Raw genomic sequence first — 144179 nt, forward strand, 5'->3', positions numbered from 1 at the left:
TTTTCAAGAGCAAAGGAATTCTACTGCTACTAGAGTCTTCAGAAGACATCTCTAATATTGAAATACTAAAGTCCTAAAAAAAATGTCCTCTAAAAAAGAGGCAAAACGGATCATTTAATCTTATTTAAATACATCCATATAGAAGGGTTACTACAGTCAACTTGGACCAAATCAAGCAGCAGAAGTTATTTAATTGGTAATTGCCACTTAAGCACAGATCGTAAAACAAAACTTATGGGGGCAGCATCAGACTTCCCACTCAAACAAAGGCAAAAAGATCACTTGCTGAAGGTTGACAGTTGTCAAGTATAGTGTATATCTTCTTCAAACTGATTGCTAAGTCACAACTACTTCACACAGTTTACGATAACAGCACACACTAAAGCAAGTAAATGAACACCACACACAAAATATTTTTAAAGAAAGTATTAGCAGAAACAGTATTACTCTACTTATGAAACTGTATTCTATGTTTACACATATACACATTCTGATGTTTCTCCCCTCATCTTGGTAGAACTCATCATTTCTGAAAGAATGAGAGGAAGGTATGTATTGGGGTACTTTCTGAAGATCTGTGTCCACGTGCAAGACATTACAGCCATCTGCTGGTTTCAACTTAGTAGGTGGTTCTAGAACAACAAGACATATCTTAGCTCTTGGGTGATTCTGAATACAAAGAATAAGTAGAGATAGGCTCCAAAGAGAACGGAGGAGGAAGAGAAAACACAAAGTTTTTCTCAGGCAGAGACCTTGTGGCAATTTCCAGAATTCTTTTTCCCAGAAGTATACTAAAGAATGACCTTACATCTTTGTGACGCCAATGCGATAATTGGTAGGGATTAATACTCAGGGACATTGTTTTGGTATCTGTAATGTGATGTGGGGAGGGGGAGGGGTGTTAAAACACCTCTGCAGAAAAATAAATATTATAAGCATACCATAAACGTATGATGCCAGACTAACCATGTTTTTATAGTGGTAGCTGGGTAACCACCACCACCCAGAAGTGGAACCTTACAAACACAGAACTCAACAGCTGCACACCGGTTTCTTCATCCAGGAGAGTTTTTTCAGAGTCTATGACATGTTAGTGTACCATGGAAATCTCCAAAAAGGGGATAAAAGAATAGAACACCCTTAACTTATTTCATCACTGAAGCTATTTTTTTCACAGGGCAGCTCTTGGGCCTAGTTTCCTGCACACAGGGAAACACTGCAGTACTCAACATGTAGTGTTTGGTTTCCATTTTCTCTTATAACAACAAAAATACACATGCGCTCTAGGAGGACCTTCTCAATCCTGAGGGACAGCAGTGGGATGCTAGCCCTACTGTCCAATGCAACAGCCAACCCACATGTGGTTCTTGAGCACTTGAAATGTGGCCAGTCTGATTTGAGGTGTACAGTGAGTGTCCAACACACCCAGGTTTTTAAAAGTTAATACCCCCAAATGTTAAATATCTCATTAATAACTATATTGATTACATGTTGAAATGATAATATTTTGGATAGGCTGAGTTGAATCAACTACACCATTAAAATTAATTTCATCCTTTCTTTTGCATTTTTAATGGAGCTACTAGAAAATTTTTAAACTACATATGTGGCTCACACTTGCAGCTCTGTTTGTGAAACTCACATCTGTTCTCATCTACGAGATGGCTACTAATGCCTTTAAGCCGGCAGCAGAAGTTGTATGAAAGTGGTGCTTAAGATAGACACTCATATATAACTAGGGCCCTCGTTAATTATGTGCTAATTGATTAGAGAGCAGTTAACACACAATGAAGAGCCACTCATTAATTAGTTTATCCTTGCATATATCTGTTCACTCAGATACATCTAAGAGCTAAATATTGGGTTTTATTTCATATGTGATTTTCATTCTCTGTCAGTCTCTCGCTCTCTTACACACACACACACAACACAGACAAACAGACACACCAACTATTTTCTACACAGACTAAGAAAAGCCAAACAGGAAACAAACAGAAGTCCTTGCAAACTGTGTTTTTAAAGAGTGTGACAGTCAAGCCTCGTGTATGTGTATCTTTTCTCCCTTTCTCTCTCTCTCCTTCCTGAATATTCTACATGGAGAAGATAGGCAAGAAAAGAAAGGGCCATCTGCTTTTTAAACCATGCTATTCACCACCACCACCTCTACCCACAAAGAATAAAAACGTGGATGATTTGGTTTTCATTTTAAAGGATTTTTTTCAAATTCAGTTCAGAGGGGTAATGGGTACACACAAAGGCCAAAGAAGGTGCAGGAAGTTCTGCAGATAAGGGACTTTGGCATTTGTGGAGAAGTCCATGTGAAAACGACAAGGTTTAGGACTTTAAAGAAAATAAAAACAAGTATATTTTCCACCCCAAAGGCATCATTCATCAGGCATCAGTTCATTAGCACTTGTAATTAAAGAAACAAGGAGAGAGAGGGCACCCCTAGTATGAGATTTATGATCATGTGGGAGGCCCAGATGTTTAATGTAGCATGAACTTTGTTGTTGTTTTTTCCCAGAGCAGTACAAATAAAATGACCAGGTTTCTTTATGGAGGAGAGGCAGGATAAACGCAGTCACCCTTCTCCTCTCATGAACAGCTGTACCCAGGGTGGGCTATCTCAGACTGCAGAATGGGCCCGACTCCTGCTGCTGCTGACCTTGAGGTCAGCCCTTCCATCCGGAGGGGACCAGCCTTCCTGGGCCTGGAGCTCTTAGCTACCAACTGACATGGATGGAAGAGATAAGGAGAAAGCTGCCATCTCAGGCGAAAGGAGGTCACATGATTAACCAGACACAGAAAAACAAAAAACCAACATATCAGAATGTACTATTTAAAGAGAAGGAGGACAAGAAGTTGCTGGATCAGGGGTGGTATGGGATTAGAGGTCCTAGGAAGCAATAAAACCCATGAGTAAGATGACTGGTTTTAAGCAGCACCAAACGTGCCTCCACAACTCACACTGAGATGCTAAGCTTTCTCCCACCCAATCTTTGCCTGCCTTCTCATTGGCTTTCCTTGCCAAGTTTTTGCCACAATCACCCAGCCTTGGTGAATATGAGGCTTAGTCATTTCGCTCTTGATTTAGGATAGTGCTGAATAAATAACCCAGGCCCCTAAAGGAAGGCCTTCTGTGCCATGAGAGTATATTTCTATCACTCTAAGTCATGCAATACTGAGGCCTGAATTAAAGTGCAAACCAGACTCAACTCCAAATTACCTTATCCCCCAGTTCATGTTTGCTCTGCAGACCTAACCAGTAGCTCCTTTTCTTGAGTTACTGGCACTGTAATCCTTTGTTTCCAGAGAGCAAAATAAATATTTGCATTACAAGGAGCTCCCTCTTAACCAGCCTATTCCTATGTACTCAGCCCAGTGAATCAGAACTTTCTGAGGCACAAATGCTATTGACAGGACTGGTTCTAGAATACAAAAAACATACTTTGTTTTTACCCAGCAAGTGATCCAGACTCTGAGCACTGCATCACAAGGAGATTCCATTTGGCCAAAGTGCTCACTTGAAGTCATAATTGAGCATGATTTTCTATGCTCTTAGTAGGTACTTAAAATATAGCTTCCCTTTTAAACATATAAAGGACCTGCCTACTATAAAACTCTCTTGCGTGCATGCTCAGTCACTTCAGTCATGTCCGACTCTTTCTGACCCCATGAACTGTAGACCACCAGGTTCCTCGGTCCATGGGATTCTCCTGGCAAGAATGCTGGAGTGGGTTACTGTGTCCTCCTACAGGGTATCTTCTCAACCCAGGGATCAAATCTGCGTCTTCTACATTGCAGGCAGATTCTTTACCGCTGAGCTACCGGGGAAGCCCATAAAACTCTCTTATATCCATTTTATCATTGACCACCCTGTGAGGTGGAAAGGATGATGGTGATGATTATAGTGGCCCATGGAGCAAGAGTTTAAAATTTCTAAAATAGGGCTCTTTGCATTGCTTATTTTTTCCTTTTAATCACTGTTCCCTTAAACAGTAATAAATCACAAACATATTTTTTGCACTAAAATTTTTGAGATTTGCTTTCTACAGAAGTTGAACAATTTGAGCACAATCTCGATTAAAATCTTAAATGTGTCAAAAGAAAGTTAAAGATCCAAATTGCCAAGGAAAAGTTCAAATTTAGGATGGGCCAAGAAAATGACTGTTTCTTGAGTTATCAGAAAGTAAATACTATTATCTTAATAGCATAGTCAATTATCTAAAGCACAGTGGAATATATGCTGTCAAACCTCTGTTCTCCGTTACCAAGTTACAAATGGAAAAAAAAAGTAAAATCTGATGACTAAAATGCGATTAGGCAAAATAAAAATACATTGGGGAGGTGTGAAAGAGAAGGTACACAATTGTGTTAATGAAACAAAACACACAGAGTTGAAATATTTTCTGATGCTTCCTGTTTGCCAAATATTGGGTTGGCCAAAAAGTTCAAAAACCCAAACGAACTTTTTGGCCAACCCAGTATAAGGCAGTCTCTCCCATTGTTGAGAGATTCTTTTAATCTATCCTCAAATATTTCCACAGTTATCTTCAAGATTTATAATTATTCATGCCCACATATAGTAAATAATATTATATTCTTTGCAGCCAAAGATGGAGAAGCTCTATACAGTCAACAAAAACAAGACCAGGAGCTGACTGTGGCTCAGATCATGAACTCCTTATTGCCAAATTCAGACTCAAATTGAAAAAAGTAGGGAAAACCACTAGACCATTCAGGTATGACCTAAATCAAATCCCTTATGATTATACAGTGGAGGTGAGAAATAGATTTATGGCCCTAGATCTGATAGACAGAGTGCCTGATGAACTATGGAATGAGGTTCATGACATTGTACAGGAGACAGGGATCAAGACCATCCCCATGGGAAAGAAATGCAAAAAAGCAAAATGGCTGTCTGGGGAGGCCTTACAAATAGCTGTGAAAAGAAGAGAGGCCAAAAGCAAAGGAGAAAAGGAACGATATAAGCATCTGAATGCAGAGTTCCAAAGAATAGCAAGGAGAGATAAGAAAGCCTTCTTCAGCGATCAATGCAAAGAAATAGAGGAAAACAACAGAATGGGAAAGACTAGAGATCTCTTCAAGAAAATTAGAGATGCCAAGGGAACATTTCATGCAAAGATGGGCTCGATAAAGGACAGAAATGGTATGGACCTAACAGAAGCAGAAGATATTAAGAAGAGGTGGCAAGAATACATGGAAGAACTGTACAAAAAAGATCTTCACGACATAGATAATCATGATGGTGTGATCACTCATCTAGAGCCAGACATCCTGGAATGTGAAGTCAAGTGGGCCTTAGAAAGCATCACTACAAACAAAGCTAGTGGAGGTGATGGAATTCCAGCTGAGCTGTTTCAAATTCTGAAAGATGATGCTGTTAAAGTGCTGCACTCAATATGCCAGCAAGTTTGGAAAACTCAGCAGTGGCCACAGGACTGGAAAAGGTCAGTTTTCATTCCAATTCCAAAGAAAGGCAATGCAAAAGAATGCTCAAACTACCGCACAATTGCACTCATCTCACACGCTAGTAAAGTAATGCTCAAAATTCTCCAAGCCAGGCTTCAGCAATAGGTGAACCATGAACTCCCTGATGTTCAAGCTGGTTTTAGAAAAGGCAGAGGAACCAGATATCAAATTGCCAACATCTGCTGGATCATGGAAAAAGCAAGAGAGTTCCAGAAAGACATCTCTTTCTGCGTTATTGACTATGCCAAAGCCTTTGACTGTGTGGATCACAATAAACTGTGGAAAATTCTGAAAGCGATGGGAATACCAGACCACCTAACCTGCCTCTAGAGAAATCTGTATGCAGGTCAGGAAGCAACAGTTAGAACTGGACATGGAACAACAGACTGGTTCCAAATAGGAAAAGGAGTACATCAAGGCTGTATATTGTCACCCTGCTTATTTAACTTCTATGCAGAGTACATCATGAGAAACGCTGGACTGGAAGAAACACAAGCTGGAATCAAGATTGCCGGGAGAAATATCAATAACCTCAGATATGCAGATGACACCACCCTTATGGCAGAAAGTGAAGAGGAGCTAAAAAGCCTCTTGATGAAAGTGAAAGAGGAGAGCGAAAAAGCTGGCTTAAAGCTCAACATTCAGAAAATGAAGATCATGGCATCCAGTCCCATCACTTCATGGGAAATAGATGGGGAAACAGTGGAAACAGTGTCAGACTTTATTTTGGGGGGCTCCAAAATCACTGCAGATGGTGACTGCAGCCATGAAATTAAAAGACGCTTACTCCTTGGAAGAAAAGTTATGACCAACCTAGATAGCATATTCAAAAGCAGAGACATTACTTTGCTGACTAAAGTCCGTCTAGTCAAGGCTATGGTTTTTCCTGTGGTCATGTATGGATGTGAGAGTTGGACTGTGAAGAAGGCTGAGCGCCAAAGAATGGATGCGTTTGAACTGTGGTGTTGGAGAAGACTCTTGAGAGTCCCTTGGACTGCAAGGAGATCCAACCAGTCCATTCCGAAGGAGATCAACTTTGGGATTTCTTTGGAAGGAATGATGCTAAAGCTGAAACTCCAGTACTTTGGCCACCTCATGTGAAGAGTTGACTCACTGGAAAATACTCTTATGCTGGGAGGAATTGGGGAAGGAGGAGAAGGGGACGACAGAGGATGAGATGGCTGGATGGCATCACAGACTCGATGGTCGTGAGTCTGAGTGAACTCCAGGAGATGGTGATGGACAGGGAGGCCTGGCGTGCTGCGATTCATGGGATTGCAAAGAGTCAGACACGACTGAGCGACTGAACTGAATGCTAGTGGTGGTGAAAATACCCCTGTAGCCTTTAAGAGGTGACATAGTTTAGCATTATTCAAAAAAGACTGTTACTACATAGACTGGAACACATTGCTTAGTTAAATAAGAAGTGATATGCCACACTTTTGTACAGCAACACTAAAGTGTCTCTTTCCTCCTTCTTGGGAAACCAAGATAGAAGAGGACCTTCCCAAACCCTTAATTCTACTTTCTCAGGAAAATGAAAACTTTCCACAGGCTTAAGTGCTAAATAAGTTTATCTTTGTCTCTAATTACTGAGGCGTCAATTCATAAAGACACAAACATGGCCTCTTCTTGAATTTGACACACAAAAAGGTTGCCTTTTCACAACGACAACACAGTTACCCTACTGGACCTCCAAAGGGTGGGTGAGCAGAAACGTGTCCAGTTTTTCTGAAGTTCCTAGAAATGAAACTGGCATGTCGAGCTAGATTACCACTTCTTAGACCTCAGGTTTTAGGTCTTAAGGATGAAGGGTGGAAGGATCAGCAAACAGAAACAGAAGCTAACTTCTAGGGTATTTCGTTCACCGCTGTATCCCCAGGTTCTAGTCTAGAATATGGAATAAATACACATGGGAAGTGAAACCCTGAATCCAAATCCTTATTCTGCCCCTTTCTAACTGTGAGACTTTGAATCAGTTATGTAAATCACCTCGAAGGGTTGCTGGACGATGAAAAAAAGCATGCATTCCTAAAGCCCTGTATATTGAATGCTTATTGTGGTCAGCCTATAGGGATCAAATGAAATGAATTTACATCCAAATGGTGAAAAGCAGGTACTACTATCATTTCAAAAGGAGACTACTGTGTAGAAGGCATTTTGTCTTAAGGCTTTCTGAGAGGTCCTTGACCATTCAATTCTTGAAAGAACATCTAGAACCCAACTTTGGGAGTCACCTGCAAGTTGCTGTTTATGTGGTACTGCCCCATTCTGAGTATCTTCATAGATGAACAACTGAGGGCAATTTTATATACTTACATCTGAGGATGGGAAAAGGAAACAATGAGCTGAAAAGGTATGTGCTTTTCAAAACCACTGTCTTAGCTTGCTCTGATGAACGCACACATAACAAAGTCATAAAATATACGAAGACAGTTCTTACCGTTCTTCAGTCCCAGATTCTTTGAGAATCTTGTAAATGCTAGAGATCTTTCCAGAAAAAAGTGTGTGCATGCACGCACACACACACATTTTTAGGCAACAGAGTATTCCCCAACTCCCCCCAAAGTTCATCTATAAATCAAGAAGTTGGAAGTACTGAATGAAGTAAGTGCTTACATTTACATGGGGACAGATGTATTGTCGTTCAGTTGCTCAATCATGTCCAACTCTTTGCGACCCTATAGACTGTAGCCCGCCAGGCTCCTCTGTCCATGCAATTTCTCAGGCAAGAATACTGGAGTGGGTTGCCATTTCCTTCTCTGGATGTATATATACATCTATCCCCATGTAAACCAAAGTGCCTATTGATACATATATATTCTACATCTATCACGTATATTCAAATACTTAATGGCTATTTAAATAACTGTGAAATCTTACAATGCATTCAATTTCCTCCGCATTCTGATATATGAAATTGCCAGTGACCAAATTCTAGGAAAAGGATATACTCGTGTTCTCGAGTATTGAAGTGACAGATGCTCCCACAGTGTTCTGGAAACCACTACTTATTTGAAATAGTTTTACAGCTTCTATGTGTTTACAGCAGGGCTGAATTTAATATGATAGCCTGGCTCAATGGATTTTGTAGACAAATTCTAGTGGAGCCTGTGTCTTGGAGGATATGATGATCAGCTGGGGAGTTTACGCACATCTTAATCTAATAGTATAAGATTGAGCAATGTTCTTTTCATAATCACTGGTCCCTTTCTAGGCCAGTGTGTGTCCCAGGGGACACAGTATTCCACCCAAGGCAGAACGACCCACCTCCTTGGTGTTTACCCTCATCTTTGAGATGAGAGATTTTTGCCACAAGTATATTTTACACTTCCGCTAATAGCTTCATTGAGATTACATAGGCATTTAAAAAATTACTAACAATAGACAGTACATAGCTTATGCTTCAAATTGAGAAAAACACTTGACAGCAACACCTGCTATGGTTTTTGCTAGCCTGTGAATTTTGTTATTCTAATTGAGCTTTCGGAAAGAAGAAGGAACCAGGAAAAGATATGCTCTAAGGCCTAATGGAACTTGGAATTTGGGGGTTGAAACTAAGTTATGGTATGACTTTTTTTAAGTGCCTAGGGTAATGATAAAAATAGATTCATAGGCAAATTTCTCCATTCATTAAAAATCATGAGTTTCAGTAAGTAAAGGCAAAGGACAACCAAGAGTTTCCCTTTTTGTCCTTTGGCAACCTGACCCATCCCTCCTAGCAGTTTTCAGCTGGGCAATGACTTTAGTTTTCTGATAGTCTTTATTTCTGAATTTAGGGGTAGAGGGCACCCACAAGTTGTCAAATTCTCTTTCCAATTGCAAAAGTATTTTTGGCATTTCATTGCCATAATCCACATCTCAATGTTGGTTTAAGGAGACAGATGATTTTTCTTTCCCTTTTTTCCTCTGATCTTTGGTGTCACATCCATTTCCTGAACTGTTCCATCCCTAGGGGTTTTAGAAGAGTTGTGGTGTCTTTATGTTTGCATGTTCTCACACTGTTCTCCCTTCAACCTGGAATCATGTTGCCTTCTTCACCTGCCTGCTCCCTTCCTTCCTTCTGGCGGCAATGTTAAGGCTCATGGTTGTGATACCATTGAATGTGGCTTATGTGGAAACTGCCTCAGGTAGTAGGCTCAGGAAATCTCGTGAACCTTCTGCAGGGCCATGATGGAACATGGAGCCTTCTAAACAAAGACGCTGAAGAGAGGGAACTCAGCCTGGTTGGGCTGCAGCAGATCGATCAGAAAGCACACGGTCCCAGAGAAGCCTTCATACAAGCTGTATATACTTTCAAGGACCCGGGAACCAGCCTTGAATTCCTCCGTAAATAAAAATTCAGCAAACCTAAGAGAAGAAGAAGATATGAATAGTTTTCATATGAGTGTCTCCATATTATTGACGCTGGGTTGCTTCATCCTCCTCTCTGATAAGTTCAAGTTTTAGCAGCATTCTCTTTACAGATGTATATAAGATTTTAAGAAGGCCTTCTCTGTTAAGAAATGGAGACACCATTATGCCATTGTGTATGTTCACAGCCTAGGCTGGCAAGAAAATTTGACTATTTTTGGCATTTGCAAAGCAAAGCACTTTCTGAGGATTTCATTCCTTCTGCCATCCAATAATTGAAAGTAAAAAAGACAGATAAGTAGACATACTTTTATTTATCTTGAGCTGATATATGCCTGTGCCTTTAAAAAAGTAAATATGCTGTGTTTCTGCAGGCATATTATTTCTGAGCTAGGTTTCATTTATATGTGACAGAGAGCAGAGACTATGAAAATAAATGGGCAAGATATTATACGATCTCTGCTTTGCGCAAACAAAAGAATAAGATGAACGGGAAAAGGCAAGCAACATTTTATAATCATGACATCAAACAGCAAACTCAGCTACAAGATAGATTATTTTTAGGACATCTGCCTTAAAAACAAATCACTGATGTCTAACTTCTCAATGAGAGATCTTTTTTTCTTTTACCTGTATTTGTCACAAAGCCTATTCAAATCATTTCTAACGAGTACCATTTTTAGTAGTTTACAGGTTTTAAAGTGCTGTCACCTCTTTACAGACTTGCTCTACCGATTCCCATCAACAACAAAAATAATCACCCGTTCAGAGGCTAGAGCTCACAGGTTGAAAAGGCCTGACAGCTGATTCTGCCATAAATTTAGATTATTGCTACTACATAGGGGGTCCTATGAAGAGTAATTACTTATTTGATCTTTATCAGGCTCTTGGAATTATTGGCAGTAGCTTAAAATAAATGAGCAGGAAACATATTGCAATTTTGTTTGGGCTAATTTTTCTCTCAACTGTTTTCCTGAATATGCAACAGTTCTTAATAGAAGTCAAAATTTTAAACAGTAGAATAATGATGCATCTTAAGAGTTAATTCAAAATTTATAATTACACACAGAAACTTCCTGGTATAGCTACCTTTTTAGTGTTCTGTATCATTTGGCAATCTGGATTCATTGTCAGAAAAAAAAAATCTCCATATACATAAAGTAAAATACACAGGATTTCCAAGGAAATTAATTATATTAAAGTACAGTTAGCAGAATTTTTTAAACCAAATTTGTAATACAATGATAAATGGATTCTTAATTAGCACATTAAATAACAAGATCTAGTAGTGGATCTAATAACTGCTGACATTTCTAACTAGTGATTGGAGCAAAATACATTTCACAGTTTCTACAACAATAGGAATAACATGAAAATATCTATGACTTCTACTGGTGACAGAGTCATGTCTACTGCAGACTCAGAATTGAAGGAAATGCTACCTCTCAGTGTAAAATGTAATACTTTTCTCAAGTAAATTCACAAACCCTAGATTACAAAGTCTTCCCCGGTGGCTCAGATTGTAAAGAATCTGCCTGCAGTGTGGGAGACCTGGGTTCAACCCCTGGGTAGGGAAGATCTCCTGGAGAAAGGAATGGCAACTCACTCCAGTACTCTTGCCTGGAGAATTCCATGGACAGAGGAGCCCGGCAAGCTACAGTACACGGGGTCACAAAGAGTCAGACATGACTGAGTGACTAACACACATACACAGACACAGACAGACAGACAGACAGACACACACACACACACACACACACACACACACACACACAAAGCCCTGGCGTAGTGGAAAGAGGAAGGGTTTTGGGGTTGCAATACCTAACTCTGATAATTTCAAGTTAGATGACCTTTAGCAAACTTCTTAATCTGACTTTAAAATGATGAAGTTGCAGAATTGCGTAAGATTATCTGTATAGATTAAAGATACCATATATTAGGGCTCTGGGCAAAGAGCAAGCATTCAATACACGGTAAATATGCATTTTTTTCAAAATCATAGTATAGCAGAATATTTGTAAGATAGATAACCATTCCACTATATTTTAAGAGAAATGAACAGTTAATTTTGCTTCCTCGTCTGACCTTTCCCCGCCAGGGTTTGATGTATTTATTATACTACTGAAATCATACTTTGTATAATATTTAATATCCTATAATTTTAATCTAAAAATAACAAATACTTTTGTGCTTTTCAAAATAACTTCTAAATGATATACAGCAATTTACAAAAGCATCAGCAATGTGTGAGAGTTGCAGTTTCACTGCACTCTGACCTATACTGCATGTTATCATATTAAAGTGAAAATGATTGTTTCCAAAATATACCCAATGGTGCAAAATTCAAACTAATCAATTCATTTTTCTAAGAAATTCTGTAAAAATAGAAGTCAGAATGGTAATTATGGAACTAAAAAGAATTATAGAAACATAGCATTACATATCAAAACCTATTGATTATGACTAAAATGGAACTCAGAGGAAAAGTCATTGATCTGAGTTGTTGTTGTTATAAAGATGGAAGGTACTCTAATTAAGCACTTTTTAAAAACTGTAGAGAATAACAAAGTAAAGGGAATGAACACTGGAAAATAAAAAATAAAGGCAGAAAACAATTAATTAGGAAGCAAAAGAGAAAAACAAAAAGAATTAATAAAAACCAAAAGCCAGTTTCTTTAAAGGATAAACCACATAGACAAAATGCTGGTGCGTCATAGCTCAGTTGGTCAAGAATCTGCCTATAATGAAGGAGACCACCAGTTGGGATTCCTGGGTTGGGAAGATTCCCTGGAGAAGGGAAGGGCAACCCACTCCAGTATTCTTGCCTGGAGAATCCCCATGGACAGCGGAGCCAGGCAAGCTACAGTCCATGGGGTCGCAAGAGTCGGACATGACTTAGAAACTAAACCACCACTGGAGAAAAACAAAAGCATTAGAAATGTGAAAGGGCATGTAATCACAGACATGTGAAATTTTAAATACCACGGAACTGTACTTTTAGATCTTTACGTCAAAGATTCCAAAAAAAAAAAAAAAATCCATATGAACTAGATGCTTTGATAAGAGTTTGTGTGTGTTAGTTGCTCAGTCATGTCCAACTCTTTGCAACTCCATGGACTATAGCCCGCCAGGCTCCTCTGTCCATGGAATTCTTCAGGCAAGAATATTGGAGTGGGTTGCCATTCCCTTCTCCAGGGGATTTTCCCAACCCAGGGATCAAACCCAGGTCTCCTGCATTGTAGGCAGAATCTTTCATTGAAATCCCAATCAAATGTCCACAAGCTTTTTTAACTTTTGAAAAACTGATTCTAAAATACAGTTGGGGAACACGTGTGCACCCGTGGCGGATTCATGTTGATGTGTGGCAGAACCAATACAATATTGCAAAGTAATTAGCCTCCAATTAAAATAAATAAATTTAAATTTAAAAAATAAAATAAAATACAATTGGAAGGATAAAAGAGAGAGTACAGCTAAGAAAAACTAGAAGTAAATGAATAATGAAATAAGGTCCAGAAACAAACTCATACATTTAGATAAATTCAGTCTGTGATAAATTTGGAATTTCAAATCAGTGGAGTCAACAGACATTATGGGGAAGTTTTGTTTTTTTATTAAAAAACAAACAAATATTGTACAGTAATTAGCCTCCAATGAAAATAAATTCAAATTTAAAAAAACACAAAAAAAGATTTAAAAAAAACACAAAGATAGACACCCATCTGACACTATTTTAAAAAATAAGCTCTAAGCTAATGAAAGATTTAAAAGTTAAAGTAACTTTTAAGTTGGTGGGAGAAATGGGCAAAGGGGTATAAATTTATTTTAAAAATTAAAATAAAATAATAAAAGTACTAAAAGCTCAATCATGTCTAACTCTTTGCAACCCCATGGACTGTAGCCTGCCAGGCTTCTCTGTCCAGGGAATTCTCCAGGCAAGAATACTGGAGTGGGTAGCCATTCCCTTCTCCAGGGGATCTTCCCAACCCAGGAATTACACCCAGATCTCCTGTATTGCAGGCAGCCTCTTTACCATCTGAGCCGCCAGGGAAGCCCAAAAGGACTAAAGGTCCATGTAAATTAACATTATTTTTTAATCTTAGAGTGGGAAATGTTTCTTTAAGTATAACACAAAATCTGGAAATTTAAAAAATTTGACAGCTTTTTCAAGAGAGATACATAAAAATTTTGGTCTGACAAAAGACCATGAACTAAGCTGAAAGAAAAATGGCAAAGTAGAAAAATATTTATAGCATACATTGACAAAGAGTTACAGTACTCAAAATAAACATCATAACAGAAAAAAAAAATGGGCAAAAGATAAAGACAGTTTAAAAATACCTCTGGATTTAATGACTTCAATTTAAAAATTTTTCTGACAAGTGTACCAAGAGATATGTATTGGATATTTGGGACAATTTTGTTTGTTTTAGTAAAGACTGCACATATACTAAGTGTCCATTACTTAAAGATTGGTTAAATTAATCATGGTACAACTATAATAAATAACTACGTAGTCATAAAACAATGAGCTAGATCTACACAAACTGAAATAAAGGGTGTCCCTTAACAATTGTTTATTTAAAATTATAAACTGTAAATAGTATGTAGAGTTACACATACATAATTATAGGTTTTTATTAAAATATATTATATATACATAGATATAAGAACATACATTTATGCATAGAGAAATGTTTGGAATGATATAACTCAAATTTTTAGTGATGATACCATTGAATACATATACTGTAGATACTCTGTGTTAGGCACTGTTCTAAATGATAAATGAGGACATTATGCTAAGTGAAATAAGCCAGGCACAAAAAGACAAATACTCCATGATAACACATGAGAAATCTACAACAGTTAAACTCATAGAAGTAGAGAACAGAATGAAGGTTGCTAAGGGTTGGGGTGGAGGAGGGGAAATGGAGAGTTTTGGCTCAATGGGTAGAAAGTTTCTGTTATTGAAGTTGCGTTAAGTTTCAGAGATCTGTTGTATAATACTGTGCCTGTAGCTAACAATATGGTACATTTAAAAATATGCTAAGAGAATAACAGAGCTCATATTAAGTGTTCTTATCACAATAAAAAAAAATCACAGACATACCCCTTGGCCCAGTAATTCCACTTCTAGGGATTTACCTTACAGATATGGTGGCTAGGATGTTAAAGAATCTGCCTGCAATGTAGGAGACCCAGGTTTGATCCCTGGGTTGGGAAGATCCCCTGGAGAAGGGAATGGCAACCCACTCCAGTATTCTTGCCTGGAAAATCCCACGGATAGAGGAGCCTGGCAGGCTGCAGTACATGGGGTTGCAAAGAGTCAGACATGACTGAGCAACTAACACACTTTCATACCCATAGGTGAACATCATGATATATGTACAAGATTATTCATCATAGCATTTTAAGTAATGCAAAACACTGGAAAGAATCCAAACTGCCCTCCTGGCTTATTCACAAGATGTAATACTACACAACAACAAAGATGAAAAGTCATTTATTTACTGATTGAGGGTGATCACTCTGATGGCAAAATGCTACCATTTGTATCAAAAAAGAGGGACAAAATTTTACATATACACTTATCTGCTTTTATACACACACACACACACACACACACACACATACACACACAGATATGTATAGCTCTGAGAAGGTAACTAAGATACTGGTAACTGTCTCTCGGGAAGTGAACTAAATTGCTAAAATGCACCGTGGAAGTATCTGTGTTTACACTTTTAAAACTATGTGACTATTAATTGTTCTGAACATTAACTGGATTAACATTTGGAAAAACAAAAAAACATGCAAAGAAAGGCTGACCTTTGGGCTCGGTAGATGTATTTAGAGTTTCCGGTGAGCCGGTAGAGCAGCAGGAAGACATAGGCACTGCCAGCCACCCCGTGGCAGATCCCTGGGCCCTTCTTTAGCAAGCCCTTTTGCCATGTGAGTTCCCCACACCGGATACATGTGTCCAGGTACTGTGGTTTCTTGGAAACCAGATAAGCTTTGGCAAACAGATAGGCAATTCCTGTAAAAACATCACAGATATTAGAGATGATTTTCAAGGCTTAATACTATAGACTGAAACTTCTTTAACTCGAAGAGGCCCACACATCAGGGTATTGGTAAAATATCCGTTCTAATCAAGTAGGTCTAAGGTGGGGCTAGGGGTACTACATTTCTAACAATGACCCTTCCAGGGACCACATTTTAAGTAAAGGCTATAGAATCTTCTCCAAGGGAGTCTTATTGTACCTGTGAGATTTAAATTGTTTGAATTGTATGGTGATTATCAGTTCCAAAAGAAAGAGCAACAAGTACCTAGTCAGATAAAATCCATAATTTGCAAATGGGTTAATATTTAATGACCAATACTCTGGTAAGCATTATGCATGTCTTGCTATTTTGGAAAGGCTAAATGTTTATACAGTTTGCCCATCCCCCCACGGATGTTCAGAATTTGTCATCTTAAAAATATTTAAAACTATACACCTTTTCTTAAGAGACAAACTGGGAGTCCTTCCAAAAACAACAATGATTCCAAGTGACTTGGCCAAGACTCTGGCTTCAGCTGTGAAGTGAGGCCCTGCCACCTTGACTGTTTCAAAGAAAGATCATGCCTTCAATACTGCTCAACCAAGGCAATCTCCATTACACAGGCAGGAACGGAAACAAGAGAAGTGATAGCTATTAATAGAAACCATTTCCCCCACATTCCAGGTGCTCATATTGGGAGAGGAGATTAGTAGCCCAAGATCACTCTCTCCTGCCTTGCCTACCTTCTACAGAAAGAGGGACAGACTGGAATTTAGTAGATATTTGGACTAGCTCATCCATCAGGTTTATCTCTGCCTTTGTCTGTGACTGGCCTATTTTACAACTGTGTAGAGACAGAAATTACCTTGTAGAAAACTGACAATAATGTAAATAATACCTGTCTCTAGAAACTTCACATTCTGTCCAAAAGATGTTGAGTTGACTTACCTTAGTCTTTGTGGAAGCAGCTAGTTTTTGCATCTATTAAGCAAATTCATGTCAGCCTTCTTCATGGCCTAGAGATAAGTCTGCTGTTTGGAAATTCCTTTGAGCCAGTTATAACACCTTTCTCTGGTTCCCTTGTTAATTTATGAGTTAAATAAAACTGTTGACATGTTTATATTTGTCTGAGAGTCATGATTTTATTCTCTTTTAAATATGTATCTTTGGGGACTTCCCTGGAAGACCAGTGATTAAGACTCCATGCTTCCAATGCAGGAGGCATGGGTTCGATCCCTGGTTGGGGAACCAACATCCCATATGCCTCACCATGTGGCAAAAAAGGAGAAAAGAAAAGGTATTCTTTAATACTCTCTATGATAAACATGTAACAACAGGCTCTCCTCAGCCAGTGCTTTCCAGAGAACCACTGACAATGGTCACCTATAGCACTATCCTCCTTCAGTTTTAGGAAGAAAGTATCATTTCCACAAAGAATGATTTTTAAAAGAATTTCACTTGGTTAATTATGCATTCATTCACTCACTGTATCCATTTATTTGAAAGTGTGCATTGATGATCTGCTGTATTCACAGCCCTAGGCAGGGCCAGCTTCACAGGCGGGTGACCTGTACAGCCTCACAAAGGACCTCCAGGAGGGCCCCACCCTGTACTGAAGGCTCTGTTGTTGCCCTCTTGAATTTCTTAATCCTTTTTCAAAAAGGGGTCCACGTGTTTATTTTGTACTGGGTCCCCCAAATTATGTAGCCAGTTCTGGCCCTGGGTGTTATAAAATAAATGATAACTCAACACAATGCCTGCCCTTCAGGAAGGCACTATCTAGAAAGGGAGAAAATAATATGTACTTGTGACAGATACATAATAAGACACGCAGTTTACAATGATGTTGGGACATAAACTGAATGGCGTTAAAAATCATACTAGAGGGATCAGAAAATTCTAAATTCCCTGAGGGAGACTGTGAAGGGAAGCTTTGCTAGAAGTCAGGCTTTCTCCAGAACTGTGTAGGATACATAGGAAACTGCAGGCTGGAGGAGAGGGGGAGAGAGCATTCCAGGATTCAAATCAGCAACGGCAAAGATTCTAAGCCATGATAAACAAGTCACATGGAGACCAGTGGGGCAGCGTATTCTAAGCAACAGGACAATGGAAGGGTAGATAGCGTCCACATTTGGGACGATTTTACAAGTCCAATTGGGCACCTTGGAATGTATTTGTTGGTGGTAGGGAACCAGTGGGAGTGTTTTATTGTAAATATTTTGGTTTACCTTTTTAATGATGATTACTGTTATAGACAAAATGCCCCACTGTGCAGTCAACCAAGACTTGAAGAAGGGCAATAGGGTAGCTATGATGAGCTGAACATGTCGGCAGAAAGATGACAAAGAGGCTAATGAAAGAGACAGCTCACAGGCTTGGTGGCTGCTTAGATATTAATTAAGTATCTACTATACACCAGGACAGTAGTAGGTGCTGAGATTTTTAAAAGCCCCTCCTTTCATAGTCTTTACAACCTAACTGGGGGCATTCATTAGGCCATGTGAGGGGAAAGCAAGGCATTGCAGAAGCACACAGGAAGGCTCCTAACCCACATGTGGAGGGAGGAAAGACCCACGAAGAATGTGACACCATCTAACCTGGGTACTGAAGGTGAACTGGAAGCCCTTGGCGCTCTATCAGATCCCTTTTCTTTACCAGCAGGTGCCCCATCTCCCAGCTGCTGTGAGTTGGCTGCTGACAAAACTTACAGCTTCCCTCTTCTTGGGGGATATGCCCTCAGCCAAATGGGAGGCTATGCAATGCAACCCCACCCCCAAGCAATTTTGGCCAATGACTAACAGACATATAGGTCAGCTCCCTCTGCTTTAAGGTGGACCAACTCTGCAGTGTAATTTGTGGTTCTTAGCTCCCCACCTCCAGAATCTAGGTGAAGCTCCTGTCTAGGTGAGACAGAGAGCCCTTGGCCACCCAGCTCCTACTCTGTCCCCTGGCCACTCCTCCCCCTCTCCCTCTGTGGAGCTTTTCACTTCAGTAAAACCAAACCACCCCCACAGTTCCCTTCCTTCACCAAGTTGGCTCCATGCCTCTGACTTTTCTTGGAATAAACGTCTCACCTTTCTTGGTCTGGCCAACTTATCCCAGGCATCACCTCCTCCAGGAAGCCTTCCTGGAACCTGGAGAAGGACCAGAGATGCCTCCTCTGAGCTCCCATCACTCCTACAAATCTGAGCACTTATACAGTTATCATATTAAAATTACTTGTTTTTAAATATAATAACTTATTTTAAAATTGACGCACAGTTGATTTATAATATTATATTCATTCGGGTGTACAGGATAGAGATTTGGTATTTTTACGGACTGCTGCTGCTGCTGCTAAGTTGCTTCGGTTGTGTCCAACTCTGTGCGACCCCATAGATGGCAGCCCACCAGGCTCTCCCCTCCCTGGGACTCTCCAGGCAAGAACACTGGAGTGGGTTGCCATTGCCTTCTCCATTTACAGACTAAACTCCATTAAAAGTTATTACAAGAAAATTGTAATTCCCTGTGCTGTACAACATATGGGCTTCCCTGGTGGCTCAGATGTCTGCCTGCAATGCAGGAGACCCTGTTGGATTCCTGAGTTGCGAAGGTCCCCTGCAGAAGGGAACAGCAATGCACTCCAGTATTCTTGCCTAGAGAATCCTATGGACAGAGGAGCCTGGCAGGCTACAGTCCATGGGGTCGCAAAGAGTAAGACACAACTTAGCAACTAAACAACATACAACATATCGTTGTTGCTTAGCAATTTTATACATAGTGGTTTGTATCTCTTAATCCCCTACCCCTATCTTGCCTCTCCTCCCTTCCACCCACCCTCTGGTACCCACTGTGCTCATGTTCAGTCGCTCAGTTGTGTCCAACTCTTTGTAACCCCATGGACTGTAGTCTGCCAGGCTTCTCTGTCCATGGGATTTCCTAGGCAAGAATACTGGAGTGGGTTGCCATTTCCTTCTCCAGGGATCTTCCCAACCCAGGGATCAAACCCATGCTTCCTCCATTGGCAGGCAGATTCTCTACCACTGAGCCACCAGGGAAGCCCTCTGGTGCCCCCATTGGTACCCACTAGCTTGTTTTCTGTATCAGTAAATCTGTTAAGGTTACCTGTTTTCATGTCTGCCGCCCCTCATATTGTGCCAGCTAACTAAGGGCAGGTACTCTGTCATGTTCGTTTTTGCTCTCCGATCTATGGCATGGTGTTTGACACATGTCAAGGCCTCCACAAATGCCTGCTGACCCTATAATGTCTCATTTCTCACCCCGGTGCAGGCGGATGCTGAAGTGAAGATGAGATATGTGGAAGGAAGATGGGCTGAGATGGTCCCATTGCTAAACCAGGCCACTAGCCCCTGGCAGCTTAATGGGTATTGATCCTGGGGTTCTGGTCAGAGAGAAAGGGCCTCTTCCCGCAGTCCAGATCAAAGAATGGTACATGGAAGGGACCTTGAAAAACTCCTAAACCTATTGCCTTCTTACCTAACCTAGAGAAGTCCACAATCAGGTGGCTTAATCTAAAAGGAAAGGATGTTGGCTTTCTTTGCTTTTGCTGGGAACACTGTCATGTCATCATGGAAACACTGATTATTGTCCACTGACACGAAACTCCCAGGCAGCAATGATCTATGTCTTTGTCAAATATTAATACAGCTGGGAAAAGGAATTATTACTTAAGAAATATGGTTTGGGAGACTGAATCTTTGAAAACATGTGATCTAGCAGAGCCTCATAATAGTCAGACTTGGTACATATTATTTCAACATCCTGTAGAATGAGCACACAGGTCCATTCTGGGATCTTAATTGCACTGAAGCAGGCACTGTACAGTGTACAATACAAAGCTTAGTGGTCAAAGACACCTGCATGTACAAATCCCTGCTGTTATCTATTCAAAGTCACCCTTTGTAATTCACTATACTTCAATAAAAAAACAAACAACAAAGAAAAAAGTCACCTATCCAGGAGCCCTCATGAAATGATTAAAAAAAAAGCTACACCTGTGTTTCACCCAGAGTAAAGGAAATGAACTGTCAGTGTGACCACAATAATGATGAAACATAATGCCATCCAGACTTTATTTTAGCCATGGCATTTGTTTTAATGAGTTTTTAAATAGTTTTCATCTTGTATTTCAGAATCACTAAGGCTAGGAAGGGGTCAGGTGAATCTGCCTGCATCTAGTGAGAAAAACTCGACATTTCACTAGGTATATAAATGTGAGTGTCTGCAAATCACTGGGGTCATATCCCTCAGGAACGGCAAGGGACCATAGGATAAAAGGTTTCTGTAGTGATTAAAAAAAGAGAGAGAGAGTTTTCCTACTCCATCTCCACCTACTCCTTTCACAGATGAAGAAACAAAAAAGCACGAACAAAACAAAGTGGTTTTCTCAAGGTTACTTAACTGGTTAGTGTTGGAGCTACAGTTGGAATCCAGTTATTAACTTAAGAGTCCAGAAGTATATTCACACTGCATAAATGATAACTAAGGCTGTCACCTGTAGAGGTGAGTTGAAGGAAATTCAACAGGAAACAATTATAGTGGGAGATAAGATATCATTGATGAAATTCCACATTGTGGACTATTTCTGGCAGGTTTTTAATCACAGAATCAGTCTGCTGTCCCAAACCATCTGTACTGTTCATAAATCTACTCTCAAAAATAAATGTTTTCCTCACACAAGTGAGAATTATTTTTCTAGGTCATCTCCTGCTTTAGAATTTTTGGAGAGCTTACTGTTGCCAACTTCAGAGGAATCTTGATGATTTTTAACCTGCACTTATCAGATTCATAATCCCTCTTGGTGCTATTTTTAGCACATCTCTTAAAAGGAAGACCGATACCCTTGAGAATGGAAGTGGTAGTTGGCAGACATAACGGGCTCCATTTGGTTGTTTATTCATTTGTGAACTGGCTTATTTTTGGCAGCCTGGTGAATACGTGGGTTGAATGCTTTTGCTTTGCAACCTACATTTAATCTTACCAAGATACTGAACATGAATGATATATGAGAATAAAGTCCTCAGGGTAATGAATCCTATGCTGTATTGTTATGGTCCATGATTTACAAAGACAGATGGGATGTGAAGTACAGCACAGTAAGAATGGAGTAACTGTCCTTCAAGACCCCCATATCAATTAAGTGACCCAACCACTTATTTTAGTAGACAATCTGCCCACTCTTTACAGGGCTTTTACTATACATTGGATCCTTTTAAAATAGGCTGTATTTAATTTGAGACATTTCCAAAATTCAAGGATCCTGGGGTGCTTGAAGGCTATCCAATGGCCATCAGTGCTAATGATTAAAGGGAATAGGAAATGAGAGTGTTGAGCATAACATGAAGAAATATCATTTCCAGAATGGTAAATAACTGCTGTTTTTCTTCAAGAAAAAGTTCAAAGCCAGAAAAAAAATGGACTCAAATGATCACTGGTGGGAATTAGCCTGGACATAATGTACAGTGCCCTAGAGGTGGTACAAGCACACACAGGAGCCTTTGAAGTCCTCCCTTAAGTAAAAGTGGCAGGCAGAGAAAATCTAGCCAATGGACTAAGACTTCGATTATTTGTCATCTCAGACTGTACTGAAGTAAAACATGAAATTCCACTTGGATTAAAGAACGTTACATAGGTAAGGAGGGGAAAGAAAGTAATAAAAATCAGGTAACAAACTAAGGACAAATTAAATATATTTTAAAACTGTACTCACTCATGGCACTGAAGCATAGCCTTGAAAATTAAATACACTCCTAATCAAAAATGTGTGTTATTTCAGTATTTTAAGTCTCTTCCCTGGCCAATAGAGCAAAATGAATTGTTTTCTCTGAATTTAATTTATTTTGAATTGCATCTTCTCCAAGGCCTAATTAGTGGTATAATGGGGTTAAAAAGAAAGAAAGAAAGTGAAAAGATGGGGTCTGATAAGTTTCCAGGCTCAATTCCAGAGAGTTCACTGCAAATGGCTTCTCATTTCTCTAGACTTTTCATTAGGTGATAATGGAAACTGTCATTTGAAGATGAATTACAGAACAGTCCATCTTAAACCTTAATGTACATACAAATCGACTAGGGACCTTGTTGAAATGCGGATTGGGATTCACTGGGGCTGGGGTGGGGCCTGAGATTCTCTATATCCAACAAGCGTCCAGGTGGCCCATGCCACTGGTCCAGGGACCATGTTTTGAACTGTGAGGTTTCAGACCTGCACTGTCCCATGAAGCCCCTGAGCACCTGCAACATGGCTAGTCTGAATCAGAATGGGATGTAAGTCTAACATATACATGGGATTTCAAAGACAATATTTCATAACTGTGAAATCCTACTCGATTTTTAAATTGGCTGCATGTTGAAATAACATTTGGGGTGTACTGAAAGTGTTAATCACTCAGTCGTGTCCAACTCTTTGCGACCCCATGGACCATAGCCTGCCAGGCTTCTCTGGAATGGGTTGCTGTTTCCTACTCCAGGGGATCTTCCTGACCCAGGGATCGAACTCCGGTCTCTTGCATTGCAGGCAGATTCTTTAATGTCTGAGCTACCAGGGAAGCCCCTTGGGGTATATTGGGGTAGCTCTATTATGAAAATTAATTTCACCTGTTTCTGTGGTTTCACTAGGGCTACTAAACAGTTATTTCATTTGTGGCTCATATTATATTTTATTGGAGAACACTAGTTTAATTTGTATGCAAATAGATACTGATCATTTATATTTTAAACACAGGATCATTTCTGGAGATCTTTAACCGATGGAGACTTTTCTGGCTTTGGAAAGTTTCCTCTTGACCTTTTCACCTCCCGTGGTAATGGTGTAAGGTGAGAAATACCCTCACTTCTCAGAAAAGGCATGTGTGTTTGGCTAAGCCCGCTGAAAGACAATGTTTTCAGATAAGAATGGAAGTGAGACCTGGGGCGCCATGGCACCAGTGCACCAGCTCATTCTCCCTCTCGATGGCCTCGCCGAGTTCAGGGGGCCAGTTGCAGTTCTGTTCTTGCTCCATAAGGAAGTCCACGCTCTGCCACACCAGCTCCTGGTCCGAGGGCTTGAGGTGCTCATGGTAAGAAAGAAGCATCTGGAGGATGGACGATAGGCCATGAGCTGCTCCTATACAGACAAGAGAAGCATTGTTAATTCAATTGGGAGGAGGACCAGTTTGCAGTCTGGGCCCAAGTATGACAAACGGATGAAGGGGATGGGGAAAGCCAGGCATTCTGGGCAAAAGGAACAGGCACAAAGGTTTGTTTGCTGGAGACTATATTGTATAGAACCAAGGAAGGGAAAGAAACAGCTGGAGTTTGGAGAGGGAGGCAGGCGATCTACAACGGGCCCTGCAAGTCATGCTGCAAGGGGTGATGGGGAGACTATGAAAGACTGAAAGGGGGAGTAACCAACTTTCATTCACAAGCCTCATATCTCAAAAGTAGCCATTGTGATTCGGTATTCTGTTATTGTGTATGTGTGTGTGTGCACACACACATGTACATGCTCAGTTGTGTTCAACTCTTTGCAACCCCATGGACTGTAGCCCGCCAGGCTCCTCTGTCCATGGGATTTCCCAGGCAGGAATACTGGAGTGGGTTGCCATTTCCTTCTCCAGCGGATCTTCCCTACCCAGGGATTGAACCCATGTCTCCTGCATTGGCAGGCAGATTCTTTACTAGTGAGTCACTAGGGAATTAATCCATTAATATTAAAAACTTGAAGATGTCAGTGGCTGAATCCTGTTTCCCTGTGCACAGGTACAACTGGTACACAGGTACTAATTACACTGATTGTATAAGCTGTTCAACTTTCAGCAAAAATAGGCCAATGAATTCACAATCAAGAATAAAGTATTTTAGTCTTTAGTGAAAGTCCCTGGTGGATCAGTGGTAAAGAAACCGCCTGCCAATGCAGGAGACCTGGGTTTGATCCCTGGGTCAGGAAGATTCCCTGGAGAAGGGAAGGGCTACCCACTCTAGTATTCTTGCCTGGGAAATCCCATGGACAGAGGAGTCTGGGGGGTACAGCCCATGGGGTGGGTCGCATAGAGTCATACATGACTGACTGACTCTCTCTCTCTCTCACACACACACATATACATTGTTAAAAGTTACCTTTCTGACAGGTAGACTCTGAAAATAAATAAGAAATTGTGCTTTGAAGTATCCATCAATATTTATTTTCAAATGGCTTTTTAAAAGGTTCCCAGTGATAGTGATGACCTATGTAAAAGCAGCTATTAGAGACTGCCTTCCTCCTCCAGGCCTTGGCCAACACCTTCACTCACCCAAGTATTCGGTTCCATAGTAAGAATACATCAGTGGGAATGGCTTCCTCTTTTTCATGGCATACTGTTTCCCAGAGTCCAGGATGGCCTGACAAATTGATTTGATCTGGGCTGGGGTCAGCACCTGAGTAAGGAAATCAAGATGCAGAAGTCAAGTCAGGATCTTCATTATTCCTCTGACACCAGATTTTAATAGTCCATCAGCAGAAACCCCCCACACTCCTCTTCTTTTTTGTAAATAAGCTCAGCCCATCACACCTTTTTTTAAAAACCACTGATTCTCTCTCTGCTGTCAAGTTTATCTCCCCTCTTCAGAAAATTTGCTGTTCTGATGGCAAACACAAATCTTTACTGCTATAGGCTTTTGTAAAAGGCAAAGACCACCTTACAGCTGTTATGTCATTAATCCTTGTCACAAGAACAAGCAGTTGCTCAGAAAAGAACAAAGACTGGTCCTAAGTGACCATGCTTAACAAAGCTGTTACTCCTGATATATGGCATGGGTCTGGCTCAGACAATGGGCCTTCAGTTTGTGTCATTTTGATTGTGCTTATAAAGCCACAATTCTATGACAACTGCTACACGACAGACTCAATAGAGCCTGCTTTTGCAGTCTCTGAAGGGCTTCCTAGGTGCCTGCCAAGGCAGGAGACACAAGAGACGTGGGCTCTATCCCCACGTGGGGAAGATCTCCTGGAGGAGGAAATGGCAACTCCTTCAAGTATTCTTGTCTGGAGAATCCCATGGACAGAGGAGCCTGGTGGGCTATAGTCTATAGGGTTCCAAAGAGTGAGATGTGTCTGTGCACAGCACAGTAGAGCAGAAGGAAACCAAAGTCCAGTAAGGACCAATACAAAAGAACTTTCACTATCAAAATGACTCTGGGCGCTTCCCTTTGGTCCAGTGGTTAAGATTCCCTGCTTCCACTGCAAGGGGCACGGGTTCCAGCCCTGGTTGGGGAATGAAGATCCCATATAAAAAACAAAATGACTGAATAGAGAATGACCAAAAGGCAATGCATGACATGCTGTCTCCCATATTTTATTCAATTTCCCCACTGTAAGTTTGAGGGCTATAGAGATTAAAATGTTCTCAAGCCTACAAAGCGTCACTACATTATTAGGGTTCCGCCGCTCAGGTATGCAATGTTCTCTGCCACCCACTCAGCCTCAGGGCTGACTGGATACTCCCTCTGGCACCCTCTCATGTCCCTGTTACTCTTGGCACAGCACCCACTGTGTTCTCTCTCTCTCTAGTGGATGATCAGATGCAAAGACCGTGACGTCTCATCATTTTGGTATCCTTGGTTCCTAATGCTGAGCCTGAGGGGGCCTTTGGTAACTGATAAGTGAGTAAGAGCCAGGTGTACTGGTATGAAAAGCAGAGTCCTCCCTCTCCTCTTTCCTTTATTCCATCACCACCCCACCCCCTGCTTCCTCTTCCTTCCGAAATTATTTCTTAAGCCCTTAGTATCACATGGCAGGAAGGCCTATCCCAGATGCTGGAGACATAACAGTGAACAGGATGACAAGACCTTTACTCTCATGAAGCCAACATTCCAAAAAGGCAAACCTATGTAAGAAAAGTACTAGTCAGAGTAACCAAAAAAAGAAAAATCACCTACAGTTCAGCCTTGGCCTGAATGAATGAATCTGGAATCAAGTTTATTGGATTTTGTTTTTTCTCTAAAGATTCACACATCAAATTTTCCTATGTGGTATCTGCCATCTGACTCACCTAATCCTTTAGAAATAACTAATGATTTCTTAAATTGTGACTTGCTTTTCTGATTTACCCAACATTAGAAGGGACTTCCCAGGTGGCGCTAATGGTAAAGAATCCGCCTGCCAATGCAGGAGACTAAGAAATGCAGGTTACATTCCAGGGCTGGGGAGATCCCTGGAGAAGGAAATGGCAACCCACTCCAGTATTCTTGCCTGGAGAATCCCATGGACAGAGGAGCCTGGTGGACTATGGTCCATAGGATTGCAAAGAGTCAGACATGACTGAAGCAACTTAGCATCCACGCATGCACAGAAGGGCAAACTGTAATCCAGGTTTTGGCCTCTTCAAATCTAGCATTTAATTTGGAAAAATAATTACATAAAAAGGAAGTTGTTCATTAATTTGCCAATTAACATTACTGAGCTACTAGTCCAGTGAGGCCCTCTATTAGGTATTGTTGGGGAACTCTAGAAAGCCTGGGAAACATTTTTTTTTTAGACAAAAGTCTATAATCAAGCAATTAAAGTTCACAAGCCCACCTCACACTGGTCAGAATGACCATCATCAAAAAGTCTGCAAATAATGAATGCTGGAGAGTGTGTGGAGAAAAGGGAACCAACCCTCTTAGACAGTTGGTGGGAATGTAAATTGGTGTAGCCACTATGGAGAACAGCATGGAGGTTCCTTCAAAAATTCAAAATAGAAATACCATATATGTCTGGAGAAAACTCTAATTTGAAAAGATACATGCACCCCAGTGTTCACAGCAGCACTGTTTACAATAGCCAAGACAAGGAAGCAACCTAAATGTTTATTGACAGAGGAATGTATAAAGAAGATGTGGTTTATATATACAATGAAATATTTCTCAGCCATAAAAAAAATGAAGCAATGTCATGTGCAGCAACCTGGATGCACCTAGAGATTATCATACTAAGTGAAGAAAGTCAGACAGAGAAAAACAAATATCATATAATTTATATGTGCAATCTAAAAAATGACAGAAATGAACTTATTTACAAAACATAAATAGATTCACTGACAGAGTAAACAAACTTATGGTTACCAAAGGGGAAAGGGTGGGGGGGGGGACAGATGAATTAGGAATTTGGGATTAACAGATATATATTACTATATATAAAATAGATAACCAACAAGGATCTACTGTATAGCACAAGGAACTATATTCAGTATCTTGTAATAACCTATAAGAGAAAATAATCTGAAAAAAGGAATATATATATATATAATACAACTGAATCACTTTGCTGTACATCTGAAACATTGTAAAACAACTTAAATTGTTTCTTTAATTAAAAAAGAAAAGTTCATGAGCCCAGGCAGGTGTAGAAAGAAGCTATAGTGCAGAGCAAGAAACACATCAGCTTCACTAAGACTTTGGGTTCTCGTTTTCCATTTGGTTGCTCAGAAACAATTACAGGTATGCCATGAGTTTCAACTTAAATTTCTTTTTTATTAGGTACCTATCTTTGCCTCTTAGGTTTACTCCTTCCTGTCTAACATTCCCAAAGACCTATCTTCCAACACTTTCCCACCATCATTCAAGGCTTAGTCCCAGGTCTTTCCTTAGCTGAAGAGCCCATTTCTCTTATATTTTCCACTCTGCATCTATCAAATTGCTACCAAAATTTCAATTTGCCACTAAAAACATCTTTCTCTGTGCCTTTATTGGCATCAACTGATCTCACATTTGGTCTGACTCTACCTAATATCTTGCATTATCAGTCTCATCAACCCCGCCATCCTGGCTCACTCTCAGAAACTTGCCAAGAACCTCAAAAGGCATGAACTTAAAAGGAGTCTATCCTGGTACCATCCATAATTCCCTGGGAATATATTTGGCTCTTCACCTGAACTGAGGTCCTGTTTGCCTCTTCTGGTCTTGAATCCATACAACAGAGGCAGTTTTTGTGACAGGAAAAGGCCACTGGAGTTTCAGGGTATGTATTCATGTGAATGACTAAAGTTCTCCCTATTTGACTTCCGTGCTGATAATTGAAAACTGGATTACTTTTTCCTCCGTTGAGCATATATTCATGTCTCCTTTTCCTCCACCTGCTTGTTTTTCTTTTTTTTTCTCTATTTTTTGACCACATAGTGCCGCATAGGAGATCTTAGTTCTCTGACCAGGGATTGAACCTTCACCCCCTGCAGTGAAAGTGTGATGTCCTAACCACACTGGACCACCAAGGGAAGTCCCATCCATCTGCTTGTTTTTAACCCAGAAAAAAAAATCAACTTTGGTTCGATGTGGTGCCTTCTCTTTTCCTTTTCACCCCTAATCCACAGCTCCCAATAGAGAATGAGTTTATAAAATATTGCAAAACCTTCCCGGTCATGCATCATGTCTGGGCGGCTTCCTCTTATCTCTCAGAAACACTGTGAAAAACAAAGAGAAACGGCGCTTGTTGGGCTGGATAAAGACCAGTTTTGCGTGCAGTTCTTTATCGCTGGGAACAGGCAAGACCTACCCTTGGCTTTATTGATCAGCAAATAAAAAGTGAAGAGTGCTCGTGAAAAGTGTGTGAAGGAGACCATCGAGGAAGAGGGTCCTGGTCTCACTGTCCTTCCCCACAATGCACAGTACATTAGGGAGGAAGGAGATGACATGGTTGGGGGGGTGGGGGTGGACAGTGGCTGCGTCATGTTCTCTCATAGGTCTGCCCTCTCCAATATCCCTCCAGGTCCCACTCCCAGCACAGAGTAACACATGAGCACACATACCACGAAGAAGATGGCCTCCCAGCTTCTGAAACCTGCTGAAGCCTTAGGAATGAGGAAACAGCATTTCCACTGGGGGGAAAAGAGTGACTGCGGGTGGCAGAGAGGGGCTCCCTGCCCATTAGGCCTTTATCAAAACACACCCAAATTCCCTCTCCTGTATTTGTAGCATGTAATAAGGTTATTTGCGTACTGATGTCTTGGATGGATTTGGTTCTCTTTTCTAATTATTATTATTTTACTATAGTTGATGTTCCGGAGAAGGCAATGGCACCCCACTCCAGTACTCTTGCCTGGAAAATCCCATGGACAGAGGAGCCTGGTGGGCTGCAGTCCATGGGGTCGCACAGAGTCGGACACAACTGAAATGACTTAGCAGTAGCAGCAGCAGCATAGTTGATTTCCAGTGTTGTGTTAATTTCTGCTGTACAGCAAAGGGACTCAGTTATATACACATATATGTTCTTTTTATATTCTTTTCCATTACAGTAATCACAGGATATTGAACATAGTTCCCTGTGCTACCACAGTAGGACTTTGCTGATTATCCATTCTGTATGTGGTCATTTGCATCTGCTAATCCCACACTCCCAGTCTACCCCTCCCCCAGCCCTGCCTTGGCAACCACAAGCCTGTTGTCTATGTCCGTGAGTCTCTGTTTCAAAGACACGTTCATTTGTGACATATTTTAGGTTCTACATATAAGTGACAGCATATGGTATTTGGATTTGGTCCTTTAAATAATTTTTTATACTGAATTGAAATAAATTAAGATATGTCAAACATGCAAAGCAAGTCTCTTGTGGGTTGGTGTGAATAGTTTGATTAGGTTAGCTGATTGCCTTCGCTGGTCCTTGAACAGAGGTGTCTGTTGTGAAAGAGTCCTATGGGGCTGGGCTGTGAGCATGAAGAGATGAGAGCACAATAAAGCTCATGCTATGTTGCTTGGCCCCAACCTAAAGGTCAAGCTCTGATGCAACCACCTCCCTACTGAGGATACATGACCTTTCTTAAGGAAATAAATGAAATGGGCTAAGCCACAGAAAGCCTGCCTCACCACAGACCCCTTTTCAGAGTGAAGTGTCCCGCCCACAGGCCCTCTGAAGTGGCGGTCTTTGCTAGCTTACTATCAACCATGGCTAGCATGAGCAAGCAATAGTCCAAAATGCCCCGAATAGGTGACTGCCCAGCCAGATGGAATGCAAAAGGTCACTCCAATATCATGCCAAACACACATGTAACAGAGCAAGAATCTAACGCAGTTAGTGTCAGGTTAGCTGACATGAGGTGATTTCCTTCAGCAACGTATTTCACCCACTCCTTTGCCCCACCATTCCGGTGGTAGCACAAATTTCTGCTTCGAGAAAGAAAAAAGCCGTTTGATGATCAATGAACACAAAAATGACTTTTTTTTTAGGTTTAAAATAATTTATTGGAGTAGAGTTGATTTACAATGTCATGTTAGTTTGAAGTATACAGCAAAGTGATTTGATTATACATATACATATATTCATTCTTTGTTTTAATGGTTTTTTTTTTTTTTTTTTTTTTTGCTGTACTGCTCGGCACGTGGCATCTTAGCTCCCCACCGAGGGATTGAACCCACATCCCCTGCACTGGAAGTGTGGAGTCTTAACTACTGGACTGCAGGGAAGTCCCCCTCTTCCTTCTTTTTATGATACCCATGGAGATAATAGCTCTGAGGAAAAACGGCTTTTGAGTTATTAAGATCCTGGGTATGTTAGTACTTAAAGCTGATAAGATAAACAATAGACTTGAAGGCTATATAGAATCAGGATGGAGCTAAAGCTGTTCAAGGTGGGCAGAGGTGACATGGAATAGAAACCAGGAAGTTAAAAGTCAGTGAGGAGTTCCTGCTGTCCCAGCTCCATTTCCTTGTAATAGGCATTAGGAAAGATCCTATAATCTCCTGAAAAGGTTTGGAAAATTATAGGTAGTTAGGATGTGTGCCTCCCCCCACCTGGAATTTGGGGAGATGGCAGACTCAGAGATGTGGCTCTTGTCTCAGGGTCTGGGGCCAGTATACTGCTACATAGCACATCCACAAGAGAGACAGAAGCAATCCCAAGTTTCCTGTGGGGACCATGGTGGAGCAGAAAAACATCCCATATCCAAAAGTAAATTTTTCCAACAAAATTCCCTGTCCAAATTTAGAAGTTAGGGAAATTTTTTTGGTACAAAGTCAAAATACAAACAAATGGTTAGAGGCCTCTTTGGGGCTTTGATTCAGTTGAAAGCCACTAGGTTACAGATAAGAGCCAGGCCTTCAGGAAATCTCTGGAGTGGGTGGAGATGTATGTAAGGTGTTAAGAAGACAAAACTTATAGGAGTTGCTTTGACGCAGAAGCAGCTTAAAGAGATAAGGTACAGCTAAGGGAGGCAGGCTTCCCTGGTGGTGCAGTGGTAAAGAATCTGCCTGCCAATGCAGGAGACACGGGTTTGACCCCTGGTTCAGGAAGACCCCGTGGAGAAGTAAATGGCAACCCACTCACTCCAGTGTTCTTGCCTGGAGAATTCCATGGACAGAGGAGCTTGGTGGGCTACAGTCTATGGGGTTGCAAAGAGTTGGATATGACTCAGCAACTGAGCATGCACAACTAAGGGAAGGCTTTCAAACAGGAAACAGATATTGATGAATCAGACAATTTACATTATGTTCTTGGCCTTGCTGGGCACTTTGAGAGAAGATATAGTTTTCTTTCTTTGTTTTTTGATGTGGACCATTGTTTACAGTCTTTATTGAACTTGTTGCAGTATTGCTTCTGTTTTATGTTTTGGTTTTTTGGTTGTGAGGCATGTGAGATCTTGGCTCCTTGATTAGGGATTGAGCCAGCACCCCCTGCAATGGAAGCCGAAGTCTTAACCACTGGCCCACCATGGAAGTCCCAAGACAAGATATAATCTCAGTAAATAGACTTAAAATCTGAATCATTTAAATAGTGAAATATTTTGCATTTGTTTAAATTCTCAAAGTCATGATCTATAGGGGTAAGGTAGAAGGAGAGAATATTGAGGGCTTCACAGAGGGAGAGGGGTATGAGCTAAGCTTTGAAGGACAGTTAGGAAGTGAATAAATGAAAGGAGATGGGGGGAGGGAGAAAAGGTATTTTAAGTGGTGGGATGGAGAAAACCCTGTGTATTATGGCCAGGCTTCTCAAATTGCAGTGTGCACACAGATTACCTGGTGCTCTTGTTAAAACGCAGATTCTGATTCCGTGAGTCTGGGATGGGACCAGGACTCTATAGTTCTAACAAGCTCCCAGGTAAGGCTGCTGACCTCACCCAGAACACACATGAAGCAGGAAGTGGTTGTGGGAGCAGGGAGGCTGGCTGCAGGAGAGGATTTCTCTTGGAAAGGGTGAGAACTTAGATGGAAGGAACTGTAGGAAGTTCCCAAAGAACGTTCGAGGAAGCAAGAGTGTGCCCTAGAGGCAAGAACACTGCAGCTGTAATTTCAAAGACCAGAACCTAGGAAAGAGAAGCGATAACAATGGGAAATTCTCTTCCATTTTGCCATGTGGAGGAAAAGTCCCTCCAAAATCTGCAAACCCTAGTGGGGAGCTCTCTTAGCCAATGTGGCCAGGTTTGTTATTTAACTTAATTAGTCTCCAAATAGAGCGCGTGTGCTGGTGCAGAAGGAGCAAGTCCCTTGCATCTAGTTTTTTGGATGCTCTATGACCATTATTATGCTGGGTGATGAGGAACTGGAGGCAGGTTACTCTAGTTAATGATTATCTTCCAATCATCAAAGGGATTCGGCAGGGAATTTCACTTACAAACATTTGGTCCTGGACACTGTTTCAAACTTGTTTTTTTTCCCTTCTCATGTCGAGACACCCAAGCCAGAAAAACACTGGGAACCAGAAAAGCAAAACAGGTTTTACCCCATTCCTGCAGACTGACTGCCGGCTTGAAAGATTTATTATAAGTACCTGGTAACCCAGTCTGCAGCAAGTGTTACTAGATGATTTTGTTCTGTTTCCTCCAAGATATGAAATGTCTCAGAGCCTGAGCTGCCTTTTCTACAAAAATAGACTCACAATGATTTGCCCCATCTACCCCCTCAGGTGACAGTGAGACCTATTTTAAAAAAGCAGTTCCCATTTGGGGTTAGCAGACGCAAACTGGTATATATAGAATGGATAAATAACAAGATTCTACTGTATACCACAGAGAACTATACTCAATATCCTGTGATAAACCAGAATGGAAAAGAATTTGAAAAAGAATGTTTGTATGTGTGTATATATATATATGTATATATAATGGAGTCACTTTCTGTACAGCAGAAATTAACACAACACTGTAAATCAACTATACTTTTTTATAAAAGCAAAAAAAAAAAAAAAAAAAAGAAGTTCCAATTAGCAAATTCCAATTTTATTAAGCTGACAATTGTATCTAGCTCTAGGTCATAGTAAATATCAGCCTTAGTCAATCATGTCAGTTGTCCCCACTGTCCCTTGCCAGATATTCAGTTCTCAGCAGTCTGTGAAGCTAGAGTTGGCTATGTGACTTCATTTTGATCAATGGGGAAATCTGCTGAGGTGGGAGCTTCCTGGAAAGCTCTTGATTTCAGCATAAATGGAAGTAAAATGGACACACTTGGCTTTTCCTGCCTTTCCTCTTTTTGGCGCCTTGAATGTTTATGTGAGGCCTGGAGCTATAGCAGCCATTTTGCATCCTGAGGCAATAAGCTTGTGGATGACATACCAACATTCAAAGAACAATAGATGAGAAAGATCCTGGGGGTTTTGGACATCACTGGGCATGTGTACCACAACCAGGACCATCTATCTCCATAAGTCTTTTGTTATGAGAGAAAAAGTATTTCCTTTCTTAAAGTCACTGTTCATTGGATTACTTACAAACTCACATCAACTGGGCAGCCATAAAGTGCCAATCGAATAACACTGCTAACATTCATTTCCCTGTAAAGCAATTTTTGCCCACATACTCCTCTGTTTCCACGGAAACTTCTAGCTCCGGAGCTCTTTACAGTGAAATTGACTGCCTGAGTGGACAAATTCAAATGCAGTTTTTAGTGCTGGCAGTACTCACAAGGTTATGATTGATTTTTCTTGTTAAGTGCTATCCTAGAGCCCAAAGACAAAGCCTAGCAAACACACTGTCACCTTGCTGCCACTGCCCTGTGTGACCTCCCTACTCCTTGCACTTATCTTGCTCCAGGTCAGGGACAGGGGACACTCTCCAAGCTGCCCCAGGACAGTAGATCCTCAAACCCTCAAAGCTGATGTGGGGAGACAGCGAAGAGACTTGTGGGAGCCTCAGCAACAAGTTCTGTGAAGCAATCACCTTCTATACCAGGAACCACTGTCACCTCAACTTAAGTAACTGTATTATGTACTATCTGCCCCGTCACTTGAGAGAGAGTTATTCATGAAAATGGTCCTAGAAGAACAGTATCTGAACCATTTGTGACATTTTAAGGCTTAATAACTCTTTTGCCTAGATATTTTGGACAGAATAACCAGAAAGGGTTTCTTATCCATGGGCCTGTGGGAATGACAGGTGCCTTGAAGGTCAGAGTTAGGGAGAGAAGGCAGAGATGCTTTAAAACAGCTTAAATCTTTTAGTCTTCTTTTCCCCCCAATACCTTAAAATACATTGTTAATAAATGTGTTTCCAGGGTCTAAAGGAAGCTAAGGCCATAAATGGTACCTTCTCTGCATGCAAAATAAAACCTAAAGGTATTGGGGCAGTAGGGTGGATTGGATGACCATGGTGGGAAAATCTGGAATTTTTGGTTTTGTGATTATATGGCCCCGAGTGAGTGATGTAACCTCTCTGCTTGCATAGTCTTCATTGGTAAAATGAGGTAGTTGGGGCTGCCCTGGTGGCTCAGAGGTAAAGAGTCCACCTGCCAGTTCAGGAGACATGGGTTCGATTCCTGCTCCAGAGACTCCACATGCCATGAAGCAGGTAAACTGGCATGTTCTAGAGCATGCTACTGCCATAACTACTGAAGCTGGAGTGCCTAGAGTCTGTGCTCCACAACAAGAGAAGCCACCAAGATGAACCAGGCACTGCACTGCAACTAGAGAGTACCCCTGGCTAGCCACAAATAGAGAAAGGCTTGCACAGCAATGAAGACCCAGCATAGCCAAAAAAAAAAAAAAATTAATTAAAAAAATGAGGTAACTGACCAAATAAGTTCCTGGGGCCTTTCTGGTTCATGACGGTTTATAAATACGCATCTAACTTTCCTTCTTTCCCATGTATCATTGAGGCACTGGAAGGAATTCTCTGCATGATCGTGTTCGAAGTGGTTTCATCATGGTGACACTGTGCTTTCAGGTACTTCAAAGGGAAAATGATTCTGGTTTCTTGTTTTCTAGTATCTTTCCAGAAACAGTTTTAGCCAGGGATCTTTAGGAAAGCTATATCCTAAGATTCCAAAAGAATCCTTTTCTATATAAATAGCACATTAGAAAAGGAGATTTGGGTGAGATATATGGAGAGAGTAACATGGAAACTTACATTACCATAGGTAAAATCGATAGCCAATGGGAATTTGCTGTATGACTCAGGGAACTCAACCCAGGGGTCTGGAACAACCTAGAGGGGTGGGATGGGGAGGAAGGTGGGAGGGAGAGGGAGGGGACATGGGTGTACCTATGGCTGATTTGTGTTGATGTTCAGCAGAAGCCAACACAATACTGTAAAGCAGTTATTCTTCAATTTAAAAATAAAAAAAAAAGTTAAAAAAGGAGATTTGGGGTGACTTGGGCATACAAATATGCTGGAGGGAGCTGCCAGCCCTCCCACCCCTTTAGGGGCCAGGCAGCCAGGATGAACACAAACATCTCTGTGGCTGCTTTCAATTTTCATTTTAGGGCCAGGGGAAGGAGGAGGAGGAAGAACAGATCTCAGGAGGGGCTGGCTCTGAGGCTGAAGAGGAGAGGAGAGTCAAGTATTAGATCGACACCTTTACTCTGTTAAGTACACTCCCCAAAGCTGCCTCCTTAGATTTCAGCATCTGCAAATTCCACGTGGTTGCTGTGCAATGAACACAGCTAGGGGCTCCATCCTGGTCCTTACAAAGGCTTGGGGATAGTGAACCACCAGGATGTATAACCAGTATTAAGCAAAGCAGGATTTATAACCTTGTAAGTTAGTAAGGTCTTTGACATACAAACCATTTATCCTGTAAGTATTTATGGAGCCCTACACTTGGAGAACATCTGTCAACAAAAGAGAGAAAAATCCCTGCCACTGTGGAGATGACATTCTACTTTGAATACATGCATACTATGCTCCATATTTTATTACCCCCAATATGTCTTATGCAGCCACTCTCCATCATTTGTTATTATTTTAATGGGGCTGTCTTCAGAAAGAAATCAATGTTAAGTAAATTGTGTGCCTCATCTAAGGTTGCCTGGGGAACATTTTAACAGGAGATGAAATCCATTCATAGGTTCCAATGTTCAATGGAGGGTAATCACCAAAAGTGTAAGGATGGACATAGGAGAAAAATGGCCAGCTGGCTAGTTGCTGTAGCAGATAATTCCTGGGAAATGTTTAAAAACAGAGGCCCTGCTCTATACTAAGACTTTATAGGAGGTAGAACTGAACACTTATCTTTCTTTTTCCTTTTTTTTTTTTTAAAGGTCCACTCAGGATGCTCAGGCACAGACACTGCTTTAGAGGGCTTTGCATTGCAAATCCAGCATGATTTAGTATTGCAAATAGCACAGGTGGTTGGAACAAGGAACTCAGTTTAATCTTATCTGGTTCACATAAGCTGGGCTGTTTTTATTCCTGGTCACAGAGTAGACTCTTAATTATAAGCTTAATGCCAGGCATGTCTCTGTAAATATGCTTCATTGGTTGTAACACAAAATATTACTGACCATTTACCAATTATTCTGCCAATGCAGGAGAAGCAAGAGACGTGGGTTTGATTCCTGGGTCAGGAAGATCCCCTGGAGAAGGAAATGGCAACCCACTCTGGTATTCTTGCCTGAAAAATCTCATGTACAGAGGAGTCTGGTGGGCTACAGTCCAAGGGGTCACAAAGAGTTGGACACAACTGAGCACGCACACACACACACAAAAGCATGCATCTCCAGGATACTGAAAGAACAGCTCAATGTTTAATATGTGAAGCATGAAGATATATTAAATATAGAATTACTACACTGGTGCAAATGTAATTGCGGTTTCAGATAGTGAATTTTAAATCATTGTAACTAGGCTCAAACACATCTTTATTAATCAAAATATGAACTATTATAATCAACACATTTTTGCCAATGAGAAATAAGTTTGTTTATTCCTGAAGCCTAAAAATCCATGCTTCAGGATTCAACAAACTTTCGGAAAGCCTTTTATGTGTCCTGGTTGTGGAAGTGTTTTCCCTACAGAAAGTTGTCAAGATGCTTAAGAAGTGGTAGTTGGTGAGAGGTCAGGTAGTTGGTGAGAGGTCAGGTGAATATGGTGGATGAGGCAAAACCTCATAGCCTAATTTGTTCAACTTTTGAAGCACTGGTTGTATGACATGTGGTCACGTGATGTTGTGGAGAAGAACTGGACCCATTATGTTGACCAATTCCAACTGAGGCACTGCAGTTTTTGGTGCATCTCATCGATTTGCTGAGCCTACTTCTCAGATATAATGGTTTCGCCAGGATTCAAAAAGCTGTAGTGGATCAGACTGGCAGCAGACCACCAAACAGTGACCATGACTTTTTTTTGGTGCAAGTTTGGCTTTGGGAAGTGCTTTGGAGCTTTTTCTCGGTCCAACCACTGAGCTGGTCATTGCTGGTTTTCATATAAAATCCACTTTTTGTTGCACATCACAATCTGATCAAGAAATAGTTTGTTATTGTTGCACAGAATAAGAGAAGATGACACTTCAAAACAACGATTTTCTTGATTTGCAGTCAGCTCATGAGGCACCCACTTATCGAGAGCCTTTTCACCTTTCCAATTTGCTTCAAAGGCCAAATGACTATAGAATGGTTCATGTTGAGTTCTTCAGCATCTTCTCATGTAGTTGTAGGAGGATCAGCTTCGATGATTGCTATCAGTTGGTCATTGTCACTTTCCGATGGCTGGTCACTACACTCCTCGTCTTCAAGGCTCTCTTCTCCTTCACAAAATTCCTTGAACCACCACTTCACTGTATGTTGGTTAGCAGTTCCTGGGCCAAATGCATTGTTGATGCTATAAGTTGACTCTGCTGCTTTATGACCCATTTTGAACTTGAATAAGAAAACTGCTCAAATTTACTTTTTGTCTAACATCAATTCTATAGTCTAAGAATAAAATAAATAGCAAGTAATAAGTCATTAGCAAAAATACATAAAGCAAGAAATGTGCATTAAAGTGATGGATAACATAATCATACTTATTTAAGAATATATTCTAATATCAAAGGCAAATTTCAACAATGCAAAACTTACAATTACTTTTGCACCAACCTAAAATAATAATGGAGAGGCACTTACAAAATAAAATATTCCAAGTACACGATGAAAGAAGAACTCCAGACAAAACTGATCCAGGTGATAGATGCATGTGAGATATACAGATTTACTGTGAGAAGTGGAAAATTTGGACTTCTAATATAGTACATCAGTTTCCAAGGGAAAGAAGTATCTAGGGCCACTAGTTAGGATGTCCATAGCACCTTAATTCCTATTCATAAGCTTTATTCATAAGGCCTGGAAATATCCTAATCGTCCATCGATAGAATGAATAAATTTGAAACACTCACACAAAGGAATACTACTCAACAATAAAGATAACAAATTACTGATACCTATAACAGGGATGGAGCTCACAAACATACTGAACTGAAGGAGCCAGGCACAAAAAAGTACACTAGATGATTCCATTTATTTGAAGTTCAGGAATAGGCAAAATCAAACTATGGTGATAGAGGTCAAAAGAGTGGTTACCTCCAGTATCTTTTGTGTGTGTGTCGGGGTGGGGGTGGGGTGGGGCAGGGCAAGTGGTACTAACTGGGATAAAGGAAATTTGGGGGATGATGGAAACATTCTTTTCCTTAAGCTGGCTAATGTATATTCGACAGTGAAATCACTGAACTATGCACTTAAGATTTATACATTTTTCTATATGTAAACTATACTTCAACTTTTACAAAGCAAACTATATCAAGGTATTGAACAGTTTACTTATCAAATGATAGAAGAAACAGTCCACTTTTCGTTAACACATTTTGTCTGAGCATCAAGGTCCTTTGGATGGAAGATACCAACAGCGCTTAGGTTGGTGAAGAAGGGCATGAAGAAGGGCCTTTCTTAGTCTTGTGTGAAATTTAAGGAAAATAAGAAAAGCAGGCTCCCTTCTGGGCAGACGAATTGCATAAAGTGGCACATTACCTCTGGGCTGATGCAGTGCCAGGCCAAGGCTTTGTGACCAAAACACAGAGGCTGGGTTTCACATCCCTTGCCCTTCTGACCAGATGCCCTTGTGTAGGCAACCTTGACAATCACAGGGCTGCCCAGTTTTCTGGAAGGAACCAGAGATCTGGGAGCAGCCAAGCATGAAAAAGGACTTGAATCCAGAAAGCTGCCAGACCCCAGGCAGTGTTGTCTCTTTTGGTGACACCAGTCTCTGCCTCTGTCACCTTCTACAGACCCATTTTCTCGACTTCTCTATGGCTGAAGGTCACCTCCACCACACCATAAGACACCACAGTTTCCAAGGTTTATAACATCCCTCAGTTTCAGTCATACTTGAGGATCACCTAGAACCACTGAAACCTAATGTTGAATTCCTAAAAGAGAATCTGATTGGCTCAGCCTTGGTCAGGTCCATTTACCCTGAATGCATCAATATGGGTGCAAAAAGCCACCCAGGTAGGGAGTGGGATGGTGTTTGATAAAGAACTAGGATTATTTCGAGCTAAGCAGACTTCTCCCAAAGTCTACTACACTTGCAAACGATTAGAAAACTTGACAACCCAGTGGCTTAATCCAATAAAAGGTTATTTTTTTTTGCATCAAAAAAATAGTCTAGAAGCAGCTGACTGCTGGCTGATATTGTTTACTTGTGATGTCAGAGACAGGATGTCACAATTCTCCCTTCCTTCATGTTGGCCCATGGGCACAAAATGGCTGCTGTAACTCCAGGTATCATGTTTACATTCAAGGTAGGAAGAAATGGGGAAGGGCAGCACCAGTCATGCCCGTTTTCTCAGGAGAGCAAAATGCTTCCCCAAACTCCAAGCAGACTTCTACTGACATGTCATTGGCTAGTACTGTTTGACATAGCCACCCTGATAGAGAGGTTGGAAAACCAAATAATTATCTGAGAACATCGCTATGCCAAACAAGATTAGGCTTGTTAGTAAAGACAATGTGGAAAGTGAGTATTTGGGAGGTAGCAGACAGTATTTGCCACCAGACAGAACTATAGGAATCCACCTTTTCTGAAAAATTTATGTTAGTCATTCACGACCATGTCCGAACACAGGTGATGGAAAGCTCTCTTAATTCCTTAAAAAAAAAAAAAATCCACTGCCTCTTGTCACACACTAAGCCACTCAATTTTGCACTGCACCACCTAGGATCCTTCGGCTAGGGTTTGCATTCTCTCTCAAAATCTGTCACGGAGGGAACTGGTCAGGGCAGGTTTAGCAGCTCCCAGTCTAACGGTCCAAGTGCTATAAAAATGCCTTTTTGGTACCAAAAGACAATACAGGATTTTAGGAAGCATGATCAAAAGAGCTCTGCTTTCTCTAATTATACTGCTATTTCAGAAGTGATCTCAAAGGTATTTCAATATATGCAAATAGATCCTATTTCCTTTTAAAATCTATTCCTTAGTAGAAGCAGGTGTAGGAGTTGAGGGGAGAGGGAATAGCCAACCATAGCCAGGATCACCTTTCTTTCTTTTTTTTTTTTTTTCAGGATCACCTTTCAAAGGCATGGGTGGGACTAGATGGCTCCCAGGCATCCCTACATGCACAATATTGATATTGTGCTTTCTAAATAGTCGGTAATCAGTCTCTTCAAATCATGAGGGACATTTCCAAGAAACAAATGTAGATTAGCATTACCTTTTAACTAAGAGATGATGTATTCTATGAGGTGAGAAAAAGGCCATGGAAAAGGACAGAGTGTACCTACCCATGTGGTAAGCCATGGTAAGTGAAGAAATTTTAATCTTCTAGCTGATTTTAACATACAAATAAAATCATCTTCAAAGACAATGGCACTGCTTTTTATATTTAAATATGTAGATATCATATATACATTTAATGACAAAAGTGGGGGAGAACCATGTTAATGAGGGGAGATCTTGTTTACACAGTTGTTCATAAAACCTAGGTTCTTGTTATTTTTGAATACTTACATATATTAATCTTGTTCTTACTTCAACTCATATCCTAACTTCAAAGTGGAAGGAAAAGAACAAATGTTGGGGATTAATTTATAAACCAATATGAGGAAGAATCCTAAAGACTGGAAACTGAAATAATTATCTGTGATTCCCTGGGCAAACTACTTTTGCTGTGTGTATCTCAATTTTTTTCACTCGTGAAATGGAGACATTAAAAAACCTTAAAAGCCCTTTCTTGCTCTAAATTCTATCACTTTGTTAAAGAAGTTTACTGAGGTCAGAGTTTGCTCTGGTGGTTTCAAGTCTTCATTTCAAGTTCCCAAGATCCCCAGACTACCCTAGTCTGACATTTCTTCACTTAATTCTGTTAAGTTCCCCAGTATTCTGTTAATGTAACCCACTTTCAATTTTTTTATTTTTGTAAATGATTAGTATAGAATTCCAAAGGATTATAAGAGTGGTACAAAATTTGCCATCTACCATTTACCCATAGTCATCTTTTGTTAACATTTGCTTCACCATCGCTTATTTTCAAAGGGGGAATTTTAGAGTAAGTTGCAGACATGATGCTCCTTTACCCAAAAATTGTTGTTGTTTAGTTGCTAATTCTTGTCTGACTCTTCCCTACCCAGGGATCGAACCCATGTTTCCTGAATTAGCAGGTAGATTCTTTACCACTGAGCCACCAGGGAAGCCCTTACCCGAAAATACTTCAGTGTATATTTCTTATAAACAAGGACATTCTCTTATCTAACTAGAGTGTAACTATAAAAAATCAGGAAGTTTAGTATTGATGCAGTATTATTATGTAATCTATAGTCTATATTTACAATTCCCCAATAATCCCAATAATGCCCCCAAAAGATATATCTATATATCTCTATCTATCTATTTTTCTATCTGGACTCCCCTGGTGGCTTAGTAGTAAAGAATCTGCCTGCCAATGCAGGAGATGCGGGTTTGATCTCTGAGTCGGGAAGATCTCCTGGCAAAGGAAATGGCAACCCACTCCAGTATTATTACCTGGAAAATTCCATTGACAGAGGAGCCTGGTGGGCTATAGTCCATGGGGTCGCAAAAAGAGTTGGATACGACTGAATGACTAAACAACAACTATATGTATATATATATATATATTCACACACACACATATATATACATACATAAATACATATATGTGTTTTCTGTTACAGGATATAATTCAAAATCACACATTAGACTTAGTTGTCACACCCTTTAGAATTCATTAGTCCATAACAGATTCTCAGCCTATCTTTGTCTCTGACATTTTGGAAAAATATGGACAATTTATTTTATAGGATGCCCCCCCATTTGGATATGTACAATGTTCCTCATGATCAGATTAGAGCTATGCATTTGGGCAGAAAGCTCCCAGAAGTGATGTCATATTTGATCCATACAGATGCCCATCTTCCCCCTTTTAAAGTTAAGCTACTTCAACTTGAATTTCTATCATCTAGACTTTTAAAAGTTATGACTAATTTACAGCTTGAGTTGCTGAAGATCCCCCAGGTTCTTTTAACATCATCTCCGCAGTAAGGTGTCACCACGTAAGGCCTGGCTATATCCCAGTTGGAAAGCACCAGAACTTAGGAGTTTGGGCCAAAGCAGAACAGCTATTAAATAGACTCTGGGAGTCAATGAGTCAGCTGAGTGGGTGGAGAGCAGACAGGTAGATCCCGGAAGTCAGAGCCCACTGAGGTCAAAGAGCCAGTCAAAAAGGATCATAAATACTGATTGCAGGGCAGGGTTACGGGTTCACTGCCTGGCTTTATAAAGCTGATGGGTGGAGCCGGCCCACCAGCTCTGGGGTGTTAGTCACAGACCTCAGAGCAGGGCAAGAGTAAGGTGTTTCTGGCTTTGGCAGCTCCTGAGGTGCCTGTACTCTCTCACATACCTCAGGTGTGGCATTACACCGAGACTTCCCATTACCCCAGACCAATGCTTCTCACATTTTAATATGTATCTGGATGCCTGTGGATCTTCTGAATGTGCAGAGTCTGGAGTGAGAACTGAAGTTTTGCATTTCTAACGAATCCACAGGTGATGCCAGTGGTGCTGGTTCAAACACCACTTGAAGTTCTAGAACCGTCAGAGAACACTGTTTTGGGCTGTGGCAGAAATGGAGGTGCTGACACTTCCACACGTACCTTGGAGTTGCCATTACTGTGACATTCCCCTCTCCTCTAAATACCATCGCCCAGGAGCTCCTATGAGCCTATTGATTCAGAATTCACTGAATACTCTCCTAAGTCATTTAAATCCCAAAAGTGACTTCTAAAAGATAGAGAGGTGAAAAAGGAAAAGACGACATATCTGGCACATTGCAAAGCCAGAAATAAAGTGGAACTCCATAAATGGGAAGTAGTGAACGATGGCGCTTCCCAGGTGGCTTAGTAGTTAAAAATTCGCCTGCCAAAGTGGGAGATGCTGGTTTGATCCCTGGGTCAGGAAGATCCCCTGAAGAAGGAAATGGCAAGCAAATACCCACTCCAGTTTTCTTGCCTGGAGAATCCCATGGAAAGAGGAACCTGGCGGGCTATAGTTCATGGGGACACTAAGAATCAGAAACAACTTGGCAAACTAAACAACAACAAAAACACAAGTGAACAATGGCTTTATAAAAAATGAATTCACGTGAAGTCTCGTGTTGATGGTCCTGAAAAACTGTGTGTTCTGAAAAGGGGTGGCTCCCCCTTGCAGGGGAAGTGTTGACTTTACAGCAATCCTCACTTTTTCTACACACAATTATAGTCTACCTTCATAACATAACAATAATACGAGAGGTTGCCTCATAGCTCAGTTGGTAAAGAATCTGCCTGCAATGCAGGAGACCCAGGTTCAATTCCTGGATCAGGAAGATCCCCTGGAGAAGGAAATGGCAACCCACTCCAGTATTCTTGCCAGGAGAATGCTATGGACAGAAAAGCCTGGCAGGCCACAGTCCTTAGGGTCACAACAGTTGGACACTATAGTCCTTAGGGACTACACCACCACATCCGTAACATAACAGACCTGGTGACTCAGGCTAATTTCCTTTCAGCAAGCACCTCTAAATAGGCTTGTCACAGCCTTCCCATAATACTCCCAGATGTTCTCAAACTGAGAAGGTTAGAATGGAAGTAGCAAGGGCATTACTCACAGGAAACAAGAACCTGCTTATTATTAACAATTCACAAGTCTGGCAAATTCTTTAAAGTCAGTCTTTTTTGTAAGGCTCGATTTTGAAAAGGCAAGAATGTCAGTTGGGTATTACAGCTCAGTGGAAGGTAAATTGAGGACATGGCAGGAGAAACACTATGTGAAAAGCCAGTCTAACCATGCAGCAAATTGTTGATTATATTTGCTTTCAATTAAAGGGAAAGGATGTTTGAATCTTGAGGGCCAAACAGGACATTTTACTCCAGCAGAGGGAGCCTATGAAACAGCCAAAAAGCAACCCTAAAATACCAGTGTTCCTTCGATCTTGTCAGAGTGAATTAAGGATCATTTGCCAAAAAAAGAAAAACACAGTGACAGTTTATTGAAGCATGAAAGCATGACAATGACCTTGAAATGGTCAGGTGTTCAGGAAATGTGTGCTTAGTGAATAGTGCCGCCTCCCTGTTAGCCACTCATCAGCCTCAGGGGGAAGCCAATGTTAAATCATGAGCCATACCTGACTCTGGGGAGGAACTCCTTTAGTAAACAGTCAGAATTTGTTTGTGGGGGTGGAGGGCTAACTTTCCTTAAGGGCTGTCTATGCTTCATAGTTTACGTTTAACCTTCAAACGCATCCAGAGAAAAGAGCTCAGTGCTATCCTGAAAATGAAGAAATTAAGGTTTTAAGAAGCTAGTGATTTGTTAATGCTCACACATCTAGGAAGTGCAAGAGGTTGGGTTCTTATTCTAAATCTTCATTCTACTCACATAGGATTATACATCCATACCTTTGCCATGTAACTGCAGTATTTCCCATCGTGGGGAGAGCATATTTTGCTGCCTTATTTATTGATGGTCTTGGCCGTGTGAACTAGTTTGGTCAAAGAAGTGCTAATGACATATAAGCAGGAGCTTTAAATACGCTTGCATAGTTTGTCATGTTCTGAAACACATGAAATGGGGCTAAATCCTACCCATGGCCTGAAGCAGAGCCACCCCACCCCCTCCAGAAAACCTGCAGATCATTAGCAAGAAAAAAATCAATATATGTTATTTATTGTAAGTTACCGAGATGTGGGATTATCTCTTACAAAGTAAATCTGACTAATACAAACACTCTGTGGAATATATCTAGCTCCAATTAGAAGATGAGAATACCAGGGAGATGAGGAATTAAGTGGATGATTCAAATAGGAAAATAAATTTCTAGGGGCATCCAGCAGGGTTCTCCTGATGTCTGACTGGCCAAAACTGTGTAACATGGCTAGCTATAGCTGCAAGAGAGGCTAGAAAAGTATCTGACATTATAAGCCCCTATTATGGGGACTAGTGTCCATCAGCATAGAAGGAAGAGGAGATAAATGTTTTTGAGCAGACACTCAACAGTGTCTGCTGTCCCAGTATTGTCAGGCTCCACTGTCCATTATCTTTACCAGTTCCCTATATTGCGTTCTATCAGAGGTAGGCAGAAGCTACTTTGAAGTCCCTTAAACTTGACCACAGTGAGCTCAATATGGTAACATGATTTGGCCCATTCTTTGGCACTTGCCATGAAAAGAACACCCTCCACGTAAATGATCGCCCAAGGAGAATGAGGACACACATGGAGCCAACCTGAACCCACACAGAGCTTCCCCAGGAGTGAGGGAGCATAAATATTTGTTGCTGTAAGCCACTGAGATTTAGGGGTGTTTGTAAGAAATTTTAAAATGGTAACAGTGTTTTGAAGCTCACTCAGATGCATCTGGCTATCAGTTTTAGATAACCACTCAGGGGTGTCTGCACATGGCACTGCATGTAGCTACCTTAGTCAAAGAGCATGCCAAAGAATCTTCTAAAACACCCCCCTCTCCCCACTGCCCTCAGTTTGACTGGTATACAGTTCTATGGGTTTTCTTCTACTCAGAGGCAGTTGAAAGATGACCAAAACTCAAATGGGAGCATTGGAAAGGTTCTGAATGTGGGATGATGCACTTCTGGGGGCTACCCAAGGCCCATCATGAGGTAGCAAGCAATGAGGAAGCAATGGAGGCCAGGGTGGAGGTTGATTCCTTAACCATCACCATCACCTCCACCACTACTGCCCAACTGCTGATATTTCAGTAAAATATGTAGTGTGGTATGGCTTATCCCTCCCAAACTTCAGGTCAGAGAATCTTTTGAGAGACAGTTGTTTAAAAGAGCAAAGAAAATGCCAGAAATGTGCTATCCATTACATTCTGGCCACAATTGGCATTTTAAAAATTTGTCAGATATTAGGTATGCAACAGCTAATTAAAAACTTGGCCTCTATTCCCATGGAACTTAAATTTATTTAGTATAATAAAATAATTTTCCAATGGATAAAATATTTAAACAATATTTTAAAAGTAATCATAAAAGTTGTAGAAGAAAACATGTTAGAAATGATGTTACATATGTTGGTAAGACATGATAGATGATATTAACATTTAAAATTTCACAAAACAATCAGAGAAACAATTTAGAGGAAAAAAGAAAAGGACATGAGCAAGGAATCTGCATATAATGATATGCAAAAACTTATGTAAAGATCATTGTCACACATAATTAGAGAGAAGCAATTTAAAATTAGACACCATGTTTAATCTAGCAGAGGGGTAGAAATGGGGTAAAATTTGTAGCACACAAAACTTTTGTGGAAAAAAGCTCATATACTATTAAGCAGGGAGGTAAATAGCTGCTGCCTCTTGGAAAGGAATTTCTCAGCACTGATCAAAAATTGTCGTATCAGTTTCAACAAACATTTGTTCCCAAGTGTACAAAGATATATGTACATATATGCACTACAGCATTATAAACAATGGCTGTTATGAGAGTACTAGTTAAATGAAGTGTGGTACCACCCTCACAATGGAACATTCAGTAATGAAAAGAAAGAAAGTAGATCTATATGTGCTGATATGGAAAATTCTCCAACATGTCTGGTTGTATTTAAAAAATAGTATATAACAGTGTTTGTAGCACGTTCCACTGACAAACACATGTGTGTGGTAGAGATGTAAAAATATCCCTGGTAAGATATACAAGGACTAGGTAAGATTGTTCACCTATGGGGATAGCTGGAGATTGGGAATCTAAGGTGGGAGGAAGACTTACTTCTTGTTTTATGTAGCCTTCCCTCAGTATCTGCAGGGAATTGGTTCCAGGACCCTCTCAGACACCAAAATCCTTGGATGCTCAAGACCCTTATATAAGAGAGTGTAGTACAATAAATACAGTCAGCCATCTGTAACTGCGGGTTTCCCATCCCCTGATTCAACCAATGGGCTTCCCAGGTGGTGCAGTGGTAAAGAATCCACCTGCCAGTGCAGGAGACACAGGAGTCAGAGGTTTGATCCCTGGGTAGGGAAGATCTAGGAGAAGGGGATGGCAACCCACTCCAGTATTCTTGCCTGGAGAATCCCATGGACAGAGGAGCCTGGCGGGCTACAGTCCATAGGGTTGCAAAAGAATCAGACACAACTTAGTGATTAAGCACAGTGTGTGTAGATGCACGTGCATGTGAGTGCGCACACACACACACACGATTCAACTAACAGATCTGCAAAGCTGTGGATTTGAAACCTGGGGATACAGAGGGCCCAACGTATACACTTTGTACACTTGGATATGTGTGTGTGTGTGTGTGTGTGTGTGTGTGTGTGTGTGTGTGTGTGTGTACCAAGCATATGCCATACTTTTAAAAATGAAAATCCAGTTAATAAAAACAAAAATTGAACAGCCCCTAAAGGTGTAAAGGAAAAACAAAAACAAAACCTACTGCCTTTCTATTACTCCAGAAAAAAAAAAAAATCAATGCATTTAAAATGATAACCTTTGGTTTTTTTAAAACAATGATCTAGTGATTAGACTGCAGAAGGTTGAATTTCCAAGGACTATTGAATTTCATTCAGTAGACACAGAGTGACCTGAAAAAGCAAACTAATGTGACAGTTTTTCTGTCAGTAAGGAAGGTAGGGTTATTTACATAACTCTGAGGACACAGGAAAGATAATGTCTGCATTATCTTCACGGCTCATCTTCTGCTGCAGAGAGGAGGAAGGGCCAGCACCCGTAAGTTGCCACATGGCATGACTGGTCCAAGAGAATCAAAATGTTTCTTAGGCACTGAGCTACTATGAAATTTCTAAGCCATCACTTCTGTTAAATCGGGGGGAGGGGAACCCCATAACATTCATTCTCTCCTTCCTTAAAATAAAAGTACAAATAAGTGTGCTGGACTTTCATGGGGGTAAAGGCAGGGTATGTTCTTAGGAAGAACTGAACTCTACATGGTTAATGAAACCACACTCAATGCCCCCAAAAGTGGAGATCAAAAGGTGCCACTTCTATGGTATCTGGCTATCCATCAGTCAATGAAGAGGTGGTAAGTGCATTTTTTAAAATATTCTCAAAAGAAGCAAAGGAGAAACAGTGCAGTTGGACATGTTATGATCATGCCTAATGAGAATGTACAGGTTTGTGGTAGGGTCAGAATCTAACTGGTGTAGGACCGGAGACAAAGTATATTGGCAAAAGCGGTGTTGGCAGTTGGAGAAGGCTTCACAGGGGATTTGGAACATAGGTTGTGCCTAAGGGCAAGGATATTCAGGTAGGTAAAAGGCATGAGCAAAGGCCTAGAGGTGGATAACCAGCAATTGGTGAAAATGGCCCCTGGTGGCATAGACATCATGCTGTGAAGATGAGACAGAATGTTCAGGCTGATGAGCAAAGCTCAGTCAAGTTTGCAGCAGGCTTGGAAACCATGTGGCAATCTGCAACTCGTGTTACCCTAGTGTTTGCAAAATTCTGTCCTACTCAATGATAACAGATGATCTATTGGTGGTGGGGGTGGGGGGCGAGGGGCACAGTCCTGGTCCTTGTGGTTAAATATTTGAGAAGTGTTAAGTTTTTAAAAAGTGGGTTTTATTCCTCCAATGTAGAATTCCTCAGTGTAGTATGAATCTCCAAGAGTGGGTTAGAGTTTGCCAAGGAAATATCTGACAAAGCTTTTTACCTCCAATAATACAGCACCCCACTCCAGTGCTCTTGCCTGGAGAATCCCATGGATGGAGGAGCCTGGTGGGCTACACAGTCCATGGGGTCACTAAGAGTTGGACACGACTGAGTGACTTCACTTTGACTTTTCACTTTCATGCATTGGAGAAGGAAATGGCAACCCACTCCAGTGTTCTTGCCTGGAGAATCCCAGGGACAGGGGAGCCTGGTGGGCTGCTGTCTATGGGGTCGCACAGAGTTGGACACGACTGAAGTGACTTAGCAGCAGCAGCCAATAATATCATATTGGAGAAGGAAATAGCAACCCACTCCAGTATTCTTGCCTGGAGAATCCTGTGGACAGAGGAGCCTGGTGGGCTGCTGTCCATGGGGTCACACAGAGTTGGACACTACTGAAGCAACTTAGCATACACGCATGCATTGGAGAAGGAAATGGCAACCCACTCCAGTATTCTTGCCTGGAGAATCCCAGGGATGGAGGAGCCTGGTGGGCTGCCATCTATGGTGTCGCAGAGTCAGACATGACTGAAGCGACTTAGCAGCAGCAGCAGCAGCAATAATATCATGACTCTGGGGAATACCAGGGAGGCAGTGGGGAAAACCATTCTGGAGAAGAGAAGAGATCTAAGGACAGACAAGGTCTATGAACTATGGCTTGTATTAGGTTGGCAAAAAAATTCTTTTGTGCTTTTTTCTGTAACATTGTACTGAAAAACCCAAAAGAACCTTTTGGCCCATCCAATAAAATGGTTAAAGTATGGACATGGAAACACTGGAATCTCTCTGTGATGAGTACACAGGTTTCTCCAACTTGAGTTTCCCTCTCATGTACATACAATTCTGACACCTTTTCACTACCCTAAGAACTGGTAAGATACCATGTGAGAGGTCTATCCTGTGTGGGGGAGGTGGTCTTAGAACAAAGAAGAAGCTGAGAATTAGGAGGTAAAATAGACAGTGAAGAGCAGTAGAGGCTCTTGCAATGATGTCCTCAGAAAGACAAAGGAAGATGAGATCAACCTAGACCTCAGAACGGAAAACTCGCACTGGAGAGACATGTGTGTGAGAGAAGCTGATGGCAGGTGCACTGCCTTGGGCTGCGGAGGTGGGGCCGAGGGGATTCCTGCCAGTGAAGGGGAGTTCAGGTAGGAGCTGAGCCACCCCAACATGGCTTATTCCATCTCAAGCTTCCAAGTGCCTCTCCAACCCTAGGATATAGTGGTTCCCTAAGGTGGACCACTTGAAGTTCAAGGTCAACTATTTTGGAGTCCTAAAATCAGAGGGACTGAAATGCTGGACATAGGATGAGACAAAGGCCAAAAGTGGCTTTTCATACATAAATATTTTCTGCAACAAAGCACATAATTTTATTACAGTTGGAGAGAAAGCATAATTCTCATGCAAGCTGAGGAAAATAAGGGGGAAAACCACCAAATGTTAATTAAAGGTGATAAGATGTTATTGGTATTCTATTTACAATGCTGCTTTTAATGCGAAAATATCTGTAATTGGTTGCTGTTGATCCACCACCCTTCGTCTTCCGTAAAGATGACCTTGAACCAAGATGTCCTTCAACCCCTGGGTTTTCTGGAACTGAATGCCTACAGTTAGAGAAAGACAACATAATTCATCTTCAGAATCAACCAAACACCTTGAATTTTAGGTGTTAAGCAATAGTATCTCACATGTTCGATAAACGCTGTGTCAAGCTCCATGTAGAGTCTGAGAAACTAATAAAGGACACAGTGTGTGACCTCAAAGTATGTATAACTGGACAAAAGGGGCAGGGTTACACAAATACTGTAGTACCCGCTGGAGTTGCAGACACTGCCTCAGGAGCAAAATAATGGGCTCAAAAGGACAAAGGTGTTTGTTACTGAGATATCCAAAGGCAGACTGATCCAATATAGAAACAATGAAATCCTGTATTAAGATTTTGTTTGTTTGTTTGTTTTTTTAAAGAACAAGTGAAACACATTTATTTATTTATTTTAAATGTATGTATTTATTTTTTGCTGTGCTGGGTCTTCATTGCTGCTTGGGCTTTTCTCTAGTTTGGGCGAGCAGGGGCTTCTCATTGCGGAGCACAGGCTCTAGGGTGCAAGGGTTTCAGTAATTATGGCTCCCTGGCTCTAGAGCACAGGCTCAATATTTGTGGTGCACGGGTCTAGTTGTTCCATGGCGTGTGGGATCTTCCAGGGTCAGGGATTGAACCCGTGTCTCCTGCACCGTTAGGCAGATTCCTTACCACTGAGCCACCAGGGAAGCCCTTTTGTTTGTATTTAAATGAGACTGGGGAGCTATTGATGTGACAGAAACTACAATGTGATCTGTGGGGATCAGTGTTGAGAAGTTGTAAGGTAAGTATCGGTGCCACTTCACCAGCCTTTTAGGTCATTCCAGGAATGCACTAGAATTCATGTGATGACGCGAACACTCCTTTAAGCCCTGCATGTGGGATTCAATGTTAAAGAACCGCCAAGGATCCAAATGATTGTACTAGAGACAAGATCTCATTTGTCAGTATTCGACAGTTGCTATCAAGGCTCCGAAGGTATTGAGGAATATAGCTGAACCCGTCAGTTTTGGCCATGGTCTCATGGTTAGTTCTACAGTCTTGACCCCATTTGCAAATGCCCTGTGGCACTGGGGTGCAAAATGGCCATAGGAATGCTGGGATCTCTTTTGGATGTGGGGCCAACAGAGATTAAGAATTGCATGTGCTGGGAAGAGTTTGTGTTCGGGTGGTACCCAAGTCACGCTATACTGGACTTAAGTCCCTGGAATTTCTCTGCAACTGGCCCCAGCTTCTGTAAGACCAGACTCTGGAGCTGGCCCTTTATTTCCTCAGACCTGAGAGAAACTGGGTAGATGAAATTCACTGAATCCATGACAGGTCTGAATATTGTTTCCTTTCCATTCTTTAGGAGGGGTTTCATCCTTTAGCAGGCCAAGTGGTACCCAGACCTCCAAGAGTACCCTGCTGGTTGTAGTGGTCTTCCCTGTCTGAGATCTCAAGAGTCACCTGCTATTTCACCATTTCTTTCCCTGGAGACTCCCACACTCTACATTTCATCCTAGAAGTTAACTGGGTCTTAGAAAAGTAGAGTATCAGAAAACCCCAACTGGTCAATGACAGTTAGCATCTAAGGCATAGATGACTAGGGGGGCTACAGGGAGAGATGAGGAAGCCACGCTGTATCACTTCAGGATTCCCCATTTTATGCTCTCCTGGATGTGCTCCAGAACTCTCTCCTCGGCTAAGTATCCAAGGAATAAAGGATATATTCTGGCATAAAATTCAGAGGGAAAAGCATTTTCAGTAGGCGTGACAGTGTAAGCTTGCTGTCGAGCTTCTTGTACTCTGAAGAAGAGAAATGAATCAAGCCTGTTGATGAACCAGGATAATGGAGAGAGAAGACGTGATGACACAAATAAGAATCTCTGCATACAAGGAGGGTTGAATGGAGGTTCTGTGCAGCTGTTTTACATTTCCAGGGAAAATGGGGCAAGAGGAAATTTCCACTGCATAAGAGGAAACCATCTTAACATCTGACAACATGGCTGAATGTAAGAAAGTTGAGAGACCACAGCCAGTGTTGTAACTTCACCTTTTTGCTTCCTTGATCAAGGGCACATTTTGTCACTGGTAACTAGTGTTTCATGAGCAAGTTTCCAACTTTAAAAAGAAAGCACATCACCAAATTAGAACCATATAATCTAAAAAGAATTGGCGCCTAACCAAATTTTGACCCCACTTTTGTCAGTGCCCTGACCAAAAAAAAGAGACATACTTTTCTATAAATTCTATTTTATATTTCTTCAGTGTCTCATTTACTATCTCTCTCCATCTTCCTTTACTTGGGTTTCAGCTCAGTGTGGCATGAACTCTGCTAAATTTAGGCAGATCCGGTTACATCTTTAAATACAGGGTTTTCTGCAGACAATCCTGCCAGAAAACAGCCTCAAGGAGAATTTATTATGAGGTTAAAGGGGATGGGAACAAAGGATCTTCATTACTGGCAAAAAAAAAAGGACTGTGCTTCCAGATGAGACTGTGTGTGAAAATGTTATATAAATGATAATAGTGGTAAAATTATAATAATTATTATTCAGTCTTTTGATTCCATTCTTTTCTATTCAAACTTAGGATCCCATGCACAAGATTGAACATAGGTATATAATTTAGTCCAGAGAGTTTCTTCTCACATTCTACACAATTATCCCTTCAAGCAGAACAGTGAGGGTAAAATATTTCTTGAAGTCACCCATCTTCCTCTGCCAAATTCCACTGGTATAAGATTTAGGTGACTAGACTGGCCACTGGGATCAACAGTGGGAGGAGTGGGCCCCAGAGAAAGGGAAGTGGAGGTTTGCAATGTGGGATGTGTTATGGACTAAGTGACATTGCTCCAAAGAAGAGAGGTTGAGGTCCTAACCTCCAGTATCTATGGATGTTACCTTATTTAGAAATTGATGATTAAGCTGAGGTCATTATGGTGGGCCTGAATCTCATTTGATTGTGTTTTTATAAAAAGTGGAAACTTGTTACTGCAGCACTAGTCACAAAAGCCAAGACATGGAAACAATCTACATGTCCACTGAAAGGTGAATGGATAAAGAAGCTGTGGTCCATATATACAATGGAATACTGCTGCTGCTGCTGCTGCTAAGTCGCTTCAGTCGTGTCCGACTCTGTGTGACCCCATAGACGGCAGCCCACCAGTCTCCCCCATCCCTGGGATTCTCCAGGCAAGAACACTGGAGTGGGTTGCCATTTCCTTCTCCAATGCATGAAAGTGAAAAGTGAAAGTGAAGTCGCTCAGTCGTGTCCGACTCCCAGCAACTCCATGGACTGCAGCCTACCAGGCTCCTCCGTCCATGGGATTTTCCAGGCAAGAGTGCTGGAGTGGGGTGCCATTGCCTTCTCAACCATAAAAAGAATGAAATAATGTCATTTGCAGGAACATAGACATACCTAGAGATGATAGTAATAAAGTAAGTCAAGACAAATATCATATGATATCATTCATATATGGAATGTGTTTTAAAAAAATGATATAAACAAACTTATTTATAAAACTGAAACAGACTCACAGAGTTAGAAAACAAACTTATGGTTACCAAAGGGGGGATGGGGGGTTAATTAGAAGTTGGGGATTAACATACACATACTACTATATATAAAATAGATAACCAACAAGGACCTACTGTATAGAACAGGAAACTGTACTCAGTATTCTGTAATAACCTATATGGGAAAAGATTTGAAAAAGATGAATATATATATATATATATATGTATAAATGAATTACTATGCTGCATGCAGGAAAGTAACACAACATTGTAAATCAACTATGGGCTGATACATTTTTTTCTTTAAAAAGTGGAAATTCGCACACAGATGGACATGCACACAGGGAAGACAACGTGAAGGCATAGAAGGAACACACCACATGAAGATGAAGGCAGAGATCTACAAGCCAAGGGATGCCAACGACTGCCAGCGAAGCACCAAAAGCTAAAGCAGAGGCCTGGGACAGACTCTACTCACCCTCAGAAGGAACCAATCCTGCCCTCACCTTGGTCTTGGATATCTGACCTCCAGAATGGGAGACAATACATTTCAGTTGTTTAAGCCATCAAGTTCATAGTATTTTGTGACAACAGCACTGGGCATCTAGTACAGGGTGGTACAGGCAGGATGTGAGGATGCAGACCACTTCTCACGAGGCTCTCCTCCACTCCTGTTTAGTGATTCAGGGTCAGGAATAGGATTAAGAGGTGCGGGGCCCCACGTGGCATTTTCAAAGCCCGCTGCCACGAAAACACAGCACACGGACCCAGGATGGATCACTATATTGGGCTGGCCAAAAAGTTCACTTGGAGTTTTCATAAGATGCTATGGAAAAATCCAATCTCTTTTCCCTATATACCTGTGAAGTTCCTGTTTGAGGCCAGATGGGGGACGTTGCTAATTGTGCCTCACAGCCTCCTTCAAGGAGAGGGCCCCAGGGAACCTTGGGTGTGGCAAGGGTTAAAGGAGCAGGGCCTGGGGCATTGTTTTTCAGTCTGGTCTTGAAGAAACCCTTCTGTTACAGCATGATGACTATAGTTAACACTACTGTATGGTATATCTGAATATATACCAACCATGACAAGGAAACAAAAATTTTTTGTAACTATATGAGGTGATGGATGTTAGTAACTACACATATGGTGGTAATCATTTCACCATACATGTAAGTCAAATGATTATGCTGTTGCTGTTTAGTTACTAAGTCGTGTCTGACTCTTTGCAACCCCATGTATGTAGCCCACCAGGCTCCTCTGTCCATGGGATTTCTCAGGCAAGAATACTGGAGTGGGCTGTCATTTCCTTCTCCAGGGGATCTTCCCGACCCAGGGACTGAATCCAGGTCTTGTGCATTGGCAGATGGGTTCTTTACCACTGAGCCACTGGGGAGCCCTCAAATCATTATGCTGGACACTGTAAACACTGTGTGTGTCAATTATATCCTAACAAAACCGGGGAAAAAACACAGAAGCAGCAGCCCTCTTTCAGCTAGGGTAAGGCAGAGGCCAAGTAGGCCGGCTCCAGGCCTCCCATCCTACTTCTGACCAAAGCAGTGATGCTGTCCTTTCTTCTGTGAATTGAGTTTCCACAGAGTAAAGATAAATGTCTGGAAATCCTTTTGTAAGACCCTATGCTTCAGTCAGACTTATAGGGGGTAACCATTCTTTACACACCCTCTACCACCCCCGGACTCCCCCACCCCCACCCCACTTCCCACCTGCCCGGGGCTTTTGTTAACACCTCTCCCTCTCCTGGGAATGCCCTTATTCCTGACTCCACCCACTGAAGTCCTCCAGAGTCCTACAGTGTTGGTGGGGTACTCCAAAGCTCTGCCACTTAAAAATAGTTACTCCTTAGGGACTGCCCTGGTGGTCCAGTGGTTAAGCTTTCGCCTTCCACTGCAGGGGGCATGGGTTTGATCCCTGGTTAGGGAGCCAAAATCACACCTGCCTCCTGGTCAAGAAACCAAAAATATAAAACAGAAGCAATACTGTAACAAAGTCAATAAAGACTTTAAAAATGGTCCACGTCAAACAAACAAACAAGAAACCTTAAAAAAGAACCCCCCAAACATATTCTCTGCTTATAAGAATCCAAGTTCTACTTAAATATTAGGCTAGGATTCCTAGAAGCCATGGAAGGTAGAGCAACCCCCGGTGGTCATATGTCCCAGGCCTAGTTCAAGGGGTGAGGGGGTAGTTTGCAGGGGGGTCTCTAGGAAATAGCTGGCTCCTTGATAAGAAAGCAGGAGAATTCTTTGTCCCTGCCTGCAATGCGGGAGACCTGGGTTTGATCTCTGGGTCGGGAAGATCCCCTGGAGAAGGAAATGGCAACCCACTCCAGTATTCTTGCCTGGAGAATTCCAAGGATGGAGGAGCCTGGTGGGCTACAGTCCACGGGGTCTCAAAGCGTCGGACACGACTGACTGACTTCACTTTCACTTCTTTACCCCTCAGCATCTTGCATTTGAATACAGTCAGCAGAGGATGCGATTCTCAGAGCTACCACAGCCATCTTGTGATTGTGAGGGGAGAAAGAAGAGGGCTGACATGCTCAGATACCCGAATCAGCGCTGGAGGCCATCTACCGCCAGGCTACTTCTAGTGTTAGAAAGAACCAGTCCTCTTCCTTAAACCACTCTGAAGGAAAGTTACAGGGCTCAAAATAGCCTGGAGTTAAAATTCCCCTCCGGGTCCTCCCCACCATTCTATGCAAAACAAAGAATTCTCTCACCCGAAGGGAAAAAAAATGGACATTACAGTTGATTATGCCTAGCTCCCAGCCAGTCCAGCCTCTGGCCAATCTCCAAAATTCCTTGCCCCAGCCATTTAAGAGATAACTACTCCGAACAACCTTGGAGAAGAACAGGCCCCCTTAAGACAGTAGATTTCCACATATACTTACTCTTTTCTAGGGTTATGGCAGCAGCTCGGTGGCTCAGACGGTAAAAGCATCTGCCTACAATGCAGGAGACCGGGTTCGATCCCTGGGTTGGGAAGATCCCCTGGAGAAGGAAATGGCAACCCACTCCAGTAGTCTTGCCTGGAAAATCCCATGGATGGAGAAGCGTGGTAGGCTACAGTCCATGGGGTCACAAAGAGTCAGACACGACTGAGTGACTTCACTTTCACTAATCTGACTGCTGTCCCTTCTTGCCTCATTAAAGGTGATCTGTTCCTGTGATGTGCCCATCTCTTTCTTCTTCCGAACCTCGCCTTCTCTAACTCCCTTACCCTACATTTTTTGGTGCCGAAACCCGGAAGGGTTGAGGTTCCTTCTCGTTCTCCATGGCCAGCTCTTCGGAGTGTGGAAGCCTGTCCACGAGCTCACTTTCCAGCCTGGGCTTTCAAGACTTCCTCGAGAGGACGCCCTGTACCTTGTGAGCAGTACAAGTCTTGTGTAAGGGCTTTATTGGTTTTCCACATAACCCGAGGAATATTGGTCTCTCTCTCTCTCTCTTCCTCTTTTCTCTACACTTTCTTTTCCGCGAGACCGACCAACTCCAGGACAGAGGCCTTTTGCCATTTGACTTCCCTCCATCCACCACGAATTCTCACCTGACCCAGTAGCCCAGGTAAGCTCGGACGGTATTCTAGGGTGCCATAGACAATTGTCCTTTCTGGGTTCCCGGGGAACCCTCTGGCTAAAAGGCCCTTTGGGGAGGTACTTGGGGGACACCTCTCCCTCCTTCAGAGTCTCTCCCTCTCTTTGCCCAGTCAAAAGATTAGGTGACGACCTTTTCTCTCGACCAGTCACTAGCCATTTGCTATGGGGTCAAGCCAATCTGTCCCGTGGAACTCTCCCTCGGCCTGCGTAAAATGAAACCTCAAACCTCTACTCTTGACCGATCTCAAGGTTCATAAACTCGAGTCACTTTGCACTCAAATTTGGCCTCAATACAAAATTGCTGGCCTGAGTTTGTGACTTTCGATTTCAATATTTTATAAGATCTCACTAACTTTGACTGAGTGACTTCACTTTTTCACTTTTCAACTTCCTCAAATGGAATGGCAAATGGTCAGAGGTCCCATATGCCCAAGTCTTTTGGGCCCTCCCTATGCAAGGCCTGCTCTACCCATGAGGTCCTTCTATGCACCTTGCCTCCCAAGCAAAAGGGCTCTTCTTCAGCTAACCGCTGGTCACGACCTTCTGCACCCCTGGAGTTCGACCCCATGGACAAGCCCCCTGCCTATCCGCCACCCTGCCAACCCTCTCCTTCCCCCTCATCCAACTCACCTACTAACCCTGAAACCTCTCCTGACTCCCTCTTAACCCTGCTACTCCATCTCCCCGACTCCCCCTCCCTGCTTCCTTCTTCTCCTGCCACACAGTCAGGTATCCAACATGTTTCCCCTGAGAGAGGTGGCAGGACCAGAGGGCCCCACTCGAGTCCATGTGCCATTTTCATTGTCAGACATGAGCCAGATAGAAGAAAAGTTAGGATCATTTTCTAAAAATCCTACCAGATACAGAAGAGAATTCCTGAGATACTCCCAGGCCTATAACCTCACATGGAGTGACGTATATTATATCCTAAATGCCACTCTTACCCCAGATGAAAAAGACCATATCTGGCGAGCGGCGAAAACCAATGCCGATCACTTACATAACTAAGACCAGGATAGCCCAGTTGCTGATGAGGCTGTGCCTCAATTAGATTCCCACTGGACTTACCAGCCTGGTGACCCAGGTATCAGGAGACTCTATCATATGATTACCTGACTTCTAGAAGGAATGCAGAAAAATACTCATATCCATGTCAATTATGATAAAGTCAGGGAAATCACCCAAGGGGCAGACAAAAATCCAGCCTTATTCTTGACACACCTAATAGAGGCAGTCCAGAAGTATACCAACCTAGATATCACCACCCCTTCTGAGTTACTCTACCTTCATTTTCAATTCATCAGCCAGTCTGCCCCTGACATTAGACAACTAGAGAAGGGCCCTGAGACTCCTCAAAGAGACTTTCTAGAGTAGCCTTCAGGGTGTTCAATAACAGAGAGGAGGAGGCTAAGAGAGAAAAAGACCGTGAGAGAGAAGCTAAATATGCCTTTTTGGCGGTAGCAATTAAGGGAAGAGATCAGCCCGGCCCAAGTCATCCCAAACTGGGACTTAAGACCCGCCCCTGTCAGACCCTGCTTTCGAGGCAACCAGTCAGGACACTGGACAAAGGCATGCCCAAACCCGCGGCCCCCCACAAAAGCGTGCCCAACCTGTGGTCAGTGGGGACACTGGAAGATGGACTGTCCCCAGGGACGCCCTGACACCCTTGGGGAAGTCCCCACCTACCAGACCTGGAGAGTGAAATGTCCACAGGGATGCCCTGGCGCCCCTGGGGAGATCCCCTCTCCCCAGAACCTCAGCCCAACCCGACGAGAGTTATTCCAATGATGGGCCTGGGTTTCAGCCCCCCGGCCCGTGTCCTGGACATGAGCTCAGAACTTAGGGTAGATGGGATAGTGGCGGGGAAAAAGACCTCCTTCATAGCAGACACTGGAGCTGCTTTCTCTCTCTTCCTACTCTGGTCCAACTCAACTCAGAACTCACAAACAAGGGGGTCTCTGGAGTTCCCTTAAGGCCAAAAATCAGCCCTCCATTACTCTGTCAATTTGAAAAATTGACTCTCATACACTTATTCCTCATAATGCCTAAGTGCCCAATGGCACTCCTAGGGAGAGATCTGTTATCCAAATTGGGGGTCTTTATTACCATACCCCACCTTGACAGTCTCTATATTCTGTATGCAGATGGCACCTGGACCATCCCTCTCCCTCACCCCTGACCTTCCCTTGGATCTACCCACCTTAGACCCCCAAGTCTGGGACACTGATCACCCATCCATAGCCAAACATCATCCCCCAGTCCACATTACCCTAAAAGACCCCTCGACTATAATCACCCAACAACAGTACTCTCTCACCCCGGAGGCCCACAAGGGACTTAAGCCTATCACAGACCGTCTTCTTCAAGCCTCTATCCTAATTCCTACCCATTCACCATACAACACCCCTATTCTGGCAGTAAGGAAGGGACCAAGCTCTTGGAGACTGGTCCAAGATCTGCGAAAAATCGAGGCCATCACAGCAACATTCCCAGTAGTCCCTAATCCTTACACCCTTCTGTCTGCCATACCCCTGACTGCAACCCACTTCACAGTATTAGATCTCAAAGACGTCTTTTTCACCATCCCCCTCCACCCCCTCTCCCAACCCCTTTTTGCCTTCACTTGGCAAGACCCCAAGACTCATGTTTCCCAACAACTAACATGGACAGTTCTCCCCCAGGGGTTCAGAGACAGTCCCCACTTTTTTGGTTCTTTTTTTTTTTTTTTTTAACAAAAGGACTTACAGACACTTGACCTAGCCCCAAGTCATCTCCAATACGTAGATGGCCTCCTTTGTAGCCCAACCCAAAAACTCTGTCTCCAACATACTTGGGGTCCTGGGATTGTGGGGTTATTGGGTGTCCTGATCCAAGGCCCAAATAGCCCAGACAAACATCACCTACCTAGGGCTCCCCATATCCCATCAACAAAGAACTATTCCCCTAGATAGAACTCCAGGCCTTTGGAACTGTCCACTTCCAAAAACAAAAAGGGAGCTCCTGCCTATCCTTGGTCTCCTCAACTTTTTCCGTATCTGGATCCCTAACTTCTCCCTCATTGCAAAGCCGCCCTATGAGGCTACTAAAGGACGTCTGGAAGAGCCCCTCTTTAATCCCTCCTCACCAGTCAGTCCTATTCGCCAGCTCACCCAGAGCCTCCTCCGAGTGCCAACTCTCCACCTGCCAGATCACATCAGACCATTCTTTCTCTTTGCCCATTCCAACCAAGGACAGGTCCTGGGACTTCTATGTCAGCGGGCCCGAGACACCTGGGCTCCCATAGCCTATCTGTCAAAACAGCTTGACATGGTGACCAAGGGGTGGCCTCCCTGCATACAGGCCATGGCTGCGACTGCAGCCCTCATACCCGAAGCAAATCAACTCTCTAGACATGCCCCTTTAACAGTCTGTTCTCCACACACCTTCTGAGACTTACCATCACATTGGGCTTTCCTCTCCCTTCCCCCTTCCAAGGTACAGGTCCTACATGCCTTTCTCCTCGACCCTCAGCTCTCATTCTCCCCCTGCTCTCCCCTTAACCCCGCCAGCTTATTATCCACGTCCTCTACAACAGACTCCCTCCTACATAGCTGCAGTCTAACAGTAGATCTTACCCAAAACCCCTTTCAATATTTAACAGATCAGCCCATCCTAGTCCCAGACACCCCACACTGGTTCATTGATGGCAGCTGTCAAAAATACCCACCCTTCATGGCAGGATATGCCATCATCCAGGGGGACCTTTGCTACAATCATGGGACCCAGACAATTGAAGCTTCACCTCTGCCACTTCACACCACCTCCCAATAGGCAGAACTGATAGCTCTCACCAGAGCTTTAACTCTGGCTAAAAATCTAAGGGTTAACATCCACACAGACTCCAAATATGCCTATAACATACTTCACTCAAACACTCTAATATGGAGAGAAAGAGGTTTCCTAACCCCAAAGGGATCCCCCATTATTAATTCAGACCTGATCCACAAACTTCTAGAGGCAGCACTCTTACCAAACAAAGCCGCCATCCTCCACTGTAGGGGACATCAAAAGGGAAGTCTCATATCAGCCTACAAAAATGCTGCAGACCAGAAGGCAAAGGAGATAGCCCTGTCCCATCCCTCCCTCCAGTCCCCTGTCATCTTAGCTCTGACTCCATCCGACCTTCCCACCACCAGAGAAATCCTCTCTTATCTACACTCACTCTTTCATCCCTCATCCAAGACACTCCAACAGTTCCTCCGTAACCACTTCCCCATATCCACTGCTGACCAACAATATTTAGAGACTTCCCTGGTGGCTCAGACGGTAAAGTGTCTGCAATACAGGAGAGCCCAGGTTTGAGCCCTGGGTTGGGAAGATCCCCTGGAGAAGGAAATGGCAATCAACTCCAGTACTCTTGCCTGGCGAATCCCATGGACAGAGGAACCTGGTAGGCTACAGTCTATGGGGTTGCAAAGAGTCGGACACGACTGAGTGACTTCACTTTCACCCACTCCTGTCAAACATGTCAACATACTAATCCCAATTCCAACCTTAAACCTACCTCCTTTCCAACCCATCAAATGCAAGGCAGCCTCCCAGCACAGGATTGGCAGATAGACTTTACTCATATGCCCCCAGTTCGGAGAGTCAGATACCTCCTGGTCCTTGTGGACACCTTTTTGAGATGGGTAGAAGCATTTCCCACTACAAACAAAAGAGCCCACACCGTGGCCCAAATCCTCCTCACAGAAATTATTCTCAGGTTTGGCCTGCCTTCATCCCTACAGTCTGATAATGGCCTGGAATTTACATCCAAGGTCACCCAACAACTTGTCCAGTTCTTACAGATACCCTGGAAATTTCACATTCCATATCATCCCCAGTCCTTGGGAAAGGTAGAAAGGATGAACAGAATAATCAAAGAAACTCTTACCAAACTAACCCTCGAGGTACATTTGGATTGGACTAAACTTTTGCTGATTGTTCTCCTCAAAGCGCAGGCTTTGCCCAGAAAGCCCCTAGGGCCAAGCCCCTTTGAGGTGATGTACAGAAGGCCCATGCTCCCTCCTGGACTCCTCCCTGAACCTCCTCCCATACCAGGCTTCCTACACTCCCCTCTGCTGGTCGAAGTCTGCAGTGCCCTCTGGAAATACATCAACCACAACTTGCCTGCCCTTGACCCCCAAGCTCCCTTGCACCCTTTACAAATTGGGGACATGGTCTACCTGTCTGATAATCCCCAGGGTGACCTAACCCCAAAATGGCAGGGACCATTAAAAATTATTCTCCTTACCCCGACTGCAGCTAAACTCGAGAAGGTCACCTCCTGGGTACACCTCTCTCACCTAAAACGGGTCACCTCCCATCCTGTGCTACTCTCCTTAACTGACCCCTATCAGGTCTCCCTCACAGGACCTGCCTGCTTAAAATTCACCCGGCGACAACCTCTGTCAAGCATCTAAGAAGACACAGAATGACCTGGATACTCTTCAACCTACAACTGTTCCTGACCCAACTATTACAAGACCTCTGGACCAGCGCCCCGACAGGAACCTCCTTTGAAGACCTGACCACACTGGTGTCTCAACTGTGGCTTCAGGGAACCTTCTACAACCTGACTCCAGACGAAATTGATTTCTTTACTTTCATTCTCTACATCATTCTTCATCCTAATGAACACTGTTCCTCCTCAGATTCAAGCAACCACCAACTTGGGGCCTTCCACCCCTCGCCCTGACTGGCCTCTCCCCGTCTCTCTAACAATAACTGCACTCTTAATCTTAGTCCTTACTATAGGCCTAGTAACTGTCTCCCCTAAGGACTGGCCACCTATCCTTTGTCTCTTCATCGGTATCACCTGCATTGTTAGCTGTGTTCTACTCCTAGGTGTTATATCCTCCACACTGCCTAACTAACAGGCCCATGACTCCCCTGTTCCTTATCCTTGCTGCACTCCCCAGCCTTCTGGCTAGTCCCTGTCCCTGCTCAGACATTTATTCCTATGTTCATTCTTCATGTTATAATACGGCTCCAAGACCATGCACCATGAACCTCAGGGCGGCAGGTCGGGGGGAGGGGGGGGAGGGAAGTCCAAATCCCTATTCACTGTACAAAACAGAGGGAGTTTCGTGAGCACCTGCCATAAGCCAAATGGAAGAAACATATGTTTCTATCCCATTATCCACTGTTGCTGCTGCTGCTAAGTCGTTTCATTCGTGTTCGACTCTGTGTGACCCCATAGACGGCAGCCCACCAGGCTCCCCCATCCCTGGGATTCCCCAGGCAAGAACACTGGAGTGGGTTGCCATTTCCTTCTCCAATGCATGAAAATGAAAAGTGCAAGTGAAGTCGCTCAGTCATGTCCGACTCTTAGCGACCCCAGGCTCTAAGAGCCCACCAGGCTCTTCCATCCATGGGATTTTCCAGGCAAGAGCACTGGAGTGGGGTGCCATTGCCTTCTCCGCCATTACCCACTGGAGGTACTCAGATGGGGGTGGGGTACTAGATCAAAATTGCGAAAAGAAACAAGAACAAGTTATAAAGAACATCATTTCCCGGTTACAGGCGACCCCTGAGCCTTATAAACGCCTACACCTCCTTTCCCAATTACAGCCTCTCCTAAAACCTCCCTCTGGCAACCAACACCTTACCCGCCTTCTCAACTCTTCTTTCCAATTCTTCCAATACACACAACACACATCCCAGTGTTGGATATGCATGTCACTGTCTCCCTCACCGCACATAGCAATTCCCTTACCCTCAACGTGGCTGTCACAGGGCAACTATACCTCCCCTTACCAACAAAAAAACTGCACAACTCATTGGGCCAGTCTCTGACAATGTCCTACTCTCAGCCTTTTCAAACCTAACCTGTATCAACTACTCTAGTCCCAACTGCACTGGTCTTACAAACTCTGCTCCCTCCTTCTGTTCCACTTGGGTTCTCTGGAACAGCACAAATAATTGCACCAACCCGGAAATCTTCATTCTCTGTGGGACCTATGCATATTCATGTCTCCCCCTAGACCCCCTGGACTTGCGTCTTGGTCTTCCTGACCCCAAGAACAAATAGTCTACCCCCGGGAACTTTCCCACAGGAAAAGATGAGCTGTCACAGGCCCCCTCCTGATTGGGACCAGCATAGCAGCAGCCCTAGGCACTGGGACTGGGGGCATCTCGACCTTGGCCCATTTTTACTACTACAAGCTGTCCCAAGAACTTAATAAGGATATGGAGCAGGTAGTGGAGTCGTTTGTTTCAGTCCAAAGACAAATTAACTCATTAGCTTCTGTGGCCCTACAAAATAGGCAAGCTCTGGACATTCTCACCACAAAAAAGGGAGGGACCTGCCTTTTCCTAGGCGAGGACTGCTGCTATTTTGTTAATGAAATAGGCATAGTCCAGGGCAGAGTCAAAGAACTTAGAGACAAAATTGAACGCTGCAGAAAAGAGTTACAAAACCTTTACACTCCCCAAAACCTGTTCCAACAGGCCCTCCCTTGGTTGCTCCCTTTCTTGGGACCATTGGTACTTATCATTTTATTCCTCTTATTTGGACCCTGTCTCTTCAATCTCTTTCAAAGATTTCTCCAAGAACGGATTCAGGCCATCTCTCGAGACCAAGTCAAGACTTCTTTTGCTTGAAATCCTGATGGCTAGAATGAAAAAATCAACACTACGGGCCTTAGGCTTCCTTCCTCCCAGACCACAAATCCCTGACCCTCCTTTATCAGCACGAAGAAGCCCTGAACATTAACGGCGCCCACCTCTCTCTTTTTGTATATATTCCTTAGGGTCTGGAATGAAGGAAAGTTACATGGCTCAAAATAGCCTGGAGTTAAAACTTCCCTCCTGGTCCTCCCCACCATTCTATGCAAAACAAAGAACTCTCTCACTGGAAGGGAAAAAAAAAAAAAAAGGACACTAAGGTTGATTACGCCCAGCTCCCAGCCAGTCCAGCCTCTGGCCAATCTCCAGAATTCCTTGCCCCAGCGGTTTAAGAGATAACTACTTCCAACAACCTTGGAGAAGAACAGGCCCCCTTAAGACAGTAGATTTCCACACATATGCCTATATATACTTTTTTCTTGGGTTAGGGCAGCAGCTCACTAATCTGACTGCTGCCCCTTCTTGCCTCATTAAAGGTGATCTGTTCCTGTAAAGTGCTTGTCTTGTTCTTTTTCTGAACCTCGCCTTCTCTAACTCCCTTACCCTATGCACTCTCCATCAGGTTTTGTTACTCATAGCCAGCGGCCTGCCTAACTGATACATTTCCTATCCTCCAAGGCCCTCTCCAGCTTCCCTGGTGGCTCAGTCGGTAAAATATCCGCCTGCAATGTGCGAGACCTGGGTTCAGTCCCTGGGTCGGGAAGAGCCCCTGGAGGAGGGCATGGCGACCCACTCCAGTATTCTTGCCTGGAGAATCCCCATGGACAGAGGAGCCTGACAGGCTGCAGTCCATGGGGTCGCAAAGTTGGACGCAACTGAATGACTCAGCACACAAGACCCTCTCCAGCATACAGAGATTTCCCTCCCTGCCACACCCCTCCCAGCAAGCTCTGCACCTCCCTCCTTCTTTGCTCCCACAGTCATATCTGTTCATGTTCTTTATTCCATTTGATTATTCATATTCAAATCTCATCTTTCCTTTCGTATCACCAGCCCTGAGGACAAGACCTTAGTGTGTTCTTTCTCTGATACAAGTAATCTTTTAAAACAGTGCTTCTAAAACTTTAATGTGCTTACAAATCACCTTAGGATCTTGTTTATAATGCAGATCCCTGGACCCCAATCATGGAGCTTCTGATTCAGTGGGCCTGGGGGTGGGGGCAAGAATCTGCATCTCAAATAAGCTCCCAGATGATGCTGAAGCACAACCCAGGTCTGCTCTTTGAGGAAACACTGCTCTGTGGCACTGTGTACCTTTTGTATTATCTATCCTTGTCACACACCAGTTCTTATTGTTAACCTTCGTATTGAATCCTCAGTAGTTTTGTGAACCCCCTGAGGGCAGGCACCATGTTTTAAGCTCCATGAGACCTCCAGAGCACCTAACACAGTGGCACTCCACAACTTTTATTGAGAAACTGAATGGAATGAATGAGTGATGGAGTGAAGTGAATACAGCTGTTCATCTTCAGGTCTGGTTTCTCATTCCCAGCAGTGATAAATATGAGGCAAGCTAGTACCTCAATGGACATTTCTGCAGACAGAATCACAGCCTCAGAATTCTAATCAATAAAATACAGCTAAGAGTGTTTTCTTTAACATTGGACCCCATGACAATGTGGAGGTGCCAGGATTTCAGCCTTGATTTCTGTGTCATGAAGTCATATATTTTTATGAGTCACATATTTTCTATTACACAGTCTGACCCCTTCAGTTCTCTGAGGCAAGAAGTACCTCTTGAAATAATCTAATAAGTAAATAAATTTTCTTCCAAGCAAAGCCTCTCTGTCACACATACAGATATCCCTCAATATTCATGGGGAATGGACTCTAGGACCTCCCACGGCTACCAAAATCCAAGGATGATCAAGTCCCTTACTGTCAGCTCTCCTTATCAGCAGACATGGAGGCCGTGGATACACAGGGCTCACTGGATGCACTATCTAGCTGGAAAACATTGTCCAGAGGGGTGGGGGTGCTTAGAGGTTTCTTCCTGGAACCTATAATTGTTGAATTGTTGCAAGGAACATGAACATGAACATTCTGATTTTGTTCTCATAGCCTTGTTCTCAGGAAGTCCCTCAGGGAGTAAATCTCTGGTATCAGGACAGAGTGGGCAGATGAGAGCTTGAATCTCATCCACCACACAATTGCATTGAGCCTGGGGCAGGGCAGGGGTTGGGGCATCAAGGCAATTTGTGAAAATATTTTCTTTCCTCCAAAAAGTAGAAAACGATCTCTTTGCTGACGTCAAAAGCTTAACTAGTGGCATTATTTCTGAATGGGGATTGCTTCTGCATCTCCTGATTCTGCTGTCAGTTTAAGAACCAGCATTCATGTCAGTGGGATGCCAGGTCTGCGTCACTTCTTCCAAAGTAAAGGTGACGGCAAACAGACACGTGGCAAGGTATCCCCCATGATCACTCACTGAGCTGCTTCCTTTATGATTCATCAACAGCAATGGTGGAAGGACCTGTCTAAGCCATGAGAAGAAAATATGAAGATAAAAACTGATACTAGATTCATTTCCTAGCTGTAGAAAGCACAGATGAAAGACATGTGATTACCTAGGTTCTATTCATTTCTTCCCAACCTCCGGCTACACAATGGTGACCAGTGAGACCCAGCACTTGGTGGCAGTTTACTCATGCACTCAACAGCAATACACCAAGCACCCAAGCATAATGATTAAACCATCACCTTTGAGACCCTCATTGCAGGAATTCTAATTATAGCTTCACTGTATATTTTCTGCAAGAAGCTGGTGAAACTGGTCTCTCTGAGCCTCCGAATTGTTTATTGTTATCTAGTCGCTCAGTCATGTGCAACTCATGGACTGTAGCCCTCAAGGCTCCTCTGTCCATGGGATTCTCCAGGCAAGAATATTGGAGTGGGTTGCCATTTCCTTCTCCAGGGAATCTTCCCGACCCAGGGATTGAACTCTTGTCTCCTGCATTGATAGGTGGATTCTTTACCACTGAGCCACTCGGGAAGCCCCAAGCCTCAGAATGCTCACCTGAAAATGGGGACAAGAAAAGAAATAATCTCACAGGGCATATCCTAGCTACTCAAAATGCAGATCATGAACCTATAGCATTGACACCACCTGAGAGCTTGTTAGAAATGCAGAATCTTGGGCCTTACCCCAGATCTAGTGAGCCAGAACCTGCATTTTAAATAAGATTCTGAGGTGATTCCTATGCATGTTAAAATTTGAGAAGCACTGGGTAGATGCTAAGGAAACAGTCTCTGAACCTAAAGTGCTTGAATCCTAGCTCTATTGGTTATCAGCTGTGAGCCCTTGGTAAGGAACTGAACCAATCTGTGCCTCAGTTTCTTATCTATAAAATGGAGATGATAATAACAACTTCACTCCTAGGGCTGTTGAGAAGAGTAGATGAATGAATGCGTGTAAAGAGCTTAGAAAAGGGGACAGTGCCTAAGTGTTCATTAGGGCTGTTGTGATAGCTGATGACTAATTAAGTTTTAAACACCGAGTGCAATAAATAACAATTGTTAGCTGTACTGGACAAAATACTGTTGGCTATTGGCAGGAAGGTGAAGGTGAAGTCACTCAGTCATGTCCGACTCTTTGCGACCCCATGGACTGTAGCCTACCAGGCTTCTCCGTCCATGGGATTCTCCAGGCAAGAATACTGGAGTGGGTTACCATTTCCTTCTCCAGGGGATCTTCCCGACCCAGGGATTGAACCTGGGTCTCCCGCATTGGAGGCAGACGCTTTAACCTCTGAGCCACCAGGAAAGCCCACTGGCAGGAAACAGATGATTAAAAAATTGACCCTGACCTCATGACACTTCTGAAGTGGTGGTACTAATTCTATTTATAAGTAGTTAAACATAATCACAAGTAACAGTCTTTCAGACAAATACCGTATGATATTACTTACATGTGGAAATCTAAGATATGATACAAATGAACTTCCCTACAAAGCAGAAACAGACTCACAGGCATAGAGAACAGACTTGTGGTTGCCAAGGGGGAAGCGATGGGGAAGGGAAGGATTGGGAATTTGGGGTTAGCAGATGCAAACTACTATATATACAATGGATAAACAACAAGGTCCTATTGTATAGCACAGTGAACTATATTCAATATCCTGTGATAAACCAAAATGGAATATGAGTAAGAATGAATATCTATGTATAACTGCATCGCTTCACTGTAGAGCAGAAATTAACACAATATTTTAAATCAAGTATACTTCAATAAAGTAAATTTTAAAAAAAAGTAACAATCTTTCAGAAGCGCCCATCCAATGGTAGTCAAGGCATCTCTGCTCTCTGCTACAGCCTGGAGTTTAAATGATGGATCTCGATTGTAATACATGAGTCAAACTTGAATTAATACTGCTCCAGACACCATGGAGTGACTAGTATGGTGGAAGAAAAAGCCACATTCCTTGACTTCCTCATTTTAAGCCATTCTCATAAAAATTTCTCCCTGCAATTTATAAAGCTGACAGCATGTGAAAGAGCCCTAGCTAGTAAGTCCTGTGGGAACAACTTCATTCTGCCTGATGTGGGGAAAGGGGCTGAGCTGGTTCTATACATCTGCACCATCTCCTAGGATGTTTCCCATGTGTGTGTGTGCGCTCAGTTGCTCAGTCATGTCGGACTCTTTGCAACCCCATGAACTGTAGCCTGCCAGGCTCCTCTGTCCACAGGATTTCCCAGGCAAGAATACTGGAGTGTGCAGCCATTTCCTCCTCCAGGGGATCTTCTCAAGCTAGGGATGGAACCCATATCTCCTGCACTGGCAGGTAGATTCTGTACCACTGAGCTACCTCAAAAGCCCCAAGATGTGTCCTGTAATGGTTCTCAAACATAGCTGTCTCTTAGAATCATCTGAAAAGCATTTCCAAAACACTGATACCCAGACACCACCCCAGAGAATCTGATTTAATTGCTCTGAAGTGTAGCTCAGGCATGATGCTATTTAATGTTCCCCAAGTGATCGTAACGTGCAGCAATGGTTGATAACACCTATTATGACACACACGCAGCCCAAAGGTGTCCTCAGTCAGTGGAGCAAATTAGCAGAAAGTGAACAAGAATCAAGGACAACAGAGGAAGAGAAGGGATGGTCACTATGAGGGAATAGCTAATAGCGTTTTGCTTCTGTGTCTTGGGAATGAACCACCAGGAATGTGGCTTTGCTCCAGCAGGCCAATTAGGGGTTTTGTAAATTTGACTGAGTTCCAGGCAGACCACACAAGTCCAAACATAAATCAGAACCCTGAGGAGTATGAAGGGCAGGGGGTTCCAGAAATGGAGGACTAAGAAAATGGGTAACAAGTAAACTGTCCAAAAAAAGTTGCCATGACATTCATGCCCTTTAACTCATAGAGCCTTGCATGACCATTCTCAAAACTCATTTTCCTTATCAGCCAGACCTGGAAACAATCCACATGTGAGTAAAAGGGGTGAAATTTATTACAGTAAATTCAACCTGAACATTATAAGCAATGAAATAAAGCATGAAGTGCCATTCCACTCAACAGCATGGATGAACCTCATAGGCACAGTGTTGAGAAGGTTGACACAGAAGAAAAAACACTACATGATTATACCTATGAAATTCAAGAATGAGCAGAACTAATCAATGGTGGTAGAAGTCAGAAGAGTGAGTACCTTCTGGAGGAGGTATGGGCTGGGAGGGGTCTGAGGGACCTGCTGGGTGGCTGCCAGCAAGGCTCTGTATCCTGCTCTAGGTGGAGTTACAACATGTGCACACGTGCCCGTGTTGGTTGAGCTGAACACATAAGATGGTTGCATTTTACTGAGTGCAAAGTTATTTATTGTTGTTTAATTGCTAAGTCATGTCAGACTCTTTGTGACCCCATAGGTTATAGCCCGCCAGGCTCCTCTGTCCATGGAATTCACCAGGCAAGAATATTAGAGTGCGTTGCCATTCCCTTCTCCAGGGGATCTTCCTGACCCAGGGATCAAACCTATGTCTCATGCATTGGGCAGACAGATTCTTTACTGCTGAGCCACTGAGTACAAGTAAAATGTCAACAACAACAACAAAAAAATGAAATTTATCTATTACTATTATTCACTCAGTCAATATTTAGGCTTCCCAGGTAAAGCAGTGGTAAAGAATCTGCCAGCCAATGCAGGAGACCCTAGTTCGATCCCTGGATTGGGAAGATCCCCTGGAGAAGGGCATGGCAACCCACTCCAGTATTGTTGCCTGAAGAATTCCATGGGCAGAAGAGCCTGGCGGGCTACAGTCCGTGGGGTTGCAAAGAGTCGGACATGACTGAGCATGCACACACTCAATATTTATTAAAAACCTATTCTGAGTCAGGTCAGGTACCAGGTACTGGACACAGAGGTGGACTAAGCGTCCTCTTGGCACTTATAACCTAGTGAAGAAGGCAGACCACCAGATATAAATGCAGACAGGTAACATCAGGAGGTGATACATGCTATGGGAGAAAGTCAAGCTGGGTAAGAGGTTGCAGACCATGTGTGGGGGCAGGGAGGGTGGTGGGAGTGGAGCACTGTTTTAGATGGCAAGGTCAGAGAAGGCCTTTCTGAGAGGGCAGCGTTCCAGCAAGTTCAGGGTATCCAGTTTCCAGCCCACAGCAGATTAGAAGCAGTGCATTTGATGAGGACAGAAATGTCATTTGAAAGCAGACAAATTGACAGGAGTGAAGAGTGTCAACTGACAGCCAGGCAAGATGCAGCAGCCGTCAAACGAGCAGCCCAAACACCCAGAGGGCCCAGCATGAGGGCCACCCCCCCACACTTATGTAGTCTTTAGGACATCCCTGTGACAAAGCTCAAAACAGCCTTCTGTTCTGTCACCTCTCTTACTGCATCAGCACCATCTCCTGGCCTTTCCTTCACTAGACGGTAAGCCTTTTGAAGGCAGGGTGTGGGTCCTGTTTGTCATTGTGTTCTCAGTGCCCACCACAGTAAGGGGACACAACAAGGGAGTCTATAAATATTTACTATCTGTGACTGTCTTGATGACACTGAGTCACCTTCCCAAATACTGCTAATACCACTACTATTTTCTAGAATTTTCTGCGCAAGCATATAATAGACTTTAGACTTTAGAATGAATAATTGCTCAAGTTTTAACTTTGATGACTGGGTATTTAAAACAAGAGAAAAGTGTCAGCCATCTGGAGAACTGACTTACAGGAAAATCCTCATTTCCCCAAATTGCTGGAAAGTGAGATGCTTCTGGGCTAGTCCATCTTGCCTTGACATCACCTGATTGCTCTCTTGGGCTAAGCAGTGGTGGTCACACTTAGGGATGTATATGAATCACACAGGAGGGGGCTGGTTAGAAATGAAGGTTTCCAGGCTCTGTCTTTGGAGATTATGATTCATGAAGGGATATGGACAAGCACAATAATAAAAACTACAACAAGCATCACTGAGCACTAAGTAATTTCCAGGTATTGTTCTAGATGCATTCCATGGTCTCTCCCATCTAAACGACAAAACTATTTGGTGACCCCCTTTATAGATGAGGCGAAAGAGGCACAGAAGGCTCAGGTAACTTGTCCGGGGTCACACAACTAGTGAGGAGTTAGTTATAGGATTCAAACTCAAGCTGCTGGACCCAAAGCTCTGAAGCAGCACCCCAGTCTATCGCCACTCAGCCTATATTCTCATCAAGCAGGCCAGATATGTGGGTGGTGGAGGAGCATCACTTTAAGAACCCTGGCCTGTATCAGTCTTCTCCTTCAATTCCTGTATCTTCTAGCTATGTTTATTAATACTATGACCGTGACCCTGGCCTTTCAAGAACCTCTTCCATTTCCCACATGGGAAGGGGACCACAGGCCCGATCCTCCTTGTTTTAAACGAGAGGATGTCTCAGATGTATAAAACGAACTTGTGGTTACCAGAGGGGAAAGGGTGAAAGGGATAAACTGGGAAATTGGGATTGACACAGACACACCACTATATATTGGGTTGGCCAAAATATTCATTCAGGTTTTTCCACACCATCTTATGGAAAAACCCAAATGAACTTTTTGGCTAACCCAATATAAAATTGATAACTAATAAGGACCTACTGTATAGCACTGGAGCTTCCCAGGTAGTGCTAGTAGTAAAGAACTCGCCTGCCAATGCAGGAGATAGAAGAGATGCGGGTTCAGTCCCTGGGCTGGGAAGATCCCCTGGAGGAGGGCATGGCAACCCACTCCAGTATTCTTGCCCAGAGAATCCCATGGACAGAGGAGCCTGGCAAGCTACAGTCCATAGGATCGCAACGAGTCGGACACGACTGAGCAACTGACACTTTCACTTTTCACACAAGGAAGCCCAAGCAGTCCAGAGAAACGCCAATGGGGCAAGAAACCAAGGCTCCTGACTCCAAGTGAGCTCCCAGTAGAGGACCAGCACCAACTCGCCACTCATCTTGAAAATGGTTTCTCTAGCCACAAGGTGAGCCTTCCTAGTGGACAAGAGAAGAAAAAACAAACCCTCCCTGCTGAACCTTACCCAATTTTCAGATTTTTTAATATTTATTTTATGTATTTGGCTGCACCAAGTCCTAATTGTGGCACATGGGATCTAGTTCCCTGACCAGGGATCGAACCTGGGCCTCCTGCATTGCGAGCATCGAGTCTTAGCCACTAGATCACCAGGGAAGTCACCCAAATTGCAGATTTTTGAGCAAAATAAAAGACTGTTATTTTGAACTACTGAGTTTTGAGGCCATTTATAATGCAGTGATGGGTAACTGATGGACTCAATTTCTCCAAAACAGAAAAAGGTGACTCAAGAGTTTTTATGAGAATCTTTTTTTTAAGCCACAGTATATTTTTCCCTTTTGGGGGCCTGCTGTTTCAAGTTCTCCCCTGTATCTCCATCTCTTCTAGCACTTTCACTGGAGCAGTAGGGAATGCTTCCCTTCTCACCAACAACAAGAGCCTTCATGTGACTGTAAATATTTGTTAATTGACAGAAAGGCCTAATCTTCCTCTTATCCCATCCAAGCTGGTTTCCTTGGAAACCTAATTTTCCATGGATTCCCTTGATTCCCTCTTGCAAACAAATGTTATTAAAGCAGAGATTGAATTGTAGGCACTCTGAGTAAACTGAATAAATCCAAGGACCCGTGTGGTCCAATCTTGGAGCACTATCTCTTTTAGGAGTCACAGACCATCAAAAAAGCAGCTCTTCTTGATGTTCAAAACAATGTAATAGAGCTCCCTTCATAACCCATGTAACACTTCCTCAGCCCCTTCCCGATCTCCAATTCCTTTGTCCCTCACTGCTGCTTCGGAAACTTTTACACACAAAGGATTTTTCAAGTCCTGGAATACAGCTGGGCTTCCCTGAAGGCTGTGCCTGCAATGAAGGAGACATAGGAGACCTGGGTTCGATCCCTGGGTCGGGAAGATCCCCTGGAGAAGGAAATGGCAACCCACTCCAGTATTCTTGCCTGGAGAATCCCATGGACGGAGGAGTCTGGTGGGCTACAGTCCATAGGGTCACAAAGAGTCAGACTGGGCACAGAATCCATCTTGATCCTTTTCCTCCACTCTCTCTTTTCTCTCCCCTTCTCCTCAAACCATGGTTTAGTTTCTAGGCCAGCAAGGAATAACTTTTTCCTACTCTAGGAAGGTAAAAGGAACAATTTAGAAGGATTCTGAGCAGGTAAATGTAGGTTTCTTTTAAACAGATAGATTTCTGAAAAGAGGGGGGAAGGAAGTTTGCAACCACCGATTGTGATTTTGTCTTAATATATTAATAGCATCCATTTAAATATAGTTAATGATTACTGATGAAAAGGTAAAAAGAAGAAATAAACTTCATGTTAATGAAAACAGTCTTTGATTTTTACATATCATCTTTATATCAAGTGGTCTTCCCATGCTGTGGCACCATGGAAAACATAAAGCCCATTTCTGGCAAGCAGTTTGTTAATTGGTCCAGAAAAAACAGTATTTGGAGGGATACAATTCCTGCTTTAAGTTCAATTCTCTTTGTCAACTCAATTAACCAACTTTTCTGTCTGTCTGCAGTCACCATTTCTGGCTCTCTTTTTTTCCCACTTTAATGGAAATGTTCAAAATGAATAAAGGCAATCTGATGATTTCCTGGTAGTGATTTTGATTCTGAAGAGGTTTTACAATCAGCCATTGTTCCATATTTTAAAAAATACCTCTTAGGGATTTTCTTTTCCTTGGCACTGATTTGCTGTGGTCCCCTTTACCCATTATCCAGGCCCCCAGTGGGTCACAATTCTGACTCAGGAAAGAAATTTACCAGGTACTGGGGCTAATAGTAGAAACCTTATTTAACAATAATTACAAGAGGAAAAGTACAATTACTAACAGATCTTCTATTCTCTGAGTACAAAGATACTCAAGGATAGCTAAAATCAGTCAATTATTTCCTTTCCCCTGCAGAAAAGTGCACATTTATTCTTAGCTTCCTGACTATCTCCTCCAACCCTTACTTCAGGGGTTTTCCAAGTGTGGTCTCTGGACCAGAACCAAGAGCATCACCTGAGAACTTGAGAGAAATGCAAATTCCCTGTCCTGACCCCACACCTATAGAAACAATCTATGAAGGAGGGTCCAGAAAGCTGTGTATGAACAAGCTCTCCAGGCAATTTTGAGCCTCCCAGATTTTGAGAACCACTGCCTTAGACAAGTGGTCCCTAACCTTTTTGGCACCAGGGACTGATTTTGTGGAAGACAATTTTTCCACAGACCAGGGGAGAGGGTATGGTTTTGGGATAATTCAAGTACATTACATTTATTATGCACTTTCTCTTCTTTAAATTGGAGGATAATTGCTTTACAATGTTGTGGTAGTCTCTGCTGTACATCAACTCAAATCAGTCATAATTTTATATTTTATATATATATATATCCCCTCCCTCTTGATCCTCCCTCCTCCCCAATTCCACCCTAGTAGGTCATCAAAGAGCACCAGGCTGGGCTCCCTGTGTTATACAGCAGCTTCCCACTAGCTATCTATTTGACACATGATAGTGGATATACGTCAATGCTACTCTCTCAATTTCTCCCAGCCTCTCCTCCCCCTGCCATGTCCACAAGTCCGCTCTCTACATCTTCAAATCTATTTCTTCTCTGTAAATAGGTTCATTGGTATTATTTTTCTAGATTCCTATATATGCACTAATACATGATATTTGTTTTTCTCTTTCTGACTTACTTCACTCTGTATAACAGGCTCTAGTGTGCACTTTATTTCTAACCTAATGCTGCTGCTGATCTGATAGGAGGTAGCAGTCCACAGCCTAGATGTTAGGGATCCCTGCCTCCGATCATATAATTAACTGGATGAGAAAGGCACAGCAACCTGAAAGTGAAAGAACCTGAGTTCTGTTCTGTGCTCTGCTTCAGTTTACTGTGTGGCCTCCATCAAGTTGCTGCACCTCTCTGGACCTCAGTTTTCTCACCTATACAATGATGAACAAAGTTCAGAAATTCTTTTAGGTTCCTACAAGCTCCAGAAAGTAAAAAGCCACTGCCCTCAAGAACACTAGCCGAGAACTCTAATATCCTTCCAGGTGATTCTCTTTTTTCTAACGTATCAGTTTTCTTTCTTTCTTTCTTTTTTAAAGTTAGGAAAGGCAAACCCACTCATGTCAAGATGACTAAATACTTTAAACATCTAGAAGCTGTATTTAAAACATTTCTGTCAAGACCAAGTCATTTATTAAAGTTGCTGGTGAATGCTCCCTCAGAATTTATCATTTCTCAGCCAGAAATATTAATTCATCTCATCAGTCCGGGAATCTTCATGGGCAATTATTTTTTATTTGCCCTAGAATAGATTCATAATTCTTTTCATTCAGAAGAATATTCTCCCTGTACAAGAGTGACTCAGCATTAGTTAGAATTAATATTAATATGCCAACTTAGCATATTCTATGGGTAGAAATGATGGATCAACATATTCTTGAAATAATATTAAAACTTAATTTTGATGACAAATGTTACATAAGATTTATATTCTCAGATAGTACTATGATATGCATTTTTAAAACCTTTTATTTTTTTCCCCTGCTGATAAATTCAACTGAGTATTTTTGAGCTGAGACCAATCTTAAGCCAAGACAGAGAATACGGGGCTAGGCACTCTTTGTTAAATTTCAACCAATGATTCATTGCATCCATTTGTCAAAATTCAGAATGTGACAAACAAGCCTTTGATGAAATAGATAGACTTTCCAGATGGAATGAAATCCTGACACAAGTAGTTTTGAAATTAGCTTAATCTTTCTATTACTGAAGGAACAGGGAATGAAAAAATGAGGTTTTTACCCTGAAGAGTCACTGATCACAGGTAAAGAGTTTACACAGTCACAGTGAAAAATGGTTTTGGATCTGAAAACAGAGGAGGAAATGTATACTATGTAAGGGGAAAGTCCTTTCAAATGGTCTTTTTGCCTTTAAAAATAAACATTAGAAGAAGAAACAAAGACATTGCTGGTATAAAGATCACAATCAGATGCAGGTCAAATCAAATGGTCCACACCTAGGCCAGGATTCAGTTCAACCCGAAGCACTGAGGGAAGGCAAAAAACAAACAGGCTGAAGAGGAAAACCAGGATCAAGAGATGTGGACGCCCTGGCTAAAAAAATATATTAAAAAAAAGAGGAAAAGTCAGTGATTCCTGCATGTAACAATACAGTATACTTTATTGTATTAAATTTTTTTTTTTTTAAAAAAGAGAGTGACTTGCAGCCTCACCAAGCTACTAACTAGGTTACTCTGGACACACTGCTCCTGGACAAATGGCCTTGAGAGGGTGTGGAAGACGGGCTTGTTTCAGGTTCCCTGGACAAGGGGCTGCCTGGATGGGAGTCATATACAGGCCTGCTGCTTCAGGGAAAGCCTAGGTGGGGGGAAATCAAGAGACTGTTTCTCCTTTGGGTGTTATTTCTGTCATAGGGAAAAGTCCACCCAAGGGCTGGTGTTCCCTCTCTTCATTCAATAAATATTTGTTGCACACTTGTGTGTCACACACTGTTCTAGGAGGCGCATCACAACACAAAGATCTTGGCCCTCAAGGAGGTTAGATTCTGGCGTGGTGTGGAGAAAAAAGGCAGCATAACAGGCCAGAGACTGCCATCCTTAGATAGACCTGTTGGCAAGGCTGGCCTTGGCTGGCATTTGAGAACTTGGATTTCTGGACAACCAAGCCCAGGACTAGTAAGTGTGTGCCTCAACTGTTTGTGTGAACAATATAGTTGATTCTGAACACTGGCTTTCCTCCTGGGAGTCTGGAATTTCATATATGTGCTAGGCAGAGGGAGCCTACGTGACTAGGGTAGGGTAAATAAACAAAAATATGTGCCCCATGGACCTTCATGTTGGTATGAGGGGGAAAATCTCAGGTGTTGAGTAACTATTTCAACCTTAAGGCAAAAACTATGGCAAAAGTAGTCATATTGGATTGACCTTTGGACAACATGGGTTTGGATTGTGCAGGTCTGATATTGTTTTCCAATAAATACTTGCTTTAGTACTACATAATCCGAGCTTGTTTGATCCCATGGATGTGAAACTGTGGATACTGAGGGCTGACTGTAAAGTTCTATGCAGAGTTTTGGCTGCACAGAGGCTCACTGCGCCCAACCTCCCAGTTGTCCAAGGATCAACTGTAATCACTTAATAATTTAGTTAAATAAACACTATTCATTTTTGACTTTTCATATGAATGCTGCTGCTGCTGCTAAGTCGCTTCAGTCATGTCCAACTCTGTGCGACCCCATAGATGGTAGCCCACCAGGCTCCCCCGTCCCTGGGATTCTCCAGGCAAGAACACTGGAGTGGATTGCCATTTCCTTCTCCAATGCATGAAAGTGAAAAGTGAAAGTGAAGTCACTCAGTCATGTCCGACTCTGCAACCCCATGGACTGCAGCCTACCAGGCTCCTCCACCCATGGGATTTCCCAGGCAGGAGTACTGGAGTGGGGTGCCATTGCCTTCTCCGATTTAATACCTAGCATTGGCTTTATTAGGGCTTCCCAGGTGGCTTAGTGGTAAAGAATCTGCCTGCCAATGCAGGAGATGCAAGAGACCTGGGTTCGATCCCTGGGTTGGGAAGATCCCCTGGAGAAGGGCATGGCAACCCATTCCAGTATTCTTGCCTGGAGAATCCCATGCAAAGAGGAGACTGATGGGCTACGGTCCCTGGGGTCACAAAGAGTCAGACATGATTGAGGTACTGAGCACACACATCAGCTTTACTGGAAGGGCAGGAAGATAAAGGATCTATGATACTTGTGAGGTGAAGGACGGTCTTGTGGCCTATTTATGGCAGACCTAATAAAAGATGCTGAAGGCCAAAGGGATGTATAAAGCCCCTCAGCATCTGCCCTACCCCCTCTACAGCACACCCATCCCCCCAAATCTCCCCAAAGCCTAAAACCCTGAGAATATACATCCACACCTGACACACAACTTCATGCTGCCCCTGACATCACAGGCTGCCATGGACTGCAAGGCCGGCCACAAGGTCTTTCCCCCTCTGCATCCAGGCATTTTCAGTTTTACTTTGTAGTTCCTCTCATCAGGAAGTGAAATCCAGCTGGCTTCCCTTTGACACTGGAGCGTCTACATGACTTTGCTTCAGTCGACATGTGTGAAAGTGGTGATGCAGTGATTCCGAATCAAAGCCTCCAGAGGCCTTGTGTGCCTCTGTCCCCAGTCTTGGAGTTCAGTCACCCCGATGGCCCCAGCCAATAGCTGGCCAATGGAAAGACATATGAGCAAGGCCACCCAGACCAGCTGGTTCCAGACGACCTTCCCTCTCAGTGCCGACACACTGGCAATCCCAGCCATGATCAGCCAAGACTGGCCCTGACCAGCCGAGCCACTAGATGGAGTCGGGAGTGATCATCACAACCCAAACAGAAGCCAGGAGGGTTTAATGTTGTTTGGCAGCCAGAGGTGACCGAGATGCATGCCAAGCTTGAGTGTCTCAGCCAAAGCTGTACAGGTGCCTCCTGACAGGGGCTCCAAAGTTGAAATCACTGCCGTGTCTCTCAGGGGCTCTCTCAGGACAAACGCAGGGCTGATGACCACTTCAAAGCCAGAAGGACTCGGAGGGAGACTGCTCACTTCAAAGATGGGATAGCTTCAGAGAACCCTTGCATTTTGGCTTGAGAGTCAAACAATTGTCGCACAGCTTCTCTCTCTCCCTCTCTCTCTCTGGCTCCCCAGGAGAAGAGCAGTTGAAATGCTGGAAACAGTCTCCCCTCAAGTACAACAAAGGGCAGGTTCTCTCAGCTCAGGGAGGCTGGCCTTTGGCGGAAAGGGAACAGCAGGAAGGGCAGATTCCAGAGCAGCTGAGAAAGAACTCTGGGCCTGGGTGAAATGCAGGCAGGCTGCCCAGTGGGGAGACTGGCAGCATTTTAATATCACCACAGTCTCATTTTATAGACCTGAGAGAATAGTCTCATCTCCCAAGAATGACAGAGCTGCCCATTTTATTGTATGCTTCTTAGGCAGCAACATGGCGAGTTAATTGAAAACCTGAATGTATCCATGCCCATCAACTTCCATGCTTTTTTCGCTCTCCTCGACTCCCCATGATTTTGTTTTTAGGCTTGACAGCTACATCAGGTATCCCCTGTAATCACTGTGCCCTGAAAAGAAAAAGTCAAGGTATTTCAAGTGCTTTTTATTTTTTTAAATATAAATTTATTTAATTGGAGGCTAATTACTTTACAATATTGTATTGGTTTTGCTATACATTGACATGAATCTGCCACAGGTGTACATGTGTTCCCCATCCTGAACCCCCCCCACCTCCCTCCCCATCCCATCCCTCTGGGTCATCCCAGTGCACCAGCCCCAAGCATCCTGTATCATGCATTGAACCTGGACTGGTGATTCATTTCTTATATGATTTATACATGTTTCAATGCCATTCTCCCAAATCATTCCACCCTTGCCCTCTCCCACAGAGTCCAAAAGACTGTTCTATACATCTGTGTCTCTTTTGCTATCTCGCATACAGGGTTATCATTACCATCTTTCTAAATTCCATATATATGCATTATGATACTGTATTGCTGTTTTTCTTTCTGGCTTACTTCACTCTGGATAATAGGCTCCAGTTTCATCCACGTCATTAGAACTGATTCAAATGTATTCTTTTTAATGGCTGAGTAATACTCCATTGTGTATATTTACTACAGCTTTCTTACCCATTCATCTGCTGATGGACATCTAGGTTGCTTCTGCGTTCTGGCTATTATAAACAGTGCTGTGATGAATATCAGGGTACACGTGTCTCTTTCAATTCTAGTTTCCTCGGTGTATATGCCCAGAACTGGGATTGCTAGGTCATATGGCAGTTCTTTGGAAGGAATGATGCTAAAGCTGAAACTCCAGTACTTTGGCTACCTCATGAGAAGAGTTGACTCACTGGAGAAGACTCTGATGCTGGGAGGGATTGGGGGCAGGAGGAGAAGGGGATGACCGAGGATGAGATGGCTGGATGGCATCACGGACTCGATGGACGTGAGTCTGAGTGAACTCCGGGAGATGGTGATGAACAGGGAGGCCTGGTGTGCTGCGATGCATAGGGTCGCAAAGAGTCGGACACAACTGAGCGACTGAACTGAACTGATGGCAGTTCTATTTCCAGTTTTTTAAGGAATCTCCACACTGTTCTCCATAGTGGCTGTACTAGCTTGCATTCCCACCAACAGTGTAAGAGGGTTCCCTTTTCTCCACACCCTCTCCAGCATTTATTGCTTGTAGACTTTTGGATCGCAGCCATTCTGACTGGCGTGAAATGGTACCTCATTGTGGTTTTGATTTGCATTTCTCTGATAATGAGTGATGTTGACCATCTTTTCATGTGTTTGTTACTCATCTGTATGTCTTCTTTGGAGAAATGTCTGTTTAGTTCTTTGGCCCATTTTTTGATTGGGTCGTTTATTATTCTGGAATTGAGCTGCAGGAGTTGCTTGTATATTTTTGAGATTAGTTGTTTGTCAGTTGCTTCATTTGCTATTATTTTCTCCCATTCTGAAGGCTGTCTTTTCACCTTGCTCATAGTTTCCTTTGTTGTGCAGAACCTTTTAATTCTAATTAGGTCCCATTTGTTTATTTTTGCTTTTATTTCCAATATTCTGGGAGGTGGGTCATAGAGGATCCTGGTGTGATTTATATTGGAGAGTGTTTTGCCTATGTTTTCCTCTAGGAGTTTTATAGTTTCTGGTCTTACATTTAGATCTTTAATCCATTTTGAGTTTATTTTTGTGTATGGTGTTAGAAAGTGTTCTAGTTTCATTCTTTTACAAGTGGTTGAGCAGTTTTCCCAGCACCACTTGTTAAAGAGATGGTCTTTTCTCCATTGTATATTCTTGCCTCCTCTGTCAAAGATAAGGTGCCCATAGGTGTGTATTGCCTCCTTTGTCAAAGATAAGGTGCCCACAGGTGTGTGGATTTATCTCTGGCCTTTCTATTTTGTTCCATTGATCTATATTTCTGTCTTTGTGCCAGTACCATACTGTCTTGATGACTGGCTTTGTAGTAGAGCCTGAAGTCAGGCAGGTTGATTCCTCCAGTTCCATTCTTCTTTCTCAAGATTGCTTTGGCTATTCAAGGTTTTTTGGATTTCCATATAAATTGTGAAATTATTTGTTCTAGCTCTGTGGTAGCTTGATAGGGATTGCATTGAATCTATAGATTACTTTGGGTAGTATATTTTATTTTCACTTTATTGATTCTTCCAATCCATGAACACGGTATATTTCTCCATCTATAGTGTCCTCTTTGATTTCTTTCACCAGTGTTTTATAGTTTTCTATATATAGGTCTTTTGTTTCTTTAGGTAGATATATCCCTAAGTATTTTATTCTTTTCATTGCAATGGTGAATGGAATTGTTTCCTTAATTTCTCTTTCTATTTTGTTATTATTAGTGTATAGGAATCCAAGGGATTTGTGTGTGTTGATTTTATATCCTGCAAATTTACTATATTCATTGGTTAGTTCTAGTAATTTTCTGGTGGAGCCTTTAGGGTTTTCTATATAGAGGATCATGTCATCTGCAAACAGTGAGAGTTTTACTTCTTCTTTTCCAATTTGGATTCCTTTTATTTCTTTTTCTGCTGATTGCTGTGGCCAAAACTATGTTGAATAGTAGTGGTGAGAGTGGGCACCCTTGTCTTGTTCCTGACTTTAGGGGAAATGTTTTTAATTTTTCACCACTGAGGATAATGTTTGCTGTGGGTTTGTCAAATATAGCTTTTATTATGTTGAGGTATGTTCCTTCTATTCCTGCTTTCTGGAGGGTTTTTATCATAAATGGATGTTGAATTTTGTCAAAGGCTTTCTCTGCATCTATTGAAATAATCATATGGCTTTTATTTTTCAATTTGTTAATGTGGTGTATTACATTGAATGATTTGTGGATATTGAAGAATCCTTGAATCCCTGGAATAAAGCCCACTTGGTCATGATGTATGATATTTTTAATCTGTTGTTGGATTCTGTTTGCAGAATTTTGTTAAGCATTTTTGCATCTATGTTCATCAGTGATATTGGCCTGTAGTTTTCTTTTTTTGTGGAATCTTTGTTAGGTTTTCATATTAGCGTGATGGTGGCCTCATAGAATGAGTTTGGAAGTTGACCTTCCTCTGCAATTTTCTGGAAGAGTTTGAGTAGGATCGGTGTTAGCTCTTCTCTAAGTTTTTGGTAGAATTCAGCTGTGAAGCTGTCTGGACCTGGGCTTTTCTTTGCTGGAAGCTTTCTGATTTACAGTTTCAATTTCTGCACTTGTGATGGGTCTTTTATGATTTTCTATTTCTTCCTGGTTCAGTTTTGGAAAGTTGTACTTTTCTAAGAACTTGTCCATTTCTTCCAAGTTGTCCATTTTATTGGCATATAATTGCTGATAGTAGTCTCTTATGATCCTTTGTATTTCTGTGTTGTCTGTTGTGATCTCTCCATTTTCATTTCTAATTTTATTGATTTGATTTTTCTCCTTTTGTTTCTTGATGAGTCTGGCTAATGGTTTTTCAATTTTATTTATCCTCTCAAAGAACCAGCTTTTGGCTTTGTTGATTTTTGCTATGGTTTCTTTTTTTTTTTCTTTTGCATTTATTTCTGCCCTAATTTTTAAGATTTCTTTCTTTCCTTCTACTAACCCTGGGGTTCTTCATTTCTTCCTTTTCTAGTTGCTTTAGGTGTAGAGTTAGGTTGTTTATTTGACTTTTTTCTTATTTCTTGAGGTAAGCCTGTATTGCTATGAACCTTCCCCTTAGCACTGCTTTTACAGTGTCCCACAGGATTTGGGTTGTTGTGTTTTCATTTTCATTAGTTTCTATGCATACTTTGATTTCTTTTTTGATTTCTTCTATGATTTGTTGGTTATTCAGCAGCGTGTTGTTCAGCCTCCATATGTTGCAATTTTTAATAGTTTTTCTTCTGTAATTGAGATCTAATCTGCACTGTGGTCAAAAAAGATGCTTGGAATGATTTCAAATTTTTTGAATTTACCAAGGCTAGATTTATGGCCCAGGATGTGATCTATCCTGGAGAAGGTTCCATGTGCGCTTGGGAAAAAGGTGAAATTCATTGTTTGGGGTGAAATGTCCTATAGATATCAATTAGATCTAACTAGTCGAGTGTATCATTTAAAGTTTGCGTTTCTTTGTTAATTTTCTGTTTAGTTGATCTGTCCATGGGTGTGAGTGGGGTATTAAAGTCTCCCACTATTATTGTGGTGTTGTTAATTTCCCCTTTCATGCTTGTTAGCATTTGTCTAACATATTGTGGTGCTATGTTGGGTGCATATATATTTATAATTGATATATCTTTTTCTAGGATTGATCCTTTGATCATTATGTAGTGTCCTTCTTTGTCTCTTTTCACAGCCTTTGTTTTAAAGTCTATTTTATCTGATATGAGTATTGCTACTCCTGCTTTCTTTTGGTCTCTATTTGTGTGGAATATCTTTTTCCAGCCCTTCACTTTCAGTCTGTATGTGTCCCTTGTTTCGAGGTGGGTCTCTTGTAGACAACATACATAGGGGTCTTGTTTCCGTATCCATTCAGCCACTCTTTGTCTGTTGGTTGGAGCATTCAACCCATTTACATTTAAGGTAATTATTGATAAGTATGATCCCGTTGCCATTTACTTTATTGTTTTGGGTTCGAGTTTATACACCCTTTCTGTGTTTCCTGTCTAGAAAAGATCCTTTAGCATTTGTTGGAGAGCTGGTTTGGTGGTGCTTAATTCTCTCAGCTTTTGCTTGTCTGTAAAGCTTTTGATTTCTCCTTCATATTTGAATGAGATCCTTGCTGGGTACAGTAATCTGGGCTGTAGGTTATTTTCTTTCATCATTTTAAGTATGTCTTGCCATTCCCTCCTGGCCTGAAGAGTTTCTATTGAAAGATCAGCTGTTATCCTTATGGGAATCCCCTTGTGTGTTATTTGTTGTTTTTCCCTTGCTGCTTTTAATATTTGTTGTTTGTGTTTGATCTTTGTTAATTTGATTAATATGTGTCTTGGGGTGTTTCGCCTTGGGTTTATCCTGTTTGGGATTCTCTGGGTTTCTTGGACTTGGGTGATTATATCCTTCCCCATTTTAGGGAAGTTTTCAACTATTATCTCAAGTATTTTCTCATGGTCTTTCTTTTTGTCTTCTTCTTCTGGGATTCCTATGATTCGAACGTTGGGGCGTTTAACATTGTCCCAGAGGTCTCTGAGATTGTGTTCATTTCTTTTAATTCGTTTTTCTTTTTTCCTCTCTGTTTCATTTATTTCTGCCATTCTATCTTCTACTTCACTAATCCTATCTTCTGCCTCTGTTATTCTACTATTTGTTGTCTCCAGAGTGTTTTTGATCTCATTTATTGCATTATTCATTATATATTGACTCTTTTTTATTTATTCTAGGTCCTTGTTAAACCTTTCTTGCATCTTCTCAATCCTTGTCTCCAGGCTATTTATCTGTGATTCTATTTTGTTTTCAAGATTTTGGATCATTTTAACTATCATTATTCAGAATTCTTTATCAGGTAGATTCCCTATCTCTTCCTCTTTTGTTTGGTTTGGTGGGCATTCATCCTGTTCCTTTACCTGCTTGGTATTCCTGTGTCTCTTCATCTTGTTTATATTGCTGTGTTTGGGGTGGCCTTTCTGTATTCTGGCATGGGCTTCCCTGGTGGCTCAGAGGTTAAAGCGTCTGCCTTTAATACAGGAGACCTGGGTTCGATCCCTGGGTTGGGAAGATCCCCTGGAGAAGGAAATGGCAACCCACTCCAGTATTCTTGCCTGGAGAATCCCATGGACAGAGGAGCCTGGTGGGCTACAGTCCATGGGGTCGCAAAGAGTCGGACATGACTGAGCAGCTTAACTTCTGTATTCTGGCAGTTTGCGAAGTTCTCTTTATTGTGGAGTTTCCTCACTGTGGGTGTGGTTGGATGGGTGGTTTGTCAAGGTTTCCTGGTTAGGGAAGCTTGTGTTGGTGTTCTTGTGGGTGGAGCTGGATTTCTTCTCTCTGGAGTGCAATGAAGTGTCCAGTAATGAGTTATGAGATGTCAGTGGGTTTGGTGTGACTTTGGGCAGCCTGTATATTGAAGCTCAGGGCTATGTTCCTGTGTTGCTGGAGAATTTGCATGGTATGTCTTGCTGTGGAACTTGTTGGCCCCTGGATGGTGCTTGGTTTCAATGTAGGTATGGAGGCGTTTGATGAGCTCCTATCGATTAATGTTCTCTGGAGTCAAGAGTTTTCTGGTGTTCTCAGGATTTGGACTTAAGCCCCCTGCCTCTGCTTTTCAGTCTTATTCTTACAGTAGCCTCAAGACTTCTCCATCTGTCACTTCCAAGGTGGTTCCCTCTGTTTTAGCTTCTGCTGTTTGCTGGTCTCTTCAGTGTCTGACTTCCACCCTGGCACAAGGGGGCAGTGGTAGACACTTTTTTAGGCTCACTTGTTCAGTCGTGCTGTGGGGAGGGAGGGACGCTGCAAACAAATAACACTGGCGTCTGTGGGGAGTGCTCGCAGTGTCTCGGCCACACTGGGTTTGTCCCCGCTCACAGCGTGTGTGCTTTCCCTGTCTACACTGCTTAGGCTCTAGGTTGCCCTGTTGGCAACTGTCTGAGGCCAGCCCTGGGTTGTATGCACTTCCCAGGTCTAAGCCGCTCAGGTTCAGGTACTCGGGTAGTCCTCAGAGGTACAGACTCGGTTGGGCCTGCATTTTGTGCCCTTCTCAGGTCCGAGCAGCTCTGGTGACCAGGTGTTTGGCGAGCGCAGTCGCTGAAACCTATCGCCTCCCCCATCCCTGCCACTCAGTTCTGGGTGTACAATTGGCACGCCTTCTCAGGTGGATGTCGACCGTCCAGAATCCCAAGAAGTCTTGGTTAGCAACAAAGCCTGCTTGCAGTTTGGTAGATAATGCCTCTCTGGGGCCGTGATTGCCCGCTTCCGGCTCTGGCTACTCTCGCCTGCCTGTCTCCAGAGGGGGATGGGCCTGTCCGCAGCCAGCTAGCTCTGCTCAACCCTTTGCTCTGTGAGTGGGCCTGGTGTTGTCTTAGGTTAGGGCCTTTCGCAGGGTAGCTCTCCCACAGTCTGGTTTGCTATCTCAAGTTAGTTCCCTCAGATTGCCCTCAGGGCATTCAGGCCAAGTCCTTACTCTAAGCAATGCAGCCCGCGCCTCCCTGCCCAGCCCCTGCTTGCTAGTAGCGGATGCAGGCGTCTGTGGGCGTCTGCGCTGCTTCTCCGCTGACAGTTACCATTGGGCATGTAATCTGTGGGTTTTAATTATTTATTTATTTTTCCTCCAGGTTATATTGCCCTCTGTGGTTTCAAGGCTCGCCACAGACTCGCCAGTGAGAGTGTTTCCTGATGTTTCAAAACTTGTCTTTTTTAAGACTCCCTTCCCAGGACGGATCTCCGTCCCTACCTCTTTTTTCTCTCTTTTTATCTTTTATATTTTTCCTACCTCCTTTTGAAGACAATGGGCTGCTTTTCTGGGTGCCTGATGTCCTCTGCTGGCATTCAGGAGTTGTTCTGTGGAATTTACTCAGCATTCAAATGTTCTTTTGATGAATTTGTATGGGAGAAAGTGGTCTCCCGTCCTATTCCTCCACCATCTTAGGACCACTCCCCTCAAGTGCCTTTTAAAGCCATACCAAGAACTCTCTAGATACCAGTCAAAGAAGTACAGTGAAAGCAGACCTAATGTCCCCATGAAAATGGGGATGATGAAATGAGAGACAAACTCACATTGAAACACTGCAGTGGGCTGCTTCAATCTTGCATCTATTTACTTGGTACCATGTACTGTGAGGAGCAAGACAGAACACACTCCTTGTCCTCTGGAATCTGAGGTCTTGGTCTGCCCTCAAAGAGCTCTCAGGGGACTTCCCTGGGGGTCCAGTGGTTAAAACTTTCCCTCCAATGCAGGGAGTGTGGGTTTGATCCCTGGTCAGGGAGCTAGGATCCCACATGCCTCAGGGCCCAAAATCCAAAACAGAAAACAGAAGCAATATTGTAACAAATTCAATAAAGACTTAAAAAATGGTCCACATCAAAAAAAAAAAGAAAATCTTAAAAAAAAAGAAAGATTATCTTCTCAGCCCTGTCATAGCTCAGGACACGAAGTGTCAAGTGCTATGATAGAAGCAGGTTCCAAATTCTAGGCCAACACAAAAGAGAGTCATGCTTACAAGTCTGTCAATAAGGTTAGAGGCACCCATGTGAAGTGAGTGCCCAGCACTCTGATGTTCACTTCTCCCAGGGTGAGTGAGTTCAGGCCATCTACCAACAGGTTCTTGTGAAAAACCCTAAAACTCTACTTTGTCTCATCTCTGCCACACAATCCCACCAGGACCCCAACGGGCCTTTAGACCCTGACACAAGCTATTCTGTATTCATTTTGGAAAGGGAAAAAGGAAATTCTCTGGAAGAACTAATCTCCTGTTTTAAGACACAGCAAAAGAAGCCCATCCATCTCTCTTCCCAACCTCCATCTTCTGCCAGACTTTCTATGGGAATCCATGAAACACTTCTATATCCTTTACGCAGGTAAAACAAAATGCAAAGTTGTCTTTTATCACACTTTTCCCCTCCAAATTCTGAAATTTGCACAACACAGAAATCATCATTCCCTTTCATCCAGTGACCAGGCTACAGATAAAAATGTATGAGCTAATTCAGAGGCACAAAGCAGAGTCAGAGGATTAAACAAAGCAATCACCTTCAAAATGTTACAAAGCCAAGCTGAAAAGCCTGATCTTGACCATACACACACAGTTTTTAATCATGAAAGAGAAATACATCATTCTGTCACCTACCAAACTGTATTTTCTTTCCTCTTTAAAAGAAGAATGAACTCCTAGCAACTAAATTATTTTAATAAGGTTAAATGAAGCAGCAGCAGCAAAAAGCAGTTATCAGCTCCTCGGTGGGCAAAACCCTAATCTAATGCAGGTCTAATTAACTCTAATTGATGCAAAACATCATCTAAAAATCAACAGGAAGTGTATAGTAATAGCATTGGAAAGACCCTCATAATTTAAGAATCAATGTCTAAAGGGCATTTTTAAAAGGAATGTAATACCCCCAAGATGTTCACATTCCATGCTACTTCATTCTTTATCAAAAGACCTTATCAACGGCTCCCTATCAAGAATCTGGAAGTGTCCAGAGAGGCAGACTTATGATAATTAATAGTAAAAGGCCTTCTTTCAAAATCATTAGGGATTCACTAAGCTGACAACACAAGCTGTTTAACACTTGAACTATCTAATGACATTGCAGGATAAGGGGTACCACCATATTTATGACTTTGGAAATTCTGTTGTTGAATTTCCAAACTACTCTGTGTGCACAGTGTGATGTCCGTTTACCTTTCCTTTTGCTTTTAGGTGCAGTTTGTGCCTTCAAAACCCAATCTGTATACTTATCTCACTGGGGGGAAATGGAGTTTGGATGTTGAAAGGCTGACCTTTGCTTCTTCCCTCTGCCAAACCCATCCCCTACCTGCAGCAGACACTCAGCTCTCTTTCCTAGTACTGAATATTGGATTCTGCAGGGGGAGAAAAAGAGCAAAGTTGAATAATAGAGGCAGGGAAATTTAGTTTAGTTAGTTGCCTACCCAATATCCATTTCTCCCTTCAGAACCCCAGCAGTTTTCAAGGTGGCCCAGACAAAGGCAAGCTTTCCTAGTCTCCCGTGTGTGGCCATGCAACAGTCCTGGTCAACAGATACAAGGAGAAACTTGGACATGTCTTGGACAGCTTTTGCTTCCTTGGTCAGGTGGAGACATACTCAGCACAGCCTTCCCTCTGCTTCCTAGCTTGAATGTAAACACGGTATCTGGACCTTCCCCCATGGATTCTGTAACCATGACCTGGGAAAGTCCCTGACATCAACTCATTGTACCAATACCAGCAGCCTGATGGCAGACCCCTTTATATGTAAGAATACAGTATATTAAGAAGCACAGACATCACTTTGCCAACAAAGGTCCATATAGTCAAATCTACAGCTTTTCTAGTAGTCATGCACAGATGTGAGAGTTGGACCATAAAGAAGGCTGAGAGCCGAAGAATTGCTGCTTTCAAATTGTGGTGCTGGAGAAGACTCCTGAGAGTCCCTTGGACTGCAAGGAGATCAAACCAGTCAATCCTAAAGGAAATCAACCCTGAATATTCATTGGAATGACTGATGATCAGTCCTTTGACTGCCTGATGTGAAGAGCCGACTCACTGGAAAAGACCCTGATGCTGGGAAAGATTGAAGGCAGGAAGAGAAGCAGGTGACAGAGGATGCGGTGGCTGGATGCCATCACCGACTCAATGGACATGAGTTTGAGCAAGCTCTGGGAGATGGTGAAGGTCAGGGAAGACTGGCATGCTGCAGTCTATGGCGTCACAAAGAGTTGGACATGGCTGAATGACAGAACAACAACAATCTGTTGAAACCCCCATAGTCAGGTTTTCAATCAGCTACAGCTAACAGCCCTGGTAACAGATATATTAAGCCTGGAAAGGGATCCAGCTTCTACCCTCAGATCTGAGCAGATTTCGTTGTTTAAAATAATCCCTGTTAGGTTACGGTAATTTGTCTGTTCCTTGGGAATAGAACCATTTGAGTGATGGCTGTATACAGGCTCTAACAGTATCTTTCATCACTCCTGTTTTGCCCAAGACCAAAGCCAGCAATGAAACCATTTTATTAAAGCTGTACTTGGCGTCATGCACCAGTGATCACTGATCACAAGCTGAAGTTTACAAAGGAAAGCTATGGTCTTCTGAAAACATCATTAAATGGCATAGCACAGAGTTTGCATCGTAAGTCTCTCCTTGGAATTTGGGGTTTGCCTCTCTCATACAATTTTATGTGGCTTCCCTGGTGGCTCAGTGGTAAAGAATCTGCCTGAAATGCAGGAGACCTGAGTCTGTTCCCTGGGTTGGGAAGATCTCCTGGAGAAGGGAATGGCAACCCACTCTAGTACTCTTGCCTGGGAAATCCCATGGACAGAGAAGCCTGGTGGCTACAGTCCATGGGATTGCCACAAAAGAGTTGGACACAACTTAGCTACTAAACAACAATACAGTGGTATGGAATTACCTTCAATTGGACGTTCATGACAACTCTTCCCCCAACAGCAATTTTTTTTTTTTTTAGCAGTGCTGTGAGGCTTGCAGGATCTTAGTTCCTTGACCAGAGATTAAATCTGTGCTTCTAACCACTGGACAATCAAGGAATTCCCCCAACAGCATTTTCTGATGAAACTGAAGTTGACCTTTCTAACAACCAAGGTAAAAAGTTCATAAAGGACACAGACATAAAAGCAATAGTTGCCAATATGAATCTTGTCCACAGAGTAAGCAGAAATGTTTTTACTAAAAGAACGTCAAGAAGAGGGCAATGTGTTTAGGTGACCAGGCTGAGCTTCTGGGTGAAGAGCTATACCAGTACCAGACTTGCTGCTGCTGCTGCTAAGTTGCTTCAGTCATGTCTGACTCTGTGTGACCCCACAGACAGCAGCCCACCAGGCTCCCCCATCCCTGGGACTCTCCAGGCAAGAACACTGGAGTGGGTTGCCATTACCTTCTCCAATGCATGAAAGTGAAAAGTGAAAGGGAAGTCACTCAGTCATGTCTGACTCTTAGCGACCCTATGGACTGCAGCCTACCAGGCTCCTCCATCCATGGGATTTTCCAGGCAAGAGTACTAGAGTGGGGTGCCATTGCCTTCTCCGACCAGACTTGCTAGGCTATAAGAAAGGATGCTCTATGAAAGCAGGTGGTTCAAAAGTGTTGAGCAAAGGACCACTCAGTGGAACACTGGCACCACCTACAACTTCTAAGAAATGCAGAATCTTAGGTCTCATCCCACATATATATATATATATATATATATATATATATATATATATATATTTGGCTGTGCTGGGTCTTTGCTGCTGCATGCAGGCTTTCTCTAATGGCAGTGAGTGTGGGCTGATTTTCACTGTGGGTGCGTAGGCTTCTCTTGTTGTGGAGCATGGGCTCAGTGGAATCTTCCCCGACCAGGGATCGAACCACATCCCCTGCACTGGCAGGTGGATTCTTAACTGCAGGACCACCAGGGAAAGCCCCAGATCTTCAATAGATTCTCCAGGTGATTCAGGTACATTACAACTTGGGAAGAACTGGTTTCAACAATTTTCCTAACATGTTAGAATACCTGAGGTCAGGAGATGTTACTTACTCCCACTCCAGTGAATGGCAGGCATTGCTCAGTATTTAGAAGGCCATAAATGTCACCTTTGGATCTTGCAAGGATTTACAGTATTTGCCACAGCAGCAAGAAGGAAATTTACTCTGTCCATGGCACCAATGATTAATATATTTGACTCACCTAAAGAATATTAATTTTCCCCAAAGGGTCATTTATCAAGGTCTCTGAGGTTAATATATATTCTTCAAGATGACAGTGATAACAAGAGTTGTTGCTGTGACTACACAATGGATATACAATAGCGATTTTTCATAAAGATGCTTCCCTCTGTCACCTCAACAAGGCAACACAAATAACTCATAAGTCTGGTGTGCGGTCTGGTTTATACCACTGGAAAAGGTTATCCTGGGCATTGTGCCTATTTGATCAGACCCAAGAATGCTGTCAATGGACTGTCAATGGCATTATCCAAAGAACTGGGAGCTTATTTACACCTAATCATGGCACCAATTCACTTAAAAATGTCCATTTGCTCTTGTAAGTAGAGGGTGAATATCAAACATGATTACATATATCAGTATCTTGCCGTCTACACTGAAGTGTGACAGCCCTGAAAGCCAGTGATGTTCTGACAGTGCACCACGAATGAAGATTAGGACAAATGAAGCTTAGAGAAGTTATACAGAATTCATTTAAAACAAAAAGTGGGACTTCCTGGCAAACCAGCAGTTAAGGATTCACCTTTCAATGCAGTGGGTGCAGGTTTGATCCCTGGTGGGGAAGCTAAGACCCCACATACCTTAGGGCCCAACATAAAAGAGCAGAAGCAATATTGTAACTAATTCAATAAAGGCTTCAAAACTGGTCCCCATCAAAACAAAAAAAAAAAAGAAATTAAAAAAAGAAGTTTTCCAGCAATGACAACCTCCCCATGAGAACGTGTCTCTCCCAAAGGATCTCCTTTATCCCTCTCCAAGAGAGAACAGGAAACATAAGAAGAGCCTGTTTGCAGAGCCCCAATGCCTATTTCATGGATGTGAAATGCCCAGGATGCTATAACATCACCACCAACTTTAGCCATGCACAAAGGGCAGTTTTGTGTGTTGAGTGCTCTGCTGTCCTCTGCCAGCCTACAGGAGGAAAAACAAGGGTACAAAGGATACTCCTTCAGACAGAAGCAGCACTAAAAGTACTCTGTATCAAGAAGAATGGGAAACTATCCCCAAAAACACGTCTTGGATACAAAAAAAAAAAAAAAAAGAGAGAGAGAGAGAGAAATCTTAAAAGTGATCACTGGAAGCAGGAACTTTGCAAAAGAGCATCAGGATTTTTCATCCTACACACCAAGCTGGAAATTCTTGGTGATGAGTTTTCTGCTTCCAGCAATATGGTGGTCTAGAGCAATGGTTCTGGAACTGTGTCCCTAGAACGGTGGCATCAGCATCATCTGGGAACTTTTTAGGAAGTGCAAATTCTCTCACTCTACCCCAGACCCACGTAAAGCACAATGACCCATGTTTTAATAAGGTTTCAAGGTGATTCTGCTGAAGCTAAATTTCAGTTCAGTTTAATCACTTAGTCATGTCTGATTCTGCAACCCCATAGACTGCAGCACACCAGGCCTCCCTGTCCATCACCAACTCCTGCAGTTTACTCAGACTCATGTCCATTGAGTCGGTGATGCCATCCAACCATCTCATCCTCTGTTGTCCCCTTCTCCTCCCACCTTCGATCTTTCCCAGCCAGCAGGGTCTCTTTCAAATGAGTCAGTTCTTCGCATCAGGTGGCCGAAGTAGTGGAGTTTCAGCTTCAACATCAGTCCTTCTAATGAATATTCAGGACTGACTTCCTTTAGGATGGACTGGTTGGATCTCCTTGCAGTCCAAGGGACTCTCAAAAGTCTCTCCAACACCACAGTTCAAAAGCATCAATTCTTTGGCACTCAGCTTTCCTTTATAGTCCAAGTCTCACATCCATACATGACTACTGGAAAAACCATAGCCTTGACTAGATGGACCCTCTGTTGGCAAAGCAAAGGTCTGCTTTTTAATATGCTGTCTAGGTTGGTCATAACTTTCCCTTCCAAGGAGTAAGTATCTTTAATTTCTACAGTCACCATCTGCAGTGATTTTGGAGCCCCCCCAAAATAAAGTCTCTCATGGTTTCCATTGTTTCCACATCTATTTGCCATGAAGTGATGGGACCAGATGCCATGATCTTAGTTTTCTGAATATGAAGCTTTAAGCCAAATTTTTCACTCTCCTCTTTCACTTTCATCAAGAGGCTCTTTAGTTCTTCTTCGCTTTCTGCCATAAGGGTGGTGTCATCTGCATATCTGAGGTAACTGAGATTTCTCCCGGCAATCTTGATTCTAGCTTGTGCTTTATCCAGCCCAGTGTTTCTCATGATGCACTCTGCATAGAAGTTAAATAAGCAGGGTGACAATATACAGCCTTGACGTACTCCTTTTCCTATTTGGAACCAGTCTGTTGTTCCATGTCCAGTTCAAACTGTTGCTTCCTGACCTGCATACAGATTTCTCAAGAGCCAGGTCAGGTGGTCTGGCATTAACATCTCTTGAAGAATTTTCCAGTTTGTGCTGATCCACACAGTCAAAGGCTTTGGCATAGTCAATAAAGCAGAAATAGATGTTTTTCTGGAACTCTCTTGCTTTTTTGATAATCTAATAGATGTTGGCAATTTGATCTCTGGTTCCTCTGCCTTTTATAAAACCAGGTTGAACATCTGGAAGTTCATGGTTCATGTACTGTTGAAGCCTGGCTTGAAGAATTTTGAGGATTACTTTACTAGCGTGTGAGATGAGGGCAATTATGCGGTAGTTTGAGCATTCTTTGGCATTGTCTTTCTTTGGGATTGGAATGAAAACTGACCTTTTCCGGTCCTGTGGTCACTGTTGAGTTTTCCAAATTTGCTGGCATATTGAGTGCAGCACTTTCACAGCATCATCTCTTAGGATTTGAAATAGCTCAACTTGAATTCTATCACCTCCACTAGCTTTGTTCATAGTGATGATTCCTAAGGCCCACTTGACTTCATATTCCAGGATGTCTGGCTCTAGGTGAGTGATCACACCATCATGGTTATCTGGGTCATGAAGATCTTTTTTGTATAGGTCTCCTGTGTATTTTTGCCAGCTCTTCTTAATATCTTCTGCTGTTAGGTCCAAACGATTTCTGTCCTTTATTGAGCCCATCTTTGCATGAAATGTTCCCTTGGTATCTCTGATTTTCTTGAAGAGATCTCTAGTCTTTCCCATTCTATTATTTTCCTCTATTTCTTTGCATTGATCACTGAGGAAGGCTTTCTTATCTCTCCTTGCTATTCTTTGGAACTCTGTATTCAAATGGGTATATCTTTCCTTTTCTCCTTTGCTTTTTGGTTTTCCTCTTTTCATAGCTATTTGTCAGCCCTCCTCAGACAGCCATTTTGCTTTTTTGCATTTTTCCATGGGGATGGTCTTGATCCCTGTCACCTGTACAATGTCACGGCTAGTCAAGGCTATGGTTTTTCCTGTGGTCATGTATGGATGTGAGAGTTGGAATGTGAAGAAGGCTGAGCGCCGAAGAATTGATGCTTTTGAACTGTGGTGTTGGAGAAGACTCTTGAGAGTCCCTTGGACTGCAAGGAGATCCAACCAGTCCATTCTGAAGGAGATCAACCCTGGGATTTCTTTGGAGGGAATGATGCTGAAGCTGAAACTCCAGTACTTTGGCCACCTCATGCGAAGAATTGACTCATTGGAAAAGACTCTGATGCTGGGAGGGATTGGGGGCAGTAGGAGAAAGGGACGACCGAGGGTGAGATGGCTAGATGGCATCACGGACTCGATGGACATGAGTCTGAGTGAACTCCGGGAGATGGTGATGAACAGGGAGGCCTGGCGTGCTGCGATTCATGGGGTCGCAAAGAGTTGGACACGACTGAGCGACTGAACTGAACTGAAATGATGTGTAGAGTCTTCTCTTGTGTTGTGGGAAGAGGGTGTTTGCTATGACCAGTGCATTATCTGCAAAACTCTATTAGCCTTTGCCCTGCTTCATTCTGTATTCCAAGGCCAAATTTGCCTGTTACTCCAGGTGTTTCTTGACCTCCTACTTTTGCATTCCAGTCCCCTATAATGAAAAGGACATCTTATTTGCGTTTTAGTTCTAGAAGGTCTTGTAGGTCTTCACAGAACCGTTCAACTTCAGCTTCTTCAGCGTTACTGGTTGGGGCATAGACTTGGATTACTGTGATAATGAATGGTTTGCAGAACACAGCTTGCCTGATGAAAAAAAAAATGCCTCAAGCTTGAAAGCTAAATGTCAAAAGCCATTTACATAGTAGTTTTAGTTAGAATCTCTAATAAGTTACCTGCACCAAGAACTGGGGGCTTTCCTCTGACTGCTAAAAAAACTGATAGGGAGGGAGTTTTATGTTGGTCAGTATTCAATAGTATGAGCCAGAAACAGCTGTCCCATACTGTGTACTACCTAATTAAAAGCTCATGCTATCTAAAGAAAAGAAATATTAAATCACTGTATGCTGTAAACAAATTCTGAGGGTACATCTTCCTTCTAATTTCTGATTTAATTATCTCTTCAGGTATGTTTATTCACTCTAGGCAGGATGTGATGAGGTACTCATTTCTTAGCTGTAGTAAAAGTATACTTACTGTAAACTGGCTTTGATTCTTCTATTCCTCTACATATTTTTATTCATAAATATTTAACAGTTGTTTGAGGAATGGTATTTTAATATGTAATTAAAGGGGCAGTTTTCTACATTAAGTTCTTATTTGTAGGACAGCATAATTCCTTCCAGACAAACAAAAAAGGCATTCTTAACAACTGATTATCTGTATCTGTCAGTGTTTAATTTATCAAAAGTGAATGCAAGTTTTCAACAGATGGAGATAAAGATTGAGGAACATACACAAGACTTTATCACTTGCGTGAATATAAAAGTAACAGATTATTTTTAAAACAAAAATCATTTTAGATGTCTGAAACTATACAAGTCCAAACGTAGAGTTTTTTAAAGGGTCTCTTAAATGTTAACAATGAGAGAGTTGTGTGTGTCAGCACAGAAATGCACAAGCAGATCATTTTGACCTGTCATCAGGTGGGCACATTTTTCACTTTGTAATGTAAAAGTGGTAGAATTTTACCATCCACTGGCTGTCATGAGGCTGACGGTGAATGAAAATGTGACAAAATTCATGACCAACCAAGTAACCTGTCGACCAAACATTTCAACCCAAGATCCTAAGTAGCTCTGCTGTCAGACCCAGAAAAGCTAGAACATTATGATAGGAGCTCCTTTTAAAATGTGGGCTGTCCCTTCTTGAGACTCCAATAAAGGGGATTATTTAGCTTTGTGAAATTAAAAACAGTTCATGGGCATCCCTTCCTCTCTTCCATGAATATGTATTAGGAAACTTTTTTTTGCCAGGTCTGCCTATTATTCAGATCAGTATTAGTGAAAAGGGAGTGGAGATGAAGAACTTAGAGCTGCTGCAGTCTTGCTGCAAGCAAGGCTCTCTGGGAAATGTGTAGGATGGAAACAAACATGAAACGTGCAGTGAACAGTACACCCAAAAGGGCAGCCAGAAGTGCCGAGGAAAGGGAGAAAAAAGGCTTATGAGAAAAGCAACAAAAGAAACTCAGGGAACAAATGTGGTGTTAGGCACTTCCTGCTAAGGATCCTTCTTCTCACAGTTGGCCATCCACTTCCATCCTCACGCTTAATTGTCCATGCTTGTCTCCAATTCTCTCTTCTATCATGTTCTATTTGGGAACTGGTCAACTGTGTCTGAATGCCTTCCAGACACCTCCTCTCTCTGAGTTTTCGGGCTACTGAGTGGCATCTTGGGTGGGAGTCAGCAACAGATTCAGTCCTGAAACTCCAGAATGGATATGCAGACACTCTACCCACTGCCTCAAGGGTTCTCTCAATGAACAGAAACAACTATTTGCCATTCATCAGTTAACGTTTATTGGCATATTTAGGGAACGGGGAATTTCATTTAACATGAAGGGTACCACCCTTGTACAGCCAAGAGATCAAAGCCAGTCAATCCTAAAGGATTGAACATTCATTGGAAGGACTGATGCTGAAGCTGAAGCTCCAATATTTTGGCTGTAAAAAATTTGCCTGCAATGCAGGAGACCTGGGTTCAATCCCTTAGTTGGGAAGATCCCCTGGAGAAGGAAATAGCAACCCACTCCAGAGTTCTTGCCTGGAGAATTTCAAGGACAGAGGAGCCTGGCAGGCTACAGTCCATGGGATCACAAAGAGTCAGACATGACTGAGTACCTAATACTTCACTTTTCACTTTCACCTGATGCAAAGAGCTAACTCACTGAAAAGACCCTAATGCTGTGAAAGGTTGAGAGCAGGAGGAGGAAGGGGCGAAAAAGGATGAGACGGTTGGATGGCATCACTGACTCAATAGACATGAGTTTGAGCAAACTCCAGGAGATGGTGAAGGACAGGGAAGCCTGGTGTGCCACAGTCCATGGGGTTGCAGAGTCAGACACAACTGAGCAACTGAACAACAAAGGGTACCACTAGCCCAAGGCAGCAGAAAGAGCACAAGTTTCCAGAAGAACCTGAATTCTAGACAAGATTCAATCCCTTATCAACTGGGGATCATAAATCCCACAGGTAAGTCTTGGTTTCCCTCTCTTGTCTTAGAATCTTAACTGGCTGGTTCCTACCAAAAGTATCCTGCTTGGGCAATAAATGTTATCATTATCCTACCTCTCAACCCTACATCCTTGGGGAAGTTACTCAACCTCTCTGCAATGTTTTCTATTTTCTGTTCTGAAAATGTAGTAGTAATAATATCTAACTTGAAGAGAGATTGTGAGAATTAAATGAGACAGCTTATGTAACAAGTAGTTAGTCGAGTTAATGTTCTATATAATTATTAGTTACCACTGGTTGCAATGACTTGGAAGCATTATAGAATCTTGGAGCATCTTAGAGCCACTTCCATGAAAAAAAAAAACTATATTCTTATTCTGCTTTATATACGTGATTCCACCAATCTTTACTGTATTCTAACCATCTATCTTTTTACTTTTAATTATTTTAACTGGAATCTCCCCTCCTTTCTGGGTAGAAGTTTAATAAATATAGCTCTGATCTTCATTATTTTACTCAATATTTTTAAAGGCACAACTATTTAAATTAAACCATATGAAGATTTTAAATGACACAGAGCTATTCGGCCAAACTAATAAAATGTCATTAAATCCTAATTTAGTATTACTTATTAGAATATTAGGAATGTATCAAGCCACACTTTTGATGAGGAAATATACTGACAAAATTTATCTATAAATGACATTATTTCTATCATTAGGTAATATTCCATAGATGTTCTCTAAGAACATTTGTTAATCACTAAGCAGGAATAAGACTATGAAGAAGAGAATATGGTGAAATCACAGCTAAAAAGCACAGGTGAGATTAAGAAAAATAGCTCTTATGTTCTTGGTATTTATATTTCTCAAAGAAATATTAGGTTGGTTAAAAAGTTTGTTCAGACATTTCCATAACACATTATGGGAAAACCCAAATGAGCTTTCTGGTCAACCTAATACATGTATATAACTTAAAAAGTGGAGTTCCTCAAAACCATGTTCAATGATTACTATTTCCTTTTTCCCTCTACTTCCCCCTGCAAGATAACTTCCTTTTCTTTCTATATCGTCTGTTTTTCTATTTTGTCTATACCAAATTCGCACCTTAACTTTCCGACAAACTTGCATAACTCCTCTAGGTACAGCCAAGCATATCAGATAATTCATCTATTCTATTGTTTTTCTCTTAGCATCATCCTGGCTGTAGCTCTGCTTCAGTACTTAGGCTTCCTTCAAGACTTGATACCCAGCTACATCCTGGGCTGTCCTTTACCATCACTCTTGAAGTTTTCTGATCTCATCTGCATTGGAGCTCCAGGTTTTGAAATCTCATACTTTCCTATTTCTCGGTTCATTCCACCAACACCATGGACCGCCCTCAAAAATGTTTTACCAGCTCCTGCAGTGTTCCAGACAGTGGTTGCTTCATTTGGAACGTCTGGTCTGTAAGTTCTTTAAATACATTCTGTGAAGCAAAATTACCTATGCCTTACATTTTTGAAAGAAAAAAAAAATGTGTGTGTGTGTGTTTTTTTTTTGAGAACTTGCAAAGATTTTTTTTTTCTACTCTCACAGTTGATTGATAATTTTGGCTGCTACAGAATTCTAGTTGATAATTTTCTCTGTGAACTTAGGAGGCCTTGTGCCACTGTTGGGTAGCTTAAGTTGCTACTGAAAGTCCAGTGCAAATTCTTTTAAGGAAGCAGTTTTATTTTTCTTCTTAGAAGCCTTTAGAATCTTTTCTTTATTCTTTTTCTATCCAACATTGCTGGGGTGGGGGTCCCTTAAATCTAGAAAGTTCTGTTTTTCACATTTGCCCCACAATTCCAGAAGCCTGGAAGTACTGGGAAGATTACACCTCCATCTAGTAGTGAAATGCTGGTGGGAGTGCTTGACTCAAGTCAGGACAAACTATGAGATGCTATCTGCCCTCTGGGGTTCTTTAAAGAATGAGATGGAAGCTGTAACTCAGCCTAAAAATCACACCTTTGCTTGGCTTCCCACTCTTCACTGTTTGCCCTACTCCTATACTGGTTTCTCTGAGAGTCCTTCCTGAATGAAGTATATCCACACCTCAGAGGCAACTTCTGGAGAGCCTAGCCTAAGAGTATCACTGAGTTGCTCAGGTTTGTGAAAGGACCTATCAAAGTTGCAACTGACAAAGTTGAGCTGAGACTAACTGGCTTCTGGAACTTCAGAATCCATGCAGAGCACTCTCCTGTACCACCATTTTTATTCACTCTTAAGTTAAACTCCAAAAACACCTTGAAGTTCAGAGAGTCGAGTTCAAACTATCATTCCAGGTGTCTTGGGGTACAACTCGCTCTCCTCTTGGCCATGAATACTTCAGTAGAAAAACATGCGGAAGTCTTATCTGACTTAAATCTCCAGAAGCAGCTCTATAATCACGAAGATGTGGGTTCAACTACTTGCCCAGCTGTGTGATGCCAGGCAAGTTCCTGAACCTAAGTCCCAGTATTCTTCCCTGAAATGGATACAATATGTTCATCACAGTACCTGTCATACAGTCAGCCCTATCTTTTGAGTTATTTTCTGGTGGTGGTGGTAAGTTTGTGGTACTACCACTGTACGGCCTTCACCAAGTTCCCACATTTCAGAGATGTCTGGCCAAGGTTAAGGGTATAGTATAAGGCAGTGGTTCTAAAAATGTAGTCTCCAGACAAGCAGCAGCATCAGTGGAAACTTGTTCACAGTACAAAGTCTCAGGTCTGACTCCAGATCCATTGAATCAGAAACTCTGGGGCTGGAACAAGTCCTCCAAGGGATTCTCATACATGTTCAAGTGTGAGAAACACTGACCTGAGGCCACAGATCTGGGAAAGACATTATGGACCCCCGTGGAGAAAAAGGCCACAGACCTAGAGACAGCTGTTGGGATATTGGAGATTTTAGGCAGAACTAACAGCTATACTTTATTTTCTTGGGCTCCAAAATCACTGCAGATGGTAACTGCAGCCATGAAATTAAAAGACGCTTGCTCCTTGGAAGAAAAGTTATGACCAACCTAGACAACGTATTAAAAAGCAGAGACATTACTTTGCTACAAAGGTCCATCTAACCAAAGCTATGGTGTTTCCAGTGGTCATGTATGGATGTGAGAGTTAGACTATAAAGAAAGCTGAGTGCCGAAGAATTGATGCTTTTGAACTGTGATGTTGGAGAAGACTCTTGAGAGTCCCCTGGGCTGCAAGAAAGATCAAACCAGTCAATCGTAAAGGAAATCAGTCCTGAATATTCATTGGAAGGACTGATGCTGAAGCTGAAACTCCAATACTTTGACCACCTGATGCGATGAACTGACTCATTGGAAAAGACTCTGATGTTGGGAAATATTGAAGGCAGAAGAAGGGGACGACAGAGATTAAGCTGGTTGGATGGCATCACCAAATCAATGGACAGGAGTTTGAGCAAGCTCCGGGAGTCAGTGATGGACAGGGAAGCCTGGCATGCTGCAGTCCATGGGGTCGCAAAGAGTCAAGACATGACTGAGCGACTGAAATGACTGAATGGATATACACAACAACTCAGTTATTAGGGATAAGAAGAAATCATAATGATGCCTTTACTATTAGAGTATGTGCTCAGTTATTCAGTCATACCTGACTCTTTGTGACCCCATGGACTGTAGCCTGTCAGGCTCCTCTGTTCATGGGGTTGTCCAGGCAAGAATACTGGAGCGGGTTGCCATTTGCTACTCCATTACTATTAGAGTAGTGTAGTTATAAATGTCAAGATCATGTCATAAATGAGTATGAATAGGAGCTAAAGAGTAGATTTAAGTTTGTAAAACTGACAGTGAGTCTATATGTATGACACAGCCTTGAAACACAAATAGAAAAGTTCATTAATGCAAGAAAAAACATAACTTTGGGCCCAGAAGCTGAAGAAACACTTGGAAGAATCCTTAATTGTATTAATCCTTTGCTGAGACAAGCTACTGACTGTACATGATCTGGAACATTTGCTGAGGAAAACTCATTTGAAACTGTCACTTCACCAGAGAGGCAACTACTGAAATTTGCCTGAAATTCTGAATTAGTGCCATACAAGCAAATGATCTTTAGAAGCAAAGATGAGGCTTTAAGAGCAGGAAAGAGCTCCTTGAATCTCCCCCTCAGATTCTGGGGGGAAGAGAGCAAAAGAACAAACATCCCAATATCACCTGCATAGCAAATCTCTTCTGATAAAGCCAATTAGGTGATTTACTCTGAGAAGCACAAATCAGACACAGGAAAACCAATTCCTAGATTAAGTCTTCAAAGAGCCTGAACTTAGCAAAAAGAGAAAAGAACGCCCTCTTCCTGGAGGAACCAAAGTGCAGAGGGCAACTTGAACAAGTTCGGGTTCCAGGGGTGATGACCAGTCATTCAATTTATTTTGACACATAATCTCTCTGAGCAGCTCAGCTTAATCTCCAGTGTGGCAGAGAAAAGAGTATTTCTGTCCAGCACTTTATGGCCTCTGTTTCAAGATCTCAAAGCTTTGCTGTTGTGATCAGGGGCATAGCAGCTCTGAATACCACCACAGGGAATATTACATGGGCTAAACTTCCCCCTAAAACACACCTGTATCATTTAGTCCACAGAGGGTCTCACTTCACATTAATGACAATATTCAAAATACTAATAAAACAAGAACTGATTTACACAGAGTCTTTACTATGTGCCTAGCAGACCCCTCTGCTAAGCATGTTACATACACATTCTCAGTGGATCTTCCTACCACACCTAAGAAGAGGGTTTTCGCCTTACCTTTTGCAAATGAGGAAATCAAACTTTAAATATGCTAAAGTAACCTGGCTAAGGTCAACCAGGATGGAGCCACGATTCAACACCAAGGCTATGGGACTCTGAAAGCCCTGTTCTTAACCATCATCTTTTAATGCCTTCATTGAGCTGCTAAACTATTTCAACAGCTGCAATGGGTGATAACTCACGCAATTCTCTTTGCCTCACAAGGAAAGAAGAAACATTTTAAATAGCAAAATTATGTTATTGAAATGTGCATGAGAACAATACTTCCTTTCTGGTGGATCACTGGAACTCTTCAGCCTTAGATAGTTGTAAAGTCCGTTAGGGATGCAGCTCCCTTCTAAAGTCATTGTAGGAGTGGAGATTCAGCTGGTCCCCATAGTGCTTGGTTTGGATTGGTGATGCTTTGGTTGCCTTGGACACCAGATTTCAATACACCAATGAGCATGAGGAATCCATTCCATGCAAAGCAATGGAGCCAGCAGATGGGCACAGTAACAGCTAGCTGCACATAATGCTATGACCAATATTTGTTTTGCACCTCTCATTTAGATGATGTTCTCAGCCATGAAGCTTTTATGACTGCCTCTCATCTGAGAACCAGCTTCTTTATGGCCCAGGTAGCAACACTCACACTTCAATGTGTCAAAGGCGTTCATTTGTTTGGGTTGTTGAATGGGTAAAGCTGTTCAGAAAAGGAAATGTGACCTTACACAAAACACTTCTTTGTTCAGCTTGCTAAAAGAATGGATCAAATGACTTCTTGAAAATTCCATTTGTTCAAGTGGCTAGCACCCCAGGAATAATGAGGCTGTTAACTTGGTAAGTTTCCTTAGTAACTAAATCCATAAAGAAAATAACTAGGAAAAGATAAGAGGTACTTCGATATATGTAAATAATGCATGAAAACAACATGTTTTTCTTTGACTCAAACCAACATCCAAGGCACTGTACTTAATTAATGAATGCAGGTCAGAAAGTAATCAGTAAAAGCGAATCTTGAAGAGAAACACTTATTTGGATACATCATGGGCTGCTGGCCAGTTTACCAAGAGACCATCTCCACATGGGGATATTAAAGGATGCTCTTCCCCTGCCACACAGAGGAAATCTGTGCACTGTGTAGGAGCCAGTCAAGAGACAAACATCTTTCATTAACCAGTGAAGAGGAAATTAGCCAAATTAATAAGAAATTAATACAATCTGTCATTTTCACATTCAGACGTCATAAATACAGCACAGTTCCATTAAAACCACCTTCTTATGGAATACTGGGAGGTCAGGTTACTGGCAAAACAAATAATTCAGAACATTTAAAAGAACTTTTATTATGCACATTTCCCCAATTTATTTATTCAGTAATAAGAAAATTATGAACCATGCTCTCCAAATGATTACAAGTAATAAGTTTAGTTTTTAGTGGAATGTATATTAGTGGACTAATTAAAAGAGATAAGTTATCTCTAAGGAAACCAAGTTTATTCTGAGTGTTAAATCATTGTGAAAGTAAGTAAAGTAAAGTCACTCAGTCATGTCCAACTCTTTGTGACCCCATGGACTGTAGCCTACAACGCTCCTCCGTCCATGGGATTTTCCAGGCAATAGTACCAGAGTGGGTTGCCATTTCCTTCTCCAGAGGATTTTCCCAACCTATTAGGAAAAAAAAAAAAATGTCTAAGCATCTTCCATTTAATTTAGAGTTGGGGCAACACTCCTTTACGTCAGATTGATAAATTTAACTGAATGATTCTAAAACAGGAGTGGTTCCATTCTTGCCCTGAAAAATGATCAGAGCATCATGTTTTCAATCTGATGTGGGAATGATAAAGTGTCTCTTACTATGAAATCATTTAAAACTGCTGGAACATGGTCTATTTGGGCCTTTAAAGGAATTCTAAAAAAAGAAAACATCTTTGTATATAGAGTGTAAAATTAAATTTATCAGAAAAAAAGGAAATCTACACATTCACTCATAGATGTTAACAGAGTCCTTAAACCTGCAAAAAGTCCTTCAGCAGCACCTACGAATTGGAGAGCTGATATTCTGGCATTTGTGGAATAAGTCATTTTCAGTAAAAAGGTCAACTGATGAACATCATGAAGTGGCAGGTGGTGGGAAGGGGGCAGGGCAGGGATCAGTGAAATCTGTTGATAGGCAATCCCATAAAATGGACAAAAAATTAATGATTTCAAGGTTTTTACTCAAATCTGCTCAATGAACCAGCAGCAGCAGCATCTGGGAGCTTGTTGAGATACAGTATCTTGGGCCTCACCCCAGATCTGCTGAATCAAAACCTGATTTTTAACAGGATCGCCAGGAGATCTGAGTGCACATTGAAGTGTGAAGAGAGCTCATTGAAAGCACAGATTTGGCGACCAGCCTGTGTTGGATGGAACCCCATCTCTGCTGCTGACTAGCTGTGGAACCTAGAAGAAGTCCCACAGCCTCTCTGTGCCTCAGTTTCCTCATATGGGGAGGAGGAAGATAATATGGTGCCTAGTCATAAGTATTGGTACTAAATGACATAATATATGGAAAGGGCTCATGACAGGGTGGACACTAAATGATTAAGTAGTGCTAGTTCTTATGTCCTTTCAGCCATCACAGGGTTCTGGATCAAGAGTAACAAAGGATCCAAGCTACAGCCCACGGAAGTGCCCCATTTCCTGATACATCTATAATCGAGCAATTATGAACTGGACTCAGCTTACAAAAATCCAGCTTCCCCAACCTGCTGTCATTTCAAGCCAAACTGCCAGGTTTACTTGAGCAATGCACAACACACTGCTGCTTACAAACCAGGGACCACTCAGATTTAGACTGGGTGAAATCCTGTATATGCATTTTGTTCAGTGAGTATTGAATGAAGACATAAGGGGACACATTTTCTATCCGAGAAATCTCCATCTTCTTCTTTTTTTTTTTTTTTACCCATTAGTCTGTCGTATGTTAAAAAGTCTGATGAAACCTAGTATTGACAATAATGTGGGAATGCAGGCACCCCCGAATGCTCGTGGAGGGAATGGAAATTGATGTAACCTTTCTGGATAGCAGCTTGATAATCTCCATTGAGTGAAAAACAGCTATAAACTTTGACTCTGCAATTGGGTTTTAAAAATTTATCCTACATATATACTTGTAACAGAGGGCAAAGATACATATACAGACACATATATGTATATGTTACATGTAAATGTCATATATGTATATTATGTGTATTACTGTGTATACTTTACAGCATTAATTCTGATAGCAAAAAAGGAAAAAAAATGAATCAACTTAATGTCTATAATGGTTGAATTGTGGTATAGCTATTAAATCAAACCAGTATAAAGAATGAGACGTCTCTATGCTGTGGTGTGCTTAGTCACTCTGTCGTGTCCAACATTTTGAGACCCCATGTACTATAGCCCACCAGGCTCCTCTGGCCACAGGGATTCTCCAGGCAAGAATACTGGAGTGGGTTGCCATGCCCTCCTCCAGGGGATCTTCCCAACCCAGGGATTGGATCCAGGTTTCCCACATTGCAGGAGGATTCTTTACTGTCTGAGCCACCAGGGAAGCACAAGAATACTGGAGTGGGTAGCCTATCCCTTCTCTAGGGGAACTTCCTGACCCGGGAATCGAACCGGGGTCTCCTGCATTGCAGGCAGATTCTTTACCAGCTACCAGGAAAGGCACATATGAAAACAAGGTGTGTCACATATATATGTACACACACATACACACACACAAATATCACATAAATGGGCAAAAATACAGGTAGTTTACATAACCAGAATATTTCTTAAAAAGAGAATGTTTTATGTTCAAAGAGGACTTTTTAAAACAAGCATACCTTGTTTTATGCTCTCTGCTTTATTGTGCTTTGTAGACATTCCATTTTTATTTTTATTTATTATTTTACAAATTGAAGGTTTGTGGCAACACTGTGTCGAGCAAATCAGAGTCATTTTTCCAACAGCATTTGTTCACTCTGTCTCTGAGTCACATTTTGGTAATTCTCCCAACATTTCAGACTTTTACATTATTATTATATTTGTTATGATGGTCTGTATCAGTGATCTTTGATGTTAGTACCATGACTGACTAATGGTAGGCTGAGAGGGTTAGCATTTTTTAGCAATAAAGTATTTTTTAATTAAGGTGTGCACTTTGTTTTTTTAGACATAATGATTACACACTTAACAGACTAAAGTATAAGTGTAAATGTAACTTATCTGCACTGGGAAATCAAAATATTCATGTGAGTTGCTTTATTGAGATATTCACTTTATTCCAGTGGTTCGGAACTGAATCCACAGTATCTTTGAAATATGGCTGTATATCTTCTGGATCCTCTTACTCTTTGTGTTTACCCTGTATGACAGTAATAATTTTAAAGAAAAACTTGAGGGAAAAAACTCTCAAAACAATCTAACATTTATACCTTCAGGAACCGGGGTAGGGGGCGGGGGGAACCTAAGCCTAACGTTGGCAGAAGAAAGGAAATTATAAACAAACATTAGAGCCAAAGTAAGTGAAATGGAGAACAGGAATACAGGAGAAAAGAATCAATGAAATTAAGAATTGGTTCTCTGAAATGACAAAATTGAGCAACTTCAGCTAGACTAAGACAAAAAGAAAATTCAAAATCAGAAACTAAAGAGGGGACATTAAAAATGATACCACAGAAATACAAAATATCTTAAGAGACTACTATGAACAATTAATTATATGCCAACAAGCTGGACAACCTAGAAGAAATTGATAAATTCCTAAAAACATGCAACTTACCAAGACTTAATCATGATGAAAGAGAAACCTAAACAAACCAATAATGAGTAAGGATACTGAATCACTAATAAAACATCTCCCAACAAAGGAAAGTCCAGGACCAGATGGTTTCACTAGAGAATACTATCAAACATTGAAAGAAAAATTAGTGTCAATCCTTCCCAAACTCTTCCAAAAGAAGAGGAGAGGCCACTTGCAACTTCATTTTATGAGGCCAGAATTACTCTCATACTAAAGTCAGAAAAGGACACTACAAGAAAAGAATACTATAGGCCAATATTCATGATGAACATAAATGTAAAATTTTAACAAAATACTAGCAAACTGAATTCAAGAGCACATTAATGGGATCATACCCAAGGACTTAATCCCTGGGATATAAGGATGGTTCAACATATGCAAATATGTGAGGTGATGGATGTGTTAACTATATGGTGAGAATTATTTTACAAAGTATACATACATCAAACCACCACAATGCACACTTTAAATATCTTACAATTTTGTCAATTATACCTTAGTACAGTTGAAAAAATGAAAATAAAAATGTATACATAGTACAAAGGACACTGCATGCCACACGGTCTGTTCAATAAGTGATGGAAGGAGTAAAAAAAAATGTTTTCCTTTAAAAATGTGATACATCACATTAATATGGAAGTGGAAGTGTTAGTTGGTCAGTCTTGTCCGACTCTTTTCAGATCCCATGGACTATAGCCTGCCAGGTTCTTCTGTCCAGGGAATTCTCCAGCAAGAATACTAGAGTGGGTTGCCATTCCCTTCTCCAGGGGATCATTCTGACCCAGGGTTCAAACATGGGTCTCCTTCACTGCAGGAAGATTCTTTACCATCTGAGTCACCAGGGAATCCCTCACATTAATATAATGAAAGATAAAAATCATGACTGTCTCAATAGATGCAGATAAAGAATTTGACAAAATTCAACATCCTTTCATGATAAAAAGTGAACAAATTGGGTATAAAAGGGATATCAATTCAGTTCAGTTGCTCAGTCGTGTCCGACTCTTCACGACCCCATGAATCGCAGCACGCCAGGCCTCCCTGTCCATCACCATCTCCCGGAGTTCACTCAGACTCACAAACATCGAGTCAGTGATGCCATCCAGCCATCTCATCCTGGGTCGTCCCCTTCTCCTCCTGCCCCCAATCCCTCCCAGCATCAGAGTCTTTTCCAATGAGTCAACTCTTCACATGAGGTGGCCAAAGTACTGGAGTTTCAGCTTTAGCATCATTCCTTCCAAGGAAATCCCAGGGTTGATCTCCTTCAGAATGGACTGGTTGGATCTCCTTGCATAACTCAACATAATAAATGCCATATATGACAAGCCCACAGCTAACATCATACTCAGTGGTAAAAGGTTGAAAACTTTTATTCTAAGATCAGGAACAAGACAAGGCTGCCCACTCTCACTCTTATTCAAAATACTACTGAAGTTTTAGCCAAAGCAATCAGGCAATAAAAAGAAATAAAAGATGTCCAGATCAGAAAGGAAGAAGTAAAACTTTGCAGATGATATAATCTTACATACAGAAAATTCTCAAGACTCTACCAAAAAATTGATGGAACTAGTAATTCAATAAAGTTGCAGTTATAGCATCAACATACAAAATCAGTTATGATTCTATATGCTAAGAAAACAACAAACTATCTGAAAAATAAAGAAATCCCACTATAATAGCATCAAAAATAAAATACTTGAAGAGTAAGTTTAACAAAGGAGGTGAAAATTTTGTACACTGAAAACTGTAAGACTTTGAAGAAAGAAATTAAAGATAAATAAATGGAAAGACATTCTGTGTTCATGGATCAGAAGGATTGATATTAAGATGTTTATACTATTAAGGGCTTCCTTGGTGGCTCAGATGGTAGAGAAACGTGAAGTTGCTCAGTCGTGTTCGACTCTTTACAACACTATGAACGGTAGCCTACCAGGCTCTGCGGTCCATGGGATTTTACAGGCAAGAATACTGGAGTGGGCTGCTATTTCCTTCTCCAGGGGATCTTCCCAACCCAGGGATCGAACCCGGGTCTCTTGCACTGCAGACAGACGCTTTACCATCTGAGCCACAGAATCTGCCTGCAATGCAGGAGACCCGGGTTTGATCCCTGGGTTGGGAAGATCCCCTGAAGGAAGGAATGGCAACCTACTCCAGTGTTCTTGCCTGGAGAATTCCATGAACAGAGGAGCCTGGTGGGCCACAGTCCATGGGTCGCAAAGAATCAGACACAATTGACCCTTTACCAGAACATGACTGTAGTAATCATACTGGGCTTCCCTGGTGGCTCAGTCAGTAAGACTCTGCCTGCAATGCAAGAGAGCACCTGCAGTGCAAGAGGCCAGGGTTAGATCCCTGGGGCAGGAAGATCCCCTGGAGAAGGAAATGGCAACCCACTCCAGTATTCTTGCTTGGGAAATCCCATGGACAGAGGAGCCTGGCAGGCTACAGTCCATGGGATGGCAAGAGTTGGACATGACTTAATGATTAACCACCACCACTGCTCAAAGCTATCTATGGATTCAATGCAATTGCTCTCAAAATTTTAATGTCATTTTTCACAGAAAGAAAAACAGAGTCCTAAAATTCATACAGAACCAAAAAAGACCCCAAAGAGCCAAATAAATCTTGAGAAAGAGATCAGAGATAGAGGTACCATACTTCCTGATTTCAAACTGTATTACAAAGTTATATTATCAAAACAGTATGGTACTGACATAAAAACAGATCAATGGAACAGAATCAAGAGCCCATAAACATAGTCCCACATATATGGTCAACTAACATCTGATATGAGAGCCAAGAATACTTAATGGGGAAAGAATATTCTCAATAATAAGCACTATTGAGAAAACTGGATAACTACATGCAGAAAAATCAAACTGGACCCCATCTTACACAACACTCACAAAAATTAGCTTGAAATGATTAAAGACTTAAACATAAGATCTGAAAATGTAAAACTCCTAGAAGAAAGCATAGGGGAAAAGCTCCTTTACATTGGTCTTGGCAATGATTTTCTAGATATAACACCAATAGCACAAGCAACAAAAGCAAAAAATAAGTGGAACTACATCAAACTAAAATGCTTCTGCACAGCCAAAAGAAACAATTGACAAAAAGAACAAGCAACCTACACTGTAGGAGAAAATACCTGTAAACCACATTTTGGTAAGAGGTTAAAATTCAAAATATATAAAGAACTCATACAAATACAAAGCAAACAACTCATTTTTAAAAATGGGCAGAGGAACTGCATAGACATCTCTCTGAAGATGAAATACAAACAGCCAATAGTTGGATGAAAAGGTATTCTGTATCACTAACCACCAGAGAAATGCAAATCAAAACCACAATGAGGTATATTCTCACATCTCTCAGAATGGCTATCATCAAAAAGTGTTAGTGAGGATGCAGAGAAAAGAGAACCCTATACACTGTTGGTAGTAACCTAAATTGGTACAACAACTACCGACAGCCGTATGGATGTTCCTCAAAAAAGTGAAAAGAGAACTAGCATATGCTCCAGCATTCCCACTTCTGGGTATTTATCCAAACAAAATGAAAACAGGATCTGGAAGAGGTATCTTTATCTCCATGTTCATTGTAATATTGTTGACAAGAGTCAAGGAAGTTGGAAGTCATGAGACAGACCTTGGTAAGTGAGCCAAAAGGCAGACACTTTGGTAACCACCCAACAGCCATTCCCTTTTCTTTTCTTGAAAGAATCTGGATCCACTGATAAGAGGCTGGAAATAAAGAATACAAGCCTTTCTGGCCTCCCCAGAAACCAGGACTGGTCAGACCTGGGTTGCTGACCAAGTGCTGGGCAATGAGGCAGAATGGGAAATTCTTTAAGGACAGACTGTTCCATATGATAAGAAAAAAATTCAAGGGAAAAAAAAAAACCCAGCCTCAGTTATATGAGAACACAATGCTTGGAAAGGCAATAGCCATCTTGCAATCCTGAAGAGTGCTACAGCTCACCAAGGCTTCCCTGGTGGCTCAGTGGTACAGAATTTGCCTGCAATGCAGGAGGCGCAGGAGCCACCAGTTCGATCCTTGGGTCACGAAGATCCCCTGGAGGAGGGCATGGCAACCTACTCCAGTATTCTTGCCTGGAGAATCCCATGGACAGAGGAGCCTGTCCTTAGGGTCGCAGAGAGTGGACATGACTAAAGCAGCTTAGCATGCACATCACACACTCCCAGAATAGCAGAGAAAAAGGTTGGAGAGGGCTTGGGTTCTGATGATTTTCCTGAGTTGCTTAACCAATCCTGGAATAACCTAGCTCTATACTCCTTGTCAAGTGAGGTCATAAGTGTTCCTGTTATTTAAATCACTTTCTATCAGACATTCTATTATATCCAGCTAAGGGCATCCCCATTTAGCTGCCAACCACATGCTTAGGAATGAGTTAAGGACCCAGTGAACAATCTAGCAAAAGGCTTTTTCCTTTAATCATAGCAGGATGATAGATTCCTTGGGCATAATTGTCTATGTGATGCTCAGAATCACTTTTGATTTTTTGTTAGTAGGGGCATAACATGGATTTCATTAAGCAGCTACTCTCTGCCAAGCACTACGCTAGGCACTTTATCTTGGGTGAGTCATTGCAGCCATCTCCAGACCAGTCCCCTTTGGCCAAGAAAAGAAAATCACATCTCTATTTTCTCCAACCTTATTTAAACAGCTTGGCATTTCCTTTCATTACAAATGCAGACCACGAAACACCAGGAGTACTCGTGACTTTGCCACCTATAGAAATCACAGATACGATAATGTCACACTGCAGTTGTTGAAGACATCTCGAAATATCACTGCCCCTCATCACTGTTGCAAACACACCATACTCCTTAGGCCCCACTGCAAAACCACATTGAACGTGTTAATCAAGCAGCACATATGCTAGTGCATCACACGTTTTGAAAATGTTTTGGTAACTGAATGTTAAGATAATTGGCTTCCTTTGTAATCCTGTGTGTTTTATTTTCTGCATCTAAAAACGTTCTTCTCAAAAGAAGTACTGGAGGTTTTACCAGATTTACAAAGGAGTCCTTGGCACCAAAGGGGTTTTTAGATTCCCTCTAAAAAGTCCTCCTGTGACCTTTCTTAATACTGTTCAATCCACTGTCTATACAGAAAACCAATCAGTATCATTGTTTTATAAGGTGAATCAGATGAAGACATTGCCCTATTTCCAACTGAAACAAATACCCAACTGCTAACTTTGCCAGACCTGCCTTTCCTCTGCTCACAGCTCCTCCCTGGCCTCTAGCCCTCTAGCCTTTGCTCACTCTTCTCCATCCGGGCCACCACCTTCCTTTTCTTGGAAATCTCCAAGCAGTTTCCTGCCTGGGGGCTTTGTCCTTGCCATCCCCTCAGCCTGGAATGCCTGCTTTTAAGGCAGCTGCTTCATTCTCATGCTTCAGTGATGAGCCAGGACGTCACCTCCACCGAGAATCCTTCCCCGCTAATGTATGCCAGGCAGCACCCCACCCGCTCCCACCCCACCCGCACTTACTTCCTGTTTACTTCCTTCTGAGAGCACTTCTGACAACATAACTATATTGATTTTTGTTCACTGCTCAACCCTGCCATCTAGCAAGGTTCCGGGCATATGGAGAAACCTGACATTCACTGAGTGAGTGAATGACAGAATAAGCGAAGGAGGAAGCTATCATTTGTCCATTTTACAAGTGAGGAAATTCAGGCTCCAAGATGTTAAAATTATTTGTCCAAGGTCACCCAGGAGCAAAAGTTATTACTTTAACTGTGGTTCCACAGGCCTCCCCCTTAACCCCACCACCATTCTCACTTCCTTTTCCCTGCTACATTTCCACCAATCTGGAAAGCAGAACAGACCCTTGCAAGTTTTTACAGTGTGATTTCTTAAGACTTCAGTGCTCCATTTCTTAAGGATATCTGCCTAACAAACCCTCTAAGGCAGCAGTCCCCAATTTTTTGGCACCAGGGACCAGTTTCCTGGAAGACAATTTTCCCATCGATGGGGGGCGGGGATGGCTTCAGGCTGATTCAAGCACATTACATTTACTGTGCACTTTATTTTTATTATCATCACATCAGCTCCACCTCAGATCATCAGGCATTAGATCCTGGAGACTGGGGACCCCTGCTCTAAGCTATTTCCCTGGAGCATTTCCAGGAAGGCCAAATTAACAAAAAATATATTACCTGGAGAGAATGGTTCTGTCTCTATGTCTCTCTGTCTACATACACACACTTTTTTTCCATCTCTGAATCTTCTAAACAAATACAAACAATAAAATCAGATGTAAGGAAGAAAGTTCAGAAAAGGGTAAATGAAGGAAGAAAAAAAACACAGATTAAACCGAATGTAAATTTTAGTATATAAGAATACAGGTGATACAGTATTGTACACAAGCTATGTGGACCACAGTTCTGACCATATGCTTCCTAGGAGCCAACAAAAAGTGAGCAACATGATCAGTTATACAACTCATCCTGGAGATTTAAAAAGATTCAATTCATTTCCAGGAGCACAACTCTTCCTGTTTCAAAGCCCTGACAGAAATTCCTCTTGCGGGTTGTTAAAACAAAAGTGTGGTAGGATATAGTAATCAGTATTCTAAACTACAACTTTATAAATAAATATACAAGCTTCACAAAACAGCATCTTAATAGACGGGGCTGGTATAATGCCAAAATCCATGCAGTAATGTATTACTGCCTTGCTATTCAGAGCGTGATCCCTGGACTGTCAGCAGCACCTGACAGAAATGCAGAGTCTCAGGCCCAATACCAGGTCTGCTGAAACAGAATCTGTGTTTTATTAACACGATCTGTAGGTGATGCCTATCATGTTAAGGTTTAACAAACACTGGTCTAGTGGTTAAGCTTGGTTTGAGGTCAAATTTGTAAGAAAGTAGTGCTCATTTATTCACACATTCAAAAAATACTTACTGATACCTTGGCAGCAGGAAAGGATTTTTTAAGCTCTTACAGAAACAGGAAAGGATTATTTTAAACATAACATCAAAGACACCACCATAAAGAAAAATACTGGTAAATGGGATGCTATTAGAACTGAGTGATGAAGCAAAGCATCGAAAATATTTCCACCACAACCAAAATAAGGAAAGTTGAGAACCCACATATGTACCAGGTACAATCTTAACGCTTAAGTCCATCAATGAAATGGAAACCCTCTGCTCTTATGGAGCTACATTCTAAGTGAAGAAGACGTAAAGAAAATAAGTTAAATGAAGCAAGAAAAGGGCCTAAGTCAGGGGACAGGTGGCAGTCTTAAATCGGACTTAAATTGGATAGGGAAGGACTCACTGAGGAAATAACTCAGACAAGGTCAGGGAGCTAACTATAAAAAGAGATAGGGGGAGAGTATTCCAAGCAGAGGGAACAATGAGTACAAACACCCTGAGACAATAAATGGCTGAAACAGCAAGAAGGCCTGTGTGGTTGAAGCAGAGTGAGCAAAAAGTAGAGGAGGTAAGCTGGGGTCAGATCACATGGCGCTTTGTCAGTCATTTTAAAGATCTTGGCTTTAAATGCGAAATGAGCACTTTAAATGCGAAATGAGCAGCCACTGGAGAAAAGGAAATAGGGAGCCATTGCAGGACATTGAGCAGGGTAGTGACATAATGAAAAGTGTTTATAAGAAGCCTGGTTTCTCAGAGGTACATGGAATGGCTGGAGTGAGAGAAGCTAGCTGAGAGCACTAATCCCAGTACAGGGTGATTCACTCATTCAACTATTTATTAGGTGGCAGAGATGTGTCAAGTAGGGTGGGGAGGAGTTAAACCAGGGTGATAACCGAGGGCACTGCCAAGAGGAAAGTGAATATAAATGACATTGGAGGGAAAGAAACCCAGGGCAGAATGACAGATTATTCATAGAGAAATGACAGAAGTTCGCAATTCAATTTAATCAAGGTTTATGGATCATCTACCGAGGGCAAAGCCATATGCAGGCTAGAACATGGGGGTGGGGATGGTGCAGAAGACTTGTATTTTCCCCTCAAAGGGCTTCAAGCCTGGCATGCTTCGCCTCTGTCCTTTCATGCCTGAACTTTTTGGATGACCACAGCTGAGGCTGCCACTGAGACTAGCTGATTTGCTCAGGTTGGAGCTTTTCTTTGCTTAAGAAACCAAAAAAAACCAAAACAAAACAGCCTTAGAACTTGTTCTGTCTCCTGGGAGCAGGGGCCAGAGCACCTCAACTTGATTAGTATAAAAAGATAGATCCAGTTTGGCAGCGGGGCACAAGAGAGGTCTTAAGAAATGTCTTTGTGGATCAGCACTGCAGACTGGCCCTGGGCCACCAGTCTTCAGGCAAGGAGTCCTTCTGATCGGTTGCCACCTGCGCATGCCCTGATGGTCCTCCCACTCTGCCATTCCATTCTGGAGAAAAGCACAGAAAGGGAAAGCAGCATGTGTAAGGAAAACAACTAGGGGGAGAAATCCCCATAAATTTGAAACCCGCCTGCCACCAGACTGCAAGGTCTGAGGAGTAGATGCAAATATAATGCAAATGAGATGCAAATAGCCTGGTGGCCTCCTCAGAGGTTTTCTACAACTGGAAAGGCCCTTGGGAAACTGCTAGCTGGTAACAGTCACTCCGAAGCAGAGTGAACTATTTCAAGACAACTTTGTCACACAACCCTTTGCCTCCCTGCTAGCACAGTGCACAGTCTTTAGTAATCTTTCTCACTTGAATTAACCTCATCTGCTATAAATTAAAAAAAAAATCAAGACCGCCTCTGTAGAGGTTATCTAATTACACTTTAAAAACACTGTGTACCTTTGTGTTCAAACGCTTCACTCACCCAAATGGAGCCAAGTTAAATGTGTCACTTCCTCCCTAAACAGTATTTGGCTGCAGTGGGTTATGAATGAAGTGCCTCTCTTTCAGTTCTAGTTACTATGATCCTTTGGAGGACTTTTTTTTTCCCTACACCACAGAAACTGGCACTCTCTCTTCTAATATCCATGTGCTGTCTTCAAAGTGAAGCCAGGAAAAAAAAAAAACACATAGTTGTGAAATCCAGTTCAATTCAAGGAGCCCCTGGAAAGCTATTCATTAAGAAAACCTGCCCTGTCAAGTATGCTGTCGTCTTGACAATCCTAATGATTCATTTTAAAATGGGGGGGGGGGGGAAGCACTTTCGATTACAATAGGGTAGAATTCTGTCTACATTTATGTAATTAAAAGAGGACACTCCCCTCAGAGTGCATTTTATAGGACCCGTGCAATTTACAGATTAGCAACACAGGAAGCACATACAGACCCGGGGGTCGCAGAAACAACTTACCTTCACCTTCATGATGGAAACAATACTAGCACAGATGAGCCCACTCCCCAACTTCTATGACTTTCTAGTACTCTGACATGCGAGGGTACTTCAGCTTTTGACAGGAGGGTTTCAAGGAAGGGAAATCTCTTTCATTTGGGATATTTAAAAAACCTCACTTGGAAGGACCTCCAGCCAACACCCGGGCAGAGGCATCTGGAGAGATGCCATGTCTCAGTAAAACACGAACAAAGAGCAAAGGCGCGTAATCCCAACCGAGAGACTGAAAGCAGTGGGGGGAGGGCGGGGCGGGGGGAGACGGACAAAAGCAAGGGATAAACCTCAAGAGCCTCAAGAAACCAGTCAAAAGAGTAACAAAGAGATGGAGAACAGCCTGGGCGCAGCTCCCAGAGCCGGGAGCCGGGTAGTTGGGCGGCACGCGCCCCCTGGCGGCCGGGGTGGCCTCTTACCTCCTGGGCGAGTTTCTGCTTGAGCACGAGCGCGGCGCACAGGTAGCCCGCGCGGCCCACGAATAGCTCGTCGGAGCCGCACTCGAGGAAGGAGACGGGCGCGCAGACGGCGCACAGAGCCCGGAACTTGCCCAGCGGCTGCACGTAGTCGGGCCGGCCCAGGGCGTGGTACACGAGCGTGGCCACGGCGTACACGCCCGCGCCCCCGAGCAGGAAGGCGGCGCGGGTGTCGGCGTCCGGCTCGCCCCACTCCTCAGCGCGGGCGCACGCGTCGATGAGGCGCTTGGCCGAGCGCAGGTAGCGCTCCCGGGCCCCGGCGAAGAGCGGGCTCTGAGAGACGTGGTAGAGCATGTAGGCCACCCCGGCCACGCCGCCGTACAGTCCCCACTGGCAGCTGCCGGCCGCGGCCGCCGCCCCCCGGCCCTCCGGGCCGCCCCCGAGCGGGGGCAGCTCCTGGAGGATGCGCTCGATGGTGGCGGTGACCAAGGGCGCCACCGCCTCCTCGCACTGGCCCGCCAGCAGGCTGCCCTGGTAGTCATCGAAGCGATTGGCAAAGCAGCGCTTGGTGTCCATGCTGCCGCCCGTGCCCCCACCAAGGCCGAGCCGGGGTCCGCTGGAGGGCGCGCCCTGCGGTCCCGCGCACCCCCTCTCGCTCTTTGAGGCACTCGGATGGCGGTGGATACAGCCGGAATGGAGCGAGGAGGCTGAGACGGGAGGTGACAAGAGGAGGCGGGCGCGAGGAAGCAGCGCGGAGCGGATTGCCAAGTGGGGCACCGGACTGCCGCGAGGCTCCCGAGTGGCCCCGGCGAGCGCGGGGGATGCGCGTCGCGCGCCCCCCTCCCAGAGGCCGCGCCCTCGCCGAACCCGCCCCCTCCTGCGCCGCCGCAGCTTGGCTTCCTCGCCAAGGGGCCGAAGTGATCTCCGGCAGGACCCACGCGGGGGCCGCGCCACTCCTCCCGCTCCGCCCCCGACTCCTCCCCTCTCGGCGGAAGGCCAGGGACGCGCGGGACAGCGAGCCGGAAAGCCGAGGCTGGGCATACGCACACCTGGCCGGGAGGTGAAGACCTCGAGTCCCTCGTGTACTCCGAGGGTCAGCAGATCAGCACCACCTGGAGCCCGTTAAAAATGCAGAGGCTCCGACTTCGCCCCCGACCCAGTGGATCACAGTCAGCGTGTTTAGCAAGAGCCCCAGGTGATTCGCATGCACAGGAGAGGTTGAGAAGCCGCGGAACTTGTAGAGGCTTCTGGGAAAAAATGCTGAGCGCCCTCCTGAAAGTTGTGTTTTCCTCTCGGTCACTTTGACGTTCTCAGTCTTCTGAGTGTTTCATCCCAGAGGCTGAGGGGTTTGAATGCAGCAGAACCGTGAAGTGCCCCATAGGGAAACTTCCTCAGCCTTGGCTGTTGGGTTGTTTTTCTCGGAATCCTCAGGAGTAGAAGTTCAGAGAACCACATCAGGATAAGGTAAGGAATGGAGATTCTGTCTTCTAGAGACCCCCCCCCCAGACCTATTCAGGCACCGTGTGCACCCCATAAATGACCTGAGGTCATTAACCAGTGAAGTTAAGGGTAAATGCTGCTGAGAATCTTAATTCGGCGTTTTGAACCATTTTCTGTGTGTCCTTAGTTATTTCCTTCACTCTTTTCCTTCTTTCCCATGTTTTTTTCCTTCTGTCCCTCTACCCCCCACTCGTCCCACCTCAGGCGTATTTGAAGAGGAAAAGTTAAATTTTTACATAACCTCCTGCTCCTTCTGTCTCTAACCCAGCTTGCTGCTTGCAGATTCTGGATCACGTAGGTCACGTGTAGTGTCAGAAAGTGGGGACTTATAATACTAGGAACTGGAGTTTATCTCACTCACCCTTGTCCTGCTCTTTGCAGTTGCCCAGCCCCTACAAACCTGCTTAATCATGCTTGTCTGTGTAAAGGTCAGGGACCCCCCCCCCCATCTTGACCACTGTTCCCAGGCGCGGGAAACCCCTTAGTTTAGACCAGCCTATTAGCAGCTAGTGTTGCCCACTATAGTAGGACTGTAAAAACTCTGTAACCGCTTTGTTCGGGGCTCAGAGCTTGGAGTGTTAACTCCTCTGAGCCCACTGGCATAATAATACACCTGAGTTCTCCAACTCTCCTAGTGTGGTGCTTGGTTTCCCGAGAAGTGGTTTCTGCAACATTTTCAGTGTCTCCTGTGGGTCTCAAACCCTGAAAATAGATGGATAAGCAAAATAGACATGGTCCTAGATGTCGAGGAGGTTACAGTCCAGTGGCAAACACAGAGAGTGAACAATGACACAAATGAATTGCCTTTCTTTTGCTCAGCTGTTTTGAAATGACTCTTCCTTTTCCAAAGTGTTGGCCAGTGAAGGCTAAAGAGGTCATCTTTCCCAGGGGTATTTGCATTTTGATAGGGACCGAGCAAGCCACGAAAGAATAAGTGACTCATGGAAAAGTTTCTGACACTCTGTGGGGAGAGCAACTGCTCCACTGGCTTGAAAGGCCAGTTTTGCTTGGAGGTAATTTTTTTCCTCAAAAGTGTTAATAGTCACAGTGATTTTGGAAGCAGAGATTAAATAGCCTGCTGCTCCGTCCTTGCTTGCTATTTTCTGGGGAGGGAGTTCAGTTGGCCAAGATGATTGCCAGGACTGACACATCCAAAGAATGGATGGTATGGCCTCCATTCCCCTGTGAGTGCCAGAACAGGTTCATTTTCATTATAATAATAGAAAGCTAAGTCCACTTGTGGGTCTTCCCTGGTGGCTCAGAGGTTAAAGCGTCTACCTGTAGTTCGATCCCTGGGTTGGGAGGATCCCCTGGAGAAGGAAACGGCAACCCACTCGAGTATTCTTGCCTGGAGAATCCCATGGATGGAGGAGCCTGGTGGGCTACAGTCCACGGGGTCGCAAAGAGTCGGACACGACTGAGCGGCTTTAAACATTAAACAGACAAGTCCATTTGTAGGCAGGGAGTTCAGTGTTGGGCTAAGGGTGTCAAAGGAGCAACTGTAATGTTTGATTTCTTCTCCTGGCTTCCTCCTCCATCAGCTGTAGTAGGCCTTAGGAGTGATTTATACCCCTTTAGGCACAGAGACATTGTTGGAGCTGCTTAGTCGCTTCAGTCGTGTCCGACTCTATGCGACCCCATAGATGGCAGCCCACCAGGCTTCCCGGTCCCTGGGATTCTCCAGGCAAGAACGCTGGAGTGGGTCGCCATTTCCTTCTCCAATGCGTGAAAGTGAAGTCGCTCAGTCCTGTCCGACTCTTGGTGACCCCATGGACTGCAGCCCACCAGGCTCCTCCGTCCATGGGATTTTCCAGGCAAGAGTACTGGAGTGGGGTGCCATCGGCTTCTCAGACATTGTTGCAGGGAGGAAGCCAATTCTGACTCCATGTTGGAACTGTTTCTTAGACTTGCTTTTCTTTGCTTTTGTTATTATAATCATACAGAATGGTTTGCCTCAGGGAATCCTGCCCTTTTGCCTGACTGTTAAAGTGCCTTTGTTCAGAACCCTGTCCGCCTTTGGATGGCAGTAAGAAAGAAATTAACACATCCCCTGCCTGAAACTTGCCATTCTAGGAGATGTTTGCAAGATTGAGTTCACTTCAGTCGCTCAGTCGTGTCCGACTCTTTGAGACCCCATGAATCGCAGCACGCCAGGCCTCCCTGTCCATCACCAACTCCCGGAGTTCACTCAGACTCACGTCCATCGATTCTGTGATGCCATCCAGCCATCTCATCCTCTGTCATCCCCTTCTCCTCCTGCCCCCTATCCCACCCAGCGTCAGAGTCTTTTCCAGTGAGTCAACTCTTCGCATGAGGTGGCCAAAGTACTGGAGTTTCAGCTTTAGCATCATTCTTTCCAAAGAAATCCCAGGGCTGATCTCCTTCAGAATGGACTAGTTGGATCTCCTTGCAGTTCAAGGGACTCTCAAGAGTCTTCTCCAACACCACAGTGCAAAAACATCAATTCTTCGGCGCTCAGCTTTCTTCACAGTCCAACTCTCACATCCACACATGACCACTGGAAACACCATTGCCTTGACTAGACGGACCTTTGGTGGCAAAGTAATGTCTCTGCTTTTCAATATGCTATCTAGGTTGGTCATAACTTTTATTCCAAGGAATAAGTGCCTTTTAATTTCATGGCTGCAGTCACCATCTGCAGTGATTTTGGAGCCCCCCAAAATAAAGTCTGACACTGTTTCCACTGTTTCCCCATCTATTTCCCATGAAGTGATGGGACCGGATGCCATGATCTTTGTTTTCTGAATGTTGAGCTTGAAGCCAACTTTTTCACTCTCCTCTTTCACTTTCATCAGGAGGCTTTTTAGCTCCTCTTCACTTTCTGCCATAAGGGTGGTGTCATCTGCATATCTGAGGTTATTGATATTTCTCCCAGCAATCTTGATTCCAGCTTGTGCTTCTTCCAGTCCAGCGTTTCTCATGATGTACTCTGCATAGAAGTTAAATAAGCAGGGTGACAATATACAGCCTTGACGTACTCCTTTTCCTATTTGGAACCAGTCTGTTGTTCCACGTCCACTTCTAACTGTTGCTTCCTGACCTGCATACAGATTTCTCAAGAGGCAGGTCAGGTGGTCTGGTATTCCCATCTCTTTCAGAGTTTTCCACAGTTTATCAAGATTAATGGCCTTTTGTAGTTTGCTTCCTCACTTTCCCTCGTCTCTGACCTATAAAAGAGCCTGACATCCAGACCCCATAAGATGGTTATTTTGATGCACTTTCCTGCCATCTTCTCAGGCTGCCAGCTCCCCAATTAAAGTCTCTTCCTCACCCCAACACCTTGTCTCTTGGATTCATTGGCATATCGTGTGACAAGCAGAGCAAACTTGGACTCAGTAACAACATCAAATGCAAACCTTCATAGGCAGAAAGGAAGCCATATTCCATTTTAACCCCCCCCCCCCCCCCCCCCCCGCTCACCCTTGTCATGAATCTCCAGGCATCTCTGTTAATTCTGACTGATATCCTTCCACACTGCCCAGCACCAAGGTAGCGCCAAGAGCAATGACAGGGACGTGGGCGGATTGCTTTCAAAATAATACTGGAAGCAGGTATCCAAGAGAAGGTGCTCTGCTTTTTTACCAGTTGTGTCCCCCTGCCACCCTTGTGCCCTGCCTTGCCCCAAAATGCTGCGTTACAAGCAACCACAAAATCTTGTGGCGTAGGACAATAAGTGGATTGCTCATGGGCCTGGGATCATGGAGAGGCTCCGGGAGTGGGCTGACTGTTGCTTGGGGAGACTGGGTCGACTAGGCTCTGGTCCATGTCTCTCATCCTCAGTGCTTCAGCCGCGGCATGCCTGCCTTGTGATGGTAGAGGAACAAGAGCCGAGGGGGAACAGGCAGGACTTCTGTAGGGCTGGTCTCAGAGCTGACACACTGTTGTCTGCCTTATTCAACTGGAAAATCACACCAGGAAATACATGGTGTCTCTATGGAACTCCACAGCTGCATGACAAAGGGTGTGTGTACAGGGTAGGGTGAAGTATTAGGGTTCCCAGGAGTTTCTTTTGGACAGTGATGCCCCCAAGTTGAACAAAGGTCATCAGATGATTGAGAAACAGTCTGGTTTTAATGCCGGAAGGGGGAACCCCTTCCAGGGCCCAAAAGTGGGCTCTTGTTTCACACTTGGAAATGTCCGAGGAGACACATGTGCTGACAAAGCAAGAGACTATTGGGAAGAGTCACCCGGGCAGAGAGCAGCAGGGTAAGGGAACCGAGGAGAACTGCTCTGGCACGTGGCTCCCAGTCTCAGGTTTTATGGTGATGGGATTTGTTTTTGGGTTTTCTTTAGCCAGTCATTCTGACTCAGAGTCCTTCTTGGTGGTGCATGCCTTGTTCAGCCCAGATGGATACCAGCAAGAAGGATTCTGGGAGGTGGTTGGACACGTGGTGTCACTTTTTGACCTTTCCTGAACTCTCCCGGTTGGTGGTGGCTTGTTAGTTCCGTGTTCCTTACCAGGACCTCCTGTCATAAAACAACTCATGCACATGGTTACTATGGTGCCTGACCAGAGTGGGCGGTTTCAGTCAGTGTGCCTCCCCTAATAGTTTGGGAGAAGCAAGAGCTGTGAAAAGAAGAGAGGCGAAAAGCAAAGGAGAAAAGGAAAGATATAAGCATCTGAATGCAGAGTTCCAAAGAATAGCAAGAGGAGATAAGAAAGCCTTCTTCAGCGATCAATGCAAAGAAATAGAGGAAAACAACAGAATGGGAAAGACTAGAGATCTCTTCAAGAAAATTAGACATACCAAGGGAACATTTCTCGCAAAGATGGGCTCGATAAAGGACAGAAATGGTCTGGACCTAACAGAAGCAGAAGATATTAAGAAGAGGTGGCAAGAATACATGGAAGAACTGTACAAAAAAGATCTTCACGACCCAGATAATCATGATGATGTGATCAGTAATCTAGAGCCAGACATCTTGGAATGTGTAGTCAAGTGAACCTTAGAAAGCATCACTACGAACAAAGCTAGTGGAGGTGATGGAATTCCAGTAGAGCTATTTCAAATCCTCAAAGATGATGCTGTGAAAGTGCTGCACTCAATATGCCAGCAAGTTTGGAAAACTCAGCAGTGGCCACAGGACTGGAAAAGGTCAGTTTTCGTTTCAGTTCCAAAGAAAGGCAATGCCAAAGAATGCTCAAACTACCGCACAATTGCACTCATTTCACATGCTAGTAAAGTAATGCTCAAAATTCTCCAAGCCAGGCTTCAGCAATAGGTGAACCGTGAACTCCGTGATGTTCAAGCTGGTTTTGGGAAAGGCAGAGGAACCAGAGATCAAATTGCCAACATCCGCTGGATCATGGAAAAAGCAAGAGAGTTCCAGAAAGACATCTCTTTCTGCTTTCTTGACTATGCCAAAGCCTTTGACTATGTGGATCACGATAAACTGTGGAAAATTCTGAAAGAGATGGGAATACCAGACCACCTGACCTGCCTCTTGAGAAATCTGTATGCAGGTCAGGAAGCAACAGTTAGAAGTGGACGTGGAACAACAGACTGGTTCCAAATAGGAAAAGGAGTACGTCAAGGCTGTATATTGTCACCCTGCTTATTTAACTTCTATGCAGAGTACATCATGAGAAACGCTGGACTGGAAGAAGCACAAGCTGGAATCAAGATTGCTGGGAGAAATATCAATAACCTCAGATATGCAGATGACACCACCCTTATGGCAGAAAGTGAAGAGGAGCTAAAAAGCCTCCTGATGAAAGTGAAAGAGGAGAGTGAAAAAGTTGGCTTCAAGCTCAACATTCAGAAAACAAAGATCATGGCATCCGGTCCCATCACTTCATGGGAAATAGATGGGGAAACAGTGGAAACAGTGTCAGACTTTATTTTGGGGGGCTCCAAAATCACTGCAGATGGTGACTGCAGCCGTGAAATTAAAAGACGGTTACTCCTTGGGCGAAAAGTTATGACCAACCTAGATAGCACATTCAAAAGCAGAGACATTACTTTGCCGACTAAGGTCCGTCTAGTCAAGGCTATGGTTTTTCCAGTGGTCATGTATGGATGTGAGAGTTGGACTGTGAAGAAGGCTGAGCACCAAAGATAGATGCTTTTGAATGTGGTGTTGGAGAAGACTCTTGAGGGTCCCTTGGACTGCAAGGAGATCCAACTAGTCCATTCTGAGGGAGATCAGCCCTGGGATTTCTTTGGAAGGAATGATGCTAAAGCTGAAACTCCAGTACTTTGGCCACCTCATGTGAAGAGTTGACTCATTGGAAAAGACTCTGATGCTGGGAGAGATTGGGGGCAGGAGGAGAAGGGGACGACAGAGGATGAGATGGCTGGATGGCATCACTGACTCGATGGACGTGAGTCTGAGTGAACTCCGGGAGTTGGTGATGGACAGGGAGGCCTGGCGTGTTGATATTCATGGGGTCTCAAAGAGTCGGACACGAGTGAGCGACTGAACTGAACTGAAGAGATGAGTGGTATCCGGTAGCCCTCTTAAACTCACAGGACAGATGAACCCTTTTACCTGTAAATCTGTTTCTCAAAGACCTCACTTCTTGTGGCTGTTGGACAATTACCTGGCAAAACTTAGCCTAGGTTATTCTTTAGGGCAGAGTTAGCTAGTTAAACCATGTGCGGCTTTGCCTCTAATGTTGATTAACTTAAGTTGCAAACAGTGTTGTGTATTTTTTATTAATATGAACCCACTAGAATATACCGTCCATAAGGGTAGGAGTTGTTGCTATATTTGCTTACTGATCTGTGCGAAGAACCTGGACTAGTCCCTGGCACATGTAGTAGGCACTCACCAGAAGTTTGTGAAAGGATGAATGAATTGCCATAAGAGCACCATTGACAAAGTCAGCTGGGGTGTAGCAGGCGGAGCGAAGCCTTTATTGAATCTTGACTTGATTAAACTCCCACTGTTTTCCTGGATCCTTCTGCTCTTGTGAATGTGTGAATGTAAACATTTTGCAGTTTCTGCCTCCTTCCTTTGTTTCTCCACCAAGTCTGGTGACCTCTATACTTTACCTTGAATTCAGTGACTTCACACATTCTATTTTTAATAACTAACCCTGTGTAGCAGGTTATATTTTCCAAATATGGCCCCAGCGATATCTGCTCTGCCACATGCTCCCCTGCAACATGACCTTGACACTCCCCTCATCAGGAGGTAAGGTATGTACCCGTCCTCTTGAATCTGAGTGGGCTTATGATTTACTTGTAACCAATGGAATGGGATCAAAATGACACAGCATGCCATACCAGGCTAGGTAATAAAAATGATTCAGCTTCCATGTTACATGCTGGCGTGCTCCTATTTGGAGCATTGAGCCACCTTGTAAGAATCTAAGTGAAGCTGCCATTTTGTAAGTAAGTGCAAGACAACATGGAGAGGCCATTTGTAGGTGCTTGGATCAACAACCCCACTGAGAGCATCAGCTGACAGTTATGTGAATGAACCACCTTGGCTATACAGCCTAGTTGAGCCTTCAGATGACCACAGCTCCATCAGAATCCTAGGCACTCAGAAAATACAGTATTCCAAAATAATTATTCTACTTGAACTCTTTAGAAGTATCAATGACTCTGCAAGAAATATGCAGCCTATACGAACTAGCCAAAGCCATTTATTTCACCCTTACCTGCAAGATTTTTCCTGATACTTATAGAATCTCTAGTAGCATTTGCTGACAGGCAGCTCCCTACACGTGGTTTCTGTGATCTTGCTGAATTGCTCAGTTCTGAGCTCTTCCTCAGTATTTCCTTAGTAGGCAGATTATGCAAAACTATGGACAGAAAATAGTTTTAGTGGGTTTATCAGGGAACTCACATAAAAATTATGCAAAGCGATCAGGAAAAATGTTAAAGGGTTCCTCTAATACAAATCCTTGCTTTCTAAGGGTGACTGTGAAGACAAAAACAGTCATTGTATAGCTGTGAAACCTCGACACATAAGTTTAGTACATCTTGTGGGATAAACCATCTGAAAAATACTATCAGAGTTTTCCAAAGTGTTGCTCAAAGTGTGCATCCTGGGAATGGTTTTGATAATTTAATTGGTGCAATGTCTAGTTCTTATAGCACATTTTCTTTGGAGATGCATCTCTGATTTTTTTAAAAAATTTGCACTGTAGTTGAATATGGTTTACAATGCATTGGTTTCAGGTGTACAGCAAAGTGAATCGGATATATACATATATATATATATATAGAGAGAGAGAGCACATGTGTGCACGCAATATGCTTGCTAAGTTGCTTCAGTCATGTCTGACTCTTTGAGACCCTGTGGACTGTAGTTCGCCAGGCTCATCTGACCATGGGATTTTCTAGGCAAGAATACTGGACTGGGTTGCCATGCCCTTCTCCAGGGAATCTTCCCAACCCAGGGATCAAACCCATGTCTCTTATGACTCCCACATTGACAGGTGGATTCTTTACTACTAGCGCCACCTGGGAAGCCATATATGGTAATCTCCAGGTCCATGCATGTTGCTGCAAATGGCATTCTTTCATTCATTTTTATGGCTGAGTAATATTCTGTGGCAAATACATACAACATCTTCTTTATCCATCATCTGTCAGTGGACATTTAGATTGGTTTTATGTGTTGGCTATTATAAACTGCACTATAGTTAACATAGGGGTGACTGTATCCTTTCGAATCATGGTTTTTTCTGGTTATATGCCCAGGAGTGAGATTGCTGGATCATATGGTAGCTGGGCTTGTAGTTTAAGGAACCTCCATGCTCTTCTTCATAGTGGCTGAACCAATTTACATTCCTGCCAACAGTGTAGGAGGGTCCCCCTTTCTCCACACCCTCTCCAGAATTTGTTCATAGACTTTTTGATGATGGCCATTCTGATTGGTGTGAGATAATATCTCACTATAGTTTTGATTTGCATTTCTCTGATAATCAGGGATGTTGAGCATCTTTTCATGTGCTTTTTGGCTATCTGTATGTCTTTGGAGAAATGTCTATTTAGGTCTTCTGCCCATTTTTTGATTGGGTTGTTTGTGTGTGTGTGTTTTTTTTTTTTTTTTTGATGTTGAGCTGCATGAGCTGTTTGTAAATTTTGAACATGAATCCCCTGTCAGTCACATCATCTGCAAATATTTCTTCCCATTCTGTGGGTTGTCTTTTCATTGTGTTTACAGTTTCCTCTGCTGTGCAAAAGCTTTTGAGTTTAATTTGATGCCATTTGTTTTTTGCTTTGATTTATGTTGCTCTAGGAGATTGAAAAATGTTGATGCAATTTATGTCAGTGCTCTGCCTATGTTTTCCTCAGAGTTTTATAGTATCTGGTCTTACATTTAGGTCTTTAATCCATTTTTAGTTTATTTTTGAACATGGTATGAGAAAGTGTTCTAATTTCATTTTTTACATGTAGCTGTACCATTTTCCTAACACCATTTATTGAAGAGATTGTCTTTTCTCCATTGTTGTAGCCTTGCCTCTTTTGTCATAGATTAACTGGCCAAAGTTGCATGGGTTTGTTTCTGGGCTTTCTCTTCTGTTCTGTTGTTCTATATTTCCTTTTTCTGCCAGTACCATACTGTTTTGATGAGTGTAGCTTTGTAGTATAGACAGAAGTCATAGAGCCTGATTTCTCCAGCTCTGTTTTTCTTTCTCAAGGTTGCTTTGGCTATTAGGAGTCTTTTGTGTGCCCATAAGATGGTAAAATTTTTGTTCCAGTTCTGTGAAAATTGTCATTGGTAATTTGATAAAGATTGCGTTGACTCTGTAGATTGCCTTATGAGTATATTCATTGTGACAAGACTGATTCTTGCAATCCAAGAATGTGGTATATCTTTTCATCTGTTTGTGTCATCTTCAATTTCTTTCATCAGCATCTTATTTTCAGAGTAGAGGTCTTTTGCCTTCCTGGTTAGGTTTATTCCTAGGTATTTTATTCTGTTTGATCCAACGGTAAATGAGATTGTTGCTTTAATTTCTCCTTCTGATCTCTCATTAGTATATAGCAATGCAGCAGCTTTCTGTGGATTAACTTTGTATCCTTCAACTTTACTGAATTCATTGAGCTCTAGTAGTTTTCTAGTAGCATCTTCAGGATTTTCAATGTATAATATCCTTGCAATCTACAAACAGTGACAGTTTTACTTATTTTACATTTTGGATTCCCCTTATTTCTTCTCTGATTGCCATGGCTAGGACTTCCACAATTATGTTGACTAGAAGTGGCAAGAGTGGACATTCTTGGCCTGCTCATGATTTTAGAAGAATTGTTTTCAGATTTTCGTTGTTGAGTATGATGTTAGCTGTAGGCCTTTATTATGTTGAGGTGTGTTCCCTCTATGCCGGTTTTCTGGAGAGTTTTTATCATAAGTGAGTGTTGAATTTTGTCAAAAGCTCTTTATGCATCTATTTAGATGATCATATGGTTCTTATTCTTCAGTTTGTTAGTGTGGTGTATCACTGATTGTTTTGCGTATATTGAAAAATCCTTGCATCTCTGGGATAAATCCCACTTGTTCGTGGTGTCTGATCCTTTTAATGTATTGTTGGATTTGGTTGGCTAGTATTTTTTTTTTTCCTTTTGTTTTTAAACTGTATTTGTTTATGGCTATACTGGGTCTTAGTTGGTGCCTGCAGGCTTTCTCTAGTTGCAGTGAGCAGGGGCTCCTCTTCATTGTGGTACATGGGCTTCTCATTGCAGTGGCTTCTCTTGCTGCAGAGCACAGGCTCTAGGGCACATGCAGGCTCAGAATTGTGGTGTGTGGGCTCTGGTAGTTGTGGCACATGAGCATAGTTGCCCCCTAGCATGTGGAATCTTCCCATAGCAGGGATCAAACTTGTGTCCTCTGCACTGGCAGGAGAATTCTTAACCACTGGACCATCAGGGAAGTCCAGTTTGCTGTCTTTTGTTGAGGATTTTTGAGTCTACCTTCATCAGCCTGTACTTTTTTTTTAGTTGTATATTTCTCCGGTTTTGATATCAGGGTGATGGTGGCCTTATAGAAAGAGCTTGGCAGTGTTTCTTCCTCTTCAATTTTTTGGAATAGTTTCAGAAGGATATGTATTCACTCTTCTCTAAATGTTTGGTAGAATTTGCCTGTGAAGCCATCTGGTCTTGGACTTTCGTTCATTGGAAGTTTTTTTTTTTTAATATATCTATAAATGTGTTTATTTATTTTGGATATAGGAAAGACAGATTTTATATTTGTGTATAGTTGATTAACAATATTATATTAATTTCAAGTGTACAGAAAGTGATTCAGTTATACATACATATGTATCCGTTGTTTTTCAAATTCTTTGATTCATTGGACGTTTTTAAACCATGGTTTCAATTTCAGTCCTTGTGATTGGTATGTTCATATTTTTTATTTCTTCTTGGTTCAGTCTTGGGAGATTGTACCTTTCTCAGAATTAGTTCATTTCTTCTATGTTGTCCCTTTTATTGGCATATGGTTGCTTGTAGCACCTTATGATCCATTGTATTTCTCTGGTATCCATCGTAACTTCTCCACTTTCATTTCTAAATTTATTGATTTGAGCCCTTTTCCTTTTTCCCCTTGATGAATCTGGCTAAGGTTTATCCATTTTGTTTATCTTTTCAAAGATGCAGAAAAGGCTTTAGGTTTCACTGAGCTTTTCTATTTTCTATGTCTCTCTTCCATGTATTTCTGCTCTAATCTTTATGATCTCTTCTACTGACTTTGGGTTTTGTTTGTTCTTTTTCTCGTTGCCTTAAGTGTAAGGTTAGGTTGTTAATTTGATATTTTTCTTATTTCCTGAGGTAAGATTGTGTTGCTATAAACTTGCCTCTTAGAAGTGCTTTTACTTCATCCCTTAGTATTTAGATTGTCATGCTTTCACTTTCATTTGTCTCTAGGTGTTTTTTGATTTCTTCAGTGATCCATTGGTGGTTTCCTAGCACATTGTTTAGCTTCCACATGATTTTATCACAGCTGCGCCCCTCCTACCTTCTCATTGTGGCTGCTGCTTTGTCTTCAGAGGATGTCTTTTTTTGGTAGATTTCAGCATTTCTTTTTAACTGATGGCTGTTCAGCAGTTAGTAGTGATTTTGATGTTTCCATGAGACAGACTGAGCTCACATCCTTCTACTCTGCGATCTTGTCTCCACTGTCAGGTCAAGTGGTTTGTTCAGATATGCATCTTCTGGCCTCCAAGAGCCAAGCAGCATGATGCGGCTGCCTTACTGGTTCTCCGTTCTCCCATAATTCACCACAGTAGCCGCCTAGGACAGCTCAGCTGGGGCCTCAAGGCTGCCTCTACAAGTCCAAACCAGATACCACATCTCTGATTTTTTTTTTTTTAGCTCAGCAACCTGATTGGAAATTTCTCCTGCTTCTACTCTTTCTGTCCTCTATAAGCTGTTCTCAAAACAGCAGCTAGAACGATGTAGGCCATATCATCTAACTGATGATGTCAGTGTTTCACAAGGTCCTTGAAAGTAACATTTGCTGTGCATTGGATGGCCTACAAGGCTCAGAGGCATCTCACCCTCATTGCCGGGAGCCAGCATGAGGAATCCCACCCGTGACAAGGTCATGTGGCAGAGGCCTGATGGGCAAGGCGAATCAGGCCTCGGGGTTTCCCCCTGGAGTTTCCTGAGCGTGTACCCCCAAAATAAGAACCTGCCTGCCTTATTGTATTGTACTTTTCCACTCTTCTGACACTCTCTGGAAAAAGTTAACTCTCATTAGTCTTCTGCATTTGAAAGGGATGTTTCAGTTCAAACCCCCTCTGATAGCTCTCTAACTTGCCTAACAGGTTCCCTGGACTTTTTACAGCTTGTGAATCGCTTGCAGCCCCCTGACTTCGAGAGGCACAAAGCTTAAAGCATCTTAAAGATACAGAGCCTTTTCTAAAGAGCTAAAAATCATATTGGTGACGGATTTCACTGTTGACTCAATGATTGCTGCCAGGCCTCCATATTCTTTATCTTTGAAGCACCTGGGAGGATGTTAATCAATGTAATCGGGATGTGGAAAAAGGTATATAGTAGTTTTGATGTTAGCAACACTAGACTTTTTGAGTTAATTACTTTTCTTTTGTTATAAATCACCGTACTCCTTTTACTGGTTATAAATTGTTGTATCTTTGCTATGTAAGAATGTAATTTATTTAGTGTTTTCTGAGAGTGGCACCAGACTTTGGGAAGATCAACACAAATAAGTCTTCTGGTTGACAAACCCTTATCAGAACAAAGGCTGTAAAATGTTAATTGGCCCTTTTGGCCGGAAGATGATGTAAATTACCTAAGACAGGTATGCAGAGAGAAAAGCCTGGTTTTGATAAGAGCCTGGGCTGCTAACGCTGCATAATTTTGTATTACCCATTGATCTCTATGTACAATCAAAAAGGTATAAAAGGCCTTTCTAGACAATAGAGGCCAGGCCAGTCATTGAAAAGACTGGTTTCCCCCGTGTCTCTACTCTGTTTTCTGGCTGAATTCCCATGTGGGGCGTGGAGGCTCGCCATGTCTACTTACTTGCCCCGACTTCTAAGATCCACACGAGAGGGAGCCCAAGGTGGGGCACCCCCCGCTATTCAAGAGGACGCCGGTGGCCTAACGTAGATGGTGCAAGCTCCTTGTCTGGAACTTTATTGGCTTTCCACGTAAACCAAGTTATTCAGCCTCTTTTCTCCTCTCAATTTTCCTACCACACTCTTTCTTCCTAATCTAATCTTATGTTAACAAATAAATAAGTTTTTTCCTCGCCTACGCCATCCCCGCTTCGAATCACCCTGGATCCACCGGGGCTGGACCCCGGCCCCTCATCACTTCCCTGACTTCTCCTCTTTTTCCTTTTCTTGCTCCTTAAGTTCCAGCGACACTGGCTGCCTTGATGTTCCTCAAACATATTAGTTATAGCCTTAACTTAGAAAGTTTCCTTTGAAGTTTCCCCTTCCTGGTATACTCTTCAGATGAAATGCTCAAGGATTTGCCCCTTCACATCTCTCTCAGTGAATACGTCTCTCCCTGACTTGTTATTTTAAGTTACAACCCTTCCCCCAACCATTAGCGTCTAGAAACTATATAGTTTCTTTTCTTTTATGTCTGCCTGTACTAGAATGTAATCCCCATGAGGACAGGAATTTTTGTCTCCCTTGTTGCTGTTTTATCCCCAGCATCTGGATTAATGGTGTGACACACAATATTTGCTTAACAGATACTTATTGATGTCTGTGATACCCTTCAGAATATTGAAAACTTGCACCAGTCCCTAACTGATGGCTGAGCTTTGCTGTCTGCTTTGACGACCAGTTTCCTGATTGTGCTTCTCTGCACAGGCAGCCATAAAAATGTGCATTTTTGACATAGGATTTGATTCTTGTCTCTCTTTCTGTACCTCCAGTAATAATCTCTACTTCCAGCATTATCAATGTGAAGCTCGTTTTAGCCATTATAAGCCAAACATAATCATGGCAGAATCAGACACCGGGTGCAGTAAGTAAATGAACTGGTGCCCATCACTCCACTGAAGGAGGGGCAGCCCAGTTTGATCAGTCACATTGACCAAGAGCAGATAATAATGCACAGCCTACTGTATTGGATGTGAGAAAAATATATTTACTGTTTTTCTATGGGTACTGTAATGTGTGTGTATGGATATAAGATTTGAATGTACTATGGTAAATCATTGTTCTTTGACGGTGCTAAAACCGATGTGCCTCTGTTTTGTGTATTTTTATTTTATACGGGAGTATAGTTGATTTACAGTGTTGTGTTGGTCCCAGGTGTACAGTAAATATTTGCCTCTGTTTTAAATTGATGAATCTGTGTCATTACCTTAAATCAACAAGTGCAGATGGAAGTGTTCATTTGGTTAGAGTAAATTCTTTAGCTTGAATATTGTAACAGTTTCCTACGTGTAGTCATTTCTAAGGTTTTCTCCAGTATTCAGGATATTAAGAGGAAAGGAGTGGTTAAGGATCTCTATGGTGCTATAGCTCAACAGCTGTCAAATAATAATATAGTAATGAATAATGCACTAATACTCCTGATTTTTCATCTTATGGTAAAGGAATATTTCTACTTCTACATCTGTAGTTCTCATTGTTGGAAGAAGTTTCAATATCAGAAATAGAGTTTATTCTCTGATACAGTCAGTGTCTGGATAGTTGCATGAATGAGAAGGTGATGGCACCCCACTCCAGTACTCTTGCTTGGAAAATCCCATGGACGGAGGAGCCTGGTAGGCTGCAGTCCATGGGATCGCTAAGAGTCGGACACGATTGAGCGACTTCCCTCTCACTTTTCACGTTCACGCATTGGAGAAGGAAATGGCACCCACTCCAGTGTTCTTACCTGGAGAATCCCAGGGACGGGGGAGCCTGGTGTGCTGCTGTCTATGGGGTCACACAGAGTCGGACATGACTGAAGTGACTTAGCAGCAGCAGTGGCAGCAACACATGGTTAAAGATCAGATATGTCTCAAATAATTGATAATTGATTATGACTCTGAAATGTCAATGCTCCCACTTTTCCAACTGTTCTCAGTGTGAGATTACTTCTGAAGATAGCTTGACTCTGTGTTCCTATGAGGTACAATAAGGAGTGATACGCAGAAAGAACCTGGATCTTAGCCCATAATCCACAAGGCAGAAAAACCCATTACCAGATGGCCAAAGAAAGATAACTGCTTTAGGTTAGCAAAGATGAAAAGAATTATGGTGCTGGAAGGATCCAAGAGATAATTAATTTAATCCGTTGCTTTAACAATGAGGAAAGTGAGACCTCTGGCAGTCATAAAACAGGAAGTTACTGAATAGTTTTAAAGAGGAGAGAGATGGAATCGTATCTGTGATTGAGAAAGCTTGTTTTTCTGGAAAACTGGACAATATGCTTGAAAGGAGTAAGATGTATTGGGACGCTAAGTAAAATAATCAAGAAATGAGGAAATGTGAGCTAGGTCTGTAGCAGGAAAGATGGACGGACTTAGAAGGACTCGAGATATTAACCAGATGGGATTTATAGGGTTTGATGAAGACTAGAAATGGGAGTAAAATCGGATAAGAGTCAAAGATTATGGCTGCTTTCTGCTCTGGACAACTGGGCCAGTGGGGATGCTGTACACCAAGCCAAAGGATACAGGCAGTAGAATAGGTATGCAGTAGGAGGCAAAGGAGAGTGGCTAGTACAGTTTTGAAGCTGCCAAGTATGACTTTATAGTCATTATGGGAGTGTGTGTGTGTACAAAATTTCAGCACTGGAAGACTGCTCAAGAGCTGTTCTCAGTCAATCTTGTTCTCAATGATTCCCTCAAACATGCCTCCACAACTGTTTAAGGAAGACTGGCTAAAGGAGGCTGATGGAGGTCAGCTTTGAAAATGCGATCAGATAGTGATGATACAGAAAGAGGCGTGTGGCTAGACTTCAGAATGAGGTCTGTTGGGCTTGCTAACCCAGCTTCCATTACATCCTATCAATAATATCTCGAGTTTCCTTTAAAAGACGACCATCGCCCATTCCCATAACATGTGATTTGAGAGGAGCTAAACCATTTCCATGTTCCCAAGGGGAAGCATATATCCCAGGCCTGCTCTAGGAGAAGTACTTCTGAGCTTTCTTGGCTAGAAACATTGGGAAAGCTGGGGTTGCTAAACGGAAAGGATTAAACATACAGTTTCTGGTGGCCATCCTATGATGGCAAGGAGAAGGCAAGCTGAGGATCAGGCCACACAGTGGAAAGCAGAACTAACAGATGATACGTGTGACCTGATAACATTGTTGGCATGCCTGCACATGGCCTTTGCAGGAGAACTGTTCAGTTATCCGGCTGAGTACTTTTCTGCTTTTGCTCAAGGGGGTGACTGTCACTTGCAAAAGGAAGATGGCCGGACTGATTTGGGTTTTTGATCACTTGAAGTACTTTGCCATGATTGTTTAGAAAAGCTGGGTCTACAGGGAGAGGAGCAAGAAAAATGTTTGCAACAGTTGTGGAGGCATGTTTGAGGGAATCATTGAGAACAAGAATTGACTGAGAACAGCTCTTGAGCAATGATTTAGTGGAGGTGTTTAATTGAGACCTAATGTCAAATTCTTCACCAGATCTAACCGTGTGGCCTTGGGGAAGTTATTTAACCTCTCTGAACCTCAATTCTCTCATCTGTAAGTTGGTAATGGTAATAGAATCTTTCTCACAGAATGTTTAGGGTGATACTTATAAAGGGTATAACTTGTTGTCTAACACTGAATAAATGTTAGCCTTTGTCTAAAATCAACATTTTTCTGCATGTAGTTGTTTCAAGCAATGAATTCCCATTGCCTGCTTACCACCTACCCTTTCTCTTTTTCTAAACTGGTTCTCCTTAGAAAAGAGTCATGGAGGGAGCAGGGGAGAGGGTTTGCTTATTCTTTCCCAATGATTCCTAAATCAAATGTGTTCCATTTACAAGCCTAAATAATTTTCTTTTTTTAGTGTGACAAATTCAACTTCTAAGGTGACAAGAGAAATCATGCTGTGTTTTTCAGCTTTAATGTGATTACTGATAATAAAGAATCAAGTTGACAAATTTTGTTGTTAATGCATGATACAGAATAAAATCAGTCTTTTCCTAGGTTTCTCTGGTTCTGTAATGGTAAGAGCGGGCTGGAAAGTGAAAGCATATGACATAAAGCCATATAGGTGAGCATGTCTGCAAAGACAGCATAGGCATGTACTACATGAGGTGGATATTGGACTCTGGTTTTCAGTCTCTTAAACACAATGGAAGCTTTCCATAATTTCTCTATCCTTTATCACTGTCTCACAGTTTTGAAGAGAAAACCTGCAAGATATGTTTGGCGTGTTGGTTATTTGAGCTGCTTCTGGAAAGATTGATAGAGAAATCTAGTTTTATTAATGGCTGGAAGTTGTACAAGACAAACTTAAGAAATTAGTATATTCAGTCTTTAATTTTATTTTCTTTTTTCTGTACATTTATTTATATTTTCTATAAATTTATTATTTTATTAAATTTATTAATGCAAATTATAAATTACATCTAGTTATATAAATTTTCTATAGATTTATTTATTTTTGCTGGATGTTGCTCTGTGTGGGGTTTCTCTAGTTGCGGCAAGCAGGGGCTACTCTCTCATTGCTGTGCACAGGCTTCTCGTTGCAGTGGCTTCTCTTGTTGTGGAGCATGGGCTATAGTGTGTGTGCAGGCCTCCTTAGTTGCTGCTCTTGGGCACTAGAACATTCTCAATAGTTGCGGCACCCAGGCCTAGCTGCTCTGAGGCATGTGGGATCTTCCTGGATCAGGGATCAAACCTGTGTCTCTTGCATTGGCAGGCCGATTCTTTGCCAGTCAGCCACCAGGGAATCTCTGTTTTCTTTTTCAATTACGATGTCTATAAAATCATCAATATTATCGTTCTATTGAAGGTGCAGGTAAGTGGCTCACACGTGGTCACTTGAAATTCACAGTTAGACCCTCCACATAACTGAATCTTCAGTAAAGTTGGTTTTTATTCAGATGGGGACATGAAGCCTTTTTTCCTGTCAAGAACTTTGTGCATTTGGACTTTGAGTTTCATATTAGACATACAAAAATGGAACTCAGATATAGAATACTAGTGAATGCAGAAAAGATAAATAGGTAAGTACGTATAAATGATGAGTATAAAAGCATCTGAAAGATTGGCCTTCTATAAAAGGGAGCCTGGCAATAAGTCAATGGAATAGAACATCATGACAGTCTAATAACATCATGACAGTCTATCCTGCTGCCAGATAAATGTCATGGAAAAGCAGGGGTATTTATCTCATCCTAACACTTATTTTAAAATCTGAGGTCTATTATCTCTCCGAATGGCTTTATTTCATTTACCAAATGGTTAAATATAAATAAAATGAGACCATTTATTTAATACAAGCTGACGTGGGTTTCTGATGCAGACTTCATATCCAGACCAAAGAAAGATGTGTAAAAGAGACTAGCGAAGGGATTAACATCTGCATGTCTGTTCTGTTCTTTCTAATTATCCAAAACAGCGTGAAAGTCATTGTTTTCCTATGGGTAAAAACAGAAATAAATAAAAGAGGAGGACTTGCTTTACTGGGAGCTATAATTTTATGCATTTTTATCATTTCTTTATTTTTTATTGACCTATGGTTGAATTACAATGTTTCATTAATTACTGTTTTACAGCAAAGTGATGCAGTTATATACATATATACACACACACACATTCTTTTTCATATTTATTTTCCTTATGGTTTATCACAGGATATCAAATACAGTTCCCTTTGCTATATAGTAAGATCTTGTTATTTATCCATTCTAGATATACCAGTTTGCATCTACTAATCCCAAACTCCCAATCCAACCCTGTCCCACCCACTCCCTCTTTGCAACCAGCAGCCTATTATCTATGTCCCTGATTCTGTTTCATAGTTTCATTTGTGTCATATTTTAGATTCCACATATAAGTGATTTATGGTGTTTGTCTTTCTCTTTCTGACTTGTTTCACTTAGTATGATAATCTCTAGTTATATCCATGTTGCTGCAAATGGCATCATTCCTTGTTTGTGGCTGAGGAGTATTCCATTGTATATATTGATGGACATTTAGATTGTTTCCATGACTTGGCTATTGTGAAGACCACTGCTGTGAACATAGGGGTGCATGTATCTTTTGAATTACAGTTGTGTCTGGATGTAGGATCCAGCAATCCTACTCTTTGCCCAAGAGTAGGATTGCTGGATCATATGGTAATTCCATTTTTAGTTTCCTGAGAAACATACATACTGTTTTCCACAGTAACCACACCAACTTACATTGCCATCGACAGTGTGGAAGTGTTCCCTTTTCTTCACCCTCTCCAGCATTTATTTGTAGACTGCTTAATGATGGCCATTCTGATTGGTGTGAGGGGAAATCTCATTGTAGTTTTGATTGGCATTTCTCAAATAATTAACAATGTTGAGCATCTTTTCATGGGCCCATTGGCCATCTGCATTTCTTTTTTGGAGAAATATCATTTAGGCCTTTTGCCCATTTTTTGATTGGGTTTGTCGAGTTGTAAGAGCTGTTTGTATATTTTGGAAATTAAGCCCTAGTTGGTCACATCATTTGTGAATATTTTCTCCCATTCTGTAGGTTGTCTTTTCATTTTGTTGATGGTCATCTTGGCTGTGCAAAAGCTTGCGAGGTTTATTAGGTCCCATTTGTTTATTCTCATTTTTATTTCTTTTACCTGGGGATCAGTTCACTTCAGTTGCTCAGTTGTGTCCAACTCTTTGCGACCTCATGGATTGCAGCATGCCAGGCTTCCCTGTCCATCACCAACTCCTAGAGCTTGTTCAAACTCATGTCCATCGAGTCAGTGATGCCATCCAATCATCTCATCCTCTGCCATCCCTTTCTCCTCCTGCCTTCAGTCTTTCCCAGCATCACGGACTTTTCCAGTGAGTCACTTCTTCACATCAGGTGGCCAAAGTATTGGAGTTTCAGCTTCAGCATCAGTCCTCCCAGTGAATATTCAGGACTGATTTCCTTTAGGATGGACTGGTTGGATCTCCTTGCTGTTCAAGGGACTCTCAAGAGTCTTCTCCAACACCACAGTTCGAAAGCATCGATCCTCTGATGCTCAGCTTTCTTTATGGTCCAGCTCTCACATCCATACATGACTACTGGAGAAACCACAGCTTTGACTAGATGGAGCTTTGTTGGCAAAGTAATGTCTCTGCTTTTTAATAACGCTGTCTAGGTTGGTCATAGCTTTTCTTCCAAGGAGCAAGCATCTTTTAATTTCATGGCTGCAGTCACCATCTGCAGTGATTTTGGAGCTCAGGAAAATAAAGTGTGTTACTGTTTCCATTGTTTCCCCACCTATTTGCCATGAAGTGATGGGACAGAATGCCATGATCTTTGTTTTTATGAATGTTGAGTTTTAAGCTAGATTTTTCACTCTCCTCTTTCACTTTCATCAAGAGGCTGTTTAGTTCTTCTTTGCTTTCTGCCATAAGGGTGGTGTCATCTGCATATCTGAGGTTACTGATATTTCTCCAGGCAGTCTTGATTCCAGCTTGTGCTGCATCCAGCGTGACATTTCACATGATGTACTCCGCATGTAAGTTAAATAAACAGTATACAGCCTTGACGTACTCCTTTCCCAATTTGGAACTAGTCTGTTATTCCATGTCCGGTTCTAACTGTTGCTTCTTGACTTGCATGCAGATTTCTCAGGAGGCAGATGACGTCTCAGGAGGTCTTATTGCCATCTCTTTCAGAATTTTCCAGTTAGTTGTGATCCACGCAGTCAAAGGCTTTGGCATAGACAATAAAGCAGAAATAGATGTCTTTCTGGAACTCTCTTGCTCTTTCTATGATGCACCAGATGTTGGCAATTTGATCTCTGGTTCTTCTGCCTTTTCTAACTCCAGCTTGAACATCTGGAAGTTCTCAGTTCATGTACTGTTGAAGCCTAGCTTGGAGAATTTTGAGCATTACTTTGCTAGCATGTGAGATGAGGGCAATTGTGTGGTAGTTTGAACATTCTTTGGTATTGGCTTTCTTTGGGATTGGAACGAAAGCTGACCTTTTCCAGTCCTGTGGCCAGTGCTGAGTTTTCCAAATTTGCTGGCATATTGAGTGCAACACTTTCACAGCATCATCTTTTAGGATTTGAAATAGCTCAACTGAAATTCCGTCACCTCCACTAGCTTTGTTCGTAGTGATGCTTCTTAAGACCCCCTTGACTTCACATTCCAGGATGTCTGGCTCTATGTGAGTGATCACACCATTGTGCTTATCTGGGTTATTAAGATCTCTCTTGTATGGTTCTTCTGTGTATTCTTGCCACCTTTTCTTGATATCTTCTGCTTCTGTTAGGTCCATACCAATTCATTTCTGTCCTTTATTGTGCCTATCTTTGCATGAACTCTTCCCTTGGTATGTCTACTTTTCTTGAAGAGATCTCTAGTCTTTCCCATTCTACTGTTTTCCTCTATTTCTTTGCATTGATCACTGAGGAACGCTTTCTTATCTCTCCTTGCTGTTCTTTGGAACTCTGCATTCAGATGGGAATATCCTTTTCTCCCTTGCCTTTGGCTTCTCTTACATTGGTATAATTTACAGCAGAACATGTTTTGCTCTTCTAGGAGTTGTATGTTGTTTTGTCGTATGTTTAAGTCTTTAAGCTATTTTGAGTTTATTTTTCTGTACAGTAAGAGAACATGTTCTAATTTCATTGATTTACATGCGGCTGTCCGACTTTCCCAACATTACTTGCTGAAGAAACTTTTTCCTATTGTATATTCTTGCCTCCTTTGTCAAAGATTGATTGTGGTTGTGTGGGTTTTATTATGGGCTCTCTATTCTGTCCCATTACTCCATATATCTCTGTGCTAATACTATGCTGCTTTGATTACTATCGCTTTGTAGTCGTATCTGAAGTTGGGATGATTCTTGGGCTTCCCAGGTGCACAGTGGTAAAGAATCTACCTGCCAATGCTGGAGACACAAGAGATGTGTGTTTGATCCCTGGGTTAGGAAGATCCCCTATATTAGGTTATGACAACCCACTCCAGTATTCGTGCCTGGAAAA

At 42.4% G+C, this 144179-nt stretch overlaps 1 protein-coding gene and 1 non-coding gene across 2 annotated transcripts; both read right to left on the reverse strand.

Annotated features, from left to right (window-relative positions):
• Positions 1–9683: 9683 nt before the first annotated feature.
• Positions 9684–120734, reverse strand: LANCL3 (LanC like family member 3). The gene is made up of 5 exons (XM_052663564.1): positions 120162–120734; positions 25161–25284; positions 23798–23995; positions 15679–15886; positions 9684–9843 (listed from the first exon to the last, which is right to left on the reverse strand). The coding sequence occupies exons 1-5, from the start codon at positions 120732–120734 to the stop codon at positions 9684–9686; spliced, it is 1263 nt and encodes a 420-aa protein (XP_052519524.1).
• On the reverse strand, positions 70192–70264 carry TRNAW-CCA (transfer RNA tryptophan (anticodon CCA)). Its single transcript has one exon. It is a non-coding gene; the product is annotated as a tRNA-Trp (tRNA).
• Positions 120735–144179: the final 23445 nt, after the last annotated feature.

Source organism: Budorcas taxicolor, chromosome X (assembly GCF_023091745.1).
Source record: "Budorcas taxicolor isolate Tak-1 chromosome X, Takin1.1, whole genome shotgun sequence".
In the NCBI taxonomy this organism is placed as follows: domain Eukaryota; kingdom Metazoa; phylum Chordata; class Mammalia; order Artiodactyla; family Bovidae; genus Budorcas; species Budorcas taxicolor.

What these genes read in the sequence shown, in the direction of transcription:
- LANCL3 (XM_052663564.1), bottom strand. Translation starts at nt 120,734, where the DNA reads ATGGACACCAAGCGCTGCTTTGCCAATCGCTTCGATGACTACCAGGGC. An exon ending in AGCAGAAACTCGCCCAGGAG is followed by an intron (nt 25,285 to 120,161) that starts GTAAGAGGCCAC and finishes TTCCTTACTCAG; the next exon opens with GTGCTGACCCCAGCCCAGAT. An exon ending in CTATGGAACCGAATACTTGG is followed by an intron (nt 23,996 to 25,160) that starts GTGAGTGAAGGT and finishes TTGTCTGTATAG; the next exon opens with GAGCAGCTCATGGCCTATCG.